The 121,896-nt window shown below is 36.9% G+C and overlaps 1 protein-coding gene across 1 annotated transcript; it reads left to right on the top strand.

The window, feature by feature from the left end:
- The first annotated feature begins 16,187 nt into the window (after positions 1-16,187).
- galnt9 (polypeptide N-acetylgalactosaminyltransferase 9) lies at positions 16,188-113,825 on the top strand. The gene is made up of 11 exons (XM_084113457.1): positions 16,188-17,072; positions 28,712-28,892; positions 50,858-51,024; positions 57,126-57,300; positions 80,517-80,714; positions 86,203-86,320; positions 104,393-104,578; positions 106,581-106,718; positions 107,804-107,899; positions 110,957-111,124; positions 111,973-113,825. The coding sequence occupies exons 1-11, from the start codon at positions 16,832-16,834 to the stop codon at positions 112,117-112,119; spliced, it is 1,815 nt and encodes a 604-aa protein (XP_083969583.1). The 5' UTR covers positions 16,188-16,831; the 3' UTR covers positions 112,120-113,825.
- Positions 113,826-121,896: the final 8,071 nt, after the last annotated feature.

The following is a 121,896-nucleotide window of genomic DNA, read 5'->3' as shown; positions in this document are numbered from 1 at the left end:
GATCTGTCATAAGGAACAACAAGTTGTTGCAGAAAGAAACATTGAGCTAAGTTCAGCCTGGGATTGACGTGGCGTCTTCCTCTGCTTGGCCTGGGAGCCTGGTAAGTCATTACCTTAAACTCATTAACAGTTAATTAAGCTGGAGAATGGACAGTGAGTCAGCTAGGCACAGCTGGATGGATGGGTCAGTTTTCTTTATTAAAGAAGTGCTGGAGTTTCTGTAGTTTGACTATAGATTATGGCACTTGCCAAGATCATAGGGCCAAGATCATAGGTTTGTTTCCCAGGAAACTCGCCAAATATATTTTACATAATAATAAATGTAATTTAATTGAAAACCGAGTTGGTAGATGGGTCAGATAAGCCTTCTTGTGGAATCCAGTAATGATGAGTGTCCAAACCTGACAGTGTAAGTGTAATTGTTGAATGTTCTAGAGCTTGTCAAAAACACTGGATTAAAACGGTAGATTTTTGATCCAAAAAAGGAAGGTAAACTGTTTAAAAGGAGGGCAGCATGGTAGCAAAAGTGCAACACAAAGTTGGATATAAAGGTTGGTAATAAAATAATCATATTACGATCATTTTAAAAGAGCAATTTATTTTTAAAAAGTACAGTTAATTTATTTTTCTGTAGCACCTTTGTTTTAATTAATTTTTTTCAATTTATCTCAAATTTGAACGTCAATAGCAAAACACCAGATGCCTGGTTGAAAAGAGTGAAAGAACATTACCTTATTGGTTTTCAAAGACTACAGAGTACAGAGATTGGTACAGAGTACAGTACAGAGATTGGACAATAAAACTAAAAACACCCTTGTTTTAGACCGCAATAATATATTAGTATGGTGTAGGGCCTCCTCTTGCAGCCAATACAGCAAGTCCTTTACAGTGGCCAGAGGGATTTTGAGCCGTTGCTCTTCAAGAACGGCGGCCAGGTCACTATGTGATGCTGGTGGAGGAAAATGTTTTCTGACTTGCTCCTCTAAAATACTCCAATGTGGCTCAAAAATACAGGTGCTGGTCATAAAATTAGAATATCATGAAAAAGTTGATTTATTTCAATAATTCAACTTAACAGGTGAAACTAATATATTATATAGACTCATTACATGCAAAGTGAGATATTTCAAGCCTTTATTTGTTATAATTTTGATGATTATGGCTTACAGCTTATGAAACCCACGAAATCCAAAAAAAAAAACTGAATATTACATGAAATCACACAGTAATTACACAGTAATACCATGGTCATTGAACCAGGTTTTGGTTCTTTTGGCAGTGTGGGCAGGTGCAAATCCTGCTGGAAAATTAAGTCAGCATGAAGTGCTCTGAAAATGTCCTCGTAGACGGCTGCGTTGACTCTGGATTTAATAAAGCACAGTGGACCAAAGTCCTCTTTTCTGATGAGAGCAAATTTTGCATCTCATTTGGAAACCAAGGTCCCAGAGTCTGGAGGAAGAATGGAGAGGCACACAATCAAAGATGCTTGAAGTCCAGTGTGAAGTTTCCACAGTCTGTGTTGGTTTGGGGAGCCATGTCATCAGCTGGTGTTGGTCCACTGTGACATTTCCAGAGCACTTTATGCTTCCTTCAGCAGACAAGCTTTATGGAGATGCTGACTTCATTTTCCAGCAGGATTTGCACCTGCCCACACTGCCAAAAGAACCAAAACCTGGTTCAATGACTATGGTATCACTGTGTAATTACTGTGTGATTTCATGTAATATTCTAATTTTCTGGGATTTTGATTTCGTGGGTTTCATAAGCTGTAAGCCATAATCATCAAAAGTATAACAAATAAAGGCTTGAAATATCTCACTTTGCATGTAATGAGTCTATATAATATATTAGTTTCACCTGTTAAGTTGAATTCTTGAAATAAATCAACTTTTTCATGATATTCTAATTTTATGACCAGCACCTGTATTTAGATCTGGTGACTGTGCAGTAGATGTCTACACGGGTCCAAACATTTGTACCCGAACCCGAAGAGACCGTAATGTGCTTCACAGAACCAACCCGGACCCCACTTTTATTTCAAAAGCTGGACCCGGACCCGTGCAGATCTGAGAAATGTCATACCCGGACCCGACCTGGCCCCATCTATTATTTGAAAGCTGGACCCGAACCTGGCGGGAAGACACAGACCCGACTGGACCTGACTGTCACATATTCCACACTAAATTGCTATTAACAAGTCAATAAACCAGTTGCAAAAAATACAACTTTTTGTCTTACCTAATTTTAGTAGCCGTCGTCTCCCTTCCTTGTAGGCTACCTGACTGTGATGCATTGCAATCCTCCGCAAGAAAGTTCTATCCATGTTATTCCTCTCGGTATTCCAAGCTTAATCCAATTTGTGTGTTTTTTTAACCTTATTTCCCGGCTCACACTTTTCTTATCTTAATTTTACAAGTTGCAAGTTACAAAAAACACACAAGCAGTGCTGACTGACTCTGATCACGGCCGGGTGTTCTCCGAGTCCGATCGACTCGGGTATTACACACAATGTTAAACAGACCCGGGACCCGAAGTTATAGATTGGGACCCAACCCGGACCCGGCTGACCATTTAAAATATAGACCCGAACCCGTACGGGTCCCAGGTCTCGGGTGCTCCGTGTAGACCTCTACTGTGAAGGCCATGGGATACTTCACTTTCATGTTCATCAAACCATTCTGCCACAAGTCTTGCTGTATGTTTTGGTGCATCATCATGCTGATACATGGCGCCTGAACCATTGGGTGCACATGGTCCTCCAGAATGGTTCGGTAGTCCTCGGCAGTGATGCGCCCATCAAGCACAGTAGGGAATGCCGTGATATTGCAGCCCAAACATCACTGATCCACCCCCGTTATACACTCTTGGCAGGCAACAGTCCGGGTGTTAAGCCTCTTTGGGGCTTTTCCACACTATAACTCCCACGGATTTGGGACAGACAATGAAGGTGGACTCGTTGTTTCACATTGTCCACAGCCCAAGATTTGCACTGTTGGCACCAGTGAAACTGACATTTTGCATTGGCCCTACTTTTGAACAGTTTACAGCCCAACCATGAATATTGACTCTGCAGAGCTCCCGATGAACAGTCTTGGTGGAAACAGGAGAGTTGAGGTGCACATTTAATTCTGCAGTGAGTTGGGCAGCAGTGGCTTTATGTTTTTTGGATACAATCCGGGTTAGTACCTGGACATCCCTTGCAGACAGCTGTTGGATGTGTTTCATCCTACGCGGTGGTATGCCAACATTACCCTGGATACCATAGCTCTCGATACACCACAAAGACTTGCTGTACTGGTCACAGATGAGCCAGTGAGCCACCAACAATTTGTCCTCTTTTAAACTCTGATATGTCTCCCATATGGCCACCAAGGCGTGAATCCTCCAACACTATATTGACCGGTGTTTCAGTTCACTGTCCAACTCCTATGTATGCATCATGCAAAAAATAATATGTTGGAATTTTGCTTTTAAAATGCACATTCATCACAGGCAGAGGTATTTTTGAGCAGTATTACCTCAAATGCTTTGTTTTCCATTTGCATATGATGGCACTTATTGTATTCTGAAATACTCTTTTTTTTTTTTGTGCATTCAGAAACTTCAGTATTTTGCTATTGAATTAGGAACTAGCATTACCATCATAAACTGCTTACATAAAGTTATGCCAGTTAAATGTCAGAAGCTTTTAAAAGGCCAGAAAAGCAGTGTAGGATTAATGCAACCCTGATGTTTATGAAACATCCTAGAGACTCAATAGATGATCTGCGCCTGATTGCAGATTTAGCACAGAGTCAGGAAAGTTCTTGGAAACAGTTTTTTTGTCAATATATTTTTTCAGCTTGTGGCTTATGAGAACTATTTTTCTATGCAGAGCAATGGTCTGTGGCCTTCTGATGAGACAATAGAATGATTAGGAGAGACTACGTTCCAAAAAACATTAATCAAGTGTATTGAAATTAACTTTCAATTGACTTTGCTTCCTGAAAGGAGGATCCCATGTTGATAAATTGTGAGAGAGTGTATAGCATGCTATTCAGAAACATCTTTGTCGATTAATCAGCCTGCCATCTGCATGCGATGTATGACAAAAGTGTCAGTGGCGCAGCGGACGGGCATGTGGGGAGGGGGGGTCCTGCTTGTTGGAATGCGCCACGATAACCCCCGTGCCAGGTTACACCGATAGACGATGAAATCGTGTATTGACAATACCCAGAGATATCGTCAAAAGCATCAGTTATCGACCTCATGAAGAGGATTTGGCATTTTCAATTAGTGTATTAAATTATTATTATTATTGCTACTACTTTTATTATTAAATTAATATTAAATTAATATTACAATTCAATCCCAAATTTCATTTCTCATCACCCCATTACCGACGCACTGCAAGGAACATAAAAGTTTAGTTAGATTAGCTTACTCCTCATTTCAAAAACAACTTGTTTAACATGAAATATTTGTCACTACTTATAGGCCACAAGAGAAATATTAAGAAAATAAATAAAAATCCTGTGGATTTGCGCTATGCCACTGAAAAATGTAGGCTATTTTCAGGGTGGTCATGCATATACCTGCACATATTTGTACATACTGTATATGTATATATGCACATATCTGCTTTGTACTATATTCTTGTTTTTCCTAACAAAATGATAAGAATTATTGTGATAAGGTGTAGAATTCTTGATAACTAATTTTAAGGTCTCCATTAAGAGTAATCAACAGATTCTGATGTCATCCCCCCAACCCCAGCTGTGTATTTGTATTCATCACATTGTTGTCATGGCAAGGAAATCACAGTACTTTATCCTTTTACCCTCCCTCAATAGAGCGCAACAGTAAGGCTCCATTTATTTTCTCCATAGAGAAATAGTTTTGAATGATAATGTATAAGCTTTTCAAGACAAACAATGTGATTTCAGCTTAATTTAAAACACAAATAAATAAATAAATCAACAGCCCAATTACTAGTGAAGAACCATACTACCCATGAAGATCCACCAATCAGAGAACTCAATGTTACTATGGAAACAGAAATTGCCGGAAAGAGCTTAGCAGTGATTTCGCACTCCCATGAAGCAGTTCAAATGGCGTAATCAAGTCTCCTTACACTCTCACTTAGATATTTCTTTGTGGATATTTTGCATCTTAAAATATTTGACGATTATTATAAATATATATATAAGATCATTATACAGTGAGATCATTATACAGAAGAAGGAACTGAAATATTTTGAATGCTAACGATCCACAATCTGACTTCTGATGCTGCCTGAATCATAATCACACCATCTTCGTTCGTTGGTCAGAGGAGGACTGGCCCCCCGATCAGCCTGGTTTCTTGCTGAGTTGAACTCATTTCATAATTAATGTACTTTACACAGTTATTGAATCAAAATGAATCAACGCTGAACTGATTTCAACTGAATATTTTTACTATTGTCTTTTTAGAGCTTTTTTTGAATTCTGCAACCTGTTTTTTTTTCAAATCTGTTTTGTATAAAGTGCTATATAATTAAGGTGGCTTGACTTGACTTTATAAGATTATTGATCATTAAACTTATTATCAGGTTAATAGTTTTATATTATATCATAATATTTTATTCTTATTACCATCAGTTCATGGTGTTTCAGTTTCCTCCATTTACATAGTTTATTATTTTTTTCTTGAAATTTTCAGAGGTTTTTTTTTTTTTTTTTTTTTGTAATGTTATGATTCATTCTCAAAGCTGGTTGGTTTGGTTCAAGCGCCCTTTTTTGACGTTTTTTTTTTTTTTTTTTTTTGTCCCTATGGAGAACATGAATGTGAACAACTTCTGGAACCAAGGCTGTTGATAAAGTGGGCTGTTGCGCTCAATTAGCGACCTGCCGTTCCTCTCCCAGTTTGTCCCCGTTCTTCTTTTCTACCATGTGACCTCAATAACCTTAACTTTTTCTCAAACTTTTGTCTTTTTTAAGCCACAACCACCCTCTGTCAGTTTACTTAATTATTTTCTTGAGGACTGCCATGCAATGCCTCTATCTGTAATTACAATCACACATGAAGGCAGGGTGGGGGAGGATAAGGGGGAGGAAGTGAAAGAGGAGCTGTACAATACTTTGATCTTTCCTTGCTTCTGCATTGCCTCGTCTGTTGGAAATAATAATAAAAAAAATTATTAATGGTTGCTCAAAGCTGTGCTTCTGTATATACACTATAGAAAAGTCATGTTACTGTAACTTGGCCCAGTAGAGTACTGCTCTGTTGTGATTTTTGTAAAGTTGCAATGCTGTGATTATACAGTATTATTGTGTGGGAATTGTGATTTTGGATATTAGATATTTGACTGATACTAGAGTTCTGATATTCTGTTGCTGGTATGTCAAAATTGCATAATGCAGGGATCCGATGATGTCATATTGTGATTGTGTGGTACTGGAATCCTCTAGTTGTTGCTGGGATGTTGAAAAGGTTGGATTGTGTGATGCCAGCATGTTGTGCTTGTTTGATGTTGTTACAGTTTGTTGTTACAACCATAATTGTGTGATTGCTGCTGTTATGTGATATGACACGTGTCCACTATCCAGTGCTTTGATTTTGTGATGCTGTCATGTGATTTTCACTTCACATATACTCTATCACGTTGCATATACTATAATCACACTGTTTTCGTTTGTTGGCCAGAGGAGAACTGGCGCATTGACTGAGCCTGGTTTCTCCCAAGGTTTTTTTCCCCTTTCTTTTCTGTCACCGTTAAATTTTTTAGAGCTGCTGTACAGCCGAAACGAATTTGCTTGCATCATTGAATCATTTTCCTATTATCACTGTAAAGCTGCTTTGAAACAATCTGTATTGTATAAATTGCTATATAATAAAGGTGATTTTACTTGACTTGATTGTATGATGCTGTGATTTGCTAGAAATGTATGGGTCTTTTTGCTGTGATATTACAACTTTGTACTTTTTGCATTAAAGATTTCCCCTCAGATACTGACATGGTATTAAAGGTGAACTAAGTAACTTTTTTACCTTAACCGAACAGCTTCGGAGTCATTGGAATAGTTATATGACTTTTTTTGGGTTGAATGGTGGTCGTCTCGCACCCCCGCGTGATATCAGGTCTAACGATGTAACGAATTGCTTTACGGCAAAAAAAATCTGCTAAAATTCTGTCATTATTGCGCTCCCTCATGCTGTTCGAACCCAAATGAAGAAGACGTTTTAAAGAACGTCCCATCTGCTTTGATGTCGTTGATCTATAGCCTCTGGTATCTGAGAGTCGCCAACGAGTTTTTCGACAGTGTTGTCAAATAACTATTCCGAAGCTGTAGGGGGAGCTCTATAGAGAAACCTGCGAGCAAAAAGCGAGAATACAGTGAAGAAATTCCCGAAACTGCATAGCCCTGCTTTAAAATCTATACTACTGTTACAACTTGGTAATGTGATTATTTGATGTTATTGTACGCTATATTATTATATGAAGTATTAAATGTCACAGTAGTGACACTACCTGTGTGATGTTGGAATGTTGCTTGCATTATGTTGGGACGTGATTATATGATATTGTGGGGGGGGTTTGTGATTGTGTGATGGTATGATGTCATTGTGTTGTAGTATGATCTGTGATGTTATATTTGGGATGCTGTGACTTAATTGTCTGAATTTGGAATGGTGTGGTTGTTTGTTTCTGGGATGTCATAAGTGAAAGATGCTGTGATTGTGTGATGTTAGAATGATGTGAATGAGCAATACTGCAATGTGATTATATGTTGTTGTGATTGTGTGATGCTTGAATGCTGGGTGTTTTCTGGGATGTTCTCACTGTGTGGTGTTATTATGCTGTTATTGATGTTTTTGCTGCAGTTATGTGAAGCGTGGTGTGATTGAATGAAATCATTGTATGGGGGTGTGATTATGTTTTCTGATGTTGTGATGATGTATAATTATCGGAATTTAGAATTTTGTGATTTGTTGCTAGAAAATGTCATAAATGTAAGATGCTGTGATTTTAGAGTGACATGAATGAGCAATACTGCAAAGTGATTGCTGTTGTGATTGTATGATGCTGCACTGTAATTCTTTTGTAATTTTTACAGAAAAATACTGTAAAAATGCTACAGTAAAAACATGTTTATTGGTTAACTGTAAGTTACCTAACCATATGTGACCCTGGATCACAAAACCAGTCACAAGTAGCACGGGTATATTTGTGGCAATAGCCAACAATACATTAGGCTATATGGGTCAAAATTATAGATTTTTCTTTTATGACAAAAATCATTAGGATATTGAGTAAAGATCATGTTCCATGAAGATATTTTGCAAATTTCCAACCATAAATATATAAAACATTGTGAATGAAGTGAATGCAGCACAATCGCGAACATAAATGGACAACTTTAAAGGTGATTTTCTCAATGTTTAGATTTTTTTGCACCCTCAGATTCCAGATTTTCAAATAGTTGTATCTCGGCCAAATAGCTTATTTATTCAGCTCTCATGTGGTATATAAATCTCAATTAATTTTTTTTTTTACCCATGTGACTGGTTTTGTGGTCCAGGGTCACATATATGGTGGAAAAACTGTGGTTTAACATCATATTATATGTAATTTTGCTGTAAAATTTGTAGTTTTTGCAAAGACTTACAGTGAAAAACAGTAAAAGTACATTCCCAGAATTCCCTGCTTTACACATATAACATTTTTTAAATAATTAAGTTTATTTTCTGGGATGTTGTGAGTGCGTGATGCATATCAGCGATTGATGTTATGTTGAAATTGTGTGGTATGATTCTACTGTATATTGCTGTGACTGATTTATCTGGTGACCGTGTGATAATGACAGTTGATTGGATGGGTGTGGCTCTTGGCTTGCTGCACTGTTGTTCTCTAATGTCCATTTCAGTCTCGCTGTTTGATATCTAGCTCCTAACTGTACTCTCAGCCAAGGGTGTGTGGAGGGATTTGTCAGAGTGTGTGCATGTGTGTGTGCATTACTGCCTGCTAAAGGAATGATGAAGGGGATCTGACCATATGTGCATGTTTGTATGGGTGTTATGTGTCTGTTCTACTGTCTGTATTGACATGATGTGTATGTAACACATCATAACCATCAAGACAATAACAGCTGGTCTGTAGATAACCACAGATGGACAGAGAGCATGCACATCCCCCCCAAAACACACACATTCTCTCTCCTCTCTCTCTCTCTCTCTCTCTCTCTCTCTATCTCTCTCTCTCTCTCTCACTCACTCACTCACTCACTCACTCACTCACACACACACACACACACACACACACACACACACACACACACACGCTCTCTCTCTCTCTCTCTCTCTCTCTCTCTCTCTCTCTCTCTCTCTCTCTCTCTCTCTCTCTCTCACACTCACTCACACACACACACACACACACACACACATACATATTGGCCTGTTTCCCTGGTGACTAGCAGGCAGGTGCAGCTCATACCAGTTTTAAACTTTTGCAGTGGAATTGCAGCAGAATTCCTGGTGGTTTTATACCAAAGTCCAACCAGACGCTACTGGCACTTCTTATAGAGCCATCTTAAGCCTCTAATTAAAAAATAACCATAATAATGATCATCATAATCATCATTATCTCTGTCTCTCATTAAGGGACTTGTGTCCAGTGGCCGGTGGATGACTGTGTATCCCAATTTTTGGTATTGTCAGTGTAGAACATATTTAGCTTGACATGAACTAAACGTGGCTTGGAGTGAAAGTACAGCCCATACGACAGAACATTTAGTTCATGCCAAGCTGAATATGTGGTCTACTCTGTCTATATAAAAAAACTGGGATACACAGTGTCCTAAATGCAGGTCATCCACTGGCCACTGGAATCCAAAGTCACCATATCAAGTATAAGCATCTACAACATTTAAACAGAATCTTGCCAGTACACAACAGAAAATAAAGTAGACAGCAATATGTCAAAGCATAATTAGTTTTTTTTCCGTCTAGAATTTAGATCTTTATTGCAGTGCTACAGCTTGCATGTAAATCTGAAGGCACTAATGTTAATTATTCCATTCTTGCCAGCAGACTGCAGCAGAAAAGACAGTTGCTTGAGCATAATCTGCATACAGTTAAGCTTTGCCCTATGCTCCTTAGTTGAGTCAGACCTTTAAATTGCAAAACTGATTGTTAATGAAGCTTTTTTTGAAAGGAAGGTGAGTGAGGGAGCAGCCACCAATCAATGGACTATAACCAGATTATCTGATTAAGTCAATTAAACACCCCCTGTGGTGAAAATCAAGTTTTTAATGTTGTTTAAATGTCCATGTGGTGTTTTTAATATGCTTTAAGACAAACCATGTGTAAATTCATAAGTCAACACCAACCATTCCTGAGTATTTTCTCCTTAAAACATGCAGTGAAAAAAGACGTGGTTTGAAATCGCTGGTGTTTCTGATGTCTTTAGCATATCATTATGCGTTAAGCAGGGGAGTCTCAAAATAAGCCTGGTTATCCCAGTAAATTTTTCTGTTGATGTAAAAATCGGGTATATTTAGCAGTATAGCGGATGTATGATGTATATTTCAATGTTATGATGAACATACCATTTCTAAGGATGCTAAACAGGAACGTGGTTTGTGTAACATTAGCAACACATTATTAGATTTTTGATAGTCAAGCAAAATGCTAATCATATCAATACCTTTATGTGTCCGACATAGTAGAGAGCAATACATAAAATGCATTATAATTCTGATACATCGACTTGTAGACGAGTGGAGGCAGGCTCATTTGCATATTCATGGTTCCGTGTATACTAAATGAAGTAAGGGTGTAGAGTTATATTCAAGCTATTTTAAGGCAGGAATAATTTTCTTTTTCACAGGAAAACATTTAAATATGTAATTTTGTTGATTACAGATGGGTTTTAAGGGATACAATTATTGACTACAGGGGGACTTTAACAACATCTTGTTTTATCTTAATATATAATGCTTCTTGAATGTTTAATAAGCATATTAATGTAATCAGGCAGGACTGGGTAGCTGCAGGCTAGCTGGAAGTGATAATGTACAACTCAGGCAGACCTGTAGACACTCCAGTGGATTAGTATCATTATATATTACACTAAAAGTTCAGAATACAAGTTTTTTCTAGGCCAGCAATATGGGGCTAATATAGTTAGGCTTCTCTCTATCTGTCATTCTATCTATCAATTTATATTTTTATCTATAGTTCTGTATGTACATCTTTCTATCTATATCTTGTATTGTGTGTGTGTGTGTGTGTGTCAATTTTTTTCTTAAGCACCAAATCAGCATATTCAAATTATTTCTAAAGGAATATGTGACATTGAAGACTGCAAGTAATGGCTGCTGAAAATTGCTTTGCCAAATCTAGTTTGTATTATCCCAATTTGAAAGCTGCTGTGAATGCAAGCGACTGCTAAATTAATAAATGTAAATCATACCATACTATCATTTTATATACAAAAAAAAAACAAAAAAAAACATGGTATTAACACAGTACATGTCCAAAAATCCACATATCCTGTGGAGGAAAATGTGATACTAATAACCAAAACGTGTTTCTTAGTTGCAATACGTTTTGTGTAGTCACTTAATTCAACTTCTGTTTATCTAAAATGCATTCCTCTGCAACAGAAACAAACCAATAAATAAATGAATAGCTTAACTTGCTGATTATGCACCTTAAGTACCTGATAAATAGCAGTTAGTCAATTTGCTGATTAATGATATGCTTGTTAATTTGGAAGGGCTGTGTAGGAGAGGCCGGTGGTCTGAATTACAGGGGAGCTGCTGGGTAAAGACACATTACTTCAACTTTCCCTTAAGTACTCTTACTCTTTCTCACTCACTCTCACTCTCTCTCTCACTCTCTTCTTTTCAGGTCTGGTGTCTGACAACTAGGTGTACAAGAAAAGAATGGCTTCCCCTTGAGTGCTGCTAAAAGCCCTGAAAGGCAAGTGACATTGGCTCTTATAGCTTCTGTGTGGAGCAAAAGCACAAATAAAGCATGTCACTGAGGATCAGTGCAGGTACATTCCTATTTTCTCGTCTCGGTGTTGAAGTTCAGTAAAATACATGAAAATTGTTACAAACTTTAAGCACCAACAATGTTAACTGCGAAGAAAAGTTTTCAATAGCTTTTTCTTCACCCTTCACTTTTCGATTTTTTTAAAATGGAACATTGCAGTGTTTATTATGAATGATTTACCTGTAAACAATCCAAGTCCTGCCCTATGTTTTATTCTTGTTCACAAAGCTGTTTCACTCAAAAATACATGTCACAATAGAGAAGAAAATATGGTTGCAGTTTAAGTTCCATGCCAAATATGTCCTGTCACACACCTGTGAACAAAACTGTGGCTCAAAAAAACAAAACAAAAGATGAGCATTACAGGCATGTATAAACATTTAAATATTTTACTCAGTATGTTTATTATTTTTGAAAACTGCTGTTATAAGTAATACTACCACAGTAGCTGTAGTCGATCGGCACCAATCACATTCTATCTATTGTTTTGGAGAAAACGCAAGCATTTCCCAGTCCCATCTGTTTTAGCAGACGTCTTAACAAACCCAATCAGCATTTTCTGTAATGCGATTCACATTAGGCAGGAAAACTAATTAAATTCTGCAAAGACAGCCAGTTCTTGTTTCGCATATGAGAACAAATGACATGCATGTCTTAAGCTAAGGAGAACTCAAGAGTTCACATTTTTATAATAATCCTTAAATGAGGTAAAGGTAAATATATTCAGCTTTCTGTTCATTATGGAGGAATGAGATTCGACACAAACTCTACATTTCTCCTATGGACTATTAGAAAAAAATAGATTTGGGGTGGTTTCAGAGGAGTGTGGCAAGCGGACGCTTATATACCCTTGCGATGCAATGTGATTGACAGGATTGGATGAATACATATCTCCTGTACTTTCCAACTCCCTTATTTGTAGGTAGAGGACTATGGTGGCTTTGTAGTTGGTAAAACTGAAATAAACATGAAAGGAATGCAGAGGGGAAAAACAGGTGAATCTACAGGATTTCTGAGACTTTTTCTTTATTTTTGAAATCATCATGGGAACCATTGTTTCAGTTTAACGTTTCAAGTCAATTCGCAGCCAACTCTCTCTGACAGCATGCATGCAAGGATGTTACTGAGTGCAGTCTCCGGAGTTTTTCTATCGTTATTCTTTAAATTATTTATTATTTTATTTTGAATACGCCATGTAACCCAGGCTGCATGGTTGCTTTGAGAGGATTAAACTCCAACACCTCCAGGCGAGGTTTGCTCATCATACAATTTGTGTGAGCGTTTGCAGCTTCCGTTCTACAGTCAGACTGGCTGAGTTTAACACAAACAGGGCACGATGGTTTCCTCAACAGCATCTTTTTAACAATTTTTTAGGATTCATATGGCGGATGCCTTTTCACCTGCTCTTGACTATTGACTTATTTAATTAGTCTAGCAATACAGCTGTTGCCTATGAGCATTATATTTGTTGATTCTATCTCAACAACAGCAGTGTGAGAAACCTTACACGACAGTAAAATATATCTGTGCCAGCTCACAGTTCCTGCCCTAGCTGCTCTGTAAATAAAAGAGGCGTGCTTTGAATACAATTAACCAAGATAAATTCAAATGCTAGTATAATGCATCTGTGGAAAATGAAATTGAATTTGGTGGCCCACTTTACTGTGTCTAATCAGGTGAAAGCATTCTGTCTCACACACACACATTGGCAATGTTCAAAATTCAGAATTCATCTAGGAAATGAAACGTGCTTATTCTGCATTTTTAATCCTACTTCGAGTAAAATAAAATATGATCTTTTGACATTCTAATCACACAATGATTGAAGAAACCGATCACACTTTATAATCACTTCTGGTTCACTTTTCACACTGAAATGGAAAGTCAAGTTGTGTGTATTGCATTATAGGATACAGTATTATGTGCAGTGTGCTTTTGCTGAATACTGCACATTGTTGCAAATGTAGTAAGTAAGTTGTATCATCAGTGTATCTATAAATACAGCAAAAAATGCATGTATGCAGAATTCTATACTGTATAGTGTAAAAATGGTATGCATTGTATATTGGTATGCTATAGCTGACATTGGCATTATTTTCCCTTCTCTTCTTTTATGTCTGTCCATCTGTTCAGCTGCAACTTACCGGATTCATTATTTAGATTGAATCACTGGTCTGGCAAGCATTCAAAAGCATGGTGTTAGAATTGCCCGTTGCTTTGTGCACATGTCGGTCTGCTCATGTGTAAATGAGTGTGCTCAATACTGTTTATATAAAAAGGTTAGTTTATATAAAAAGTTCTGTCATAATGTACTCATTTTTTAACACAAATAGAGACATTTTGAATAATGTCGTTTACAAGCAATGGATTTTCTCTTTATATGAATAGGGACTGAACACGTCAAGCTTCAAAAAGGATGGCAGATCACCATAAAAGTATGGTCACATTTACCGTTATTAGGTGAATTTTCACAGACGCAATCCAGTCATTTCAATGGAAACCCACGTTATCGAGAATTTCGTGTGAGGTCAAAATATTTTGCAACGGATTCAAGTTGGTCAAAGGGATTCGTCTCATATCCTACAGAAAGGTATGCTTGGTTTGAAAATTACTTCTGTGTGAGCTGTGCTTCATACATCACTACAACATTGACAATAGACAATGGACCGAAATTACACTAATATGAGCGCCAGTGTTGGGGCCAACGCATTGTAATTAACACGAGTTACGTAATCATATTATCTTTTTCAAATAACTAGTAAATTAACGCATTACTTTTAAATTAACAACAAAATATCTGAGTTTCTTTTGTCCTCATGTTAAGAGAAATCAAGAGTAAGTGCAGAAGCGTTGTGTGCGCTGTGAAAACATGACGGTTATTGTAGTTCTAGACTAAATGTGAGCAGGCATTTACTCATCTCACTTGCACAAAAACAGATTCAGTATTCCTCAACATGAATAAAAACAGTAAAATATTATGCAAGACTGCAAATTAATATATATTAAATAGCCTTAATTGTTAAATTAAACAAATATACTTTATGTATATAATCTCACTATATTTTGCTCCTGACCTTTAGTCCAATTCAACCATACATATAAGCAAAAATTACTTTAGATAAACATAAAATTTGTGTTTCCTTTTTTATAGCTGAAGTAAGATTGTTCGAAATCGCATACATCCTTACTATATAGGTGAAAAACGGTATGAGATGAGAATAAGCCAAGATGAGAATAAGTAATGCAAAAGTAACGTAACGCATTACTTTCCATAAAAAGTAACTAAATAACACAATTAGTTACTTTTTAGGGAGTAACGCACTATTGTTATGCATTACTTTTAAAAGTAACTTTCCCCAACTGGTGAGCTCAACTTAAAAGTATCGTAAAGGTGGTCCACGTGACTCTGTCCCTATACCCTGTCTTAAGTTATAAAATTAAGTTCTTCCAGGTCAGAGTAAAGTAACACAAGGGAATGTTTACCGCAACGCAAATGTATTGCCGCTTTTAGCATGATACGGTCAACTACTTTAAGTATATTTTAAACAAAAGGTTTTTGTAATCCTTTCAATCTATTTGAGTGTAAATCTATGATGAAGTGATGTGACAATAATCCACTTATTTTGTTGATATCCTAACCTCCTCAGATAAATGTGACTTTGTTAGCATATAGCCCACATTGAGTGCATTCTGGCTGACATACTATATTATTTTGCCTTTGTGGTTACAGACACATTTGAAAATGCATCTCAGAAGACTCAAGTATTTCTTCATGGTAAACAAAACATTTGATAGATGTAGGCTTTAGAAGCTCAAGAGTGCCCTGTGAAAGCAAGAAAACAAAAGCACAGGTTGAAAGAACGAACTGGCAAGAGACACAAAGGGAATATATAAAGGACTCAAAATAAAGGAAGACAAGTAAACTTGTCTCGCAGAACATTTTCATTCGTTAATGACCCACTGATTGTATTATTCCTTGGAAATGGCACATTTGCACTTGGGCGTAACATTGAAATCATTATTCTTATACAAACTCTTTGTAATTTAATTGGCCAATCTCCGTGAAAACATTAGAATGTAATCCAACAGCTATCCTCATCATCTATCATATTCCAGCCTTTCATCCCCTCACACAGTGTTGAATATTTATGAGTTTGCCGACGTCACCAGAGCGCTGAGCAGCGCGTGAAAAGCGGGATGTGAGGGAGGGAGCATGCGGGGAGCGCGAGAGAAGAACGCTGCCATGCAAACCATCGCTTGACAGCGTCTTTTTTTTACTTCCACCTGCGTTCGTTGCATAAGGATTGTGGATTTCATCTGCCCGGTCATTGAAATCGCTCGTCTTATTTCGATGCCCGAGCGCGATGCATCTTTGCTTTAACAGACGGAGTCGAGTGAAGGATGCTGCACACGGAGGATCGTTGTTTGACATGCACTGACATTTAAAATGAGCCATCTGAACCGTGCACATCTCGTGCATTTCGACTCATGAGTGCACAGCGTGATTAAACGCATGCTTTTAATCTGAGCATAATCTCCGTAGGCTGCTCTGACACATTTCTAAACGTTTGTAATGGGGGTCAGCACAAGACCCCGAGGCGGTGGGATTTGATTGCAAGCTCTATTACGTGTTTTACTTATATATCATATATACTTGCATCATCATACAGCCTACGCGCGTTGACCAGCTGTTAAGCTTGTGAAACTGCGGCGCGCGCGGGTTGTGTGTGGTGCTGAACGGACAGCTCCCACCACAGCGGATCATATGGATCAATATTAGGGGTCTGACAGTGTCGATCTCGGGCTTTAATGGCTGTGGCACGCAAGATCAAAACTCTGCTGACGGTCAACATTCTGGTGTTCGTCGGGATCATCTTGTTCTCGGTCTACTGCAGGATCCAGGACCGATCCGAAGAGCTCGTGCAGATCGGGAGGCTGTCGGATCAGAGACTGCGAGGCAGGAATGCCAAAGTTACGAACTCCTTGGACAGACAGTCCATTCTCAAACGGCTCGAGCGACTAGAAGATGTGGTGTATAATCAGTTAAATGGTATGTTAGATTTAATCATCTTTGACTTTCATTAATAAGTCATTCACATGAATTATATAATGCATAATAAATCAGTGTTTTATGGACATTAAGATATTTATCTAGATTTACACTTTGGATTGTGAAATTGACTGTGATTGAATACTTTAAATGAGACTTTTTATCACATGACAATTAATTTAGACATGTTTATGATGCAATAAACATGTCAGGAAGATCAAGACAGGGTAAAGTGCACATAACCTATCAATATGTATCAATCAAAGTGTTAGCACACTCCTAAATGGTTAAATGTAACGATATATTAAGCATTTATGATTTCATAATTTTTTATTTTTATGTTATTGACGAAATATAAAGTGCTATGGGAAATTAGATAAAGGACAGTGTAAGGGCTCATTACCTGATTGTATTTTGTTCTGTGTCTCTAACTCCAGGCATGTTGAGGGGTTTCAGAGATGTTGTTCTGAATGTATTCTTGCTTCTCTGTTACATTATAACAGCAACTCTCTTGGACTTGAAGTTGTACACATTATGTGAGAAGAGGATCATTTTTAGGCTGTTTATTTATGTATTTATTTTGACAGCAAAAAGCAATTCAAGAAATTGAAGCAATGAATCAGAATTGAAATAAATATTACAATTATTCTAATTTTCCCAATCATGGTTGAGGAAAAATTGCAGTATTCACAGATATATGTCCATATAAAATATGCAGAATTCCACTGAATTAGACGCTGCGTCATTCATAAAATTCAACAAATTCTTTCCTCTCTGCGTTCATGTATATTTGGTTGCATGATTATGCTTTTAGCTACCAATAAGAATGAAGAACTCTCAGATTTCTATAGTATATTTGACCATTTTTAAATCCATTCCACATAATCCCACAGATTGTACCCCAAAAACAGTGCAGAAAAAAAGTCTGCAGATTCTCTCTAAGCCTGCAAAAAGAAATTGTCCTTCTATGATCTTGCTTCCCATGCACTTGAATCTGTTCTTGCCATAACCACACTTGTCCTCTCTCTTCTGAGTTCTTTTCTTAGAATATTAGAGCCCATTTCCTCAATTATGTTCTTAGACCATAGAACATTTTCTTCCAGAAAACATCTGAAGGTCATAGTTCACGTGATGTGCTATCCTTCCTTTAAATGTCTGTTAAAAGACCTGTCACTTTCTTTTTGCTTTTCTTTAGTGCATCTATTTGATCTGATTTTTATTCCGTAAGACCACCACCATTTGTGTATAAAGGGGGTCACTCTGTCAGTTAGAATTATCCATCTTGCATTTGGAGGAAAGCCAAGAGGCACTGCTTTACAAAAAAAAAAAAAGCCCTCTAATGTACCCTACTGATTGAAAGGGCTTTTATTCTGCACAAGTGCCACCACATATTTCTCCCGGAGGCTTTTCCACTCTGTAGAATTCACCAGTCTGTCACAAATCTTCTTGATGTTGGGGCCGTTATACATTTTATTTTGACACATATTTATCTGATGCGCATAAAACGTGCCGACTGTATGTGATATTGAGACCCGGAATTGGTTTTCCCTTGATGTTTTTACATTTATGTTGCCGTATTTGCTTCCAATGTTGATTTGAAGTAATTGTCAATTTTTCTGTTGTTTATTGTCTTGACAATGAGACCCAGAGGATTACGGCAAGGTCCGATTGGATTTCTAGGACTCAGCGAGTTTTACAAGAAAGCAGTAATTGTCTGGCTGTTGATGGCGCCCTCATCCCTTGAAACATCTTCGCAAATACGCAGTAAATGTTTGTATGAGCATTACTTTGATGAATAATTTCAATGAGAACATATAAAACATAATCATAGACAGTGCTTCTGGTTTGAGATGGACATATGAATCATCATTTACAACCCCCAACGTTCATTAAATGAGAATCATAGTACACCGCATGATCATGCACCTGTTTTTATTGAAAGGGCATCGGTGGGTGGCAAAATTGCAACTGAACTTGACAGCCAGGGATCATCATGCATTGTATTGCATGTAGTTGTGACCAATTAAGGTGTGACCTGACTGAATGGACCACATTTTGACATAAATGGACGATTTTTGTCACAGTAGTCTAATTAGTTTAAAAGTATACTGTACATGTTTGTGGTATACAAGCAGTTTAATTTTGTTTTGTACGATTTTTTAAGTATATATCCAATAGCATAGAGATTCTTATATAGTTGCTCTATTACTGTGCATTTACAGATGTTCATGGCCAGTTTGTATATGTGATATGTTTGTGATAACAGAGAACTTAAGTCATATTGTGATGTTCATCATTCTTCTGTAGGATTGCTTTACTCAACTAAATCTGACCTTGAGGGATGCAGGATGCAAAGAGAGCCATTCAGGGATAGACAGTTGGTCCTCTCTGGCAGAGTTGTTTAGAAATGCTGGGTTATTGTGAAAAGACCCTTTATCTGACTGCTATAAAAATGCAGAGCTATGAGAATGTGCAATTAGCCCCTTGATTAGGCAGCAGATCTACCGTGAGCATTACCGCTAAAGTGTGCTTAATTTCTACAGCTGTAGTTCGGTTTACCTTCACGAACACAGATGCGTTAGACTGAACCGATTTCTAACTGGGAAGTGATATAAACAGAGAAAGCTACAATACCATTCAAAAGTTTAGGTCGGTGCGAATTATTATTATTATTTTTTTTTTTTAAGAAGTCTATGCTTACCAAGGCTACATCTATTTCATCAAAAATACAGTAAAAATAGTAATATTGTGAAATATTATTACAATGTAAAGAAAAAAACTGTTTTCTTAAAGGATTAGTTCACTTCAGAATAAAATATTCCTGATAATTTACTCACCCTGCCTTACCTTTCCAATGTGATTACATAATGGGCCCTATTTTAACGATCTGAAACGCAAGTATCAAGCGCAAAACGCAAGTAACTTTGTGGGCGGGTCTTGGGCGCTGTTGCTATTATACCGGCGGGATAAATGACTCTTGCGCCCGACGCAAATCTAAAATGGGTTGGTCTGAAGTAGCTTCATTATTCATAGGTGTGGTTTGGGCGTAACATGAAATAAACCAATCAGAGCGTCATCTCACGTTCCCTTTAAGAGCAGGCACGCTTGTTCTATAGCGGATTCCTATTATAACGGCGGATTTGCCAGGCGCACGCGAGGAGCGGTTCACAGCCGAGGAGACCGACGTTCTCGTCAGGGACGTTGGGGATGGAGAAACACACCCAAATTAACTTCGGTTAAACAGGCGTATGATAATTTGGGTAAATGTGTAAGCTAGATGTATGCTTTTATAATAAAATATCTATCTATCTATCTATCTATCTATCTATCTATCTATCTATCTATCTATCTATCTATCGTAATGATGTATGATTTGCAAAAATGAAAACTTCTGCGTCTGTGTGTAGATGAGAGAATCAAAGTGTATGCGTGTTGTGCACACGCTACATTGATTATGGCCAAGCATGCGCCCTTAAAATAGCATATGAATATCATGCGCAACGCGCAACTGACTTTAAACTGTTTTTTTTCGGCCAGTGACGGAATTGTTTTCTAAACTTGCAAAATAGCATGAGGGAACGTTTGCGCCGGAACACGCTTTCTCTTTGCGCAGAACCGCCCCGGGGAGCGCAAGTGTATTTCTTAGTTAACCGACGTGCGTCTGTGGAGGGAAAAGTCCGCTTTGCGCGGGTGCAAAATAGGAATGATACATGCGTCGGTGTACAAAGTCAATTGCGCTGGGTGCAAGATAGGGCCCAATGTGTAAAGTCGTGGACGTGCAAGATGAGCATTTGTGGTCAAAAAGTATATATATTTGATTTTTTTTTAATAGAAAATGACAGATCGTTTGGCTAGATAACACCCTTATTCCTCGGCTGGGATCGTGTAGAGCCTTTGAAGCTGCATTGAAACTGCAATTTGGACCTTCAACCCATTGGTTCCTGTTGAAGTCCACTATATGGAGAAAGATTTTGGAATGTTTTCCTCAAAAACCTTAATTTCTTTTCGACTGAAGAAAGAAAGACCTGAATGTCTTGGATGCCATGGGGGTGAGTAAATTATTAAGTGAGCTACTCCTTTAAAATATCATTTATTCCAGTGATGGCAAAGCTGAATTTTCAGCATCATATACTCCAGTCTTTAGAGTCACATGATCCTTCAGAAATTCAAATGTGCTGATTTGGTGCTCAAGAAACATGTCTTTCTATTATTATCAATCTTGAAAACAGTTACTCAATATTCAATGACTCTGATCGGATCGGGGGCACAAAAACTTAATCGGGACATCCCGCTTCACAGTAAAACTCACTTGGCACTTAGATGCAGCTTCTGTGTAGTGTTAAATGGCAAGCTTAACCATTATATACTGTATATGGCTTATCACACCGCGTGGGAGCCCCCTATAGGGTTGAGGCTGTGGTGTAGGTGTTACAGTACGTATGCCATGCATCTATAAAAAGTATGACCGCCCCGACATTGTTCTGATACAGAGTGCTGGTACTATGGATAATGTAATTTCCCTGGCTCTAGTCATTTAGAGTTAGAATGAAATCCAGTGGAAGAAATTAGAATATCAATAAACTAACTTCCTGCTCCCAGTATACAAGTTTTTTTTTTTACAAACGTTTTTATAATTTGTTTCATAAAATTATATGACCTTGTATCACTTTATAATTTCTGGGTATAAATCAGCCTTTTGAGTAAGCATTTCACCACCATCGATGCTTTATGACCTAGCACATTTTACTGTCTGATGCATTCACAGGGGACTGTCCAATCCCGCCTTTCATGTCCCCTTAACCACATTTTCCTCATGAATATTTATGCTGCACTAGCATCAGTTTTGACATGAATTCATGTATTCATTCAGCTCCCAAATTACCTCAAAAAGGAGTATCTCTTATCCTGGAATCCATAAAGGGTCAGTAAGACTTTTTTTGGTCAAATCTTGTTACATAATTTAAAGCAATTCTGAGTAAAAGTGCATCAGGCCTGAATGCTGCCAGAGCACTTTACAAGAAAGCAGGAGATAAACTTGACTGGTAGTATCACAGATGGATGACTGAAGACCTCCACAAACACAGTGGATTAAACCATACTGGTTAAGCCAGTTATGTATATAGGCCTAAATTTTGGCACGATCTGTTGATGTAGGATGTCATGGTGATTCGTAAAAAGACAATGGGCATTGGGACGCAAGAATCGATCGTTTTATCTCGTATAGTGGACGAGCACCTACGTCGCGTCTTTGATGCTTTACGACGTCCTGACAGAAAGACTAGCATGCTTCATTTTTTTCCCGTCCTCCACAATGTGTTCCGTCAAATAAACTTTTCTGAAGTCTCCCAATTCTCAGATTTTTCTTCTGAGATAAAGACTTCATGACTCCTTTCAGCAGAGATCTCAACAGTGTCTCAGATTTGCCAAGAGAACAAAGTCTGCACTCAGAAGTGAGAGATTTCAGTATGAGTGCCAACATTTCTCATGAAATTCTTCTAAGATCTACACTATGCTATCCACATTCTACTTTTTTTTATTTCTGTACTGTTATTGTATCAATATACAGTACCAATTGTCTCCTTTATTTATATTCTTATTTCTCTTAAGTAACTTCAGAAGAGACATCTGAGATCTGGTTGATACTTAATGAAACTCAAACCGACAACTCAATTAAGTCTAGTGAGCTATCAAACAGTAACCTCTAAGCAAAAAGGAAAATATTCCTTTGGGCTGGGATCTGTATTCTGGTTGTCAGGACTGTAAAACTTATCATGAGTAATTATTATTCATGATTCTGAACTACCTAAGTACACATGCACAGAATATGCTTAAAGTCCCTGTAAAGTCAAAATTAAGTATGTGTTCTGAGTTTGTCACACCACAGAAAAATGTGTTATTAGCCACCCAGCCAAATTTGAATGATAAAAAAAGCCGGCAAGTACATAAAATAAGCTATCAAAATCTTGAAAAAATGAGCAGTAGTCTCTGCTCTCAAACGCTGGGGGCGTGTCCGCTGGCTGCGCTGAAACCACGCCCACTCGTGGGAAAGCTACCGTCGCCACACTCAACTGTCTGTCACCGCTACAGCCGGAATGGATACTCCTAGCAGCTTAATTTGTTTTACAAAGCCATACATGTTCGAGCCTGGACTACCTACTATAATTATAACATAAGCACACAAGGCAACTTACACTCATTGGTGGGCACGCACTGCCGACGATGGCACCAGTTGTCGGCGCGACGGGAGGATGATCGCCGACAACTATCTCGAGGGATAGTCAGTTCCGCCCCATTCACCAGTAACAGCGGATTATCAGTGAATCCCAGTTGACTCCGACGAAAGTTTATAAAACTAACTATCCCGTGTAAAATGATCACTACAGAGGCGGGTTTTGGCGGTGATCCTCGACTCTCCATCAAGGTGGCACTTCACAAAATTAATCCACCTCTTGTTGATATGATAGTTTTTCGGAAATTTAAATAAGGACACCGATCTGTTTTGTACGTGATCGCATCCAGGTAATACGCATTTCCGTGACGAAGGCATAGCTAGCTAGCAAACTGTAGGATGTAGTAACTAATAGTACTGACAGTAACTCGCGATCGGCAAACTGATGTGAATGTGCTATATTGTTAGGGGAGGGGCCAGCGTCAGGGGCTCCAGTGCGTCATCAAGTAGGGGCGTGTCCAGGAGCTCAGGGGCTTCAGTGCGTCATCGAGCCCCCGTTTTAGCCCCGCCCAAAAAATCCGGAACACAGCAATGGTGAAAAACTGTTTAACGGTCTAACTCCACAATTCAGTACTTCACAGTTCACAGTCTTTGTAATATGATTTAGCAATACATTTCTAACATTTATAATGCGTTTAGAATTTTTTTTTAGAATTGCCTTTACAGGGACTTTAAAAGAAAGTGGAATTGGAGCTATCTGTCATGAAATTCAAAGCTTTTTGCAAAAAAATAGCTAACAGTATCCGTTCATAAGCCATTTCTCAAAGACAGACTGCCGAGCAGCCTGTTAAAATAATGAGTCTGGAAAGTCCAGTCCATGAGAGAGGGAGAGAGAGAGAGAGAGAGAGAGAGAGAGAATCATGAATTTCAGGCACACATCCTTCACTTTTTCAAAAAAGTCCTATATTTTTTTGCCAAATTGGAATCCAATTTTTTTCCTTTACTTTTTTTAAAATAAACAAATGTGTTTTATTGAATGCATGAAACAGAAAGGAAGGGAACACAAATTACAATTCCAGTGCTGATATATTTCCTATAGAAACAGTTTTTATTACCATCTGGTGAATTAATTATTATATCACAGGAATTATTATTCAAAACAATAATATAATAATTTCCTTAGAATCATTGTTTATTTTTATTTTCCAAATTTGCAATTAAATATTCCATCAGCCATGTTGAATAATTTTATCATTAAAAAACATTTACATTGGGCATACAATTCATTTGTATACATTTCTAAATGCAAAATAAATTGTCAGTTTAACAGTGCTTTGGTCAGATTTTCCATATAAGAAGTCTGTACATGTTATACGTGTCCTAATATGTGCAACCTCATTAAACAATAGTCCCTTTCACACAGCAATCCTGGTAAATTACCGTAAAATTGCCAGAACGACTTTACCGGTAAATTCAAAAATGTGCTGTTCATACCATTAACAGACCATTCACACATCAGTTCCAAAATACCGGTAAACTCTGTGATGTCATTAACCGAAAGTGACCTCTAAAGTTGTTGACAAATCTCTTCATCTGCCCCGACGAGGAGAAGTGCTTTAGTTTCGGTATCACTCCAATTTGAAGACATTTGTAAACAGTGCTGAGTAAACACATCATATGCTTCGTAATTTTATGAATGGCCCAGAGCCGTTGCTCTTTTAACAGTTTCTGATTGGCCCAAATCACTTCTTACGTCAGCGTGTTCTGACCTCTTACCTGCAAAATACCGGTAATCTTCATTCCGCGTTCACACAGTAATATCACAATAAATGCTGTATGTGTGAAAGGGGTTATTGTTTCTTGTTTGTTGCTTTTTTTAAATGTATTTCATAAATTTGTGTAATTATGACATTTCTTTTCATGTAGAGCTGAAAATAGAAACAGAAACAGTGCTAATGGTTTAGAAGCAACTGCCGATTAGTTTCTAGACTTGTAGATTTGTAAACTAGAAATTTTTTTTTAAGAGGTAAGAAAACAGAATAATTGCTAGTCCACATACAGAGCCTGTTTCCGTTGGTCTTTGTAACTTAATTTCTTCAGCTCACTGTAATCACTGCTGTCTCTTTACAGCCTTCAAAGCATTATTATTATCTGAGCACACACGCATGCACATGCGCATTTACATAGACAGCGGTTAATAGCATCTCTGAGCTGAACAGCAGCTAAAACACAATCTCCTTTGCCAAATGTATTAGCAGCCACGAAAATAATCGGAGAAAGTCAGTTAGCTAGTTAGTTTGGAGTTTGAAATACCCTACGTCTACTTTCATGGAGGCGTTTGCTATATTGCCACTTTCAAAGGATGAAGACTTGGGCTTGAATTGATACAATAAAACTGCCATCATTACTGTCCATATCACTGTTTACAATTGCTGAGGAAGCCTCTGGAGCTGAATTTCAGATATGGTAATGGTCGTTTAGTTTCTGGCATGTGCTGTAAGTGGTAGACCAATGGCAACAGACTGGGCCATCTGACCAATCAGAGCAGAGTAGGCTCTCGGAAAGGAGGGGTTTAGAGAGACCGGATCCTTGATCAAGCCATTTCAGATACTGTGAGAAAAGAGGTGATCCTGCAATGTATATTTTTATTTGTTAGTCTTAGATGGTTTAAGATGGTCTAGATCAGGGTTGTCTGATCCTGCTGCTGGAGGGCCACTGTCCTGCAGAGTTTAGCACCAACCAGCACTAACACACTTGCCTGGAAGTTTCTAGGGAGTCTGAAGACCTTGATTAGCTGTTTCAAGTGTGATTTGTTGGAGCTAAACTCTGCAAAACACCAGGAGCAGGTTTGGACACCCCTGGTCTAGATGGTCTCCCAGCCTGGCTAAACGGGTGTTCTTATTGTCTAGACCCTGATCAAACTCCCCTATCTGCAATTTTCTAGTAACTCTGAAGACCTTGATTGGCTGGTTCAGTTGTGTTTAATTAGGGTTGAGATAAACTCTGCAGGGCAGTAGCCCTCTAGGACAGGATTTGAGAAACCCTGGTCTAGATGGTTTCAAAGCCTGGCCAAATTGGTTTTCAGTTTGTTTAGTTGGTTGTCCAGCACTTGACGAGTGACCAATATCTTTTTAACCATCAAACCAGCTTAGAATTTTTTGAACTGTTTTGCTTTTTTGTTTTTCAGCAGAGAGATATGTAAGCAATGGCATTGTGTTGCTTTGTTGGTCTATAACATATATGCAGTTTGAAAAATTATAATATTATGTTTCACCTCAACATTTTGCATTGTATTAGCAGACCACTGCATTAAGTCACTGTGATATGCAGTTTCTCTCTGCCATAGACAGCTGGCTCTCAGGGATTAGTGTCAAAATGCCAGGCCGCTATGCAATAGAATTCTCTCAAAACAGCCAACAGAGGCAGCCTTCGAGACAATGGAAATAACAATGACAGTGAAAGAGACACAAACCCTCAGACGGTTTCAAAGAGACATTACAATTTCAGCTCAAGCTTGCCAGAACACCTATGATGCAAGAACTCAGACTCCAAGTCAAGTCAATGCTCTGGGAGGTCACGACTGCCAGGAAGAGAGACAGACCTGGAATATTTTATGTACATCAGCTGGGATCCAGCCATTTGTGGTTGCTTTATAGGGTTCAGGCTGGAATAGGGTTTAATGCTGCACCAACTGGTATTTGTGGAACAGCCTGGTTTGGATTCCAAAACACAATCTGTACGTTCTGTTTCCAAGCATGGTGACCCCCCAGAGCCAAACCATCCCTTCTCAAAAATCACTCAGAATTTCTTAAATTTCATGTTTGTGAAAGGAAAAGCTCATGATCAGGGAAGCTTTTTACCTAGTAGACAAGGTTTCAAATGTGTGGTCTTGAGAAACATAAACATTCAGAGTCATAATGAGCTGACATATCAATCCTGCATGGCCACAGTAAAATGACGCAATACACCACTTGTGCTTTTTCCACAGTTAAGGGTTGTCCTTACGTATGCTGATTTTAAGTGCTTCCCGTCAGTGTTATTTTACTACTATTTATATATTGTTATAGTATTTATTAAAGATTTGAACAAGCTTTTATTTTTATATTTTAGTTTTCATTTTTAATTTACTTTGTAATAGCCATTTTTATGTACTTTAGCATTTTTATTAGTTTTCTGTTTAGCTTAAAGCTTTTTAGTTTTCGTAATTATAATACTTAAACTTATTTTATATCAGTAAGTTGCCAAGGCATTTCTAATGTAAGTTTTTTTATGTAATGTTTATTTCAATCAACTAAAACATTTTAAATCATTTTTGTTTTAGTTAATTATGACAACACTGCCCCTGGTTTCCTACTTGGGATTGTTCATTTATGTATTTATGTGTTATATACGCACTTATTATACACTAATTCCTTATTGCTTTTAGAAAACAAGAACCACAGCAATATGATAAAAGACACAGATGTTTAATAAATAGGTGTATGTGTATCAATAACATTGGGAAATAAACTCCTAGTTTATTAGCTTATTGTATTATGTTTGCCAAGCTACGTAGAAACATTGATATAGAATGTAAGGTTACATAAATGCTGATATTGTGCAGCAGCTTAGAACATGCCACATTTTAATTATTAATAAAAAAAAAAAAAATTTTAACCTAGGTTGATATTCTGAACTTCAATGGCACAGTTTATGAAAAAAACAAGTAAAATATAGTCAGCTACAAGATATTTCCCTCTTTCAATGTAGTCCCAGTTTAGAAACACTTTGTAATTCAAGGCTTTAATACGAACATCCTTGGATCATACACTTATTTCTGAATCTTGATAGAATTTTTATGTAGCTGTTAATAATTTAGTGAAACATATAATTTTGCTCTTTTAAATGTCAAATTGAAACGGCATCATTAATGGATGTTACACATTTCATCCCTTTTAAAGAGCACGGCAAAGGTTTAAATCTAGACTTTTGAATAACGCCAATTATTCTGACCAATGATTCTGATAAGGAACAACCATCTGACATTCACTGGTATAATGGATACATTCTGTAGAATTCTTCTTTGTCACATTCTTTGGGTGCCAAACTACACAGTATATGATGTGCCCTGTGCCGGAAACAACCCTCGCATCAATCCCATTCTAATTAGCATAGAGCGAGAGGATAAATTAGACCTGAATTTCCAAAGGCAAAGAAGTCTTACTCTGCACTGACAACCCTTTAAACACAGTTCACTTGCTTTCCACCTCCCCCCCCCGGGAGATCTGTATGAAAGAGGTGACATAAGGCGAAGGTGGTGTCTTGGTGTCCAACATCCAATTATCGCCCATACTCTTGTTCAGCAGTTATGATTTGCATGTCACTGGTGGGTACTCCCACAGTAATGAACCCAGTTTTGCTTTACAATACTAATGGGATATGTTGACCTTTGTCATGTCAACTGAAGTCAAACATCTTTTCTGCTTTGCAGGTCTAGCCAAACCCATGGGACTGGTGGAGGGTCCTGGAGGTCTAGGACAGGGTGGTGCAGCTGCTACGCTGGGGGAGGACAGCCGAGAGAGCGAAGGGAGGTACGAGGAGTACGGCTACAATGCTCAACTGAGTGACCGCATCTCCTTGGACAGGAACATTCCGGACTACAGGCCGAAAAAGTGAGTATGATGCAATGTCTTTAAACACAGAACATGCCCTTGGAGGTTGAGATAAGAATAGATGTTTAGGTGAGCCGCAGTGTGCAAAGGCATTTGTTCTACTCGAGCACACACTCTTAAATGAAAAGTTCACACTTACAAATAATTAGATTGTGTAAAAGAGGATGGGTATTTGGCATGCTGTCCGGGGTAGGGCTCCGAGCTCAGAATGTGGCCCGAACCCAGAGTACTCAGCCCGTATCTCTGGCTGGGATAGGAACTAGCCGAGAGTGAGGAGTCGGGATGCAGAAAAGACTGCAGAGGAACGAAGGTGAGTCGGCTATATAGGCCTCCAATCATTCTGATTGTGTAGATTATTTGAACGTGTTCCTCCCATAGTTAATCATTTAATTTCTGATGCATTCGATTTTTTTTGTGCCAATGTATTTTAGTATTATTGAGACACTTACGGTTTTTATTAATAGTTTGAATTAGTTTTTATATTTTCCATTTTAATTTCCATTTTTGTTATTTTTATTAATTTTGTTGTGTTTTTGTCAGTTTTATTGTTTTTTACATGTCTATATAGTTTTTATTCATTTATTTTATTTTAGTTTTAATTGTTTTAGCACATCAAGTTAAACTAAATGAAAAATGTTTATTTGGGAACTAGCTGAAATAAAATAAGTTTGCACTTTTTAAAATATTTTTTTAAAGTTTATTTTATGTCAAGTAACAAAAACGTTTTATTTAAAAAAAAAAAAAAATTAATAATGTTTTTTTTTTTTTTCAACTATAATAATCTTGGTTTTTGCATTGAAAATATGAAGCAATCAAATTCCATATATTAATAAGGAGATCATTATTTACTAACCCTAATGTCATTCCAAACCTATATGACTTTCTTTCTTCTGTGGAACACAAAAGGAAATAAAAAAAGTTTGTGTACATTATTTATTTATTATATCTTTCACTTTTTTTCTCACCATAAATGTAGCTGTGGTAGCTGGCATGGCATTAAACTATAAAGAAACAAACAAAACTTTATTTTTTCCCAATAAAGTTAAGGTTAATTGGGTCCGATGTTGATTTGAATACTATTGACTTTCATTGTATGGATAAAACAGTTAAAATATTCCTAAAAATATCTTCTTTTATAATCAAAAGTAGAAAGAAAGAAGTTTGTAATATAGGTTTCGGAACGACATGAGGGTGAACAGAATTTGTTCACAAGATATTTGAGAACATTCATTCCATTTTGTGATTTGTTCTGAAGTAAAAGTAAAATTTGGAATGGTGTGCAACAAAATCCGACTTTATTGACTTGTCCTGCCACACATGCCATGGTCCTTTAAAACCATCTACACTGCAGGGTTGATTTTCAAAAGGAAAAACGGGTTTATAAATAGCCCAGTGGCTGAATCACTTCCCACATGTTAGCATTACAATGCCCTTCAGGGAAGAATCACATTAATAGAGTCAATAGCTAGCAGTGAAAAAACATTGTGTTAGACAAAGGAGATATGACTGTGTGGAATAGTATCCCTGCCCACTAGGATAGTGTTAATGGTAGGAATGTTAATAATGCAGCAACAGTCCAGGGGTATTTTATATGTGGGGAAAACGACCTTAGAAACAGCTCTGGAATATTAATGGTCATTCATAATAAGTTATATATTTAGAACATGACCCAAAGCACAGATCCAGTGATTGAGAGGAGATACTAAAGGCTATCTGTATCTGGGTTTTCTTTTGAAAGCTAGCTTGGTTTGTTGTGGTCAACTGTAAAAAACAAAATATAAAAATATGAATTCTTTTCAGATATTCTAGACAAAAGTTGCTTTTATCACACTGATGGGTCTTTGTTTGATTGAAGCCATTGTTGATGATGGAGGTTGTCTTGTAATTGCTATTCTGAAGCCGCTTTAGTTGTTGTGATTCAAACTGTGTGCAAATCACGATTCTTTGTATGTGTGTCCTGGCAATAATGCGTCCCACTTGCATCGCTGATAAACACAATCATTCACGCTCCTGTACACAAACATGTGTTACCTAAGATATCGCGGTCTGACTTGCACAATCCAAGCCATCGCAAATCCGACCCTCACTCAGCACGAGGGGAAGGAACTATTATACACCTCTTCTTGTTTCGAGAATGAAAACTTAATGATAATGTTAATGTTAACATGTAATCGTGGTAAATAATTCACAGGCTCTTGTTTGGTAAGAAACATGAAAAATTAAAATGAACTTCGGCTTGCAGTCCTCACTATCATAATTTTGCAAGTAACTCAAAAATGTGTTTGTATCATTCTCATGGGCAGTGCTAAAACACAGTTCGTTTTATTAAGTCCGTTAAGTCTGTGTAATGTTTCTGAAAGAAGTCTCTTATGCTCACCAAGCTACTTGATTAAAAGACAGTAAAACAGTATTATGGTAAAATATATATACACAATTTAAATAACTGTTTTCTGTAATATATTTTAAAAGGTCATTTATTCCTGTGATGGCAAAGCTGAATTTTCAGCATCATTACTCTAGTCTCCAGTGTCACATGATCCTTCAGAAATCATCCTAATATGCTGAACAACTGTATAGTTTGAAGACTTCATTGTATAGGTCTTCGCTGGGTAGATTTGGGTGGTCCTTGTGATGTTAGGGCCCAGTGCTCTTTTGAAACGGTCCTGTAGAGAACCAGCCTGGTTTCATTGTTAATACAGGTATTAATATGTAACACTAACAGACACAAAACATACTTTGTACATTTAGGTAGATGCTGAAATGTACAAAATGGACATATTGGCAACATTTAAGCAGCATTATTACATTTTAACAGCTAAAAAACGTGAAATATTTACGAATCTTTTATATCAGATAAATCTGTATAATTTCCTTTTTAACATTTTATAGATTAATGTTAGATCCTTAAACCCTATCCTCAGTGCTCGAAGTGGGCCGGTACGCACTGGTACACAGTACCGGCACTTCTATATTTTAATCTGTTGCGTACCCTCCGTTTTTCTTGCGTTCTGGAACTTCCCACATTTTGCTGGTACTCTGACCACCCACAGCGAAACATAAAATCAGACTATTAAATAATTGTATACATTACAATTTAGGAGTTTTAATAAGCGGTACGAACTGAACGGATCAATTATTTGCGCAATATGACTTGACTGAAGCCCAATTGTTTCATTTAGAATTTTTTTTAAATAAATCTTACAAAATCATATGAGTGAGGTCGTACGAATTCATACGAATTAGCCACCTCGTAAAATATGAATTGGTCGCGAGATAGTGTTGCAGCACTGCCGTAAAATGTGCTTCAAGTTTATTGAGGCAGCAATTTTTTAATTCAAAAGAGTGCAGGATTTGATGTTTACTGTCACTGTTGAGAATGGAGATTAAATCGCTGGATAAAGGGCTGAATTTGGATCTGTTCCTCACAATCGCACGGATTCTAAAGATTTGGATTACAGCAAACTAATAAAATTGATGTCTTTTGTGAATTTATGTTCCGTTTTGGTGTATTTTATGGTTCTATTATCAGTCACAGCACAGGAGAAAACGGCTTTTGTGTCCTACGGTGAACAAAATAAATATTACATGATAAATAATGCTTGAACGATTGATTAACATTATGTAAAACAGGTATGCAGCAGAAGTCACAGAACAAAGCGAAATGTTATTATTTCATATTAAGTAGATGAGTAAACTGCATTAAATAAATGCGACAAAACATGTAATTGATGTGACAGTTGAATACAATAGAAAAAAAACTTTAATGCCATGATTTTAATATTCATAAATAGGAATTCGTATGCATTTGTACATCTGTAAAGTTGTTCAAATGTAAATAATTCACGTTTTAGTGCTGTCAATACGTAAATATTGTACGTTTCAATGGGTATGAAAACGTAAGTAAATGTACGTTTGGTAGAACTACACTCTCTGTAAAAATACACACATATTCTCATGAGATCACGTTGAGAGAACACAACCAGTAGCATTCAGCCAGCAGCACTGAGCCTCAGAGTGGTTTGTTTCTCTGACGCAAATCCCATGCAAACAGTTGTTGATGTGTTACTTGGCTAATGCTTACTAGGAGACATCCTCCAAAGGTCTTTGATGTCCAGAAGGGGCAGTGCATTGATGGCCGTTTGTCTTTAATGTATATTTAATTGCAAATCTCCAGGATACGTGGTTCTTCAGTCTCTCTGGCCGAAGGTCTAATTGATGCGTTTTCTCAAACTACAAAGGCCGTATATTTTATGCAGGCACAAGAAAAGTAGTTTCTTAAAAAGGTCAAGCTGACCTTAGCTCAAACTACTTGAGGCAAATGAATTTACCACCAACCAAAGAAAACAAATCAATATAACTACATCAACAAGCCATTTTATTATTGACTCAGGAAAAGATGATGCAGGAAACTGTATAAGGAGATTGAGCAATCACAAATGAATGAAATGTATTGGCACATTGAGTGTAGGGCATTAGGAGAGTGTTTACATTTTGAGAGAACGTGTATAAAAGAATCAATGGATTGTTCTTCTTTTGAGTCTTTATTTAGCAGGAATGAGATCAAAAGGGTGTTGAGATCTATCAACACTCCTTCTACTGATGAGATGTTATTAGTGAAAACATGGAGTGGTGACAAGGCAAATGTTTTTTTAGCTGAGGTATATGATCACAATCAGAAAGTTGCTTCTAGACTGGAACCAGAATGGAAAGGAAGTGTTAGAGGTTAATGTGAAGTCTTATGGAGAGAAATGATTTAGGGAGAAGCAGTGGGAAAAGAGAGAGAGAGAGATGGGAATACATCTTAATGTAGGTGTCTGTTTCTGTCATGCTTTGTTCCAGGTCAAATTATGATAACTGGACAGCCAGCTTTGGCTCTATTTCACATGGATGAGTCCATCTCTCATCTTGTTACAGCCCGCAGCTGCCTGGCCCTGTCCAGCGGTACAAATTCAGACTTGAGCAATGGCCTAGATTGCAGATATTAACTAGAGCAATGAAAGTGTAACATTACTTATGGTCGTGAAGCTAAATGAATACACAACATAGCGCCGCCCACATTGAATGGTAAAGCATCTGTGTCATATGAAATGCACATTCAGATTATTTTGGTTCAGTGAGTCAATAAAACTATATATACTGCATATATTTATACAGTATATATACACTCACCTACACTGTAAAAAAAAAAATTACATCCCCAAGTCAAAAATTTCAAGTGACCGATAACATCTAAATTTTTCAATTAGTCTGACGTATTATTTCTCATTGAGCCAATGTTAACAGACTATTGCAACAAGAATTTCACTTGGGCCAATTGAAAAATTTAGATGTTATCGGTCACTTGAAATTTTTGATTTGGGAGGGTTAGAAATTTTTTACAGTGTAAAGGATTATTAGGAACACCTGTTCAATTTCTCATTAATGCAATTATCTAATAAACCAATCACATGGCAGTTGCTTCAATGCATCATGGTCAAGACAATCTCCTGAACTCCAAACTGAATGTCAGAATGGAAAAGAAAGGTGATTTAAGCAATTTTGAGCGTGGCATGGTTGTTGGTGCCAGACGGGCCGGTCTGAGTATTTCACAATCTGCTCAGTTACTGGGATTTTCACGCACAACCATTTCTTGGGTTTACAAAGAATGGTGTGAAAAGGGAAGAACATCCAGTATGCGGCAGTCCTGTTGGCGAAAATACCTTGTTGATGCTAGAGGTCAGAGGAGAATGGGCCGACTGATTCAAGCTGATAGAAGAGCAACTTTGACTGAAATAAACACTCGTTACAACCGAGGTATGCAGCAAAGCATTTGTGAAGCCACAACACGCACAACCTTGAGGCGGATGGGCTACAACAGCAGAAGACCCCACCGGGTACCACTCATCTCCACTACAAATAGGAAAAAGCTCACCAAAATTGGACAGTTGAAGACTGGAAAAATGTTGCCTGGTCTGATGAGTCTCGATTTCTGTTGAGACATTCAGATGGTAGAGTTAGAATTTGGCGTAAACAGAATGAGAACATGGATCCATCTAGACATGTGCCGGTATTCGGTAATGCGATAAATCGCGGTAATGAATATGCACGATATTGTTATCGCGGGCACTTCAAAATACTGTGAAAAATAATAGATCCGAATTTAGATTTTTAAAACGCGCATTCTAGCTTATTTTCCATCAACCGCTTAAACAAACACTGCGTATATGCTGCGCGAAACACTTGCGCACTCTGATGTAAACAATCGCCACGTGTATAAGCATGCGGCCGGTGCGCACTTCTAGTCTAATGTAAACAGTCCTCACATGGAGAAGCAGCATGGTGGAAGGAGGAACGCCGCCGCCGATCTATCCGGATCCATCCCGCTTCTAAAAGCAGAGCTGCCAACTCAACGCATTCAGCGCGAGACTCTTCACACGCGCACGCCACACATCCGTTTTCTCACGCAGAGAAAAATCGCGGAGCAAAGAGGACACGAAGACCGTCAAACAAGACAGAGCAGGTTACTTTTGATATGAAACAGGAGAACAATTGTGTCACAGAACGTTACATTTAAACCATTTAATGACCAGCAGCATGTTAGATGACTAAAACAGATAAAGAGGAGTATTTTGCTGAATATGTGCACTGCACTTTTTTACATATTTATTATATTTTTACTTGTGTCATTACATAATTGTTATTATAATGAAAACCACATTATATTTGATTTAATTAGTTATTTGTAACCTTTAATAATACCAGCTGATAGGGCTCTATATGGTTACATAGCATTATGTGAGGGTTTTTTTTTCATGAAAAAAAAAACAAAACATGTGGGCTATCTACTGTAGCCTTCCTAATATTTATCCAAAATTAGTCAATATTGAATCAAGATTTAAATCAAATCCCAAGTATTGAATTGAAATCATTAAATTTGTGTTAAGCAATACAAACAGTAGCCTACCAGTCATTGTACCATGTAATCATTGTAACATGTTGTCACTAAACTTAATAAAATTCAGTTTAGTTACCAAATGTTTTGACAATCACAATTACACCTTGTGATGCAAGTTTTATTTATTTTTTTACATCCCCCAATCCATCTGTTTCTCATGTGCAATTAAAATATCGTGATAATACCATATACCGTGATAAAAGATCACTCAATTAATCGCAGCATGAAAATGTGATACCGGCACATGCCTAGATCCATCATGCCTTGTTACCACTGTGCAGGCTGGTGGTGGTGGTGTAATGGTGTGGGGGATGTTTTCTTGGCACACTTTAGGCCCCTTAGTGCCAATTGGGCATCGTTTAAATGCCACGGCCTACCTGAGCATTGTTTCTGACCATGTCCATCCCTTTATGACCACCATGTACCCATCCTCTGATGGCTACTTCCAGCAGGATAATGCACCATGTCACAAAGCTCGAATCATTTCAAATTGGTTTCTTGAGCATGACAATGAGTTCACTGTACTAAAATGGCCCCCACAGTCACCAGATCTCAACCCAATAGAGCATCTTTGGGATGTGGTGGAACGGGAGCTTCGTGCCCTGGATGTGCATCCCACAAATCTCCATCAACTGCAAGATGCTATCCTATCCTATTTCTAAAGAATGCTTTCAGCACCTTGTTGAATCAATGCCACATATAATTAAGGCAGTTCTGAAGGCGAAAGGGGGTCAAACACAGTATTAGTATGGTGTTCCTAATAATCCTTTAGGTGAGTGTATATACATACATACATAAGCAACTATATACTGTATGATCACTATCATAATATTGTCATAATCAATATATATAAAGATTAGCTTACTTGTTTAGCACACACTTTTATCAAAACTACAGCCTCAAAAAAAGTCAAATGATCAATTCTTGGACTGCATGATTATGGAATATTTCCTATATCAGCTAGACTGTATTAAAGCGAGCATGCAGCTGTGGCTAACATCCAGTGCATAAAAAACAAAATATTATGATAGTTTCAACAGTGACAGCTGTGCAGATATCATTCAAAGATATGTATAACAGTCCTCTAATACCATGTAGTTTTGCAGCCATAGCAGCATAAGGAAGGTTTGATTGATCAAGCCATTAAAGCATTTTTTTCTCCTTCCCAGCAGGTTGCTGTTATTCCAATCCCCCTTTTTTTTTCTTTTCTCAATTGCTCATGCAAAGCACTGTGAATGCAAAACTGATGTCACCAGCCATATTTTTCCACAAAATGTGCATGAATACATCAGATAAATCCAAGTAAATCCTTCTATGTGTTATCACAAAGAAAAGCATCGCTGCGTTCAGGTGATATAGCAATTGTGCCAAAACAACAGTGCAATGTCACATCAACGCTTGAAAAACAAGCCTATTTTTAATCATTTGTAATCTTTGATTGAGTACAAATATTCATAATATTTGTAATATTATTATTATTATTATTATTACATATTATTATTATTCATATATATATTATGTCAAGATGGGGAAGAAAAGACTTTCGCAACTTCCGTTTCATGCTGACTTTAACTTCAAATAACCCTGGCTTAGTCTATTTGTATAGTGTACTCAATGTTTGCATATAGTTTATAGACAGAGCGGGAATTTGAGATTTTTTAACACCTAATGTGAATTGTGTTTTTGGATATCTTTGGATTAAACCTATTTAGTGTTGCATCATTTCAGACTGACTGTTCTCCACCTGCAGTTACAACACTGAACATCACCATTACTGACTCACTAAGACTACGTGGCTCTTTCACACGTGTGAGTGTGTGGGTGCAAGTGTGTAAATTCACACAGGGAAAGCTGTTGCTCCAGATTGGGTGAGGGGATTTTCACTGAGGGGGGCAGAGCCATTAAATATTCAAGGAACATTATCCATGTTTTTAAGGGCGGGAAAAAAAGATTCGTTTTTTTTTTGTTTAATGGGCTTGAGTAATTCTTAGTATGGCATATCTTAAAAAAAAGTTTTTATGCTGGTTTGTCCATATACTTTTATATAAATTAAACATTTTTGGGGGCCTTATTCATGATGAGCAAAATTAATTTTTTTGTAAATCCATAAATCCATTCGTGCATAAACTGTTGCACTGAACTGAGCAGTTTATGTAAGAATGTTTTTGTTTTGTTTTTACATCGATTTACACAGGAATCATTCTGCTCTTTTTCATGATGAAGATCCTTAAATGTTACCCAACTATAAAGGACAATTTAAAGCTGCTGTAAGCAATTTTAGCCTAATAGGCAACTAGCTCACTTCTGTACTCGCAGCATATGCAGAGATGGAGTTTGTTAACCAAGTTGCTGAGACACGCTCCGCACATGTACATAATAACAGTGCAACACTTCGCTATGAAACACAAAGCGTGTCAGACTCAGGGCTGCCAACTCTCACGCATTGAGTGTGAGACTCACGCAATTGACACTTTTCACACGCTCTCACGCCACACATCCATTTTCTCACGCACAGAAAAATTGTGGAGCAAAGAGGTACTTTTAATATTAAACTAATTCTCAGCTCTTAGATTCCGTCAATTTTATTACGAAATTCAGACAAAAATACGTTTGGCGCTTGTAAATGTGACGTGACAGATCGCTGAGCGCCTCAGTTCAAGTGCACGTGAACCGATCACCTGTTACTTTTTTATTTAAAGATGCAGTACAACTTACCGAAAGTATACATAATATCGACCAATTAGTGTTTTTCAACCACGGAAAGAGGTCAATATAACAGCAGGAGAACAATTATGTCACATAACGTTACATTTACCTCAGGAAAGCCATTTAACGACCATAGCATGTTAATTGAATAGAAAAAATAGCTAGAGAAGAGATTTTGCTGAGCACTATATTACATATTTATTATATTTTTACTTATGTCATTAAATAATTGTTATTATAACAAAAACTGCATTATATTTAATTTAATGTTATTTTTAACCTTTAATAATACCAGCAGATTGGGCCCTCTATTTTTACAGCATTAGGTGAGATTATTTTTTTACAATAAAATTTAAAATAAACATGTATCCAAATTAGTCAATATTGAATCAAAATCGGAATCAAATCACAAGAATTGAATTGAAATCTTGAAATTTTTGTCAAGCAATAATAAAAACTGTATCCTATACCAGTCATTGTACAATGTAAACATTGTAACATGTTGTCACTAAACTTCATAAAATTCTATTTAGTTACCAAATGTTTTGACAATCACAATTACACTTATTGTGATGCAATATTTGTTTTTACATACCCCCCCCCCCCCCTCCAAAAAAAAAAAAAAAAATCTCACTCCAAGCTAAACTCAAAAGTTGCCAGCCCTGCAGACTTTATATGCTTTCCAAAATGCATGTTATTGAAAACCCAAACAAATAGCACACGTGGAGACACATATCGTGCAGCATTTACTGCGAATGGATCTCTGAAACGCTGGAAAAGAAACACGTAACCTGCATGCATGTAAATAATTAAAGCATCGCGCTTCACTCTGAAACCCTCACCGGATATATTTATTTAATTCAACTGCATACCTCCTCTCTAAACCTCCATCCTTCAAAGTCAATGCTGCAAACCCCAGTGCATAGTATGACTGACGGGTAGAGGTGCAACTCCAGGATTTCTGATAGGCTATAACACACAAGCCGTGGTCAGATCTTTTTTGCCGTTTACAGAGCTTTGGGCTAAAACAGAGACTTTTGTGATTTCTCTGGACACAGTATTTCTGTGATGTATGTCAGACAGGGACATTTTATGCTTGTTATTTCAAAAAAGCCTTCACCGTTTAACATTCCGCATAAAAATACCAGTATTCGTGCTAGAGTGATAGTGCGGTTGTGTTAGACTAGGCACAATTGCCTGCTGACCTCAGATCTTACAGGAAAATATTTTATGGAGGTTGTAATGAAAGAAATTCTCATGCATAAATTGCCAAACTCATTGTTTTAGTGGACCATTAGTCATCTGTGATCTGTAATTGTTGTCTTGCAGTATAAATGAAAAAATGTCCTCATCTGAAACACTGTATTCAACTCTTCAATATGTAGATGGTTCTGCAATATATATATATATATATATATATATATATATATATATATATATATTAGGGATGCACCGATGCACCGAAAAGATGTGTCTTCAGCTTTTTCTTGAAAATGGCTACGGACTCAGCAGCTCTGGTTGAGTTATGCAGATCATTCCACCAGCAGGGAACAGTCAAGGTAAAGGTCTGAGAAAGAGATTTTGTGCCTCTTTGAGATGGCACCACAAGACGTTGTTCACTTGCAGAGCACAAGTTCCTGGATGGCATGTAGGTCTGAAGTAATGAGTTTAGGTAAAAGGGAGCAGAGTCAGTGGTTGTTCTGTAGGCAAACGTCAGTGACTCGAATTTGATGCGAGCGGCAACTGGCAACCAGTGCAATTTAGTGAGGAGAGGAGTGACGTGTGCTCTCTTCGGCTCGTTAAAGTCCACTCTAACTGCAGCATTCTGGATCAGTTGCAGAGGTTTGACAGTGCAAGCTGGAAGACCAGCCAGGAGCATTACAGTAGTCCAGTCTGGATAGAACAAGCGCTTGGACAAGGAGTTGTGTAGCATGCTCTGATAGGAAGGGCCTGATCCTCCTAATGTTGTATAAGGCGAATCTGCAGGACCGGGCGGTTCTAGCAATGTGGTCTGTGAAGTTCAATTGATCATCAATCACAACTCCAAGGTTCCTGGCTGACCTGGAAGGAGTTATGGATGACGAACCAAGCTGAATACAGCTTGACAGTGCAAGCTGGAAGACCAGACTGGAGCATTACAGTAGTCCAGTCTGGATAGAACAAGCGCTTGGACAAGGAGTTGTGTAGCATGCTCTGATAGGAAGGTCCTGATCCTCCTAATGTTGTATAAGGCGAATCTGCAGGACCGGGCGGTTCTAGCAATGTGGTCTGTGAAGTTCAATTGATCATCAATCACAACTCCAAGGTTCCTGGCTGACCTGGAAGGAGTTATGGATGACGAACCAAGCTGAATGGAGAAGTTGTGGTGTAGTGTTTGGTTGGCCGGGACCACAAGCAGCTCTGTCTTTGCAAGGTTTAGTTGAAGGTGGTGGTCCTTCATCCAGCCAGAAATGTCTGTCAGGCTGGCTGAGATGTGAGCAGCTACCGTTGGATCATCAGGCTTGAATGAGAGGAAGAGTTGTGTGTCATTAGTGTAGCAGTGATAGGAAAAGCCATGTTTCTGAATCACAGATCCAAGTGATGACATGTAGATGGAGAAGAGAAGTGGTCCAAGCACTGAGCCCTGAGGCACCCCAGTAGCTAGATGTTGGGTCTTAGACAATTTACCCCTCCAAGACACCCTGAAGGACCTACCTGAGAGGTAAGACTTGAACTATTGGAGTGCGGTTCCCGAGATGCCTTTCATCTTTAGGATTGACAGAAGGATCTGGTGGTTAACTGTGTCAAAGGCAGCAGACAGATCTAGCAGGATGAGAACTGAGGATTTGGAAGCTGCTCTTGCCAGTCTCAGAGCTTCAATTACTGATAGCAGGGCAGTCTCAGTTGAGTGTCCGCTTTTGAAACCAGACTGGTTGTTCTCCTGGAGGTTGTTCTGTGTAAGAAAGGAAGATATCTGGTTGAAAACAACTCATTTTTACGACGAATGGAAGAAGGGATACCGGTCTGTAATTTTCCAAACGTGCTGGATTTAGAGTGGGTTTCTTAAGCAGTGGGGTTACCTGAGCCTGCTTAAATGCTGTGGGAAAGGTACCAGTGTGAAGAGAGGTGTTAATGATGTGTGTGAGTGCGGGTACAACTGAGGAAGAAATGGCTTGAAGTAGATTAGTGGGAATAGGATCAAGCGGACAGGCAGCAGGGTAACTGGAAAGGAGGAGTTTGGATACTTCTGCCTCTGAAAGCAGAGATAAGGAGGGTAGAATGTGTGTGTTAGCTGGTAAGATGTGCGTATCAGTTTGTGGTTTGGTAAATTGGCCGCTGATGGTGGTTGTTTTAATTATGAAAAATGTGGCAAAATCGTCTGCTGTTAGGGTTCATGAAGGGGGAGGGTTGAGAAGAGAGGAGAAGGTTTTGGAAAGCATGCGAGAGTCAGAAGAATTGTTAATTTTGTTGTGATTGTAAGTCATTTTAGCAGTAGAGATATTAGCAGAGAAGGAAGAGAGTAGGGATTGATAAAGACCAAGGTCAGTAAGATCTTTATTTGCGCCACTTCCTCTCTGCACCCTGAGTTTAGAACGATGTTCGCGGAGAACATCAGATAACCAGGGGGCAGAGGGTGTGGCGTGGGCTGGCCTGGAGGAAAGGGGACAGAAGTTGTCCAAGCAGGATGTTAAAGTGGAGAAAATAGTATCAGTTGCACTGTTAGTGTTGAGAGCTGATCAGGTGGAGGAAGTGTTGATGAGACCAAAGAGGATAGGCGAAAGGGTGAGAGTGAGCATAGGTTTTGCCGAAAGTATGACCTGTGGAGGAGTGTGTGTTGTGTTCTGAGGCAGGATGAGAGTGAGGAGGAGGTGATCTGAGGTGTGCAGCGGAGTGACCAGTGTATGGTCAGTGGAGCAGTAGCGCGTGTAAATAAGGTCCAATTGGTTACCTGATTTGTGAGTAGCCGCAGTGGATACTCGTTTGAGATCGAATGAGGCAAGCAGAGTGTGGAAATCAGCAGCCTGAGATCAGGTGGATGTTGAAGTCTCCAAGAATTATGAAAGGGGTACCATCCTCCTGGAAGGATGAGAGTACCACATCAAGCTCCTCCAGTAAACTGCCAAGCTGACCTGGGGGACAATAAACAACTACAAAATGGATTTTAATAGGACTAGTGATGGTAATGGAATGAAATTCAAATGAGCTATTGTCACACAGAGGTGGTAAAGAATCAAATTTCCAAACATTTGAGATGAGAAGACCAGTACCTCCACCCCTTCCGGTCAGGCGAGGGGTGTGTGAGAAAGTGAAGTTAGTGGAGAGGGTAGCAGGTGTGGCAGTGTCCTCTGGTCTGATCCAGGTCTCAGTCAGTGCTGAGACCTGAATGACTAGAATTAGATGTAATGAAATCAGCTTTGTTTACAGCAGACTGGCAATTCCAGAGACCAATAGGAAAAGAGAACAAAGTAATAGAAGACACTGGAAAGTTACGCAGGTTGTTAGGTTTGTACTGCCTCCTACGTGTGACATTTGATTTACGTGTGTTAGTAATAGTAGGGATTTGAAAATGCATAGTGAAAGAGAGGTCACAAACAAATAGATCAGAAGAAAAGTTGTGTAGAAGAGAAAGGAAACAAGAAAATAATACTCAAGTGCCTTGTAAAAGAGTCAGTAATAAAATAAAATCAAAGATACAAATGAAATAAACAGTGCTTTTCAGGTGTGTGTATGTGTATGTACTGTATTGTTGTAGTGTCTTCACATTTTAGAATATATACTGTACCGATGCTCATTATTAACTAATACCAGTTCATCTTCCAGTTCAATGCAATATTGATGCACATATATGGTTTTATTGTCTTGGTTGTATGTAATTTGATCCATTTTTGTTCAGTATACCTTTTTTGTGAGCAAACAACTTTGGTATTCTTCAATAATGTGATTGCCCAGAGAATTTTAATCTGCTAAATGCCAAACCTAGACTCTGTAATCGTTTTTTATGAAATATAACCTATTCCTGAGCTCTGTAATCCTCAGCCATATTAAAAGTCCACACAGGCAGGAGCCTCATGCTGTTTTCCCAGGGCTCAGGATGGATAGAGGGAGGGATTTCACAGTGAGATGTTGATCAAGAACTTATGGTTGCCATAGTAACTAGTCTGCATTTACAGTGTGAAATAAAGGCTATGTTGGCATGCCTCAATTTTCCCCACAAGATACGGGTACATGTGGGAATGAATTTAAGGACTTGTCAGTCTTTGTCAATAGCTAGAATGCAGTCAATATGGGCATATTTAACAAATTTTTGAGACTTAGAGTTGTATTTTGTAAGGAATAATTGACAACGGGCCGTTGAATTATTAGAAAAATAATGCATACCCGAGGTGGTAATCCGGCCATAACATAAAGCATTAGTTTTAAATAAATCAACAGGTTATCACACCTCAAAACATTGTTCAGATGATGTATTTCAAGACTTTTGTCAGGTTTTTGTCCTTAAAACACTCTTGTGTGTAGGACTAATTTCTTACGCATCTCATCCCAGGCCTCCATTGCTAATTCCAAAATGTAATTTTAGAGCTAGTAACAGAGGCTTCAGCCACTGATAGCAGACTAATGCAGCCATTAATGCAGTACGAGAGAGAGAGAGAGAGAGAGAGAGAGAGAGAGAGAGAGAGAGAGAGAGAGATTTTTTTGAGAATTCACAAAGGTTTTGTTTACAAAAATTCATCTTGTTACAATTATATAGCCTCAAAAAAAATAAAAAAAATAAATAAAACTTAATATAAATCAGTAAAGTGTGAAAATTAATTCATCTTCAAAAATAGCACATAGAGCATCATTACAGCTCCAAATATTTTCAAAGGAAAGCAGATCATCAATACATGTATAATAATAAAAATTAAGATTCTAGATTGTACCAAGTTAAAAAACAATACAACAATGTTTTGTACTACATCCTGTTCATTTTTTTCAGGTGTTTACACCTTATCTGATTTAACAAAGGCTCAATTGCTAAAGAATATAACATTCCAGATAATGCACAACCCTGTCTTATGCCTCTGAAAACTGTAAAAGGAGTACATAAACCACCATTGACCTTTAAAATACTCTGCACATAATTATAAAGGACTTTAATGTAGTTAATAATTCTCTCACTAAAGCCAAATGCATTTAAAACCTTCCATAAAAAACAATGTTCTACCCAATCAAAAGCTTTTTCTTGATCTAATGAAATAAAACCACAAGTTAGGTTTAGCATCTTGGAGACTTCGATAAGATCACGAATAAAAGAAATGCTGTCAAATATCGATCTACCTGGGACACAGTAGGTTTGATCAGGATGAATAACACTGTCCATTACATTAGCCAGTCTGTTAGCTAAGACCTTCGATAAAAGCTTGTAGTCGCTGCAAAGAAACTGGACGCCAACACTTTATGTCTCCAAGATCTCCTTTTTTGAGGCAACTTTGAAGCAGTTTACCCCTTGCCAGACTGGTATTCAAGACTTCTAGGAGATCTTCTCCTATTGTTGACCAAAAAGACTTGTAAAAGTCCACTGGTATACCATCGATGCCTGGTGTTTTTCCAGACACCATCCCTTGAAGTGCCTTCTGTAGCTCACTCATACTCAGAGGACGAGTAGCCCTTTTCAATGAAAAACTCACCCTCATTTTCTAGCTCTACAGCAACTTCACTTTTATATAAATTCTCATAAAAACCAACTGCCCTCTGGCGAATATCCAAAAGATCTGTCAAAGAATTCCAGATTCAGATCGTAAAGGATGAATGGTTCTACTTTGACCATTCTTTTTTTCTAAATTAAAAGAGAATTTAGTTGAAGCATCCATTTGATTCATATTTTTAAATCTCGACCTGACCAAGGCCCCCTGTGTACGGAGCCCCTGAGGGGACCTTTGCAAAAAAATAAAAAATAGGACTTTTGCGTGCGCACGAGAAACTTTCGGTTTGCGTTATAGCGTCATTACAAATGTGGAAATATGGATGATGTATATATCATTTATGTTGTTGTTTGACATGTTTTGAAGTGTCTATTTTAGCAAAAATCCCAAGCAAGGTGCTATTAAAGACAAGATTAGAGACATATTTTAGTCACAATTCAAATAATTGTATTAACTTTGAATATACTTTTAATAAACTTTGTATTTGTATGTGTATTGATAAAAAAAATAAACAAGCAATAATCTTCTGCTACTGAGATGAAGGAAATTTTTTTTTAAAGAAGTAAAGTTCACAAGATTGCTATTTATCTTGATCAAACTGTTCCGTCATCAGCTCTTCCTCAGTTCCGTACTGCAGGATAAAATAGTCATCCTCTGCTGCAGTTGTACGGATTCTTAACGCGTTTATTGCAACTACATTTCATATTTTTCTCATCAAACAACCAGACTAACGAATGGTTCGACACAACCCGTACAGAAGAGCCTAGACAGGGCTTTCTTCTGTATAGATATACTGTAAATACAGGGTAAATGATGACTGTTGGCCTACCATGGTCGCCCTCGTCCAGTAAGTTTAAAATAATAATAATAATAATAAATTAAGATATAAATCAATATAATTCGTTGTAAATTAAATATTTTATACAATACAAAAAGGTAATAATTGACTGTATAGTCCTAACGTTCATGCATGAACTGTCATTCAGACTTACTGTCTAACAACCAGAGAACAGAGAACATCAGAGATATTAAAATACATACTCTTCTGAGTTTTATGATGTAAGCCTTTTTTATTAAAATGTATCGGCCTATAATTTATATCTCAAGGATGCGTGCTTGTGCGTGGTGCACTCAGTCATGTTGAGAGGGAAACACGCATTATATTATTAGGCTAGTCTATATTCAGAAATAGTGTAAAAGACCTGTAAATAAAATACAACATTAACATTATAAACATTATTAATAACATATAGGCTATGCGTATTTTACTTGCATAGCCAAATCCTTAAATGAATGCTATCAGAAAACAACAAGAAATGAAAAATAAGTAACCACTTATAATAATAATAAAAATAAAAAGAAATACATAGTAGTCTATAAAAATAGCCCATTGTGCCCTTTATTACAAACAACCTTTAACCTATTTTAAACGCCAAGCCTAAACAAATTTATTTGAATCGAAGCTGAAACTATACCGCAAAGTTGGGTTCGCGCATCTTTCGTTCGGTCCAAAGTTTAATACTGAACAGGAATTAATAATCATTTAATAATGAACCGGCTGTGATGTCAAGTTAATGCCAGAAGTGAACCGATGTTCAATAGCGCGATTCACCGGCGCCATCACTTGGATTTGTTCCTCAGTTGGGGAAATAACTTAATACTTTATCGTTTCATACTCTGTCATTCGAAACAGTAATATATATATCTTTATTTGTGTACATTCAAAATGACTACAAAATGTCATGCCTTTGAAAAAGAAAGAAAACAACATGATGCGGACGTGTAGAACTTTATCCAAGAGCTGTTGTAAAGCCTATAAACAATCTGTTACAGTAATTTTCTATTATATGCAAAAGCTGCTTTGCAACCATTATTGTTAAAAGTGCTATATAAATGAAGGCGACTTGACTTGACTTGACTAGAAATCGAAAAATTCAAGCTGTTTATTAAATTTTCTACCCCAGAACGAAAAACGTTTTAGAAATATTGTACTGTAAAATATTGTATATTGTAAAAAAAAATTCTACTTTAAATATTAAATCAAAAAACTATACTGAACGAAAGACACACTGATTCAATTACACTACTAATTGCAGTTTGAATAAAAAAATTCAAACCTTTATCTAAAATTTATATTTTTATATTTTATATAAATTTAAAACATTCTGTCTTTTTCAGACTTTCTTCTGTGAACACAAAATTGTTTTGCAGAATGTTCATTGAACAGTCATCAGCTTTCTTTGTCATCATTTGCTTTCATATTTTTCATAGAATGGTTGTAAATGGATACTGAGGCTGCCAATGCCTAATATTCTGCGTAACATCTTTTGTGTTCCTCAGAAGAAGGTCCTCTGGTTTGGAACAAGTGTGAATATTTTCACTTTCTTGTTAACTATCCCTTTAATATTTTGTACTTTTTTATGTTAATATTTTGTTTCCCCCATGTTGGCAATGTAATACATACATAAATGATACATACATCATCCATATTTCCACATTTGTATTAATGACGCTATAACGCAAACCGGAAATTGTAACGCGTGAGCACGGGAAACTTTCGCATGCGAACGAGAAACTATCGCGTGTTCCCCGTGTGAAACTATCGAAAGTTTCCTGTGCGCACGCGAAAGTCTGTATTATTATTTTTTTTTCGCACAGGTCCCCTCAGGGGCTCCGTACTTGTGTCCTGGAACCAAGTACTGTTTTTTTTTTTTATCTAAAAGTAAGTCTAAGAAACCTCTTGTACCAGTAGACTCTGCCAATTCTTGGAGTTTTAAAATATCAGCCTCCAAATAAACAAAGTTGCTTAATTTGTGATTTTCCTACATCCTACCACTGTTGTACAGAGTTATAAAAACCTTTCTTAGTTTAAAAAAATCCTTTTGTCACTTAATAATGCAGTGTTGAATTGCCAATAAGCACTTTGGGGTTTTAAAAGATTACATTTGACCATTCAGTGGTCAGAAAAACTAACAGGTACATTGTGACAGTTCCTTATAACATTATATTGGAGTTTGAAAACGTAAAATCTGTCCAATCTTGCCATATAAATGATTCTATCACGCACATGAGTCCAAGTATACTGTTTTTGCATGCCCTTTAATCGTCTCAAAAACATCACACAGTTCGTGCATCTTAACAAATTGAATAAATCGATTTCTAGAAGATATATGAGGTTCTAAATGATTCCTGTCTAGATTAGATTAAGTGCACCTCCCAAAAACAAAAACTCTTCTTGATTACATTTTTGTAACACAGTACACAATATATTTTAAGGAAGCAATATTAATTTCATTCACTTTTAAAAGAAAAGAAGAAAATCAAAAACAAGCAAAAGCTGATAAAAACAAAACTAGAAACCCATGCATCACGTTTGGCTTTTTAGCTATTATCATTTACAAGATCAGGGTTTAAAATTCTAACAATTTTCTTTAACTGATAGATTTCTTTGTTTGTGATCAAGCTTTGCACCATGAACATCTTGGTTTTGTCAACAAATAGACCTTATTCAGAGCATCGCCATGTCAGGTATGAAAGCGCGGCTGTGAGGGATAGACTTACCGTGTTTTCAATGACATTCGCTGGAAAAAGCTGTATAAAGCTCACAGATCACTTATCATTTTCCACATCTCATGTTGTCTGGAGTTTTATGTCTACATAAGTTTCTTGGAAAGATGTTTTGTGAGCAGAATAATCCAAAAACACCTTGAATAATAGAACAACCCACTGAAGAGATGCATGTCTATCCCTCACAGCCTCGCTTTCCTTCCCATTAAAAATCAAAGATGGCGCTGCTGTGAATAAGGCCTATTGTGACACCTGCGCGACGCACCATTCTCTCCATCTCCATGGTCGTCGCTCATCCTTTATGCTTCCGCTCCTCCGTGAGAGATACGAGACCGGTGCGTCGCGCAGGTGTCGCTCATCAGTAATCACGGCCCTCGGCCTCGTCCTGCTCGCCACAATGGTCAATTGGGATTTTTCCATCATTAAAAATGTTAAATGCCCTCACATTCATATATACATATACAGAGGTGGAAGTAACGAATTACAACTACTCACGTTACTGTAATTAAGTCGTTTTTTTGGGTACTTGTACTTTTTTGAGTATATTTTTAAAGCTGTAATTTTACTTGTACTCAAGTACATATTAAACTAAGTAATCTACTTCGCTACTTGTAAAATCACATTTCGTTACTGAGTACAATTTGAATTGATATTCAAATCTTTGACTGGCATTTCGGTAGCCAATAAAAATATTCGATCGTAAACGGACCAATAAAACCCCTGATATTCGGACTGAATTAAAGCCGCCGCAGTCGCAGCAGGTTTTGAAGAGCTGATCATAAGTGAAGAAGACGAGGAGCTCAGAGTGATTAATGGCTGGACTGAAAGTTTGGAGAAACAACAATCTACATAGTAGTATTGTCAAAATATCTATATTTTGATACATATCAATACTGAAATATCTGTCAATACTCATTTTGGCCAATACACCGATACGATACCAGCTGCGCGTTCTCATTCTCTCATCTCAACGACAGCGAGTTTGACACACCCGCCTCCTCTCAGTGCGGGATTGCAGGTAGGCCTATTACGCATAATTTTATTAATACCTGCAAGTTTCTATGGCATATTTTAATGGTAAATATCACAAGTGCAATATTATAACGCGAGGGCACATTCATGTTATTGCAGAAAACTGGACGCGAGCTCTCAAATATACGAGTGAACTGGACTCGGATATTGAGTGTGCGCTTTGGGACTGTGTCATATCATGTGCAATCGCGAATCTCTCCAAGTGGTTCTCACTGCAGACTCAAATGACGTCCAGCTCCAATCTCTCCATGCTCTTGAATTAAACGTTGTCAAAAGTTATGAAAAATCTGGTCTTTTTTGCAAATTAAATTCAGCTTGAAATCAAGCTTCCTTGTGCTGTGTGTGAGCTATTGCAACAGTTAACGTTACCCTATTGTAAAGACAAATAGCCTACACTGAGTGAGTAAATATTTAAGTTAGATTAGTGTAATGGTTATAGGTCAATGTTTAAATATGTAAACAAAAGCCTAAATTAAAATCTCACCGTATAAAGTGGACGTGTCTCTTCAGAAGACTTGAATTAAACTTTTCCATTAAAATAGGCTACTGTTACAATGAGTGTTGTGCTTTTCGATGCTTGAAAATAATGATTGCCTTGACAAAATGGATGGACAAAAATGTAGATATTAAAATATTTAGTTTGTGGTAGTTTTCCCGATGGTATTAAAAATTATAGGCTAGGCCTACTGAATACTGACATATTTCAAGGTGTCATATTGAAGTTAGAAATTCCAGTATCATAACCACTAATGTCCTTCGACAATAAGGTAAAAACGTGTTAAAAGTAGCTATTTTCTACATAAATCTATGATTTGGTTAAATATTTATTGGTAATACATTAACTATCGCCAGTTAAATAGTAACTAGTACTCTGAGTAGTTTTTGAGAAGAGTAATTTGTACTTTTACTCAAGTACTTTTTTGACACCAGTACTTTTACTTGTAATTGAGTATTATTTCAGCAATGTAACGGTACTTGTACTTGAGTACAAATTTTCAGTACTCTTTCCACCTCTGTACATATATAACCTGCAAACTGAATACACTGATGTCTGTTTTCTCCAGGTGTAAGCAGTTGACCTACCCCGATAACCTTCCCCAGATCTCCGTGGTCTTCATCTTTGTGAACGAAGCTCTATCTGTCATCCTGCGTTCTGTTCACAGCGTGGTCAACCACACCCCGGCACACCTGCTCAAAGAAATCATACTGGTGGATGACAACAGTGACAGCGGTAAGGACACATCCCTCTGTGATTTATTCATTGCTTTGTTTAGTCTGAAACGAATGCAGCTGTTACACGTTTACCAGTTTCTCCTGTTGCTCCAGACATAAAAGATTTTATAAAGAAAGTGTACATAAAATGCTGTGTAAATAAACACACTGCGACATCCCAAGATAAAATATGAGTAACCTGTTTTGGAATGCAGCTACAGTCTGTGTTTTGTCTGAGCAAACAAACCTTTTTGTTGCTTGGTTAGAGACAGAGCTTAAAGACTGAGAAAAAGAGGAAAAATAAACAGCAAGAGACAAACACCTCGAGAGTAAACCTTTAGGTGTGTACTCTTGCACACAGCTCCAGGTTTATAAATAATCTTTGAAAGAAAAGACAGATTGCTCTTTTAAAAGAAAAGACATTCTTACTGTTGCCACTGATACTGTGCATTTCGCAGTCATTTTATCTGGTCAAATTAGACCAGTATAAAAGTATTGATACAAATAAATTGTAAAAATGTTATTAGTGTGACTGTGACAGTGACTCAAATGTTCTCAAAATAGTGTTTTTTTTTTTTTTTTTTTTTTTTTACAATTTAACTTGAAAATGGTTTTCTGTGTAACATTATTTATAGCAGCCTTAAAACCATGCAAGTAGAGCAATAATCAATCCCTCTCTTCTAGAATCCTTTTCATCACTGTTGGGTATAGTTCATTTGAGTGCAGGTTTGGCTTGGGAACATAGAGGTTGTAAAGAGGGCCGCTCATGAGCACCCTTCTGAATCATAAAATGATAAATGGGATACCCTACAGGCTTGTGGACCTCATGGACACGCTTGAGCGAAGGCCATGAGACCAAAAGTCCCCATCGAGTGTGCCATTTGACACAGGGCCAATCTCTGATGCATTGTTCGGAATTCATTTTAGCAAATTGGTTCATTCTGAAGATTAAAACGAAACATTTTAAATCATTTTCTCTGATTCTCAATATTTGAACAAAAATACAGTCAAATATTGTGAAATATTATAACAATTTAAAATAGCTATTTTCTATTTTTTTCTATTATGATTTCTTATGTAATATATTTTAAAATGTAATTTATTTCAGTGATGGAAATTTTCAACAACTATTACTACAGTCTATGCTGATATGGTACATTTCTTATTATTATCAATGTTGGAAGCAGTTTTTGCTGCTTAATGTTTTTGTGAATATCATTAAAAAGTTTGAGGTCAGTAAGATTTGAATAATAATAAAATGAATAATAATATATTTTTATTCAGCAAGGATGCATTAAATTAGGTACAGTAAAGGCATTTCTAATGTTAAATAAAATAAGTGCTGTTCTTTTAAACGTTCTATTCATCAATTCATTCTGACATTAATATATAATGGTGTCCACAAAAATATTAAACAGCAAAAACTGTTTTTAGAATTGAATAAGAACCATTATTATTAATTGAAAATGAATCATTTTTGATAATACCTGAGCACCAAATCAGCATTTTAGAATGATTTCTGGAAGATCATGTGACATTGAAGACTGGAGTAATGATGCTGAAAATTTAGGAATGAATTACATTTTAAAATATATTCAAATATAAACAGATAGTAATATTTCACAGTATCACTGTATTTTTAATCAAATAAATGCAGCATTAGTGAGCACTTCTTTCAAAAACATAAAACAAATCCTAATATATATATTTGTGTGTGTGTGTGTGTGTGTGTGTGTGTGTGTGTTGACAAAATGTCCCTTTAGCAGATAGACATTTTTAAAACGGCAGTACTTCTCAATCTTGTTTGTGAGCACAAAGAGATACCCACACAGGAGCAGCGTTGTGAAGAACAGATGACTTGCAGTACCACTATCTTCCCAATTTGCTGTTATCTCACACAGTCAGCTTCTCTGGATGCGGCGTTGACCATTTCTAATTTCATATGCTAATTTCCTGCTGATGTTTCAGCTTCTTCTAGCTGACATTAAACTGTTAACATGCAAAGGTTGCCTACTTGACCTTTTCTCAGCGCTGTAGCTTGTCGTCTCTGGTTTAGCGCTCACGCCCACAAAAAACGGCTGGAAGCACAGACACCCTCAACACTTGAATAATGAATTGACCTTAGCGAGCACGTCTCTGTCTCTCTGTCTCTTGTCCATTATGAAGATATTTAATAGAGTGCCGTACTCGTGTTACACTGTTCACTGAAGCCAATAAGGTTTTTGTCCTCCTTTTCTTTCCCTCCATCATCCCTGTCTGTTTGGATTAATCTCAGCTGAATCCTGTTATGCAGGGTAACATTCATCCTCACCTTGTGAATAATATTAAGGGACATTGCATCTATTTTTTCTCATCTCATCAGACATGGAGTTGTATTGCGCCCTTGAAATTCAATTCATTTAGACATTGCTTGTAAACAGATAATAATGGGTTTCAGTCCAAATTTTGGTCCTTTTAGATGAAGTTTGTTTAATACGTTTCAAGGACGTTCTTTTATTTGAGGTTCCAGCTAGTAAATGACATCTGGATTTATCCCTAAAAGCAAACTACTCATTTAAAATCCTAATACATTTGGAATTTAATTGTATATTTAGCCAAATTCTGTAGATAACATTAGTGGTGAATAGTTCATGCAAAAATGAACATTTTATCATCATTTACTCACCATCATGTCGTTCCAAACACTTTTTTATTCCATTGAATACAAAAGGAGAATTATTCGAATTTTCATTTTTGGGTGAACTATCCCTTTAAGCTCTACTTTTAGACAAGTGCAATGGCACACACGTAAGACATGTGCATTCATGAGGAAAATGGCTTTCTTTAATTACATTAATTGCTATTCCAGTGCCATATGCAGCCTTCATTTATTGCGTGTGGTTGTATATCAAGGCAGAGTTCTTGATGTATGCAGATGAAAAATGATAAAAAACCCCTATGTTGATTAAATAAATCAAAGCAATCCCTTTGCCATAGCTCATTTATCTGGATCAGCATGCATTTCAAATATTTTCATAATGCTCAATTTTGATCTGCTGTGTTGCGTAAAATATTTTCGCTTTTCTATTCACAGTATGATGGATGGATATTTGTTCTTTATTGATTGAGGAATTTATAAAATATTTCTGCCTCATGATTCTTAATTTCAGTATCTCCCAGAACGCACCAGAGGCAATCTTATAACTTTTCACAACACATTTGTGCGTGTGTGTGCGTGTGCGCTGTTCAACACAATTGCATTTTGTGCCCGCCCTAATGTGGCCGTGTTATAATAACCAGAGCATAGCTGACACTAAAAGCAGTCAGCTTTTTATTAACATATTTATGTACTATACATTAACATTACATTTATTAATTTAACAGAGGCTTTTCACAAAAGCACTCGAGTGAATCTCACGGAAATAAGAGATGTCCAAATCAAATTAAAAAGAATTTAAACATTACATGTAAGAATATATTATTAAATTACTTTTTTATCTTATATATAAAAAGCAAATCCTGCATTATATTTTCTGCATTTTTATTTTCCTGACAATCAGATTGAAATCCCCTGGTTTATTTCTCAGTAGCTTGCTGTAATATGAAAAAATCTCATTCGCATTTCAATAATTTAATAATAATAATAATAATAATAATACTAATAAAATTATATATATATATATCAAAGTATAATATATTAGTATGCACCATAGTAATATTTGTTGTCCTAAATTGCATTTATAATTTATTTATAATAGTAATGAGAATGATTTTTTTATTTTTTTTTTGTTGGTTTGTTTGTTTGATTTTTACATTACACTAATGAGAAATGGGATCATCCATCAAAGTAACCATAATCTTAAAGCAATCATAATCTTAAAGTGCCCCCTATTATGCTTTTTCGGATCCTTTCATATAGTGTGTATTATACCGGTTTGCGAATGTCAAGGTCTGCAAATTTTCAAAGATCAAAGTGCACGATAAATGGAGTTATTATCTCCTAAAAGAAAGAACTGATTCTGAACTGCTTAAAATAAGTCATCAGTAATTCCAGTCTTACTTCCTGCATGAAACTACATAGGTTTGTAATAAATTTGCATAATGCCAACTTATATGGTCTTCACTGGCTATAAAAAAAAAAAAGTCTACTTTGACCAGCCCTCAAACACTTTAGTTGTAGTTTCGGGTTGTCGACATGTCGAGAAGACTCTTTTTTTATGCGCTGCGAAAGCAAATAAACTTTGCGTACAATTCCAAAGGTTCAGGACTGGGCTCAAACTGATACGATAAAACCGACGCCATTGTTAATGTTCGTATCACTGTGTCTACAACTGCTAAGAAAGCTCAAGAGCTGAAATTTAGATATGTTAAGGGGCATTTCATTTCCAACACGCGTTGTGAGCGGTAGATCAGTCACAATAGACTGGGCCATCTGACCAATCAGAGCAGAGTAGGCTCTCGGAAAGGAGGGGAACAGAGAGACAGAATCCTTGATCGAACCATTTCAGACACTGTAAGAAAAGAAGTGATGCTGCAATGTATAATGTGAGAAAATTAAATTGTTTTTTGACCTATTTTAGGAGACCTCCAAAACAGCATTAGGAACCTTTAAAATAACATAAATGGGCACTTTAATACATATTATATAATATTAAAGTAAACAGTCATACTTATATGGCCTATGTGTCCTATACATGTTTATGGGCAAACATAAAAGTAATGTAAAGTAATTTCAAATCATATTCTTGGGTGATTAAGTCCAGTTTCAAGGGTTCCCATTGCACTGAAAGATTGAAATGTTAATCGTTCTTCTGAGCTGATGAATGAGAGGGGGAGGTAGTTGTGTGCATCAGTGCCTTAAAGAGTGCTCTGTTCCTCCTTATTCCTCTCCCCATAGAAACTAGAGCACTCAGCAACCTGCAGGAAAGAGCCCAAACACTCATCTATCTTTCTTGAGTGTGTATATGTGTGCGTGTGTCTCTCTGAGTGTGTGCGTGTTCTCCTTGCACTCCATTTGTTTACTTCCTAGAGTTCTTATTGAATGAGGACAGATAGCTGAGAGACTAAAGGAGTGGGGAGATGCAGGCAGATTTATTTACCATGTCATTTATAGTGCCACTAAAACCTTCTTTTTTCTTTTATGCTGTACGTTTATCATACAGGAGTCTGCTCAAGCCTTTTCCTTAAACCTGAATGTGTTTTGTTTGCTCAGATTCATGAGCGAAAGGGTCTGGGGTTGTTTCTTCCGATTTTAGTCAGGTGGACTTCTGAACGCATTCAAACTCTCACTAATGTTTAATTTGTTTACTTTTATGTAACTGTGGATATAACTATATCACAGAAGAATTGCCAATAACACTTTATTTTATTGTGTCCCTGTTAGACATTTTATGTGTAGTTACTATAGTAATATCAGTCAATTATGCATAGTTACACCAAACTTTAACCCTAACCCCTTATTATATAATAAGTAACGTTACTATTACTCATCAATTAATTGTATAATTACACTGTAAGGACACCTTAAAATAAAGTTTAACCAAATTGTCTTTTTTGTTTGTTTTTATTTTTAGAGGACATTTCCATCACAGCTCAAATTCTGAGATGAGGGTGATGAAAAGGACATTTTAAACATTTTGAGAAAAAAAAAAAAAGTAGTCTTTTTAAGAGACAGCATTTAACAGTTTGCATTATATGTATCTAAAAACATACGTAATGAATAAATTCACACTTTTTGCATAATTTAACAAAATTGCAGCTTGATGACAAAAAAATATATTTAAAATATTAAAATATTTACCTTGATTATGTTTACCTTGATCCATTTTATTCACACATCACACAACACATCACAAAAAATGTGTCTATTTGGAGAAAGATTTCACACAAATAATGATATTTCACTTTTTGTTTAGAAGATTAGAATGTGTAAGTTTGGTGGACTGAATCAATAACCATTATTAATCAATATCTTAACAATAAAGTCTATGCATAAACGTAACAAACATAAAAGAAACGCAAAAAGGCATGAAAAAGGCTTTACAAAACAATATGACCTTCATATAATAAATGGACAGATGTCGAGATCCCTATTATTGACGTAGGAAGTTTGGCTTCACATGATCTGTTTTTTTCTCGTAGTGGAGCTGAAGTTCAATCTGGATCGTTACGTGAATAAGCGATATCCTGGCCTGGTGAAGATCGTGAGGAACAGTAAGAGAGAGGGACTCATTCGGGCCAGGATTCACGGCTGGAACGCAGCCACTGCTCCTGTTGTGGGCTTCTTTGACGCCCACGTGGAGTTCAACATGGCCTGGTAAGTGGGATTCAGTCTTTTATTATTTTATGAGGCATTGTCTCGCCACTCAGAGTATCACTGGGATGCTTCTTATGACAAAGGCTTGATTTATCAGAGAATATTCATCATGACATCAATGGGAGCTTAGACTTTAGCGAAGAGAGCTGCCGGATGGATTTTTTTTCTAAAGCATCTGTCAAAAATGAACTGATAGATTAATGATCTCAGAAATGGATGAATAAGATGTGCCATAAAATATATAACATTTTTCCTTTTTCAAGCTGATGTATGCCGTTTAGTGCTGGTTTGGTTGGGAACCGGCATCCAAACTACAACATACACTGGTGACCAATGTATTTTTTTAAACTTGTAAGATGGCAGAATGTTGTGTTTGCTGTTTGTGTTTTGTTTGTTTTTTATGTTTTATTGTTATACAAATTTGATGCTGCACCAAAAATTTACCTTTGGGCTTATAATAAACTTTGAACAAACATAGTTCAGATCTAAACACTGATGTCTGCAGTAGCGAAAGTAAGCTTTTGGCGCTTCAAATACCGATTGTATCGATTACATTGTTACGCCACTAGGTTAGGACAAGTGACTATTAAAAAATGTGTTTGTCATTGAGTCATTGATTCAAGCAATTTGCTCAAAAACGCTGATTCATTCAGTAATGCAACAAGTGAATTTTTTATGAGTGAGTCATTGGGTCATCTTGTACCCAGCGCAATTGACTTTGTACATCGACGCGTGTATCTAAATAATTAGGGAATGAATTTGCGCTCCCGGGGGCGGTTCCGGCGCAAACGTTCCCTGGTGCTATTTTGCAGTTCCAGAAAACAATTCCGCCACAGACCAGGAAAAACCTAGTCTAAAGTCAGTGGCACGTTATTCAGATGCTATTTTAAGGGCAACAACGCGCATACACTTTGCTTCTCTCATCTACACAAACGCAGCAGTTGCCATTTTTGCAAACCATACATAATTACAAGGAAAAATATTCCACACGTGGGAAATCATTGTAGTGTCCATGACGATGTGAAAAAATAGGCATAAATCTAGTTTGCAGATTCACCCAAATTATTATATGCCTGTTTAACCGAAGCTAATTTGGGTGGGTTTCGGCCTGACGAGAACGTCGGTCTCCTCGGCTGTGAACCGCTCCTGGCGTGCACCTGGCAAATCCATCGTTATAATAGCAATCCGCCATGGAACAAGCACGTCAGCTTTTAAAGGGAATGTGAGATGTCGCTCTGATTGGTTTATTTCACGTTACACCCAAACTAGAGCTGAAACAACTAATCGATTTAATCGATTAAAATCGATTATTAAAATAGTTGTCAACTAATTTAGTCATCGATTAGTTGCTAAATAACTTTTATTTGCCATAAGCGGCTCATTTCGTGCATATTTTAAATCTGCGGTGACCAAAGTGTGGCAGTAATGAGCCACCGGAGGTTTTACTCAGCCAGTACAGCAGGAGAAGTAGCGAATAGCCAATAGCTGGCCTTGTTTTATGTCACGTGCTTCCCGCACAGCGTCTCTGCAGCATTCAGCGAGATGGCGGAGGCAGGCGGCAGTGGAGTAAGCTCGAGAAAGAAAAAGAAAAAAGCGGAAGATAAAACTAATCGAACGAAGCAGCATTCGGCAGTTTAGGATATCGCACAAGATTTGTCAACAAAGAAAACATTTCATCACTGGAGAGTTTTTTTTTCCGATACCATCGTATCAATTGATTTTGATTAATATGCGCGAGGGAGAGAGAGAGAGCAAGACAGCGCTCGGGTGAGTGCGCGCGCGCGGCCGGGGCTCTCTGTTAAACTGACTGGACTTGTCACAAGCAAATGATACACTTTAACTCTATGATGGTTAAACTCTGCAATTCATTATTTTTTCTCAGAACTAATGTTTTGGTAGGAACTAAAGTTTACCATAAATTTACCAAAAAAAAAGCTACTTTCAACTTTCTGATTGATTTCACAGCATAAGCTATAAAGCTGTTTCCCAGGTATAAGCTGTGTGTTTACAGGAAAAAATAAAATAAAATGCAATTTACTGCAACTGTAGTCTTTATTCTTATTCTTCGTGAAAATATGTTCTGCAAGATTTCTTAATAAGCTTTGTTCGGGATGTTATTAAACTACTTTAGGAGCCCTAATGACTGCCATGGTGAAAACATTTGAAGTCTCCTTGTGAAATTTGCTAGAGTACGTATGGGTCAGTGTTTTGATAGCAGAAGAGTTCGACAAAGGATTACTAACACATAATAAAACACAACTCCAAGTATGTTTTTGATGAGGATATGACAATGCAAAATGGTTAAAATCTCTAAAAAGTCTATATTGAATGATAAGGACCCTTTGTTAATAATTTACTTGGAAAAAAATGGGCAAAACTAAAATATAAGTACATAAACCGATTAATCGATTAATCGTAAAAATAATCGCCCGATTAATCGATTATCAAAATAATCGTTAGTTGCAGCCCTAACCCAAACCACACCTATGAGTAATGAAGCTACTTCAGACCAACCCATTTTAGAATTGTGTCGGGCGCAAGAGTCATTTATCCCGCCGGTATAATAGCAACAGCGCCTGAGATCCGCCCAAAGTTACTTGCGTTTCACGTTTGATACTTGCGTTTCAGATCATTAAAATAGGGCCCATTGAATCATTCATTCAAGAGATTTGTTCAAAAACGCTGATTCATCCAGTGATGAAACGAGTGACGTATTTTTGAGTGGGTTACAGAATCTACCTCTACAGTCCAGGTAGAGTAATAAATCCATTGTTTGTTGCCTCCAAAAACACAAAACAGCTCCGATGTGCTGAGACTTGCACTACCAGCCCGCACTCACAATCCTTAAATGAACTTAGGCATCCTTCATCTGTCACCTCCATCAGCTCAACAGCAATGAGTTCTCATTAAGGCCTCCCATTATGACCTCCATTGGGGAATTATGGATTAACCATTAATGAGCTTTTCCTCTTTGTTCCACAACATAAACATTTAATGGAGAGATGATCACTGAATGAGGCCACAGTCTCAGCCACACGATGCTGAATCTGCGGTCAGAAAGACAGAAGATGCATACCTTGTTTTGGAGCCAAAATTAAATTTGTCTCATTATCGCTTCCCTTGTGCAAAACTTGGATTGCTCTTTCATTTTAAATTGGTTTTGCTTCTGTGTGAGCTCCAAATTTCAAGGTGTGAAATGAGACAGTCGGAAATGAAATGCGTTTTAGTGTTTTATTTAAAAGGGGTCATATCATAATTTATTATTTTCTTCCTTAAGCGTTCCTCTAACATTATTTTTTTTAATGTAATGTTTTTCATATTGATTTACCACCCTCTGTCTGACTGAAATAAACAGTAGGCCTATGTGTTTTGCTGCTGCGCCTTAAAGAAACACCCTCTTCACATGTAAAATGAGCAGAAGTTTCGAAAATTAGCATGTTTTCATAGTACATCTAGGTCATGTATGTCAAAGGATCAAGGAACATGTGATTCCTAATGATATGGCACCTTTAACAAACTGTTAGCTGCTTAACAAACTGCTCTCTTCATGTCATCACCAGCCTATCATTTCGTCGTCACCCTGTCGTTGTCAGATAGAACCGCCTGACCCGGGACTTTAAATGCACATAGTTATTGTTAGTCATTGTGCCATCAGATCTTCCCATGGATATATTGTTTATTTTGTTTGAAATATGTTCCACATTTGATGAGGAATATTTTTCTATTTATAGAAACATCACGTGTTAAACTTTGAAGTAACTTGACATAAAGCAAAGCTTCAAAGGCAAGTTGGCAGGATATATCGTGCTATGCAGGAGGGTTGACAATTAGCACTTTGATGTTTAAGTTTCAAAGTAACAGGAGGCAACTAACAGAAATCCAAAGAGGCCAATTAGTCAATATCTGAACTGCAAGAGCTTCGGTCACAGAAACTGTGAAGTGAACAACAGTTTCTAAAATGTAGAGGTATATTCACTAAAAAATCTAATTCTGTCATCATTTACTGAACCTCAAGTCGTTACAAACCTGTATGACTTAATTTCTTCTGTGGAACACAAAAGAAGATATTTTGAAGAATGTTTCAGTGCTTTGTTTTTTGGCTGTGTCCAATGTTGTGTTGGACCCTTTTGAATTTCCTTGTATGGAAAAAAGCAGTTGAAACATTCAAAATATCTTATTTTGTGTTTTCACAGAAGTAATAAAGTCATACAGGTTTGGAGCGACATTTAAATTATGACAGAATTTTAACTAGGAGCCCATGTGGATTGTTTTGCTTAGATTTTGTGGCTATGTTTACTTGATGAGCATAGTAATTCCTTTAGTTAAACAGGCTCTGAAACAACTCAGACAGAGCTTGTAAATAAACAATTATCAGTGAGGCCAGTTCAAGTCCTTGCTTAAAGTTTTTTTTTTCCTTCCCAAGAGGAGTAGATGGATATTTCACAGTACAGTTGCTAAGTGCCTCAGAAGTAGATCCTTAAAAATGACCACGGAGTTGAATCCTCTGTGACCTGAGCTGGAAAAAAACTTAACGTCATGAGCTTCACAAAGCTCAGATTTATGGCAGGGATGTTGCTCCGAATCCTCTTGTTTCCAAGGCCAACAGACAAAGACATAACCTGGTGTATGGAGCATAAAACCTGGACCACTGGGCAACGGAAAGGGTATTATGGTCTGACAAGTTATCTTTCAACCTTACATCTAGCTCCCGGCAGGTTCAGCAAATCTTTTCAACCCAAATCACTGTTGCCAACTTTTATGCACAGAGGGAATCAGTAATATTATGGGTAGTCATTTATGTAAGTCATGTTGAGCATGGTATGGCCAAGGAATAGGAGACTATATATTATGTAAACTAACATTCATGGTATTTTGGTGCATGGTACATTATTTTAAGTGTGTGCCAACTTATAATTCTACAAATTCTACATTATATTACATAAACAAGTTTTGATTTTTCCAGATTTTGACATGGGGGAATTTTGTAGTCACTCTACTACTCATACAATTGCATGAGTAATTTAGCTTGTCGTCTGTAGAGCTCTAGATTGTGAATTATGTAATTTTCTAAAGGTGTTTCAGTCTTCAGTGTGAGTGACACTTGTGGACAGCACATAACAAATTATACCACAGCCTGTAATTCCATCCAAATTTGAGCTTGTCGGCCTGTCAGATTCAAGATGTGCGTGTGTGTCACATGAGGATAGAGTATACAGCCAGTCCAGTGGGTCATAAATTGCACCTACTATGACTTACACAAAACCTTTTCTCCAGGACAGAACATAAGTGTTCTAAACTCGTTCATTATTCATTCACATGACTTGAGCTGAATTGGAATGACAGAAATATGATTTTTAAAAACCTTTCAAATAAGATATTAAAGGAGCATTGCGTAGGTTCTGAAATTTCTAACAGTTACTGACACCAGTGGCCGTTAGAGGAACTGCAGCCAGTCTCATGCTCGTTCTCGGTGTGAACACGCTTGTACGACCACATCAACCAGGGTTGCCGCAGCAACCACTGACGGCTCATCGAGATTCACCAGCATAATGTTGGAGGTAAGAAAACACCATTTGAAAACACTACCGATCGCCGCTGCTTACTAATAATGGCTGCCGTGCCGTACGGATGTAAGCCCAAGTAGACGAGAACGCGCATGACGTCACATTTTGTGAATTTTCGCGCTGATTCAGGCCCGACTCCTCCACACACAACTGAGCCTACAGGCTGATAGAGGCAACCGTGGTGGACAGTCAAGGTGTCATTTTTTTATTACATCATGGTTGGCTCATACATGTACAAATGAAAACTCTATCTTAAAGATTTTTTTAAGTAAAAACCTACACAGAGCCCCTTTAAGTCAGCATTCAGAGTTTGCCATGCCAAATGTGCTATGATTTTTTTAAATGACATCTATATTTTTCTTTCTAATTTAATTAATTTTAATTGCACTTCTGCATTTTATTTGCTGCCTCAAATCAAATGCAGGTATTTAATAAAATTTTGAACATTTCAGGAATTTTTATTTCCATCTTGGTGTTTCCATTTCAGAATGTTTCAGCTGCCTGAGCTGAACAAGATCTACCTTTGCACCCCAAGTCACAATCGGTGTGTATTTCAATATGCATTGTACTTGTACTGAACATACATGCCTGAACTAAAGCATCTGGCTTCTGACAGAATTTCATTATTTATAACACACGCATAACCTTTATAGAGTGGCCCAGCACAGTGTTCGGTAGACTGGCAGAATTAGCTGTGATTGTATGAATACAGGAGAAGGCCTCTGTTGAACATTATTGATTATTCATGACTTGGGTCTTTTATCATCTGCTGTTGAATTCTGAAATGGTAAATGTGTGTGTGTGCGTCATTACACAGTTGAATGATAATTGATATTGCTGAGCACTCATCTGTAGGCCATTTTTCCCCCCCTGAAAAGTATGTCCAGCCTTCCACCGCTGTAACCATTTGCCCTAGTGTCATATTCTTCCAGTCCCCATTGTTCACAGTTGTGTTTGACACTGGTTCGCCGATCTCCCACACCTTTTCTTTCTCTTTCAATTTCTTCCTTCATCTATGCCTCAGGTTTCTTGGGAGCATTGTTTGATTTAAAGGGAGAAACACAGTGATACATTAGAGAATTTGAAATTTATTTATATATGTGGTACTAGACAGAAAATCCAATAGCAACACCAAAAGATCTAAGCCTTGTAGGTATGTGTCCCACAACAATATAAACAAGCGTACAGTAGTTGTTTATCAGCTCCTTCTGTGGGTGTAATTGTCTGATCTTTTGATATATTTTTTAAAGCTGAAGCGTGTCATTTTTCAAAAATACTTTCTCTTGTCCCAGTTTAGTGTGCTGAACTTAAGTAAGCCATTCTTATGTTGACTTCTTGAAGACTGTAAACACTGTGGCTTTGATTGTTTTGAGCAGTCCAACTTTCTTCTTCGACTTCTTGTTAGTGGGACTTTGTGAATAAATGGAGTATTTGGTAAGCTGTTATTAGGTTTGGTGCTGCTAGTTTAACTGAATTAAATGACATGATTAATCTTAAAGGAATAGTTCACACAAAAATGAGAATTCTGTCATTATTTATACATCCTTACGTTGTTCCAGACCTTTACGCTGTTGTCTTCACAAACCTTTTTTCTATATGATTAAGAGTTTCGAAATTTTGAGCAGGACCAAATAATGGAAAACATGGAATGTGGTGGTAGGAGTGTTTGGAAAACCTGCATAAAATCCTGAAAATCTTTATTTTTTCTATTCCCTTTAGTCCCGTAAGTGGCACACATATTAAATTTTCCAGCTTCATCAATTTTGTCTTCTCCTGTGTGTGTGCATGAGATTTGGAAACATTGTGGAGATCAGATATCCCCACGAGGAAGGTAAAACCTGAAATCATCTGTATTGTGGGAACCTGCCAAGTTTTAGGGGACAGAAAATATCACCAACATAAAAACAATAGAAGTAAAAGGAAAATCCCTCCCCCAAACAAATGTGTGTGATGATCGCATCGACAGGACTTGTTTGTATGTCTACCTACTATTTCAACATATTTTGGGAACAGATTTTTACTCAGAAGTGAGCTAAATCTGATCAAATGATATATAGTATGGCAGTATATATAAAGTAAAAGAGTTTTTTTTTTTTTTTTATTGTAGTAATGCAGAAAGATTTCTGTTAGGGTTGTGGATTAGGGTTAGGTTATAATATTTATAAGTAGCTGTATATTAAAATAACAGTCTAACGAAAGTCCCCGTTTAGATAGCTGTGTAAACATGCAGTAGGATTTCAGTTTAATCTTTCAAATTCCTTATTCTACCATCTCATGTACAAACGCACCAAAAGCTCTGTGCAACCACAATATTATTGCTGAAATAGATGTAAATTGTGTACAACAGGCTATTTTTATGCTTTCACCTTTGCTTCAATGGATTTGATAACTGTAGCCATAAATATATTCATAAACAAAGGTGCCGAAACATCCTATTCTTCATATTATGGCAATATAGGATGTCAGAGACTGATAACTGTGATGGATTATGTGGGCCAGAATGTGACCTTGTTTAAGTTGCAGGACTTGGCTGCACTTGCACTTACTCTGTGTGTGTATGTATGTGTGTGTGTGTGTGTGTGTGTGTGTGTCTTACAAATACTGTGAGTACAGTGCTTGTGTGTTTTAACTGACTATTTAATGTACAAGTATGTGTTCCAGAGCTACACTTAAATATGTAAAATTTAAGTTTACTTAATTAATTTGTGCCGGGACTACATTTGAGAGTAAATGTTGAAATGAAGTGTCCTAAAGCAAAGTCCTTCTACAGTGGTGGTCAAAATTGATGGCACCCCTGATAAATATGATGAAAGATGGCTGTAAAAAATAAATCTGCATTGTTTATCCTTTTGATCTCTCATTCAAAAAAATCGCAAAAATCTAACCTTTCATTGAAGTAAAAGAATTGAAATTGGGGGGTAAATCACATTATGAAATAAATGTTTTTCTCCAAAACACGCTGGCCATAATTGTTGGCACCCCTAGAATTTTTTATGAATAAAATATCTCTGAAGTATATTCCCATTAATATTTACCTTTTTTAGCACACCAGGGTGACTAGGAACACTAAATTGTCCAACTATGACTTCTTGTTTCACAGGAGTTTAAATATGAGGAAACACAAAGGCCAAATTCCCTTAATCATCACAATGAGTAAAACCAAAGAATATAGTTCTGATGTGCAGCAAAAGATTGTTGAGCTTCACAAAATAGAAAGTGGCTGTAAGAAAATATCTAAATAATTGAAAATACCCATTTTGACCATCAGGGCAATAATTAAGAAGTTATAATCAACTAAAGATGTTACGAATCTGCCAGGAAGAGGACGTGTGTCTATATTGTCTTAATGGACGGTGAGCAGGAAAGTTTGAGTGGCCAAAGACTCTTCAATAATCACAGATGGAGAATTGCAGAGATTAGTTGAGTCTTGGGGTCAGAAAGCCTAAAAAAAAAAATATCAAACAACCCCTACATCCCCACATGTTGTTTGGGATGGTTTCAAGAAAAATCCTCCTCGCTCCTCCAGAAATAAACTCCAGCATATTCAATTGTCAGACACGACTGGATCTTCAAAAGGGGCCGGATTCTGTGGTCAGATGAAACGAAAAAAAAGGGCTTTTTGGCAGCAAACCCAGCAGATGTGTTTGGTGCAAACAGGGATGAAGAGTACCCCATGCCTACGGTTAAATATACTGCTGGATCTTATATGTTGTGGGCCTATTTATTTGCTGGAGGTCCTGGACATCTTGTTCAGATACATGGTATTATGGATTCTAGCAAATACCAACAGATAAAAAAATCAAAACCTGATGGCCTCTGCTAGAAATCTTATAATGGGCCGTGGTTGGATCTTCCATCAGGACAACGGTCCAAAACAAACATCAAAATCAACACAAAAATGGGTAACTGAGCACAAAATGAAGCTTCTGCCATGACCGTCACAGTTTCCTGACCTGATGAGTGGAGTGAACTGAAGAGAAGAAGCACCAACATGAACTTGTGAATCTGAAGGATCTGGAGAGATTCTGTATGGAGGAATGGTCTCTGATCTCTTGTCAGTTATTCTCCAAACTCATCAGGCATTATAGGAGAAAACTCAGATCTGTTATCTTGGCAAAAGGAGGTTGCAAAAAGTATTTAATAACAGGGTGCCAACAATTATGGCCAGCCTGTTTTGGAGAAAAACATTTATTTTATAATGTGATTTACCCCCCACTTTCAATTCTTTTACTTCAATGAAAGGTTAGATTTTTGTGAATTTTTTGAATGAGAGATCAAAAGGATAAACAATGCAGATTTATTTTTTACAGCCATTTTTTATCATATTTATCAGGGGTGCCATCAATTTTGACCACCACTGTAGTGTTTAATTTTCAGATATGTTGGATATTTATAATAAGAGTTTCTTTTGTTAAAGTTTTTGTGGTCACCATGTAGAGGTGGTTAGGTTGTAGAATATATGTCAGAAATTTAATCAAAAAGTATGTACTTACTAATTTTACGTAACTCAGTGTAGTCAACTGGTTGCATTTACTAGTAGCACTTGGTTTTTTTAATGATTGTGGCTGAATCGCAATTTGCATACTTTTACTGCATATAACGTATTCAACTGTTTTGGGGAAAGTTACTTTTAAAAGTAATGCATTACAAGATTGCATTACTCCCAATAAAAGTAACTAACTGCGTTACTTTGTTACTTTTTATGAAAGCTAATGCGTTACATTACTTTTGCGTTACTTTTTCTCACCTGGGCTGGCCTTGCTTGTTTGTTTTGTATAACAATACAAAAGTTATATTTTTGGCAAATGTAAAGGCCCTTTCACACCAAAAGTGAAATGAAGCCTCAGGCTGAAGGAAATGCATATTTACGCCTGTACAGTAGAGGGCGCCGCTCAAACAAACCTTTCAGCTGTGCTGTCATTCTGGACTATACAGTAGAATGGTTGCAGGAGACAAAAGTTCAACACTCTTATTTCTAAATCTAATCTAAAATATGGTTGAATTAGATCTTGAAGGTCAGCAGCAAAGACATTGGTTAAAGGGTTAGTTCACCCAAAAATGAAAATTCTGTCAGTAATTACTCACCCTCATGTTGTTCCAACCATGTAAGTCTTTCGTTCATCTTCGGATCACAAATTAAGATATTTTTGATGAAATCTGACAGATTTCTCACTCCTCCATAGGCTTTCAGAGGGACCCAAACTCGCCGGCCCAGAATAGTTATTAAAAACATCGTTAAAATAGTCCAAGTGACTACAGTGGCTCTACATTATGTTTATCATGCGACGACAATACTTTTTGTGCGGAAAAACAACAAAAATAACGACTTTATCCAACTATTAGTGTTCTTTAATGTGGGCCTCTGACGAGAGTTCACGGGAGCGCCAGGACGCATGCGCGAGAACTGAGATTACGGCGTTCTTCTTCTTCTTCTACTTGTTACTGGCTGCTCACTCCTATTACCGCCATCTACTGTACAAGATGACGTCCAGACATTGCCGGAAGCGCAAAACGGTCTATTTATAAGCAGAGGAAGACGCGCACTGTATGTAAGCTATTCGACACTTATTGTGATTTAGGTCTCGATGATGTCGGGACCAGAGTCCTGCATGGGTCCGATTTTGTAAATCCGCATCCGCCCGTACCCGCAGTGCTTCAAACCGCATCCGACCCATTATCCGTCAACAGCACTAATTAAAATCCGTACCCGACCCGCTTAAAATAGAACCGACACCCGACCCGCACCCGAAATAAAATAATTTTAGCCAATCACATTATAGACACAATTACAATTATTGCCAGGTCATACAGAAGTTATAACCACAATTAACACAAGGACAACTTCAGCCGAAGCTGTCAAAAGGCCGGTACATGAAGAACATGGCTAACGTTACCACAAAACTGAGTAACCTAACAGACGCGGCTACAACACTATATCTGCCACGCAGTTTCGTCTACCCTACATCAGACAATTTTGGGTTCAAACACGCCCTGCACACCACACATACTGAACAGTGTTACATTTGAAAAATACTGTTCGACAGAACTGCTTGGTTTGTTACCAGTTATCTGCGTGCTTCCTCGGCGATGAAGTTCCACATTTGCGGCTATAATCCAACACGAAACTGCATGCAGCAAAGCCTTTCACAATATTGTTTTCTTCAGATAACTCCAAATTTCTCCCACACACTGGACTTGACTTTTGATGACGTATTGTCGACACAACTTTACAATCTCCACTAGCTATTCTTTTCTTCAACTCCTCAGCATCCATCTCGACGACTGCAGTGAAAGCAGATCGCGCGCGCGCAGTTATGAGGAATTTTTAAAACTGAAAGTATAGATTCCTGGGAGGGCGTGGCGCGTGGGCACAAATAAACTGATGTGGATTTTAAATTATTTTATCAACTTGAAATACAGGAATATTTTTGTAGATGTGTTCCTTAAAATATGCATATATTTTTACGTTTGCATGCGATCGTTTTAAACCCGTGTCCGACCCGCACCCATATCCGACACAGTTGGATATTTTTCACCCGTTTGAGCAAAATTTGCGGGTCACCCGTCGGGTACCCGAACCGAGTAACCCCAGAGTGCAGTCTGGACGATGGGGTGGGGCGACACTTTTAGGCGGGGCGACACGTGTCGCTCCGCCCACACCCAATTTTATTGGTTTATAATCAAGCGGCAACCTCCCCGTCTCTCTCTTGAAACCAACAGGAAGTGAGTTAAACTGCAATTCATTAACTGGCCGCTTGGCCTGGCTGCAGAAGTGAGTCAAATCTGTATCTCCCTCATGTTAAAATTACCAACTTTACAGCAGAAAAAAACATGTTTACAGCCTGGTTCTCTCTGTGGCTTTGGTCTATACAGCTAATTTTGCCCTTCATAACAACTGTGAGGGGGGTGAATTTTTTTATAACTCATCCGTTTAGTTGATTAATATTTAAATTTAAGGGTGTGGCCACTTGAGTGACAGGTGGATTCCCGCTGATGTCAATGCTAGCCGTTTGTCTGCTGTTACTAGCCGTCACTTCACCTCAGCAAATGTTAGCTGCTGAACTTGCCTTCTCTGCAGTGTTTGTGCTTTTTTTCGGGATTATTTCATACAATTTAATACTTGGGTACAAAGCCCACGTCTTTGGATTCAGTCGTTGTCGTCGAGTATCGTTTGAGAGAACAACCAGCGCTGTATTTCAGTTGTTTTCCTCTGTGAACAGGCACTAATGGATGTCTGACAATTTCGTTGCTTTTTGGGGTTTTCAAATTTAAAACGTCAATAAAGGCTCGTTCGTTCTGCTCTCACGGAACAGATGGATTATATGCTTATGTACCGTCAGATGAAATCATGCAGGCGTCGGCGCTTTCTCCGTTCATGCAATAAATGCACATCCATGAATGAGCGCGGATTTTCTAGCGCATTTAACGTTACTTGCACTTCAAAGGCAATATATCTATGGTTTAACGGTTTAACCCATTTGAGAGGCGGCCGAAATCAGAATTTAAAATGGACTGAATAAGCTCTCTACGAACTTGAGCGATGCCGCGCTGACGGACCATGAAAGAGTGACATGTATGCACATAAATCACTGTCACACACAAACACTCTCGAAGTAATACACAGTCTCACTTGTAGCCATGTATTTGAACTATTATAATATTTCGAAGGGCAAAAACAGGAACTTTTAATTGGCTTTACATCATCAGCTAACTCGATCACGTCGAGCTAGGTGATTTCAGATAGCCAGGCTCATATCGATGGCCAGGCTCCTCAGCTCCACTCACGCACTGTTTGCCTATTTTCTGTTATCCGGGAGTGACGCAAGGCCAAGATGGCGACGGACGGCTCCGCCCACTTTAGGCTTCAAAAATGCTCTTCAGAAACCTACGGGTGACGTCACGGACACTACGTCCATATTTTTTTACAGTCTATGTTTATAATACAGCAATCTAATCGGCGTAGACGCTTGAGGCATGAGCATGCGCATTTCTTTATGTATGAGTCTATGGTAGGAGTTTATGAATGATCTACGACTACTACGCTGTTTGGCCATACTACAGAAATATTAAGTGATGATAACCATGGGGATTTCCGATTTCAGTAGCCTAATGATCAATTGGATAATATTTTGCTGAATTTACGAATCAAGTTAGATGAAGTTACTGTCAAAATGTATTCGTATAGCGCTCAATTCACATCGTCTCAAACCAGCTTTACAAAAAATCATATTGTAAGCTTTAGGCTAATATTGAGCAGTTTTAGGGCTAGGCAGTGATAAATTAATTGCTGATAAATTACTGTTTGAGATTTAGCCTATACTCTTATATTTATTAATTTACCCTGCAGATAAGTCAGTGCCACTTTTAGTGAGCAATGATCATGACAGCATGAAATTACTGGCATAGGCTATCAAAGGAGAGATAATTTCTATAGGCTGATTTAGGCTAGACAATATTTTTCCGCATGTCATGCAGGGCTCCGGAATTTCAATCATTTGTAAATGCTTCTTCGTTTTTCCATTAGGATCAGTGAATAAACACAAACTCGGGATTTTACACAAATGATGATAATTCACTGTATTTCAGTAAAACATCGGATAAATCCGAAAGTGTGTTTTATTTTATTTTAAAGCAAAACCACAGTGACAAATAAGACAATAATAGGCTAGCCTACCAAATAGTATACAAGCCCAGATCGATATAATAAATCTGTTTTAGTTAATACATATTTATTTATTTATTTATTTTCACATTTCAGCACTACACGGTTTTAATTCTATTGTAGCCAACGCACAAAACCCAATGGCCTGATGTCACAGTAACAGATAGTCGAAGTAGCCTACGGTTGACACTTATAGAAAACATGAATCTTTAAAACTATAACATAGGGATTTACAGAACCAACAGGCCCTCATTTTAACAAAGAAATGTGAGTTTGCCATTAAACATTGTATTTGCACTTTGTAGCCTACCAAATAATGCACGCATTGGACAACATCTCGTTAAAAAAATGACAACAAAAAACGGTCGTGCTTTAAAAATTAAAATCAGCTGCTTTTACATTCTTACAGTGAATTATCATCCTTTGCGTAAAATCCCGAGTTTGTAAAACATCTCCTTGAAGTAACGTTAGGCCTGCGTTCGTTTTTAAACAATAACTTCATCCATTCTGTTTCTTAAGTACAATAAAACATTAGCCAATAGATCTTAAAATTACCATGGTAAACCGACAAGATAGACAAATAGCCTACGAATAAAGTTAGCATTTAATATTTCTTTAATACGACCAAATCATTCATAAAATCGTACTTGAAGGAATGCGCATGCTCAGACCTGAATCGTCTACACCAATAAGATTGCGGTATTATAAATGTAGTCACTTGGACTATTTTAACGATGTTTTTAATAACTATTCTGGGCCGGCGAGTTTGGGTCCCTCTGAAAGCCTATGGAGGAGTGAAAATCTGTCAGATTTCATCAAAAATAGCTTAATTTGTGATCCGAAGATGAACGAAAGACTTACATGGTTGGAACAACATGAGGGTGAGTAATTACTGACAGAATTTTCATTTTTGGGTGAACTAACCCTTTAATAAAGTGAGATTAAATACATAAAGTATATTTGTGTCATTTAATATAGTTAATTATAAAAGTTTTGCACAAAATTCTGAGATTGCATTTTATTCATTTTGAGGAATATTGAATGTTATAGTGCAAGTGAGATGAGTAATGTTCACATTTAGTCTAGAACTAAAATAACCATCATATTTACACAGCGCACACAACACCTCCTCACTTTAATTCTCTCAACATGGGGACAGGAGAGCTGTCAGTCAATAAATGTGAAAAAGTAACTAGCGTTACTTATTTGAAAAAGTAACTTCGATATTTTGATTTAAATTGAAAAAGTAATGCGTTACTTTACTAGTTACTTGAAAAAGTAATCTAATTACGTAACTTACTTAAGTTACTTGTAATGAGTTACCCCCAAAACTGGTATTTAAACACAATAACATGGTATAAAACTACCATAGAACCCTTTGTCACTTACTGTAAGCATTAGCATCAATGTATTACTTTAACATTCATAATTACTTAATCTTATACATTTAAAATGTTGTTGCCTTTTTTCAGGCATTTTTAAAAACTGTTTTAGGCTAAATGCATGTGTGCACAATTTAAGGCTAATTCACTCTGCATCGACAGATGGCAAAACACGTTCACACCCCTGTTGGCGTATGTTGCTTATTTTCACCGATTGAACATGTTGAACCAGCATTCGTTGGGTCTTGAAATGTCTGAGAAGTAACATACTGTAATTTGTTGACTATCGGCGTTGGTCTCTGTGTGTCCATGCAGTGTGAATTAGCCTTTAAAAGTTTGAAAACATAGCAATCTAGGCACCTTTAGCCTACAATTTTCAATATTCTAGATTGGGATGCACTGATTGCATGCTATATAGGATGTGCACTGGAATTCCGCCTGTGACTTTAGCGAAGAGATTCAGATCAGTTTAAATCTACATCTAATGATTTCACAGCACTGAAATGCATTAATGGTGGTTACCATAGTGATTTCGTGGAGGAGCGATTTCTATAATATGATATCTGACATGTACCACACAGTTGCTTATTGGTTAGAAAGGCACTCTCAAAAATCAATGAAGCAAAAATTCGATAATTGGTGTCATATACTTTCAAAATAATGATTAATGGGATTCACGTTAAACTCTGACCTCAGTGTCTCAATGAAAACATTAATCAATACATAGCTTTCACTGGGATGGCCTTTCCAGGAGCCCACATGAACATTTCAAGCAAACCTCCAAGGATTCACTGCCTTGTTCCTCTCAATGAAAGCCTTTCTGTTTGCACTATTGAAATCACCTTTCGGTTTCTTAGATGCTTTTATTATCTCAGGAAGTGAATCTCAGGATAAAAAGGATTTTAAATTTGTCATTTAGCTGAAAGTTCATCAGTGTACAGTATTGTTACATGAACAATGTCAGGCTAAGTGTCTTGCTCAAGGCCACATGATGATAGTTTATAGATTCCCCTTTGTGCAGGGTTTGAACCTACAACCTATTGATTATCAGACTGAATCTTTAACCACTAGGTTATTCCACTAACAGTTTTTAAATAGTTTTAAATCTGTGGTTCACTAAATGGTTTAATTGTATCTGGAGCCAAATGTCTGGTCAATATTTGTGAAGGCGTAATTTGTGTTCTTACTAAGGTTTGAAATCAAGTGTAAAATTTCTAATAAGCTAATGGAAACAGAGTGAATTGTGTGAGTGAGTGTGAATTAAAGGTCCTGTTCTTCGTGATCCCATGTGTCAAACTTTAGTTAGTGTGTAATGTTGTTGTTAGAGTATAAATAATATCTGTAAAATTATAAAGCTCAAAGTTCAATGCCAAGCGAGATATTTTATTTAACAGAAGTCGCCTACATCGAACGGCCCGTTTGGACTACATCCCTCTACTTCCTTCTTTAATGACGTCACTAGAACAGTTTCTTGACTAACCTCCGCCCACAGAAATGCTCCCTCAACTCTACCGAAATTCGTTTATGTACTTGCGCACTTCTTATAACTTACTGTGTTTACTCAGCTCTTACGGTGATTTTCTGAAGTAAAACTGACGCTTCATCTTTTGTGTGATGTACAATAAACTTTATTAAACTCATCAGTATATGTTTGATCATCATTCGAACCTGGTCCGAAACAGCAGACTTGTAGGCTATTAATAAATAATGGATACATACAAGCAGATGACAAATACGTTATAATAACCATAATTAAACTACTAAACTATACCTGTTCCATCTCTATACAGCACTCTGACTCTATAGGCATTATTGTCCGACTCGAAATGAACACCGTTACTGAGAGTTTCTGATATTATCATCATTCCGTGAGATGAAATTGTCCTGAGACTGAGCGCGAGCTCATGAAGCTCCACCCCCTGTGTCGTCCAGCAGCAGCTTATTTGCATTTAAAGGGCACACACTAAAACAGCGCGTTTTTCTGAGCCCCAAAAAATGACAATTTAAACATGCTGTAAAAAATTATCTGTTGGGTATTTTGAGCTGAAACTTCACATACACACTCTGGGGACATCAGAGACTTATTTTACATCTTGTGAAAAGGGGCATAATACGGGACCTTTAAAAGTGTTCTATATGACGTGTGATATTGGTAAAATGTCATTATGCTTTTGTTTGTGCTGTTATAGAGCCTTTGATGTGATATTGTCAGAACTAAAGACAGGTTAGCTTGCATGCATCATTGAAGACTTTCTAGAACTGCTTTACATAATTGTTGATTCACCTTTTACCACACTAATCTACTGGAACTTGATGAAGAACTCCAGATGAAAAATCTGAAGTGATTAAAGCTAATGAAGTATGAGGGATGAGCATTTTTGAAGTCAGTCAATTGGAAGTACAAACACAGTTGGCTACTTGCAAAATGAAGCTAAAAGCTCACTGTGAAATGTTCACTGCCAGACCTCCACTATAGAACCAATGATACCCATACTGCAAAAATAAAATATGTAATATGTATCTAGTGTAATATGTATCTAGTTTACACTTAATTTAACAAGCATTTTCATAAAAACAAGTAAGATAGAAGTTCAAGCTTAACTCAGGAACTCTTGATCCAAAATGGAAGTTGGAGTTGTAAGGGGGTGCTCTGTGGCGTTTCCCTACGTATTTATGCAGGCTTATTGGAAAGTTAAATTAATCATTCATCATATTTGGTAAGTGATTAATCATTGTGCTTATAGTTAATTAATATGGATGATACTGCAAGTGGCCAATTTTCAACCTAATAATGAGTTTACTGTTTAAATTGAGCTTATGTATTTTTAGAGCATATTATTATGAAGTGAGCACACAGATACTGTGAGGATGATGTACTTGCTCTTGGGAACATTTCATAAATATTAAGGAGGGGGAAAAGTAAAACATTTAACAGGATGAGGCTAACATTGCTTTACCGTGACAGGCTGCAACATGTCTAAAGGCGATAAATCTTTCCCAGCTTCTAAGCTGCTCAACAGATTCATAATGTGCTTAAAAACAGCATGTAAAAAATTAAATCCTCCATCCCACTACAGGAATAAAAAAGCTTTGGGGAACATTTTGCCCTAGACTAACCTTTTTTAACCAGGCACTATTCCCTGCACACTAAGCAGACACAAGCAGTTCATGGGATATTTGCAGTGAATGAGGCAAGATTTCATTTTCTGATAGAGGCACATGAGAGAAACTTTCCTAATTCTGGATATGTCACACAGGAGTTTCATCAGTTGTGGAGAATTGAGGGCTGATCTCTAAGGACTGTGTTCCTGGACTATCTGTAAAGGGAGGAAGACAGGGAAGATAGCAGGACTTACCTCCATAAGATGACATGCCAAGTCAAGCATGTGGGTGATAGAGATCCGTTTACTCAGCAAATTGTCCGAGACTGTGCATGGGCTACAGAGCTTTATTGTTTCAACTAAGTGATTTATGATGTACCCCATGGACCTTAGTCAAGGTAGGCGCCATATTTAAGTTGACATGAATGAAAAGGTGGCTGTGAGAGATAGACATATGGGTTGCGGGATTGTACTGTATGTTTAAAAGTCCCAGGTTGCATCTACATTTTCAGTATTTGATCATTGAACAGACTGTACATCTATTCCACAATACCAGTGTTATTTACTGTTATAGTATTTATTAATATTTTTAGCTTTTATTTTTTTATTTAGATTTCTAATTTTAATCTTTATTTTGTTATGTGCTTTTGTCGTTTTTTTTACATTTCTATATAAAGCTTTAATTATTTTTATTTCAGTTTTAGTTTGTTATTGTAGTTATTACTGTCTGAGACTGAAAATGCTTCTGTTCTTCATTTTTCTTCTTTAATACAGAAATTTCCCTGACAAATTATATGATCAGCATAACAATTTAAGTGAAAAGTTGATCTGCAAATTATGATGATTATTATTATTAATGTGATGTTCCTTTGTTTTAAAATGTTAAAAATCCCCAAATATGTACTTTTATATTCTTTGTTTATTTCAGTGTTTAAATTACATTTCAAATATCAGATTCCTGGAGACGTTTTGGACTCCACAGTGTATCTAAGATGCATGCAGATTTGTTTTTTTGTCTGAGACATTATACACATAAAGTGTACATGAAGGAATGATGTTAGAATAAACCAAAACAAAATATCATTATTAAACCTGACATTTTAAATATAGTCAATCTAAGGCTGTTAATACAAGATTTTCCCTCAATATTTTTTCTCCTATTTATTATTTGTGATTTCGTGTCTGGCATTTACATCTATTTTGGAAATATCCAAGCGTGTCCTGTGGGTAATGAAAGAAATGATCACTGTTGCCCTTCTGCCCACCTCTTGTATACCAAAGAGAGTCCCTTTTGTAATTAATCCTAGCAATTACTGGCAGCTGTGTTAGTATAAGGACGGAGTTTTTAAAATTGAACATTCATCTTAGGGGATGCAGTGCAGCATATATTTTTTTTCCTGTCTATATTCTAGAAGTTTTTTTTTATTATTATTATTTTCTTATTTTTCTCCTTCTGTTTACTCCCTTCACACTGTCTTTTGTGGCACTTGATATGTTTGTTTTGAGTTGAGCCTTATGTAGCTCTCCAGTGCGCGTCATGGCTCTGTGATACTGTAAGGTTATATTTTGATGATTTTCCCCCCTCTTTCTTTTGTTTTTGTTCTCTTATGTGACATCCTGGAGTGAACGGAATGTGGGCTGTAACATTTCCTTTCACAAGACTAGTTTTACAGATTCCTACTTGCATTCAGTGGGTATGCATATTAGCACTCAGTGATGACGTGGGTTTTTTGTGGGTTTTTTGCTAGTTTTTCTCAAGTGTTTTTTGCTAGTTTTAGCCCGAAGCAGTTATCATTTTCACGTCCTGCGCCACGTTGTTTAAATAGCAAATGCATTTGCGCCCATGGGTGTGCTGGTCTGAAAATGAGGTGTGTTCACGCACATTGTTGGTGCGTTGCTATTTTGAGGCAACTGAAATAAAGCAATTTTGTTTTTGTTATATAAAGGACGCGTTAGTAATGTGCACCTATAGGCGGATCCACAACGCACGTACACTCTGCTTATTACACACACAGGGATGTGCAGCACACAAACTAGCCAAATATTAAAAAATACAAGGATTACAATGTAAAAGATGAATTTTGTGTACATAAATATATGATGGAATCTGGCTTGTCCCGTAGATGGTCTCCTTGCGCGCTTTAACCTCGCACACGAGCAGATCCGTTTGCGCTCTGGGGACGGTTCAGTCTTTCCGCTTGCAAATTCCACCATGTCAATAGCGAGCCATGGTGCGAGCGCAACTGGCTTTTAAAGGGAATGGGAAATTACACCCAAAACACACCCATTACTCATTACGAGAATAAGGACAACCCTTTTAGACCATGCGCTGCGCGCCCCGACGATTTTTCCCGTCGTTAAACTAGCAAAAGTGGATTCAGACACACCCTAAGTGCACTGCGCTTTAGACAATCCGCTTAGATCGTTAAACTAGGGCCCTATAAAATAGGATGATAAAATCAGGGAAAGTTGATGGGCTTGGTTATTTGCATGCTATATTTCCTCATATTTACTAGCATTATATATTATATCACACTGGATTTTTTTTGACTCAACTAAACCATTTCATAGCATCTCAGCTTACTATGGATACTCTACTAAGCAAATGATCAGTTTAGAATTGTTTTTCACCAGCACAAGACAGGATAACCAATAGAGTAGACTACACGTGTGGAATCTTATCTGCACACCACAGGTTTTTTATAGCCCAGAGTGGGCTCCTTTGGGATCTTACATGTAGCTAGTCCAGGTTATGACGCCAGCGGCCCAAGGACAGAGAGGATGAATAGATGGGTTCACAAGAGGGATGGTTTCTCTTGCAAGGGCATTGCCCACATGTGCTGTTTCGTGCTTATTCAGGACCAGGCTTTCATGAAAGAGCAGCCATCTGGTCTATAGAGACGTCTGTAGTAGAATAGTAGATTGACAGGGTTTAGTTTCTGTTTTTTGTTTTTTTTAGATCAGTTGTTGTTATTTACCATTATATAGTATAAATTGACAATTTGCACCATGTTTAAATGCAGCTTGTACCACAAATTGCAATAGTTGGTTGGAAGCAGGTTTGGACTGTAGGCTTAGGCTAGTGCTTAGATTTTATGCATGAGTGAGTCAAATTTAAATCTGGCTTGTGACATTTTCTAATCTTATCCTCATCCTCATCTATGAATAAAAAGGCAAAAATCCTGTTGTTAGACTGTATATGATATGCATTTTTCTGGGTATATATAGATTTTTTTTTTAAAGAAATTAATACCTTTATACAGCAAGGATGCATTAAAGTAGAAAAATGAATGACAATAAAGACATTTGTAATTTTACAAAAGGTAACACTATGTAGCTTTTGTCCCTCTATCCATGGAAATCCTGCTCCATTCCCCATAAAAAGACCTCTGTCCCAGATGATACCAATATGCAGCCCTTTTAAAAACCTTTTTTTCCTTGTTAATTGGACACTTACATTAAGAAGCCTCTCAGTGGGCTATTTTATTTTCTGAAAGCCCCACTCACAGCCCTATTAAAACTCGTGTCTCCGTGTTGATCATTACCTTAATGTAATTGAGCTTTTTAAGGATGACCTCAAAAAAAGACGAAGGACACCAAAGGAAGAGACATATAAGGATGTAGAGCTAAGAAATAGTACATTCAGAAGACAAAGAGCAACGGTAGACAAAAATGATTTGCAGGTACAGAAAGGACATTGATGGGAGGGACTGACAGAAAGTTTTTGCAGGTTTTCTTATTAGTCTGGTGTTTGCTTCTGCTGAAAATGTCAATATGTGATGATCACGCTGCCAGGCTTGATTGTTCTCCTTTTAAACCAACACTGGTTGTGATAATGGAATACAAGCTTATTTACAAAAAGGACAGAATCAATTTTCTAACCAAGATTATTCTTGGAAACAGCCACATTGGTTTTAAAGTAAACACAGAAGCTGTATACTATAGATGAATGAATTGAATGAGAAATTGGCATTTGATTTGTTTTGGTTATTTACAATGTCAGTTTACTAGAGGCATTTGTGCATTACAATCAAGTATGTGTACTGTGTGATGTACAAATTGTATTACTTTTCACAAATTCAAAAAGGCACAGTGTAAAATGTGAATATAACACCTTGTCAACAACCTTAATTATTCATCAATCTCTTTAAATATTTGGTTCAATTTGGTATTCCTATGACATTCAAAAATTTGATTTGTGTGGACAATATGATGAAATCTGAGAAGATTAATACAGGGAAGTGTTGTTTCTCAGTTGTGGAATGTTTGTAGTTCCCCCATCAGTCCTGCTTTCAGCCTCTGGTATGGGCGTTTTGGAGAATGTTTTAAGAAAATTTAAGAACATTTCACACTGACATCCTAACTCTGATTTCACTTCTGTTGCTCTGTGTAGCAGGAATATAACAGCCACTATTTGTACTGGAAGTAAGAAAAGCTCAATATGTCTCAACTCCTGATCTCTCTCTCTCTTATTCTTCTTTCTTTCTGATCTCTATCACTTATTCAGGGCTGAGCCTATCCTCACCAGAGTGAAAGAAGATCACACTAGGATAATCCTCCCTGCGATAGATAATATCAAGTACAACACCTTTGAGGTGCAGCAATATGCTAATGCAGCTCATGGCTACAACTGGGGACTCTGGTGCATGTACATCATCCCACCGCAGGATTGGCTGGACAAAGGAGATGAGACTGCCCCCATCAGGTAAGGGCATCCAGCGGTCCACTCCATAATGCATGAGGACATTCTCTGAAATATAAATGACCAGGGATATAAGAGATTAATATTTTAGAAGTGATAAGGTGGCGTTAGCTTGCTGCATGTGCAATAAATGTATTAATGTTTTTGTTTCCCTGAAGCGCTTGTTAGTGTTATTTCATAACACTAGTGTGTGAATGTGTAAAAAAAGAAATTCAGTCAACACTGTAGAATTGCACGGCACATCAGTACTAAAAAGTACCATGGTTTACCACAGTTTGAGATCATTATTTTGGATATTTTGGTGTCTGACCTGGACGACAATGTAAAGCTGCTCAGAATTTTAGCTCAAACATTTCTAACACCAAGATCATGGAAATGTTTTGATTCCCAGGGAATGGATGAAATAATAACATGTATACTGTGAATGTTTTGGTTAAAAAAAGCTTTTGCCAAATATAATGTATAAATGTCAATGTCAAATGTGTATGCCAAGTATAAATGTAAATTAGTGCATTTGTCAAATTTGAGATTATAACTGTTTATCTAATCACATATGGGAAGTAGTAAGTTGGACTCTTTATAAGAGTATAAGAGTGATTATAATCAAAGCTCTACAAGAATGAAATATATTTTTTTCAAATATTACCCATATATGGTGGCCTCAAAAAGTATTTGGATGCTGAAACTACAATTAAAAATTCATAAAGCTTATGCAACGCATATCAAAATAAGTGGCATATCTGTGTTAAAGAAATATAGCAAGCACAGTTTTCAGTTTACAGTGACTCCAAAAAGTATTTGGACACTTAAAAATGTCTGAATTTCATTGTATTAGTGCCATATGCAAATAAAATGATGCTATCCTATATGAAGAGTTCAGATGCAAAAGCCTCTAAGTGCCATTTGAAATTTTCTTCTAGAATGATCATTTTTATCAAGCTTGTATATTTAAGTTCCGTAATTTCAGTTAAATGGCAATGAAAATTACATATTAATTGTCATTTAAGTGAAATTACTGAACTTAAATATATGAGATTGATAAAAATGATCATTCTAGAAGAAAATTTCAAATGGCACTTAGAGGCTAAATGTGTCCAAATACGTTTTTGGGTCACTGTACTGTATGCAAGTAAGATTATTGCAGATAGTGTAAATATGTTTAATACAATTAGTATTCATACCAAGGTATCAGTGGATGGTCTCATACCGAAGCCACAATTTTGATGTCACCCAGCCCTACCATGCTACAATTCTCAAATCATGAGCCTCTACAGTGAGATACTCATTTTATGCTTAAAAACCAACTTGGTGAAATGAGCTTTGTTACTGCTCAGTCCTAAACCCCTGAAAGAGATGGATATACCCTGCCAGAAAAGAGTGGACTTTTTCATTTCATATGAAATCTGGTCAAGGTCGCTATTGTGTGAGAGTATCAGGACAGCAGAAATCCCATTCATTATTCATGCCTCTGACTGATAGCTATTTGGAGAGAGAAACTAGGCCTGTAGCCCAGTATTACTGGAGCTGATCCCTCTGATGCCTCATATTGGTTACTGAAAAGTTTTCTTTTTTTCTCCAGAAATATCTACTATCCTACGAGCAAGCACGGTTCCTGAACTCCCTGAAACACCTCGATTGTAGTCTTGAGTTTTCTTCCTGAACGTACACGTCACAATATTCCTCATTTAAACAATTCCCGACCAAGGCATAAAAAAAAATATTAAAAAAAAAGCAGGGAGGTCTAGTTGAGTTGTGTTAGTAGTGTGTCATGGTAAGGGTCGTGACATTTTCCAAACACGTGTAACTATCGTAGGCCATTAAGAGGTGTGCGTGTAAACCTCACTCCCCTGATCTCAAGAGGCGCTCTACCGACTGAGAGGTCGGCACTAGAGGTTGCGGTCTTTAGCCTCGTTGTTAGAGCGCCCGCCTGAGACCACGGTTCGTATCCCGCTCAGAGCGGGTTGAGTAGAACCAGTTATACATGCTTGAAGCAGTTGACCAATCACAACACACTCGTCCAGCCGACCAATCAGAGCACGTTACGCTTTTCGGAAGGAGGGGCTTCATAGAGACCAGAACTAATCAGAGCGTTTCAGACAGACTGGGAAGTGAGGTGCTGCTATGATGTTAAATATGTGAAAAATAATGTTTTTTGGACATTCAAGCATGAAAACCTTTTGTAGTAGACACCAAAAACAAAACCAAGACCTTTTTAAAGTAAAATCTTACTTACTATGATTAATTATAAATACAATGAAATAAACCTATGAATTCTAAACTAAAACACCTGTAAAAAATTTTTTTTTTGCATTTCTACATTCGTGCATTCAAAGTATACATGTTTTATCAGCGAGTGTGTTCCCTGAGAATTAAACTCAGGAGCGAGTGTTGCTAGCGCCATGCTCCACCAGATGAGCTACAGCTTTAGGATCTTGATTAGTGAGTCTTTCCAAACGAATTTAGATTAATATGATTAATCTCTCAAGATCGATTCCTACAGTACTTCACTACTCAATTAAAAAAAAATCATGCATATATGACCTGAGGTAACAATATAAGTTAAATGTTTGAACAAAATCTCATTACAGAAAAAGGCAACAGTCATTGTCCATGCGATCCTTTTCTCAAGTGCTGATATTGACAGGTTCAAAATGGCCGCCCGCAGGCCTGCAGTATGTCAATGTGGTGCGCTATTGGAAATCATTCCAGCTCTACTTCTCTCGAGCTCTCGGTGTATCCACTGCAGCTCAGCTAGCCTGTGGCTATTCAGCACTGAGGATCCCAATACTCATAGCACACTGCAGCAGGGTTTATTTAAATGATTCATGTTTACTGTTAAATGAAGGACAGTCCAGTTCAAATGTCTGTAAATAAGCAATTAGTCGCTCTATGGGGATAAACGCCATGAATGCTTATAATATTCCACAAAACATTTTCAAGAAAGACCACCTTGGCTAGGCTGTACATGAAGTGTTTATAAAAATGCTTAAAAGTGCTTATGGATTTTATTATGTTTTTTTGTTTTGGAGCATTGAATCACAGTGTTCTTAATTTGGCTTTTTGGCATTGATCAACAGAAAAAATATAATTTAATGTAAAAATTAAGATACATTTTTATAAAGTTATCTAAAAAAGCAATGATTTTATTTACTAGGAGCCCTCTGATAAAATCTGTGTTTTCAAGAGGGTTCATTAGTTAACATTAGTTAATGTATTAATGAACATGAATGAGCAATACATTTATTACAGTATTTATTAATCTTTGTTGATTTTAATAATGTATTAATAAATTATGAAAGAGAGAGAGAGAGTATAGCATCATTTTATTTGCATATAGCACTAAATGAAATTCAGACATTTTTAAGTGTACTTATAATACTTTTGGGGGTCACTGTAAACTGAAAACTGTGCTTGCTATTAAAACATGCTGTATTGTGTAACTAAAGTAGCTAACTAACTATTGTTAACCTTATTTTAGTGTTACCCAGTAAATTATGCATAATTACAAGTAACTTAACCTAAACCAAACTCTAACCCTAACTGTAACTCTATAGTAAGTACATGTAGTTAATTAATAATACTCAGTACTTATTTGAGTAAGTACAATGTAACTATGTCACCTTAATATAAAGTGCAAACAATTGATTTATTGAATTGATTATTTAATGGACCTGTGCTACATTTTTAGCTAAAGTAGTTAACTAATGTTAAATAATGAAACCTTATTATAAAGTGTTACCAAAATATGTTTCAAAACATTTGCGTCTGCTCGCAAAACTTTTGTGTTCCCCAGCGTTGCATTTTCCTTCACCATGTCCCTTTAGGGCTTCCGTACCTGAGAATTGAACCCTTGATCTCAGTGTTGCTTGCGCCATGCTGTACAGTATTTTGAGCTACAGGACTGCATTGTAACCAACCAAGCACAGACAACTGGTTCTAAAGTGTGAGCTTTAAGCACATCACATCGCACCAGGAACGTTGTCTTCGCTGCACAACTTTTGTAAAGAGAAACACAATTAAAGCAATGTTGATGTAGGTAAAACATTTTCCTTAAGACAGCACTGTTTACTCAAAGACTTGGACTCTTATATATGTTTTTTTTTTTCATTCTTTGTGATCTAAATAATGGATCACAGTAGAAATGCTTGTGCATCTAGAATTTATTACCCTCTCAAAGCAGCCCACCTGTGGTTAGCCAACAAACAATTCACTTTCAACCCACCAGCCATGCACCAAACCTAAAAATACATTCAATGACAAATTCATCTTGAGTTCCTGAAACACAAAAGATCTTTTGTCTGTGGAGATTTGACAGCCTCAGAGGCGGTTCAGAATCGTTCTTGCCCCTTGCTGTGTTCGCATCAAACCTCAGATCTGACCCAAAGGTTGTGTAAGAAAGGCAAAATTTTAGAACAGTTGCAAGTGAAAAGTAAACTTGGTGAGCAAACTTTTGCAAAACTCATAAACTACATATTGTCTGTATGACTCCAACACAAAAATAAATAGAAATGTTTTATTTAGCAACCGTTTGAGGAGCGCAGAACGGCTCTCTGTGAGTTCATGTAGAATGTTGTTGTCACGTCCGTACAAAGTGAACTCTGTGTGAACGTAACCGTATTAAGGACTCAAATACAGGACTGACAACCGTATTCTGTTGCTGTGTGAACTTGGCATTTGCCTGGAAATAGAACACAGAACCATAGCGTTGCTGGCATCATGTCCTAGCATGCCAATTAAACATATCAAAATGATTAATTATATAAAAGAATCTAATTTTGAAACTACTATTATTATTTGAACACCTGAATCATTGGCGTGTCTGAGGGTCATTTCTATCAGAATCTTGTCAAAGAATGACATTTTCTTTGAATTCAAAACTCTTTAAAAGAAGTTCAGTATATATCTGACCTGGGAATGTTGGGATAACTGCCTTCTCAGCAATCTGCCATATGTGGAGTTGTTTTAATATTGGACGCTGAGGAGAAAGAAACCAAGTGGGAATATAGGGAGAGCGGAAAGAAAGAGACCCACTTACAAAAACAAATAAACACTTCTCTACTGTATGCACGATTACTCTCACCACCCAGTCTCTCAGTGGTGTGTATTTCTGTTTAAACACACACAGTTTCTAATTTACATATGACTTCTGGCTCATCTCACTCCCACTCAACAGAAATTCTTCATGCTCTGAGAGAGGGCAGATTCTGCAACCTCTGATTCGTAAATGATTTCCAGTCGACTTCTCTCTAAGAGCTATTAATTAATAGCCATGTTCAGAGTCAGCTACTATCTATCTATCTATCTATCTATCTATCTATCTATCTATCTATCTATCTATCTATCTATCTATCTATCTATCAGCATGTCGATTGGTCTGTCATTCATTTATCAATCTATCATTCTATTTATCGGTGAATCGGTCTATCTGTCTGTCTGAATGAATAAATAGGAATACACTGCTCATGTACATGTATTTGTGTCTTTTTAACAGGACACCTGCAATGATTGGCTGTTCCTTTGTTGTGGATCGTGAGTATTTTGGAGAAATCGGATTACTTGACCCAGGCATGGAGGTCTATGGAGGAGAGAACATTGAGCTTGGTATGAGGGTAAGTAGGGTCCTGACCAAAGCCATATTTGTTGCCTTAGAAAAGCAAAGAAAGGCAGTCGACACAAAGAAGTGTCTGCCTTGTTAATTTTGTTCTTTTGAGACATTCACAGACCAGTGTATTCTCGTAATTGGAATTCATTGAGCAGATTCATGAATTGTAATTTCTGAGAGGGTCGCATATATGAGACCCTCTCAGAAATTACAATTCATGAATCTGGCCACCCTTTCTGTTAATTCACAGGTGACAATATAATTAAGTCTATCTACAAAGCTTGAGCATTTGACATAAGTTTAATTACATTTCTTCATGCTTTCATGTCCAAGGCGTCATACTAGAGACTGTTTTGGGGGTAAGCATGCAGATTCCCCACTCCATCAAGGAGTAAATGCATTGCCCACAGGAAATGAAAGTACTCAGTGCCAAATTACACAGACTCAAATGCTTTAAAGGCAGTAGAGTACAAAGAAAGTAGATTCCTGCAGCTGCAGCCCTGAGAGAAATTTCATGGCCCACATGGTCTGTGAGCCTGTGGAGAATTGAACTTGTTTAAATTCAGAAACTGCTCTTTCTGTAGGGTGTCGAATATCCTTGGAAGATTTGCATAATTTGGATAAAAATCCTTTAATTCGTTTTAAAGATTCAGTACCAGTGTTGGTTGACAGAAAAGTCTTTTCAGCCTGAAGATAGATTGAACTATAGAGACGAATAGTATTGTTTGAAATGTCTAATTGAAGGTGGTTTAAATTGTCTGTTTGTTAAGTCTCAGTGACAGTTGATACAATAGCAGACTGAGTCACTTGTGGGTTTCTTTGTAAGTAGTTTCCTGTTATGTTGTACTTTATCTTACATACAGTTGTCAGTCTCAAAATACCAAAATCAGCATCAACAGTGTTGCTGAAAGGTCAGAGGCATTGTTTTTTCCGTTATTTTCAATTGATTGGTATTGATTGAAATTGCACAGTGACTATTTGCACCCCAATAGTCTGGAGAATAGTGCACATGTTCAGATATTTTGCGTAGCTGCTTATGTGCCGATACTTGATTTTAAAGACATATTTGTTTGCTTTTTGTACAATAAATTATAAAGTATTGAGTTTGGTTTGGTCAGACATATCCTGGCTGATTTCAGCAGCAAAATAAGTCTTGATATTTTTATTGCAAGTTGTTCACAGATTTATGAATATTTCATGGACCACTTTTGAGAAGTTTCTATATATTTTTTATTTTATTTAATATTTATTTTTTACTATTAAAATATATTTTAATATTTTTTTTCTGACCCCAGTTTGAAATCCCCAGGTCTAGTGGGCAAACACAGACAACAAAGACAGATAGTTTAGCCAAAAATACAATGTTCTGTCATGAAACTCTAGATAGGGCAGGCTAATAGGTCCTTAACTTAATCTGCTTGCAATCACATAATTCTCTATAGGGCCCAGATGATTGGTTCCTACCGTATCAGTAGCCAATGAGCTCGCTGCTCAACCTTCAAATACTCGGTTAGCATTTTCTGTAAAAGTTGCAGCGCGCATCATAAAACCTCCACCTTCCCCAGCTCCACCTGTATAGATCTGCTACGGGTAATTCATAAAGGATGTTTTGTACAGCAGCACCATGTCTTACTTGCTCACAGCAAAAAGTGGCACAGGCTTATCCCACTCTATCCTATTTTACCGTAAGCATGTGATCTGCATGCGTCCCTAAATTTGCATGAGCCCAGCAGACAATGTGAATTCCATTTGTTCCTTATATGCTGCAGAAGATTTATTGTAACAGAAAAAAATTAGAGAATAGCCAGTTTTGCAAATGCGTCCCAGCTTTGAAATAAACCAAATGCTTATTGATGCCGAACACAGTGATGGAACATGTGATCCATCTCAGCCTCTGATTAATCCTCCGAAGCAGCTCATTCAAGAGGAATAACATTTGACTGACAGCAACATATTCAATAATTAACCTTATGCCACACCAAATAGACAACCTCAGTTCACTTCTTAAAGAGATTCAGAGGTGGGGAGTCGAAGAGAAGACATTGTAGAGAAATTGGCACTGATTAAATAGGTAATATGAAGACTAAAAAACATTAGGAAATATGTGCAGCGGTATGATGGGAGTTTAATTTGTGTGAAGAGTACCAAATGCCCACAAGGGAAATTAAAACTGCTTTAAAGTGGCTCAGAAAGAGCTGAATTGACACTTACAGCCCAAAGTAATTGCATTTTAGTGTATATCAGTTAAATCTTATCCTGAATTGACATTTAGCTCTTTTACCAATGCAAGTAGGAGTTCATATGCTGGGGAAAGGGGACTCACAGGGCTCCGTTGAGTGGTATTTTATAGTATGAGGATTATCAATAAATTTGTTTACTTTCTTTACCAACTGTACATTTTTGGACTTTGTGCCTTTAATTTACATGTATGCACTTAGCAGATACAGTTATTTGAGTGACACTACTGAACTTACAGTGTGTGAAGATGCAAAATGCTGTAGTGAAATGTTGTATTATAGTGTGATATATAAACATTAGGGCTGTCAAAATTAATTAAAATATCACTTTTTTGTTGTTTTGTCTTCTTCAGTATTGTCAGTGATTTAAAAAATGAACTATGGCAATAGATGGAGATGTCTTTTAAAAGATTTATATAGATTTCACAATTTTCTGCCGTCTTTTTTCCTGCTTTATTCAGGTCTGATGAAACTAATGGCGAACAAATTCGGCGAGACTCTGTTGCTCAGATACAGAGCCAATTCTGCAGAACCTTTTTTAATGATTCAAAGGACGTAATGAGATGGATTTCATGTAGAATCACATGTAAAACACAACCTGAACAGAGGCTAAAGCAGCAAGTCAGACCTCCAGTGACTTTTGTCCTTGCTTCAAACCTTCCAAAAGGGAGCAATTTTTTCATTATGAACAGAGGCGAGCAGGTCTTTTCCATCTGTGGTTGCTTCACTTCACACCCACACACACACATACGTATGCTGTAAGGCAAATACAAAACAAACCAGTGAAGAGAGAGAAGGAAGATGACCTTTGGATCATGTTGGGGAATTGTAAAGCTTTTAAATTTTTCTGAGCAGCATCTTTGCTTGAGGTTGTATTGTACATTCACAATTGGTTTGCCCTTTGGTCAATCGAATGCAGCTTTAATGGACTCAAAGGCATATATTTTGTCCTGTTGATATGCGCTATGGGAAGCTGCTCGATTTCTGAGAGTCTCTCGTTGCTTTATGTAGATAGATGGAGTTCATCTGCATAACTAACAAGTGACTATGGATCAGTGCAGCTTTTCTCTTTAATTGGGTTATTGGGGGAATATGTTTTTTAGCTGTTTTTGAAAACTGGCTGAGACACGGAGACAGAAAGCTTTCTTTAGGAGCACATTCCCCCGTCTGTGTGTATTATATTTAAGAAGATCAGCAGACTCTGAAATGTGTACAATCTCAGAACTCTTTAAGAATCCCAGACATTTCAAGGTAATATCACAACCGATCTGATATAACCAGCTGGACGACAAATAACTCATCATAACTGGAATGTAGTCTGATTTGTTTTAAAAGGGTCAATCATGAGCAAATGCTTTTTCCTGACATTCTCTATTGGGTTTAGGTCTGGAGACTGGCTAGGCCATGCCAGAACCTTGATATGCTTCTTACAGAGCCACTCCTTGGTTATCCTGGCTGTGTGCTTCGGGTCATTGTCATGTTGGAAGACCCAGCCTCAACCCATCTTCAATGCTCTAACTGAGGGAAGGAGGTTGTTCCCCAAAATCTCGCAATACATGGCCCCGGTCATCCTCTCCTTAATACAGTGCAGTCGCCCTGTCCCATATGCAGAAAAACACCCCCAAAGCATGATGCTACCACCCCCATGCTTCACAGTAGGGATGGTGTTCTTGGGATGGTACTCATCATTCTTCTTCCTCCAAACACGTTTAGTGGAATTATGACCAAAAAGTTCTATTTTGGTCTCATCTGACCACATGACTTTCTCCCATGACTCCTCTGGATCATCCAAATGGTCATTGGCAAACTTAAGACGGGCCTTGACATGTGCTGGTTTAAGCAGGGGAACCTTCCGTGCCATGTATGATTTCAAACCATGACGTCTTAGTGTATTACCAACAGTAACCTTGGAAACGGTGGTCCCAGCTCTTTTCAGGTCATTGACCAGCTCCTCCCGTGTAGTTCTGGGCTGATTTCTCACCTTTCTTAGGATCATTGAGACCCCACGAGGTGAGATCTTGCATGGAGCCCCAGTCCGAGGGAGATTGACAGTCATGTTTAGCTTCTTCCATTTTCTAATGATTGCTCCAACAGTGGACCTTTTTTCACCAAGCTGCTTGGCAATTTCCCCGTAGCCCTTTCCAGCCTTGTGGAGGTGTACAATTTTGTCTCTAGTGTCTTTGGACAGCTCTTTGGTCTTGGTCATGTTAGTAGTTGGATTCTTACTGATTGTATGGGGTGGACAGGTGTCTTTATGCAGCTAACGACCTCAAACAGGTGCATCTAATTTAGGATAATAAATGGAGTGGAGGTGGACATTTTAAAGGCAGACTAACAGGTCTTTGAGGGTCAGAATTCTAGCTGATAGACAGGTGTTCAAATACTTATTTGCAGCTGTATCATACAAATAAATAGTTAAAACATCATACATTGTGATTTCTGGATTTTTTTTTTTTTGATTATGTCTCTCACAGTGGACATGCACCTACGATGACAATTTCAGACCCCTCCATGATTTCCAAGTGGGAGAACTTGCAAAATAGCAGGGTGTTCAAATACTTATTTTCCTCACTGTACATTTTAAAGATGATTGCCATAAAGAGCAGCAAAAATGTTCAGTTTTACCTCAGTTACTTAAGTTTCTTTACCATAATAGTTTTACCATAAATAATAGTTTTATTTTCTTATTATCATATTTCTATTTTATTATCTGTTATTTACATTTTTATTATCATTCTTTTTTATGTTTTGTGAATGCTTTTTGCTGGCCAAAAAGTTATGTCCGCACAATTTGGCATGTTGCATTGCGTTATCACAAATAAAAAATTTACTCCATGCACAACTACGCAATATGCTTTCAAAATCTTTAAAAAAAGAAAAAGAAAAAAAGATGTCAATTTTCCTTGCCTCATAGCCTAATTTGTATTATATTTGTCTTATAAGTCTTATAATGAATATATTGCTTGACAGCTGACAAAACTAATAATATGGCACAGAAATCTCATAAGGAGCTGAGCCAAGGAGATGTTTGTTCCAATGTTTCCCTCACTGTACAATCTGAATTTATTTTCTCCTCTGAGGCAAAATTGAGCTTTATAATTCCCATTAGGCTTAGTTCACCCTGCAGATCTGGAGCGAACTCATTTGACCTCCCCTGTTCTGTGTTTAGTGAAGAGAAAGGAGATGAGAGATGCTGGTGCTCTTTGGGGGTGCTTGGCTCCGTTATGGCTCGTATGAGGTTTTCGATACATCCCACAGATCATGCAGTTTCAGAGGACTGGTTCTCCGGGAATGCGAAGTGTCTACGTGTGTGTGTGTGTGCGCGGGTATATTCTCCCTCCGTGTTGTACTTGCTCATCAGTGTACACCTGTACCAAGAGAGCTAGTAATTTTGTGCTTCAGTTGAGGCGCCAAGTTTTGACAATTTGTAAAATGGAAGGAATGGATGGCTGTTCTTCTTTTCATGGTGGCTTTCTCTCAGCTTGGCGCTCTCAGCTGGGGCGGCCTGAGTACTCTTGCAGCTGGCACCGGGAGGGAAAAGACTACAGCTTATCAAACACATATAAAAGGAAAAGAGCAAATGTCAAGAACTTCAGAATTTAGAGTAAGAGCTTGTAAAGCAAAGAAAAGATGGCATGAGTTGAATTTTAAATAGTTTCTTCTAGAACTGGTGCAACTGTTCACAGACTTATATCGTCATATTTTAATCATATGCTACAAATGCACATACTTTAGACATAGAGAATATTGATAGACATAGAATATCATGAATACTTAACTTTGCTACTTCTGATACTGTGGTGGTAAATATCAATAGAGGAACCTTCAAATATACTCTACCGTTCAAAAGTTTGGGGTCGGTACGATTTTTTAAAATGTTTTGAAAGAAGTCTCTTATGTTCACCATACATTACATGCAAAAACAGTAATATTGTCAAATAGTATCAAAAAAAAAATTCTATTTGAATATACTTTCAAATGTAATTTATTCCTGTGATGCAAAGCTGAATTTTCAGCATCATTACTGCAGTCTTCAGTGTCACATGATCCTTCGGAAATCATTCTAATATGTCAAAAACAGCATTTATTTTAACTGTAAATGTCTTTACTGTCATTTTTAATCAATTTAATCTGTCCTTGCTGAATAAAAGTATTAATTTCTTTAACAAACAATTACTGACCCCCGCATTTTTAACAGATGTGTATGCTACGGTGTGTATTACAAAATATATTTTATTATTCAGGTACCTAGCTATGAGAGCATCAACTGTAGCTCAGAAAGATTTTCTCCAAACTGTTGCTCTGGTATGACAAAAAAAAAAAAAAGTTTCAGTAGACCAAAAATTCCAGACAACATGAGCTGTGGAAATTATTCAGTGATCTAGGAGCTTTATACAGGTTTTTACAGCGGATGCCATGGAAAACACAGAAAGTCTATTCCTCACATCCTCGCTTTCATACCTGTCATGGCGCTGCTCTGAATAAGGTCTATAGTGCCCCTAGTGGCAGTTTTAATTAAAAATATATGTGCTGTCTGAAGAACTGTAGAGTTGTGAGATTAATAGCGATCATTTAATTCTACTGACCACCATAGTTTTCGACAGAAATAATAATAAGAAATAAAAGACAAATCTCCACATAGATTTGTCTATTCTCTATTGCGACATAAAAACGTAATAGTTTGTTCTTGTATCTTTCTGCAGAGTTTCTCCCTGCTATTTTTGCCTTTATCTTGCTCACATGGGAAATGAAGGGTAATATTCTCTGAAAACTGCTTAGCAATGAGGAAAAGCTCTGCGCAAATAAATCTGAATGCAATTGAACCTCTAGTGGGTAGAAAAACAGATGTTAACTTACAAAGTGAGTCATTTCTAGATAGCATTCTAATAATTTGTTTTGGCTTCATAACTGACATCAATTATTTTATTTTGCAAAAAAAAATTCCCCCGTTTTTTTTTCTCACTCTCACATCTCAAATGTGTCATACATGAAATTGTACAGCTGCCTGTATATATTATAAAGAAGGTCCCTCACAAGGGGATCGTCATGGTGGGGGGTCCTTGACCTCAGATAGTTAGCAACGCCTTATTTATAATATTGGGCCTTAGCGTGCTTGCATTTGTCTGACAGTTTAAAGCCAAGCCTTGATTTATGATATCTAACATCCCTGAGCTTAAACTTTACATTAACCTTCAAACATCACTGCATTATATATCATCACATGCTCTGCCTGAGAAGATTGTTTTTCCTGCTACGCTCCAAGAACTCCACAGCACACCACCTTCACGAGTGGCTTAGACATGTAATGTGAATTGGAGCAAACATTTACTGTATCAGCCTTGAACAGGAACCATAAACCTTCATTTACATCAAAGGATTAAGTCATATTTGAATGCCAGTGTGTAAATTCTTCTTTTTTATGTGACATTATGATAAGTACGTGCCATCATCCAATCCTATTTCCTTATGTCGTGTTTATCTTCTTCATGTCTTGGCAAAAACTATTACTATGCAACTCAATTCAAACAGTTTAAAGATCCTCGGCAAACACAGTTAGCGACGACTGAGGGGGAAATGATAATTCATTTAGTAAAGCTCACTAGCAGAAATGCAGCCTATGCATCTCATCCTGTCCTGGGAGGGAAAATGAATATGTAATTGGAATCTTAAACTGAATTATTTTTTTATTTTTTTGAGAATGTCCCCAAAGGGCACAATAGAAAAGTCGATTATCCTATCCGAGTTGCTCACAGTGGACATATGCTTTCAGGCTCAAGGCTTCTCTTTCATACTCCAGTAGCCGACACGTCTAGCCAGATTTATCCTTCCTGTCCAAGTATAAGCTCAAAAAGTCTAATTTGGGTGTTGTTTAATGGCATGCATATTTATACGTTTTATTTTATACCAGTATAGTATTTATGAATATTTTGAATTAGATTTTATCTTTATATTTATGTTTTTATTTAAGTTTAGTTTAAGTTTAAGTCATTTTGTTATGTGCTATAGTCATTTTTATTAGTTCAGTGAGTTGCTTAAAGTAATAGTTCACTTCAAACTGAAAATTCTGTCATCATTTACTCACCCTCAAGTTGTTTCAAAACCTGTATGAATTTCTTTCTTCTGCTGAACACAATAGAAGATATTTTTAAGAATGTCTCTTACCAAACAGTTGATGGACCCCATATTGACTTCCATAGTAGGATAAAAATATTATGGAAGTCAATGGGGTACATCAACTGTTTGGCAAGAGACATTCTTCAAAATACAATATCTTATTTTGTGTTCAGCAGAGAGAAAGAAATTCATACAGGTTTGAAACAACATGAGGGTGAGTAAACGATGACATAATCTTCATTTTGAAGTGAACTATTCCTTTAAGCCTAGTCCCAGACTAAAATTATTGAGCTGTTTTAACTGAAAACAACTTGCACTGCCATATCTTAAAATATGTCAGTGTCATTGTTTTGTTTTAAGATGCACACCAGTAATTATTTTTTAGCACTTCATTAAAAGCTACTTAAATGTCCTAATTGAACTAAGACCTAATCATTGCTTAATCTAAGCCCTGTCTGTGAAACTGGGCCTTATTTTGTTTTATTTCAGCTTTATTTCAAATAACAAATATGTTGGTTTATGCTGACTAGCTTCTGTTTCTGCCAAAATACCACAGTAGCTATGGTTATCTTAAAGTAAAATCATAGTAACTGATTATGGGACTCTTTCAGGTTTCCTTTTTGGTTGACACTGATTTCCAATACCAAGTTCCCACAGTTTTACTATAATAATTGAATTTACTGTAGTATTTTGACTGAAAGTATGGTCAGTTTGGTCCATTTTTTGGGTAATGAGACATGGGGCCCTATCATACAATTGGCGCAATGCAGTGCCAGGTGCGACGCAAGTGTTTTTTGCTAGTTTCAGCCCAACGCAATTATCATTTTCACGACCTGCGCCACGTTGGTTGAATAGCAAATGCATATGCACTCATTTGTGCACCCATGGGCGTGCTGGCCTGAAAACAAGGTGTTCAGGCGCATTGTTGGCTCGTTGCTATTTTGAGGCAACTGAAATAGACTGCGTCATTGACCATCTGAAAAGTGGCCTAAAGTCAATGACGCAATTTGTTTTTTTGTTATTTAAAGAGCGCGTTAGTAATATGCGCTTATAGGCCGACCATTTTTCCCGTCGTTAAACTAGCAAAAGTGGATTCGGACAAGCAAGTGCACTTGTGCTGTGCGCTTTAGACCATGCGCTTAGATTGATAAAATAGGGCCCTTGATGTCAAAATCATTTTTAGTAGATTTTTGCAATCTCAGTTTGAATTACCGTGGCACTTTTATCTATCTACTGGTCTGACAGCATTAAGTCATGGCCTTTTATTGCTATTTTTATCATTGTAATGATCATCAATAGCGGCGGATCATTGAAACAGAAAGCACAGGCTGGCAAGAGGGTCCAATTAAATTAGCCAGTGCTTGATCTGAACCGTACATCACATAAAACCGTCTGATATAATTAACGTGATTAAAATAATATATGGCAAAGCTTTGTCTGTTCCCTGTCATAGGAAGAATGGGAAAGAGAGTGAGACAGAGAATATAATGCTCGGGGAGCGAGAGAGGAGGAGCGGAATTTTCTCAAAGGGTTGGGATGTGTCTCAGAGGATAAGATGATGTAACGTTTTTTTAAAACAACTGAAAATACATCACTCAAACTCTGTCCAGACGTGGTTGATTAAGAGTTAGAGGGAGGAGTTAATGAATTGCACCAGCTGATAGCACCATTATTTTGCTTGTGCTTTTTGAATTGTTTTAGCACACAGTTCACTAAAGGAATTATGCAAATCATGTAACTGCAAACGCACCCACAAAATCTGGGCTGAACGCATTTTGCTCACCACAATTGCCAATCTTCAGGGGTTGGTTCTGATAGCTGTAGGTTTTTGGAAATGCCTGATTAAACTGGATTGCAGATGGTTTGTAAACAAGAAATACAGCAAACATTCTCCCTGTTTAGTGCTTTCCCCTCAAATACAGCTTTCAAACACACTCAATTCAAAAGTTTGGGGGTCATACTTTTTAATACTTTTATCCAGCAAGGATGCATTCAATTGATTAAAAGTGACAGTAAAGACATTTATATTGTTACAAAAATGCTATGTTAAATAAATTGCTGTTCTTTTGAACTTTCTGTTTAACAAAGAAGTTTTCAACTCTGATAATAATAAGAAGAAATGTTTCTTGACAGCCAAATCAGCATATTAGAATGATTTCTGAAGGATCATGGAGTAATGATGCTGAAAATTCTGCTTTGCCAATACAGGAATAAATGACATTTTACAATATATTACAACAGTTATTTTAACTTCTAATACTATTTCAAAATATTACTGTTTTTACTGTATTTTAATCAAATAAATCCAGCCTTGGTGAGCATAAAAGACTTCTTTCCAAAACATTAAAAGAAATCTTACCAACCCTAAACTTTTGAACACTAATGTAACATATATTGTCATAACACTGAGCTTGGTGGTTAAAATTACGTGCAATATTTACAGCAATTTTTATTTTGTGTTGATTTTATTTTGTATTTTTTGTTACTTTAATAATTGATTTTCTTTTACTTTTTCTTTTCATACTTATTATATTTTCTTCCTGGCTTTAGCTCCTTACTGTTGTACTGCCACCATCTTGTTCTGCATGTGTTTTTTGACCTTGATGCCTCTTCTCCAGACCGCTTAATTACGGCTGGAAAAAAAAAGAAAGAAAAAAAAGTGGAACTCAGTAATGACAATCCCTCCCTCTCGGCATGAGGTAAATGTGTTTCTGTCAGTGCTGTTCAACAATCATCATTTCATCAACATGGCTCCTGAGTCCAAAGAGAGTCTGATTTGTTTTACTAAGGAGCTCTGCAGGAAGACGTGCAGGAACGTGACCTGCATGCCACTGACCTACTGTCCCTTCAATCATACCAAATCACTCCCGCTCGTAAGAAAAGAAGGTCAAATCTAAACAGTAAAAGAGACCATTTTTATTGAGGACATCTTACATAAATGCTATTATTTATTCAGTGATACCCTGTCATTCAGAAGCAAGCATAAAAAACAGAGGTTATAGCTGGATATGAAAGAAACCACTGAAATGCATTGCATCGACTCTGTTTAAACACTTACTTATGCAGAGCTGAATATTAAATCTTTGATAAACAATGCCTTGCTAACAAAACGTGTGGCATATGCATCTGTGCATTTTCTTTAAATATGCCTTTTTAAAATTTCAACTTTCTTTAGTGTGTAATGTTGCTGTTTGAGCATGAAAAAAGGTCTGCAAAGTTACAAAGACAACTCCAAAGGGAGTTATTCTCTATATCAGTAAGCACTGTTTCTGAACTGAGTTTTCTTCCGGGAATGAACACATCACAATATTTCATTTAAATAAATCCTGGCCAAGGTATATGCAGAAAAAGGGACGAGGCCTGGTTGAGTTGCGTTAGTGTGTTGAAACCATAGATTGTAAAAAATATGGGGGGTATGGGCGGCGCCATCTTGAGGTGGTATGATGTGTTGTGTCAGATCATGGCCGAAACGTCAAATTTCAGGAATTCCACTCGGCGCAGCCTATGCTCGTTATCAGCTGTCAATCAAGCTGTCAATCAAAGTTGTAAAGTCAATCAAAGTTAACCACGCCCTTATTTGTCATACATTTTATATCTAAATACGATCTAAACTAACGAGTAAGAAAAAAATTCACCCCCCTCACAGTTGTCAGGCAGTCGGAACCTATCGAAAAATACAATAAAAGTCCATGGGACCAATCTGTAAAAACATGAATTTATGCTGTGAAAACGGACATTTTAACATGGGGGTCTATGGACATTTGCTCCCTTTTGGGACCTGCCCCTAGTGGATTTTCGATGTATTGCAGTTTTTCGAACTTCCGGGTAGGCTTCATTTTTCAGATTAGAATGTTGCCGCTTGGTTGAAACTCGTGGTTATGGTAAGGGGCGTGACATTTCCCAAACATGCTAGAAGCAGTTGACCAATCACAACACACTCATCCAGGCGACCAATCAGAGCACATTGTGCTTTTCGGAAGAAGAGGCTTCATAGAGACTGGAACTAATCAGGGGTGCATTTCCCAAAAGCATCGTTAGCCAACTATGATCGCAAGTTCCGTCATTATCAACATAGTTCAACGAGTCGGTGTTTCCCGAAACCATAGTTCTTACGAACATTCGCAAACAGCATCACAAAGTTCTGCGGTTGGAACAACAGATCTCGAGCTGTGGTTAGAAGCATAGTTTCTTGTTTGCATGCCATGTGGACTCAATAAATCCTTATCTTGAGCCAAATAAGCAAGCTGACATTCAGTACAATCTATATCTTTTATTTAGAAAACATACAAATGTCATTTACGTCTTTTAGTTTGTCAAGAGATTTAAAGCGTCGTTTTTGAAGAGTGCGCATGTCCGTACGTGCTCTAGTATGTAAGAATGAGCCTATGATTGAATCTGGAAATAAAGCAAAATAACTGAGAAAAATGAGAAATAGTCCTCAGATGCCATGTCCTTAATTTATCGCATAACATCTAGCATTAATTCAGTCTCAAACAGATTCATTAAAAGAAGTTATTACTCAACCACATGCGTGACATCATTAACCAACGTAGTTGAATGACCAATTTGCGACAATACAGTTTCGGGAAACAGTCGTGACTAGCTAGTTAATTTCTTCAACAATGCATCGTCGGTACTATGGTAGTTAAGCAGAGTTACGTCGTTGTACGGGAAACGCACCCTAGAGCGTTTCCGACAGACTGGAAAGAGAGGTGCTGCAATAATGTAAAATATGTAAAAAAAATATATATATATATTATAATGTTTTTTGAACATTCAAGCATGAAAATCTATTCTAGTAAACCCTAAAAACAAAATCAAGACTTTGTAAAGGGGCATAATGTGGCCTCTTTAATGTATTAATGTAATTCCTATTGTAGTTGGAGCTTGAGCCTTTCTTGACAACAGACGAAAGCAGTAAAGACAACAGGCAAACCATGATTTGATGCTCTGATTCAGAAGCAGGTAGTCTTTATTTAAAGGGAATGCAACATTCTCATTCTAAGAGCATCTTATTTGACAAAAATTAATATGCCTCTCCAAACAAGTTATTAATTTATTTATTTTTTGGTTCAATGAAAATTAAAATTGAATTTTGTCAACATTTAGAAGTGCATTAGCATATAGATAACCTTAATGCTAACTCCTATTTTGATGGTTTTTATCTTAGAATTGTAATGTAGGTCCTTTGACTTCCTTCTCAGAGAATGGGCAGTCTCTTTACACAACTCCAATCCAAACAGTGAGGGCTAACAAGTTAATTTGTTGTCTTTTGTCTGTTCCGTGACTGAAAGTAGGCTTTTATTGAGCTTGAACAAAGCATACAATGGAGTATTCATTGTAGAGAGAGAGCAGGAAAAAGTTAGACCTACAGCATGTGTCGTCTGGCAGTAAGAACATAACAGGATTCTACTACTGAGATTGATTTTGTACACCAAGGTTGCACTATGGATCAGTGGTGCTGAAGTTGAAAGTATTTCCACTGCTAATGAAAGTCAGTGAATGCATAGCTAGTTCCATTAATGTCACGGTTAGTGGAAGACAGAGGACCGCAAGCTCTCAAAGCGAAGGAGTGCAGAAGAGATGTAGTGCACCTCTACTATAGTATTTCTCAATCGTAAAGTCACCAAAGATGCAAATACAGTTCAAAACAACATTTTTCAGAAAAAACATTTTTGCATTATATTATTTAACTGATTTACGCCTAATTTGGTTTTGTTTTTACTTTGGGGTTTTTTCCACCACAGTTTCCAATTTTCTCACTTGACTAGTTATAGGTGTTCCTTGTTTTTCATTATTTCTGTGTATTTGTGCATGTACAGTATGTTGTTCTCCCTTTATTTGTCTAGCTTCTTTTAATCAAACATATTGATTTAATTAATTTTCTCTTCAATTAGTTCTAGTTCTACAGATATTTCATTTATATTATAGATGTTTGTCCATTTAGAGGACTCTTAAAAGAAGGAAGTGGGCTTGTAAACTACCGTTCAAAAGTTTGGGGGTGGTAAGGTTTTTTAATGATTTTGAAAGAAGTCTCTTATGCTCACGACTGCATTTATTTGATCAAAAATACTGTAAAAACTGTAGTATTGTAAAATATTATTACAATTTAAAATTATTATTTTAATAAATTTAAAAATGTAGTTTATTCCTTAAATAATTTAAAGTGCCATCACTCCAGAAATCATTCTAATATGATGAATTTGGTCCTCAAGATTTTTTTTTATTGTTATTATTATTATTATTATTATTATTATATTACTTTTTTCAGGATTCTTTGATGATTAGAACGTTCAAAAGATTTGCACTTATTTGAATGCTTTGTAATAGTCAGTGCATATCTTTACTATCACTTTTGCTACATTTAATGTATCCTTACTGGAAAAAAGTATTAATTTCTTCTTACTGACCCTAAACTTTTGAACAGTAGCATATATCATAACAGAGGTCATTTACATATAGAACTCATAGACTTTTCAGGAAAAACATCATGATTGATTCTGATGGCCATAATGAGGGTAGAACATTTTTATTTTAAACTTTCACTGTTTTTGGTGCAAAAACCTTTGACCAAGTGCTAAAAAGTGTAGAATGTGTGGTCTTTTCAAGTCTAGTAGAGCTGCTATTGTTGTTTAACATATTTCTGTTTTAAAGTGCAAGGATGCCATACCCAGTACTGTAATGTTAATAGCCAATTATTAATCGACATATGTTCGTTTGTAAGAAGCCGGCCTCTCAGGTCAGCAGACCTTCTGTATCTATGAACAGAAAAGCAGTTTCAGCAACGTTTCCTTGAACTTTCTTGTGCCCCTGTCTTCACTGAAGAAGCAGGCTGGCTCTGGTTTATAATGGCCCAATTTCCAAAGTTATCAAGGCAAATTTCATTAAAGTCCCCCTGCAGTCAATAATTTTATCACTTAAAACTCATCTTTGATCACCAAAATTACATATTTAAACATTTTTTACTTGAAGAAAATCTGCATGCCTTAAAATAGCTTGGATGTAACTCTACACCCTTGCCTGATTTAGTATACACATTTCTATGAATATGCAAATTAGCCCCGCCTCCACTCACTCACACTAGCTCAGAGATCTAAAAACACCACATAGACATATAAACAACATTAAAAGCTGGATTTTCACCACAGGGGGTCTTGAAGTTACTGCAACTTAATTAATTACTACAACTAAATTAGTGTTTAAGTGCACAATATTAAGTTAATGTAATGATCAACAATATATCAACAGAACTTAAAAACTGTTTGCAACTTAAAAGGTTTCATTAAATCAGTAAATTAGAACCATGCATTTGTATAAGTTGTGGTAACAGGTCCTGTGTATTACTTTTTAGAGTGTGCATTTACTGCCTGTTTTTTAATATATTTCTATGATGTGGAGGCAGACAGAGTCAGCATATTAGTGTGACTGGTGGGTCTCAGGGGAAGAACATATTTGCACTCGTTCTTCCACACATTCATTTATCATCCCCTGTTTCTCTCATCTCAGCACAAACTAATGGCCCTTAACACTTAATTGCTGTATCAAGCAAGCTCACACACTTTCTATTATGAAGGGGGCAAACCTCATTGTGCAAGTAGGCGTCTCAAATAAAAAGCAGATCATTTTGAGCACAATATGATGTTTGGACAAGAATGTTTAGATGGCAAAACATTTGACTTTTTTCACTTGCTGTAAATTGCACATCATTTGTTATGGTTATATGCTCACTGTCACAATCTGGACTGGAATTCTCAGAAAGTCAAAACAGGTATATTGTGAAATAAAATGAAACCATTTAAAATAACTTGTTTTTCTATGTGAATATACACTCACCTAAAGGATTATTAGGAACACCATACTAATACTGTTTTTGACCCACTTTCACCTTCAGAACTGCCTTAATTCTACGTGGCATTGATTCAACAAGGTGTTGAAAGCATTCTTTAGAAATAGGATAGGATAGCATCTTGCAGTTGATGGAGATTTGTGGGATGCACATCCAGGGCACGAAGCTCCCGTTCCACCACATCCCAAAGATGCTCTATTGGGTTGAGATCTGGTGACTGTGGGGGCCATTTTAGTACAGTGAACTCATTGTCATGTTCAAGAAACCAATTTGAAATGATTCAAGCTTTGTGACATGGTGCATTATCCTGCTGGAAGTAGCCATCAGAGGATGGGTACATGGTGGTCATAAAGGGATGGACATGGTCAGAAACAATGCTCAGGTAGGCCGTGGCATTTAAACGATACCCAATTGGCACTAAGGGGCCTAAAGTGTGCCAAGAAAACATCCCCCACACCATTACACCACCACCACCAGCCTGCACAGTGGTAACAAGGCATGATGGATCCATGTTCTCATTCTGTTTACGCCAAATTCTGACTCTACCATCTGAATGTCTCAACAGAAATCGAGACTCATCAGACCAGGCAACATTTTTCCAGTCTTCAACTGTCCAATTTTGGTGAGCTTGTGCAAATTGTAGCCTCTTTTTCCTATTTGTAGTGGAGATGAGTGGTACCCGGTGGGGTCTTCTGCTGTTGTAGCCCATCCGCCTCAAGGTTGTGCGTGTTGTGGCTTCACAAATGCTTTGCTGCATACCTCGGTTGTAACGAGTGGTTATTTCAGTCAAAGTTGCTCTTCTATCAGCTTGAATCAGTCGGCCCATTCTCCTCTGACCTCTAGCATCAACAAGGCATTTTCGCCCACAGGACTGCCGCATACTGGATGTTTTTCCCTTTTCACACCATTCTTTGTAAACTCTAGAAATGGTTGTGCGTGAAAATCCCAGTAACTGAGCAGATTGTGAAATACTCAGACCGGCCCGTCTGGCACCAACAACCATGCCACACTCAAAATTGCTTAAATCACCTTTCTTTCCCATTCTGACATTCAGTTTGGAGTTCAGGAGATTGTCTTGACCAGGACCACACCCCTAAATGCATTGAAGCAACTGCCATGTGATTGGTTGATTAGATAATTGCATTAATGAGAAATTGAACAGGTGTTCCTAATAATCCTTTAGGTGAGTGTATTTTACAGTGTGATTTATTCCTATGACGCCAAAGCTGTATTTTTAGCATCATTACTCCAGTTTTCAGTGTCACATGATGCTTCAAAAATCATTCTAATATGTCGATTTAGTGCTCAGTTATTATCAATCAGTATTATTATTATTGGTTATTATTATTATCAATGTTGAAAACAGTTTTTGCTGCTTAATATTTTTGTTGAAACTATGATTACTGAAAATTATTATATTCGCTTTTTTTTCTTACATGTTTATGTTTCCACACAAATATAAGGCAGCACAATTTTTGTCAACATTGATAATAATAAGAAATGTTTCTTGAGCTCCAAATTAGCATGTTCGCATGTTCTGAAGAATCATGTAAAACTGAAGACTGGCTGCTGAAAATTCAGCATGCCATGGCAAAAATAAATGATATTTTAAAATATATTCAAATACAAGTAAGTTATTTCAAATTGTAATAATATTTCACATTATTTTCATCAAATAAAAGCAGCCTTCTTTCAAAAGTCTTCTTTCAAAAACATTTAATCATTCTTAATTATTCCACACTTTTGAGTGCCTGTGTAACTACCTTTATGAATCAATGATAGGCATCTTAGCATCAGTTTTGCACATGCTTGAAACTTTTGTTCACACAATATTAAGAAAAAGAAAAATAGTTTTAAATTTGTTTTACTCTCTCTGTCGCAGGTGTGGCAGTGTGGCGGCAGTATGGAGGTTCTTCCATGTGCCAGAGTGGCGCACATTGAACGTACAAAGAAACCGTACAACAATGACATCGACTACTATGCCAAGAGAAACGCGTTGCGGGCAGCAGAGGTCTGGATGGATGAGTTTAAGTCCCACGTCTACATGGCCTGGAATATCCCCATGAATGTGAGTGAACGGTTTAGTAATCACCCTCACCCAACCTAATTTGTTTGAGTCTAGGCAGCCAATGGTTAATGGAAAATGATTGCTGTGATTAATTTTGTCCTGATTAATTTACTTGCGTGTCTTCTGCGCAAGGCACATAACAAGATTGTAGATTAAGTTTGGCTGCTTGTCAGAGTCAGTTTTAATGTCGTCCTTAACGCACAGTTACAAATGCTACAGGTTTCATGCTGCAAATACATAAGCTGTATGTCAATTTAAGTTTTTTATTAAGGGCACTCTTGTACTTTGCAATTTCCAGCATTAAATTCATAAAATATGCATTTAATTGAATTAATTATGATTTGTAAACACAGGCCATTTTTCTTCCTGATATGAAAAACTGTATTGAAAAGATAATTCATCCAGAGCCAGCACTTAAGTTATTAAAAGGTTTAATTGCATTTAAGTGTTTCAGGATTGGTCTTGGTCAATAAATGTAATGAGATACTTCACCTCTTAACAGTTATACCAGACAATTTTAAAATGGAAAGCAAGTTCATAATAGCCAAGTATACATTATTAATAGTTATTCATAATGCAGTAGTGTTCAATTCCACATGGTGCATTCCTGTCTATTACAAAAGTGCCCTCACTAAGCTTGTAAATGGTCTTCAGTGCTCAATGATAGTGATTTTTATTTTATTTTCCAGCATTAAATTATTTTATTTTATTTTATTTTCCAGCATTAAATTCATAAAATATGCATTTAATTGGATGAATTATGGATGCATTTTATTTTATTTTATTTTATTTTATTTTATTTTATTTTATTTTATTTTATTTTATTTTTTCTTTTCTTTTCTTTTCTTTTCTTTTCTTTTCGCAACTGTAGTGCTGTAGCCCTGCCAGGTCACAACTGCTGTAGTCATAGTATGATTCCAGCTATGTATGTGTATAAAAATGTTATTGCTTGACTGAATTAACTGCTAAAATGCGTTTGAAATACAGTCACTTTCATTTTTGCTTACTGACATATGACGTCATTGCTTCTGTTGTAAACATAAATTAAATTGAATGTCATAATAAATTGTTACCCATCATTACACACATATCAATTTAGCTTCTACATAGACACATTATAACACTAGAGAGTTGTGGCTGTATGTAAATATTTCAAGCCTCACATTGTAAGGGCTTTGCATTTTATACACTTTAATTAACTTGGCATCAAAACCAGATAAAAATATGGATGAATACTGAAGGCTTCTCAACTGTTTGGTGCAAGCCTCTCAAATACGGGACAAACTGCATTCGGTATGCATTGAACATAGTTGTGTTTCCTGAACAACAGAACAATTTTTGCATTATACAGGATGGTTGGCAACCCTACTCCTATTAGTACTTCCACTGAGAATCAGATATTGAGTTTTAGATTCTGAGCGTGTTTTTGAATACCATTAGAAGTTCTTTGCTTCAGTCCACTGAGCACTTCTCCATGCTTACTTGAGCCCACTCGCTAGCGCTGGTAATTAAACAGATGATTAGCATGTTAGCGGCTCCTAATGAATGAACAATTGCAGTCTCCCATGACTGACATAAACGCAAACACGCACTCCTCCTGTTCTCCCTGACAATTTTCATACGGATTAGAGCTCTTTTGTTTATGTGCGATGGTCTGATGATGGAACACGGTGAATATGAAATTCAAAATGATGAATAAGAACTACCAGAACCGACTGTCCTAAGCTACATAACCAGTCCATAAAAAGCTTGAACAGTCTGTGAAGTTAACAGCAGGTTGCAGAAAATGTAATCCCATTAAATTAATAAATGAACAGTTCTTTAATTAGCGGGCTAAATTCATAACACCATTTATTATTAGTGTGACAATAAATCCTACAACATTTCACTTGGGGTAGTTGATTTAACTTTCTCCAGCATTATATATATATATATATATATATATATATATATATATTAATATAATTAACTATATATAAAACTTAACTTTCTTTTGCTCTAGAACCCAGGAGTGGATTTTGGAGACGTGTCCGAGCGCGTAGCACTGAGGACGAAAATGAACTGCAGGAGCTTTCGCTGGTACCTCGAGCATGTCTATCCCGAGATGAGAATTTACAATAACACCATCACTTATGGAGAGGTAATAAAGACAAACCAACCCCTTTATGCAACTTTCAACACAACCAATCCTTTCATAGAAATGCATGTGCTTTCATACACTGTTAGTTTAATGCCTCTGTACTCCTGTGAAGAATCCATCACTCTGTTACACTTTGTTTTTGGCAGGTTTTAATAACGTGAAGAAAGGACCATAATAGATACAAGTTGATATTATTTATTTGACTAAACCTTTCATTTTATCCTATAGTATATCACCATTTCCATATGATTATATTATTTAAGCACTGCAAGTTACATTTTTGGACTGAATGGTAAAAACTGCAGAAATACAACAGAAATTTAAAGGTAATTGGTTTCCATAGCAACAGTGTAGCAAGCATTGGGATTAGCTCCAATTTCCTCATAATGAGATTTAATGAGGCCCTTATTAACTTTAGAGTGTGTGTGGGTTGAGGGAGGGAGGAAAGGGAGGAGTGTGTGTGTTGGGGGGTCAGCTGTACCCAAATATCCCCACAAGGACGGTAGTAATGGAAAACTTTGACCTTGTGGGGACATTTTTTGGTCTCCATGAGGAAAACCATTTATAAATCATAAAGAAGAGTGTTTTTTTAAAACTGCAGAAAGTTTTCTGTGAGGGTTGTGTTTAGGGTTACATCATTATGTTTATGAAAAGTCTCAATAAAACATGGAAACCCAACATGTGTGTATTAGAATTCAACAGGCCTAAATCTCAATAGACGAGAAATCTAACAGCGTTTTCAATTTGTTGGAGAAAAAATGAGACCTGCATTTCTACATTGATCTCTGGAACTGCAGGGGCGGAAAATCTATAGCTGTATTGGAATAGTTTGTCTCTGAAAATATCCCCGCTAGATCACAGATTCCACATATCTCATCCTCAGCCCAGTATTAGGTTTTATGGATGGTCAATGTTGTCATCTCCCAAATAGATTTGACAAAACATGTGTATGTGCAATTATATTCAACCTTCAGAGCAGCACAAATGCTATAGGCTTAATTGGATTACTTAATAGTACATTGTGATCATGCTTCATGCGTCAGGATTTAGATGTCTGTGTTTATGATTGTTTATTCATTTTTCAGGTGCGAAACAGTAAAGCCAGTGGGTACTGCCTTGACCAGGGGTCAGAGGAGGATGACAGGGCCATACTTTACCCATGTCATGGCATGTCATCACAGGTAAGTGTTTTTTGTTTGTTTTTGTATAGGTCAGTATTAAGTTGATCAAAAGTGACAGTTAAAAAAATCTATTTCAACTAATACATTTCAGGAATACATTTTCAGGAATACATTTACAGCTTAGTATATACAGTATACTATATATACCCTTTAATTAAAGTTCCTAATACATTTTATATATTAATAAAAACAATATTTTAAAATGTGATATTTGCAGTCACTGCATAATTTTTATATTTCCATATGTTGATATTTCATTGTCTTCATTTAGTAGTGGTATATTAATCACCATAGACATGAGTGGGACATGTTTAGGGTATTAGTAGTCGGCTGATTTTTTTTTTTTTCAATGGTAAAAAAAAAAAAAAATCCCCTCAATCTTGTTCTCAATCTTCATGTGGTTACATCATAGCATTCACATTACATTTATGTCCTGAACAGACAGCAAAAATCTTGTTCCTGGCAAATGCAAGGACAGGGAGCCAAGAATATGCCACATTTGCAAAGATAAATTACTATATCAATTTTGACATATGCAGCGGTTTGGAGAGGGGGAAAAAATGCACCATTTTCACCAGCACATATCGATGCGAATTGCAAGAATTAAATGAGATTTGTAATTGAAAAACTTGTCAACCTCAATGCACTCTTATTTGACATTGCCTGGAGACAGAGAGCCGCTTAGGTTGAAATTACCTGTTGATTATATCTCAATTTCTGTGTCCTGTCCTTTCATAACTGCCTACCTTGCAAAATAGTGGTTATAAGTCATTAGTTTATGTGACTTTGACATCTGACATTTTATTCAGTCGATTAAATGGATGTGGAATAATCAAACAGTTTTCCTACCGGGCTATGACCTTTGACAGTGTGATGTGACCTTTTCACTGTCATCCATGCACAGAGAGATATGATCCTTTGAACAATTTAAAATACAATCTGTCTCTCTCTACTCCCCCCCCCCCTCTCTTCTCTTTTCCTCCCCCCTAAATCTTGTAAGGGAATGACAGTCTTAGTCCATAATCCAGGCCTAAGGGAAATAAAGCAATTGAAGTATATTCCCATTGTATCACCAAATTACAATAAAGGCTGGTTTTACATGATATAGCTAAGCTTCATTTTTTCCCTAGGTTTTTTCATCTCCTTGCTCAACGACAAATTAAAGACAGTCATTTAAGCGCCATGTGAATGTGAATTTATGTTTTTTTTCCATCATTTAAATGAATACAGTTAATATTGGTTGTAGCATTACAAATTGAATCAGAAGCCAGAACACAAGAAGTGTTTTATGGTGTCTGGTATGAATAATTCCTGTGGCTTGATTGTATTATTTGATCTCTAAGATTCTTGGAGAAAAAATAAACGTTGATCATTTTTTCCTTTCATCGTTTTGATAGTCAAATATTTTCTAACAGCGTGCCGTTTCATCCTTTTAATGAAAAAATCCTTTGTTACTTTGTCCTCTGTGAGCGCTTCTGGTACATCTTCTGGTACATAATCGGGTTACAGTATGCATGAAGATGAGCTTACTCTATTGTCCTAGTACTGTTTTCACCTTGGTCACTGTGCAATTACCCTCAGTTCTATAGACTGACTTTACTCAATAGAGCGAGCTTGATTTTCAATGAATGTCAGCTTGTACTTCTTTGTGATGTACCGACCTTGGGATCTGATGTCTGAGAGATTGACTTTCAGCTGAATTATTGACCTGCGTTATTCAGTGCAGTGTACTTACCGTAATAGATAGTTGCTATCTAGACTTCCATCTCTCTGGCTAGTTTGTGTAAACCTCAGTATGATGGTGGTTTTAATCATACAGCTAAGCACTGTTCATATCTGGAGTTTTCTTAAAGGAACAGTTCAGCTTGTGATGTACTTGATGTCTGGATGAATCGCCTGAGGTTTTAAATGAATCACATGATGTTTATGGTTATGTGCTGATATATATATATCATCAGGTGTTTCTGCCTTTTAAACACAATACACCCTCTGCAAAGGCAGGCCCACCCTAGGCTGTTCAGGCCAGGGTGTGTGTGTCCATCATCTTGGGGCCAAACTGGGGTCTTAACACCTGATCCAAAGCCTCTGACTGCAGTGTTTTGCTGTAGATGCTGTTTCTTTGATGGTCTGGTGCAGGGCTTGGCCGTGGAATCCCAGCTCTTTCAGCAGCCTGATGGTCCATGTTGCCAATGGAAAGACCAATGCTTTCCATCCTGTAAACTAGCTGAGGTGTAGGGTATAAATCTTTATCTACTATAAAATATGATTTAAAAAAAAAGGTTAATGTTAGTTATTCTATAGCCTGTTAATGGGTAGCAGGACATTTGGTACGCTTTTTTTATTGCCTTTTTTCCCTATCACATATTTTAGTAATCATAAATTAAGTATCATTCGAAAGCATGGTATTTTAAAACCTTTTAACTAAATTTTTGTGAAATCAACTTCAAATTTGGAACACAAATTGGTTAGACATGGTTTTGATTTTCTAGCAAGTTCAGAGTTCAAATTATTTTTAATAATATATTTTGTATGAAATAAAAATTTGCTTTAGAGTATACTTACACTTCTATAACATTCATCTTTTGAAGACTTTTACATTAATCTGCTGAGTGTATTTTTAAAAATAAAAAATGAAAAGAGACCAACCTTACAGTCTGTATTCTAAAGCATTACAACAATTTATGCTCAAAAATAAAATTACATCAATTTTCTCACTTTCATGTTGTTCCAAACATTGACTTTCTTTCTTCTGTAGAACACACACAAAAAAATTATATTTTGAAGAAACTGTAAAAAAAATCCTTGGACCCCACTGACTATGATTTTATGGACAAAAAGACACTGATTCATTTTTTGAATCTTCTTTTGTGCTGCAAAGAAAGTCATACAGGTTTGAAACAACAGGAATGTGAGAACATTTGAAACTAATTTGTGGGTGAACTATCCCTTTAAACTGAATCTAGGATCTTCCTTTTCATTTTATACATCACATACTTTCTTTTTCTGACCATATCTTTTTCTTTTTTTTACGCACTGTAACTTGATGTTTAATTTCAGCTGGCAAGGTACACCACCGAGGGCTTATTGCAGTTAGGACCCCTGGGGTCGACTACGTTTCTGCCTGACACAAAATGCCTGGTGGATGATGGAAGAGGAAGGACTCCCAGCTTGAAAAAATGTGATTCTGTCACCCGGTCCTCCCAGAGGCTCTGGGATTTTACTCAGGTAAGAGAATGCACTCATACAAAACAATTTATTCATAAGCTTGCTGAACGCTTCATATTAATATTTTATTTTCCACTTGAGACTTAAGTATTTGATTTACCTAAATGAAGATTGTTGATTTGTCAAAGAAAAGCATCAAGTATTTGATATTAGATTCTTAAAATATACTGTATATTTTATTAATGCACACTAGCGATCAAAAGTTTGGGGTCTGTGAAATTTTTATAATGTTTTTGAAAGAAGTCTCTTATGTTCACCAAGTCTATATTTATTTGGTAAAATATATTAAAACAGCAATATTTTGTTAATATAAATAGTTAATAATAAATACTTAATAAAGACAAAAAACTAACAAAAATGGCAAAAACACACAACAAAACTGCTAAACCTTTAACTAAAATTAAAATGAAAACAGAAAATATAAAAAATAAAATCTAATTAAAACAATATTAACAAAAACTAACTAATGGTATATTCATGACACTAAAATAACTGCTTCAGAAATCATTCTAATATGCTGATTTGTTGCTCAAGAAACAATTCTTATTAGAAATGTTGAAAACAGTTGTGCTGCTCAGTATCTTTTGAAAACTGTAAAAAAAAAAAAAAAAAAAATCAGGATTCTTTGATGAATGGAAAGTTCAAAAGAACAGCATTTATTTGATATAGAAATATTTTGTAACATTATGTTTTTACTGTCACTTAATACATCGATTTTATCAAGTACATTTTCTTTAAAAAAAAATCTTACTGTCCCCAAATTTTTGTAGGTTGTGTGTGATGCCAGATATATTTATATATTTACGTTTTAAATATATTTACAGTGTTCTTGAATATTTGTTTCTTAGAATGGGCCCATCATAAGTCGAGACACGGGACGTTGTCTGGAGGTTGAAATGTCAAAAGATGCGAACTTTGGCCTGCGGCTGGTCGTCCAGCGCTGCTCAGGGCAGAAATGGATGATTCGGAACTGGATAAAACACCCCAGACACTGAGGAACATCCAGCCTGAAAAATAACCTCCCTGAGCTGAAGAGCAGCCATAGACAAACCCTGGAGTCTGGGGTTGAGACAGAGGAGATGAACTCCTGTGCAAGATACTCTCTTTCAGGGTAAAATACTTTTAATATAGACGTCCAAAGGTGGAATATCATCTTTGGACACATTTACTGTTGAACGAGCAGCTAAATCAGAAGACCGTCATCACGGGAGAAAGACTTGTTCATTGCAAGTCCACTGTTCAGACTCCCAGCGTACTGCAGCATAATTCCGATGAGCTGTTATAGGGAAATTCCAAGAGGAAAATTCTAAAGAGTTGCTGATAAACAAAGAGAGAGGAAACAAAAGTCTTGAGTTTTACTTCTTATCAATTGCCATATCAACACTTATTTCTTCAGGCTATGAATTGCTTTGGATAATTGATTATCCACATTGAAACTTTGATCCCAAGTGCTAAAACAAAAGTAGTATAGACTTTAATCTGACACAAAGTTTCAGCCATTTTATCTATTGAGTATTTTCTTTCCTTTATTTACAGACTTATTTGCTAATGCACAACAAAAACCATGTGTTCACTCAAGAACTCATGTGCCTTTCTCCATCTTTATGCCATCAGACCAGGGAATGTTCCTCCCTAAGCATGTACAAAATGTTTGATTTTTAAATTAATTAAAACATGAATATAATGTTAAGAGGTCTTATTGTAGAAACATGTTGTAAAATACTCAAAACATGATAATCCAGGAAGATCAAAACAATAAAAACAAGTTTTCTTTTCTTTTGTACAATGTTGTATGATGTATTTAATGTGAAAATCAGTGCAGTAAAATGACCGTTGTTGTTTCATATTGTAGAATAGGTGACATCACATTTGGAAGCAATAAGGCCACACTCATACAGCAGCAGAATATGGTTATCAGTCCTGTATTTAAGTCCTTAATTCGGTTACATTCACACACACAGTACGGTTATTTACAGGAGTGACAACTGCATTCTCAGAAACCTGCACTGTGTGAACGAACGGAACTAGTTGTCTGTCACAAAGAGTGCGAGAGATGCTCTGCGCTGCACAAATGCGTGTCTACAATGTGTCATGGGTTTTCATGTGTGGTTTCGGTAACTTGCAGCAACAGAGATATGAGCTGTGTGTCATCTGAAGGTTGTAAATCCAGTCACTGTTCTCTACCAAAGCTGCTCCCGTCAGTTTTGTGTTCTATGTGCAATGGAGGGCAACTAGTAAGAGCTGTGCGAGTAAACCTCACTGGTCTCAGGAGGCGCACTAGCAATTGATGCTAGAAACTGCGGTCTTCAGCATCCTTGTCAGCGCGCCTGCCTCCCATGCCGGAAACGTCGGTTCAAATCCCACTCGGAGTGGGTCGAGTAGCAAGTAGGACCAGTTACATTTGGTGCCGTGACCCGGATGGCGAGTGAGTGTTACGCCCTCTGCCCAGATATAAAAGATGCATATATTGGCTCTCATCGTGTCAAAAGTAAAAAACGTTTTGGTTTTATGGACCTCGCCATCTTCGATATTACTTTGGTCACAGTCGCTATGGTTACTGGTAAGAGAATATATAGGCTTGACTTCACAGTATTCGAGATGCTATTGTAAGTTGCTGTGTCAACGGGACGTTTGAGATTACTTACACCTGTAAGTAAATGTGGTTGTCAATACCAAAAACAATAAAAGGATTTGATTTTAGTACATTTTTATGATTTTTTTTAACTTTTCACTGATAAATCGATCAAAGTAAGAAGATAAATGTGTGCTTAAAAAAGTGAATTTTGATTTCTTGTTGACTTTTTTTGCCTCCTCAGGTTATTCTCTAAAGCTTGCCATGTTTGTCTATGTCCAGAGGCCTGAGAAACTAGTTGGTTGACACAGAAAAGACAACCAAAGTAAAGCTTTGCATTTACACACACTTTCCCCAAAGGATGTGCAGTCTAATCATTACAAACCACACAACACACAATTGGAGCGCCGAGCGCTTTTCAAAACGATCAATCTCAGCCTGCAGCTTCTTTTTTTCCTCTAAATCAAAAACTCTCAAAAATAAATGTTACTGCTTTTCATTGATGTATGCACTCTTTTTCCCTCTCATCTGCAGTGAAAGCCACTCGATTACTTTCCTCTCAAGTATTTATTGTAGCCCTGAAAGAGAGCAGAATGTCTGACTACTGCAGAAAGAAGCCATCCAACTGTAAGCACTTCTTATATGACCACCTGTGTGTTCTCAAGGCATTTTTTTATTTGTTTTCCAGAGTGTTTACTAGGGTTGGGAATCAGGAAAAAATTGGTTCCAATTCTGGAATCGGATACCTAATGTCAGAAATCGTATACTTGTAATAAAATAAAAATTTCGATCCCGCTTATCGATTCCTGTGTGCGCATATTAATGTGATTTTTAACCATTTTCAAGCACAAGAAGACGCGAAAGAGAACTCAACTCGGCTACACATGCTGTTTTCTTTACGCACACATCCAAAGTGTGCACACCTCTCATAGTGCATAATACTGAATTGGGTTTTCATACACATTTTCTTGCACTTGAACACACAAAATTATGTCAAAATATCTTCGTAACCATAAAAAATAATTTTAAAAAACGCGTTTTTAGAATGCCGTGTCATGCGCGAGACAGTGCAAAAGATGCAAGACATGAGCGCAATGGTTATACACGTCTGTCTACCGCATGTTTACATAGAAAAACAATGGAAAAGTAGAGCATTGGAATGGAAAAACGTGTTCTGTGTGAACGGACCATAATGCTGCCTTCACGTGCTATTGGAAATTTCCTACTTCCCACTTCTGAAGTCGTGATTACGAGCTCATCGCATTAAAATTTTGACTTGAGAGAGCGTCCATGTTAATTTTTTTAACTAGGAAACTAGTATTTACGATAATTCTGATAGCAAGTCAAGGCAGCTTTAGTAACAGTATACTGGATCCTGTATGAGCTCTTAAACTATGCAGTGGTATTTTACATTTGATTACAATTTCTGTACCTGAACTTTGTTCAGTTGTATTTATTTGTGCTATTGCTAAATTATTTATTTGTTCTTATTTGATTACTGTTTATTTGTCTTTAATAATGATTGAAATTTATATTGGTTAGTCCAGTTGTTTTTGCTGTGGTATTTTTGTTAAAACCATGGAAAAATGTTAGGTTTTTCCAGTGTGAACACTTTTCCAGTGTTCTTTAGGCTGCGGATTTTTTTGTAGGCTCTGGATTTTTGTTCATGGAGATCAGTGGCAACAAACCGTTTTGCCAAAAGACAGAATAAACATGTTTGATATAAATGTTTGGCTAAATGCTTTTACCTTACTGGAATCAAAACGAAAAGAATCGGAATCAATAGGCAGAATCGGAATGTCTAAAATTCTATCGATACCCAACCCTTGTGTTTATTAAGAGAGATTGCAGAAACCTGCTATGCCAGGCTTCAGCTGTTCAGCTTGAATGGTTTCATAAACAAGCGTCTTCTCCCTCCACTCATCTACAAGGAGAAGATCTTATTTAAAACCACACTGGAGACCCAACAAATGCTGTCGCTGCAAATGTGCCCATAGCAGGCATGTGGTGCAATGAAACAAATAGGAGAAATATATAACCAGGCTGGGGCGCCTGTATTTTTCCTCATGCTTTTTACACATGATGCAGTTCAGTGATGAAGTCATAGGGGGAAACGCACAGTGAGCACGCACCAATGAATCATTCCACAATCTGCTTCCTTCAGGATGACCAAATAATGCAGTAGACCTGCTGAGTCCTGCACTCTGAGCCAGTAGTGTGAAAAACACAATTTTGTTGTTAAAAGTGCTTTTTTTATTGAATAAGTAAAAAAAAAACGTGTATGAATAAAACTCTAATTTACAATTTACTTGTAATTATGATGTTTTTGTTATATTTACAAGCCATTAAGAATTGATCCAAGTCATTAAGTGTTGATCAAGTTGTTTTATTTACACTCTTTGCTGTTATTGATTTTTTGTGTGTGTGTGTGCCACGTCTCATAATTACCAGCTTGTGTTAAAAAAAGAGTTAATGACAAAAAATAATTCTATTTTAAATAAATACTGTTATTTTTAACTTTTTCAATTCATCAAAGAAACTAATCACGGTTTTCACAATTATTAGCACAACCGTTTCAACATTGATAATAATAAGAAATATTTCTTGAGTGCCAATCATCATTGCTGCTGAAAATATAGCTTTTCCATCACAGGAATAAATTGTTTAAAAATATATATTAAAATCGAAAACAATTATTTCAAATATTTCCTAAAATAAAATAAATATGTTTTTTTTACTTTATTTATCCCCGTAGGGCAATTCAGTTTTAGCCTACCAGTCGTATCAACAAGACAAGAAGACAACACTTAGTCAAGCATTCAGAAACACTGTCAATGACATGCAATGCATTGGGCACCAAAACAAAGCAACAAATACACAGGCCACAATACATAGGCTAAGCAGCGACCAACGTTCAAGTAAATAAATAAATAATAAATAGATAATAATACTAAGTAAATAATAAATGAATAATAAATACAGAAGTTTGCGATGCCTGGCACCTATCTAGTTGCCGCTGTCAACAGTATTTAAAAACCTGATGGCAGAGGGAATAAAATAATTTTAGTTTTCCTTGGTGGGGGGGGGGCAAGGTAGCGTCGTCCTGAGGGCATTAGACAGGATTCCTGACTAAGAACATGGTCAGGATAACTCATGACCTGTCTAGCCTTCTGGAGCACCCGTTTTTTCCAGAGGGAGCTCAGGTCTGTCAGCTGAACTCCAATGATCTTGGAGCAGATTTTAACAATACTGCTGAGGCTATTCTTGTCCCTCACAGACAATCCATTAAACCAGCAGATGAAAAAATGTTAAAAGGCTTTCAAAAGTTACACAAGATCCTTTGAGATACATTGAAAGAATTTAGCTTCCGCATCAAGTGGATTCTTTGTTGTCCCCGCTTAGTGATTGACTCTGTGTTTTTATCAAACTTGAGGTTTGAGTCAAACGTGGTTCCTAAGTACTTATACGTCTCTACAATAGACGTATAAGTATGGTTTGATTATGATTTAACTTTTTTTAACTTTAGTTAGTGTGTAAAGTTGCTGTTTGAGCATAAACAACATATGCAAAGTTACAATGCTCAAAGTTCAAAGCAAAGGGAGATATTTGCTTTTAAAGAAATTGCTTTTTAAGGACTACAACAAACGGCTGGTTAGTGACATCACCAACCCTAGAATTTACATAAACCCCGCCCCCGGAACACGATTTATAGATTATCAAGACAGAATATGTTCTACATGTTGTCACTTCTTCTTGAGTCTCTCCATCATTGTCTGAATCCGGTTTGAACATAAAAGGCTAAATTTTCTTGAAATTTTCAGTGCATGTCTGTGTGAGGTAAAAGGACACAAGCTCTTGAAGCTCCGCCCTCTGTGCCGGGAGCAGCAGCTCATTTACATTTAAAGGAACAGACACAAAACGGTGCATTTTTGCTCACCCTCAAAAAGTGACAATTTTAACATGCTATATAAAATATCTGTGGGGTATTTTGAGCTAAAACTTCACATACACACTCTGGGGACATCAAAGCCTTATTTTACATCTTGTGAAAAGGGCATTATTCCACCCCTTTATTTAAATGCATATAAAAACACAAGCCAACACATTCTCACCTGTGAAAGATTATCCCATTTCATCGGGAATTTAAATCTCGGTGGTTTCACAACCAGAAGCTGTGCAATGTTGTGGCATCATTGATTCTTATTGTGAGTGATGACACGCTGACTGTTCCAAGATGGCGGACACATCGACGTGTCTGAAGTGGTGGAATCTACGTAAATGGTTTGCTGAGCAAAAGGTGGATAGCAGTGAAATTTGGTTATTCCAGTTATGTTAAAGTTCAAATCCAAATATTGCTGTGGGGTGATTTTAGAAAACTGATGAGATACTGACATTCCCAGAGAATAAACAAAAAATTCTTGTTTTCAAGTAGGTTTCAAAAACATTATTACTGCCCCTTCAACTTGCCCTCCTTTCTGCAGTGATGTAAAAAAAATTATAATAGTAGTTCCACCCTAAACTCATGCCATTGGATGATTCATAAGTTGACGTGGGAGCTCTCAAACAAGCACAGCATGTTTTGAAATCTCCATGGAGTCACAGTGTTTACAGTCTTAGGGGAAATTAGCCTCCTGTGAAAGGAGAAGTTATTTAATAGGTGCTTTTGAATACCATGCATAAAATGTCCCGCTACCTGACAGATATCACTGAAATAGGTGTCCTGAGAATTCACACTAGTCTGGGCTATGTAAACAACAAAGTGTTGGGTGGCTTGCACATCTTTTTTTTATTTTTTTTTTATAGCTAATTAAAAACTTAGCCAAACAGAAGACATTCTTTATATATCTTCCGTTTATGCCTTCAAGTTTGTAAAAAGGGTTTGGCTGCATAAGTGCAAAGGGGGGCAGAATTTGGCTGGTGGGAGTAACATCATCTGGTTCCAAGCATTTTTCTACATTGATGCACATTCAGAAATATGCATATTCTGCCTAGATACACTTTTTTAATATATATAAATCACAATTTTTAACAATTATTTATTTATTTATTTATTTAAAAATTACACATAGTCACACACACATATGATTGTTTACAATAAGATCTACAGTATAACACATTTTCAATATACACAATATTTCAATATTTTTCCTTGATGTTGACTTTAAACCCTGGTTGCTCCAAAAGACTATCTTAACAAGGGACCAAAATGCCATACTAAATTCCTTTAACAATGATTTGTTAAAGAAATTCTAAAATATTCACATTAAAGGGATAGTTCACATAAAAATTTAAATTCTGTCATCATTTACTCACCTCCAAGTTGTTCCAAACATGTATTAATTAATTTCTTGTGCTGAACACAAAAGAAGATATTTTGAAGAATGTCGGTAACCAAACAGTTGATGGACCTCATTAACTCCGATAGTATATTTTTTTGTCCATACTATGGAGGTCAATGGGGCCCATCAACTGTTTGGTTACCAACATTCTTCAAAATATCTTCATACAGGTTTGGAACAACTTGAGGGCGAGTAAATGATGACGGAATTTTCATGGGTGAACTATCCCTTTAAGTCTTGTTGTGTCTAAAACCACAGTAAATGTATCTACTTTTACTCTGTCAGAAGAGATATTATGATTGTAAATGTCTACTAGGGTCTCCATAACAGTATCTCTTTTATCTTAAAGGGAGAGACAAAATAAATGTGTTGTGTAGTCTGGCCTTGCAGGATAAAAGCAGAAGTTGTGAAATGTTAATGTTTTCACTCCCAGAGTTGTTAAACATCCAGGGGACACAAAAGGAGAGAGACAGCTTTCAATTTACCCAAAGAGGACAGTTACAGGTTCACGCCTTTGACAAGGGCAGCTCCCCTCACAACACAGGAGAGTGGAAACTGATGTATGGCTCACATTATCCGTTCCATTCTTTCCTCTGACACTCAGGATGGATGGCGGGACAGAGTAATAGGGAGCTTTGAAGAGGAAGCCAGGATGGGAATGAGGAGAAGAAGAGAACCAGGTCACAAGGACACCATGCCAAGAATACTTTCACTGAGGGAACATTTTTACGTTTTTTGATGTTTTTTTTCTTTACCACAATACATAATGCTTTTTATTTTATTCAGAATTTCTATTTCACTTTATTTTATTTTACATTATTGTATTTTCCATTTTTCAAACCTCTTGGTCATGATACTGGAGCCTAAAATTGTGTCTCAAACCGAAGGCAGGCATCATTTTATTTTATCTCTTATTTACAAAAGAGGAAATGACATCACAGTCAGAAACATTTGAGCGAGTACAGAATGCTTAATTTTTATTTTATTTTATTCTATTTTATTTTAAGCCTAAACCAGTGTCTTAGACCAAAGGTAGAGATTGTATATATATATAGATTATATAGTTGACAACTCAGTAAATATTCATCCATGGCATTTTATATTTTGGCTTTCAACACTATTAAGTTAGTCTTTCTTCAGGAAAAATATTAACAAAAGAAAAAAAAATGCCATGGAAATTTCTGAAATTTGCACAGAATTACTCTATAATATTCTTTAAAGTACCTTGAATGTCACTATAAATAACAGTACATTAATATGGCAATCATTCAGTACCACTGTCTATATCAAAGCTTTTTGTTGTGGTATTACCATCTGAACCCCCACAGTGCCATAGTATTATTTTGTAAGGGCTGGCTTTAGAAGTCTGAGGAACCGGTGGGAATAAAACTCAAGTGAGAAGGTGTTGTTGGCAAAACAGGAAGTGAATCAAGTGATCTCTTGTAAATGTTACTGGCGGTAAGTACATATTTGTCACTCATTAGATGTGTATATAAAAAGAATAATTATGAGCAATATAGGTGTGGATGTGCCTCTAAACACTGATCTCAAATGAGCACTTTCAACATAATTTTAGACACAGTAGGTGGTCCACCACAACCGTTCTCAGATCAGTGTGCAAAGCCGTGTTATAATGATGAGCATGCGACAACCGCTGAGGCCGAACAGCTTGCAGAAACCGTAATGAGATCTCCAGAGGAGAGAGAAAGATGCCGCTCCAAGACACAATTAAAACCAGACCCTGCATGACTGTTTTTGTATGCAAATACACCTGAAAGAGCTTTGACAATTATAATAAAGTAGCCACAGTAATCATTTATTTGTATAGTTGTTTACTGCATGGATATATTAAAATAATATCAGGGTCAGGAAACCTATTGTTTGAAAAAGGTCATAATTTTTGCAGTTGTGTTTCATGACTTCAGGGGAGCATAAATGTAAAGTTTAATCTGTTAATATTTTCCTTTAAAGTACAGATTAAAGAGACAAATTACTGCTCTCACTTGTCAAATTTTACTTGCGAGCTTGACTAATGTGACCTGCCAGAACTAACGCGACGCTTGATGTAGGCTATACAGTAGGCCTACAACCTTCCTGTAAAATGTTGTCCAATATTTAGGTTGAAAAACATTTTGAATTATGATTGCTTCAAAAGTTGATGGGTTGCGGGAGTTTTCTCACACGAAAAGTTTTAATTTCAGAATAAAGTTGCATTTGCAATATTTTTTTTAGTATGGAGGGTGAATGTCCAACCCGATCATACTGCAATTCATCCGAATTTTACGAGGTGGCTAATTCATACGAATTCATACGACCTCACTCATACGAATTTGTAAGATTTTTGCTAAATCTTACATATTTTACGAGTTGCCCAATTCGTATTAATTCGTACGAATGACCTACCCCTGACCCACCTCCCGTAAACCTAACCGTCACTGGGGTTTAGACAAATTGTATGAATTCGTACGAGTGAGGTCGTACGAATTCATACGAATCAGTCACATTTTACTCACTCGTACGAATTTGTACGAATTGGTCGTGAGATAGCGTTGGATTCTTTGATTTTTGACACCTGAAATAAATAAAAAAAACCTGAAATATCATCATCTTTGAATTGACTTCTGATTTGATTCAGTGAATGTCTATGATTCCCAGGATTCCACTGTGTCTCTTATTGCTGCCCTTGATTTAGAAATGTGCAGAACACTCATTAGCACAACCACTTGTGTGCCCATATCAGTGCGTCTAACCTCTGACTGGCTGATGCTGCCTCCTGCCTGCCGGTCACAGCAGGCCACTGGTCTCACATCTGTTTTTTTTATTTTTTTTATTTGATATGTGGGACGGTCTGTGGCTGAGAC

Source organism: Abramis brama, assembly GCF_963993115.1.
Source record: "Abramis brama genome assembly, chromosome: 5".
Classification (NCBI taxonomy): domain Eukaryota; kingdom Metazoa; phylum Chordata; class Actinopteri; order Cypriniformes; family Leuciscidae; genus Abramis; species Abramis brama.
This window is presented reverse-complemented; position numbering and strand designations above follow the sequence as displayed.

Excerpts from the sequence above, each read along its gene's own strand:
- galnt9 (XM_084113457.1), top strand. The coding sequence starts at position 16,832 with ATGGCTGTGGCACGCAAGATCAAAACTCTGCTGACGGTCAACATTCTG. Across the intron at positions 80,715-86,202 it reads GATGAGACTGCCCCCATCAG|GACACCTGCAATGATTGGCT; the intron begins GTAAGGGCATCC and ends TCTTTTTAACAG. Across the intron at positions 111,125-111,972 it reads GGCTCTGGGATTTTACTCAG|AATGGGCCCATCATAAGTCG; the intron begins GTAAGAGAATGC and ends TTTGTTTCTTAG.